The sequence below is a fragment of the Salmo trutta genome, chromosome 38 (genome assembly GCF_901001165.1).
Source record: "Salmo trutta chromosome 38, fSalTru1.1, whole genome shotgun sequence".
Taxonomy (NCBI): Eukaryota; Metazoa; Chordata; class Actinopteri; order Salmoniformes; family Salmonidae; genus Salmo; species Salmo trutta.
Window position 1 is genome coordinate 11,051,307 of NC_042994.1, and position 107,588 is coordinate 11,158,894.

Here is a 107,588-nt window from a genome sequence, read left to right on the forward strand (position 1 = left end):
TGTTCCAAACAGGACATTGCATATTTAGGTAAAAAGACAAACACCAACAGATACCCAATGCACTGCTTGCTATGAATTCTATGTCAGACTTGATTAAATATAACAGATTACCTGGATTTACATTCACTCTCACCGGATGGGATGCCAAAAATAACTAACTGAAAGCCACACCCCCAATAATCCATGAATATAACTGCATTGTGCCATTTGCCACTGTGCTTCTATGGCTATAATAACCATTCTGCCTATTTCATTTGTTCATTTAGCAAACAAGACAACTCATATCCAGTACCTTTATCAGTCAACACCTATATTTTAGCTGTAATTAGCTTTAAAAATTCAATTTTCTCTCAGCCTCATGTCATAATGTGTACAATAGCATGAGATGAGCTATACAACTGCAAATCTTTCTCTGCCCAATGGCAAAATTGCAGGAAGTTTGCTGCCCAAATTGATGCAGGCCCACCTGACAAGTTCCTGGCTACGCCAATGATGTCCCATACCCCCAGCTGGTGGAGAGTATAACATTTGGGTTGTCATCTGCAGCAGGTCCCTGGTTCAAATCACAGAGTAGTTTTTGTTTTCTAACTTTTCTCAACCCCTTACTGAATTTAGACCACTTCCCTAAACAACCCATCATATTTGCCCTTGGGGCATAGCTACACTCTGTGCTCTCCAATTTGGGAAGAGAAACATGCATGACTGAATTGAAAGTCTCTGGGAGCTCCTCCGCTCAGGACAAACTGGAATCACATTATTTCTACAATGAATATGCTTTATTTATTTTTTACAAAAAAATCACTGTAGTCTAGAAATACAGGAGGCATACAAGAAATAAAATGGGGGTTGGGGGGGGGGTATTTGCAGTTGTAATGAAAGCCTGGTCGTCAACAGCCAGTCTGAGAATAATAATAATACAAACACAATTAAAACTACATCATGGATGTTAAAGCTTTTAACCAAATGAAATCACATTCTGCTCTTGAATGGGGAGCAGAAGGCTCCACATCTCACATAGTTAATAGTAACACTGATTTCTGACCCACACACACACTACCTATGGAGACATTGCTACAGGTATATGAACGGGAGAGGAGGTGCACACTGGGTATGATATGACACACAGCAAAATTACACAAGACAAAGAAGAAGAAAAATAAGTGTTTGTTTTCCGTTCACCAGGTTTTCCTCGTTAGGTTTTTATGTAACACATACACCACACCTACACGTCTTTCTTTTTAATACAGGTGAACACCTACACGTCTTTCTTTTTAATACAGGTGCACACCTACACGTCTTTCTTTTTAATACAGGTGCACACCTACACGTCTTTCTTTTTAATACAGGTGAACACCTACACGTCTTTCTTTTTAATACAGGTGAACACCTACACGTCTTTCTTTTTAATACAGGTGAACACCTACACGTCTTTCTTTTTAATACAGGTGAACACCTACACGTCTTTCTTTTTAATACAGGTGCACACCTACACGTCTTTCTTTTTAATACAGGTGCACACCTACACGTCTTTCTTTTTAATACAGGTGCACACCTACACGTCTTTCTTTTTAATACAGGTGCACACCTACACGTCTTTCTTTTTAATACAGATGAACACCTACACGTCTTTCTTTTTAATACAGGTGAACACCTACACGTCTTTCTTTTTAATACAGGTGCACACCATGCATTACCCACTAATGCTCTTATCTAGTGTCTAAGGCACTTTAAAACCTCTTGGACATACCCTGGGATAGGGGGCGCCACAGCGCATTTTGGAAAAAAATTTGTTCCCATTTTCAACGGCCTACTAATCAAACTCAGAAGCTAGGACATGCATATACTTATTTTATATGGATAGAAAACACCCTAAAGTTTCTGAAACTGTTTGAATGGTGTCTGTGAGTATAACAGAACTCGTATGGCAGTCAAAACCCCGAGACCGATTGAACTAGGAAGTGGGATTCTGAATTGTGGACTCGACTTCACAGCCTTCCCTATAATTTACAACGTGACAAAATGATAATTGAGCACTTTCCAGTGCTTCCACTAGATGTCCCCAGTCTTTACAAAGTGTTTTGAGGGTTCTGCGGTCGAAACTCAGTGAAGGAGACGATGTGGCAATTGGTCACTGTAGTAGGGCCATCAGCATTGTGACGTCGGCGGCCGTGTCTGCCCCCACCTTTGGAAACCTTTTGAAACACAATGAAACCGTCCCACTCGAATCTGATTGGCTCTCTTGTTGAAACAGGCCCTGAAGATTAATGTTATACAACGTTTGACATGTTTGAACGAACCTAACGGAGCGAAAACAGTCATTTTTCGTTAGCCAGCTGCCGCGCACGGATCAACATTTGATTACAGCCTTAGGACGCGCTAACAACAGCAAGCTAATGGAACATAAAGGATGGACTTTTTCGACCGAAAATACATTTGTCATGGACCTGGGATCCCGGGAAGTGCTTTCTGATGAAGACAACTAAAGGTGAGGGATTATTGGCAATATTATACAAGATCAGATGTGATGTGCGATTTTTCAAAGATGGCGAGGAGCTAGGCTTTCTAGCTCACTTTCTGGGTATCGCATCCCCTTTTATCTCAAAGTGTGATTACCCTGTAAAGTTAATTTAAAATCTGTTATGACGGGTGTTTTCAAGAGATATTCATCTATAAATCTTAGATTGACAATATAAAAAAAAAAATCGTTTTCGAATAGTAATTTATAAAATTGTAGCACTGTTTCCCGGGACGCATTTTATGGGAAAATAGTTAGTCAACGTCAGGTGCCGATGTAAAATGCTGTTTTTATATAGAAATATGACCTTTATTGAACAAAAGATTGCATGCTGTGTGTAACATGATGTCCTAGGTGTGTCATCTGATGAAGTTTGTAAAAGGTTAGTGCTGCATTTAGCTGTTTTTTGGTTATATGTGATGCATGTGCTTGGTTGGAAAATTGATATGATGCAATTTTTACCATGTACTCCTCTAACATAATCTAATATTGTGCTTTTCCTGTAAAACCTTTTTGAAATCGGACAACGAGGGTCGATTCAAGAGAGGTGTATCAATAAAACGATATGAGACAGCCCTATATTTGAAAAAAAAAAAAAATTGAATTTCGTTATGCTAATGTTGCTAGGAGTTTTCGCTGGAAAATGATCCCGCTAACGGGATGATATGCGCAAGAAGTTAAAGAAACATGTCATTACAGCTCAGCTAACATTGGAGTAAAAGTCAAATGAAAGTGGCAGTTTCCATACATTACCCTCTTTTAATACTGAAGAGATGCCAAAGGAACAATAGAGAGCGCTGATGGATATGGACATTCTGGTACGTTAAGAGTGGCTTAATAGTTTTAGAGCTTTGAGATGCTATCCCCAGTAGAAGGCTGTTATATCTAGGAATACTAAGTGCCTGGTAGTTGGTATGTCAGCGTATTATAAGAGAGTGTTGGGGGTCCTACTTTGCTTCCAAACCATGGCACAAACACAGTGAGATGGCAGTCTCCCTTGCTCTGAGTGGTAGGCTTTAGCTAGTCAAACTACACGTTCAATCGAAGCTCTCACCATTAGTGTTGGACTAAGGAGCTGTATTGTACATCATGTGACCACTCACGAGAGAAACTTGGGGTTTCCTGGCTCCAGTTACAGGGGCATATAAACACTCATTGTGCAGTTATGTGCAGTTTCCAGCGATTCTCTGTGATACGTACGCCAGCGACCATCTATCTAAGCATACCACACTTCACTGCCTTCAACCCTTCTTCCTGAACAACAGGAAAAATAGTGTTCCAATTGGTCAAAATACAACAACAAAAACCGTCAATCATGACCTATGCGATTCCTTTAAGAAGTCAGTTACCAATTGTTTTTAAAGTGTTGTGAGCTTTTCACAGTTAAAACATCCTTTCCGTTCCACTTTTTTCTTCCAGGATAGGTCAGACTGTGTGAATCCACCATCTTGTTTCATTGTAGTGTTGAGAAGCGGAATAATAGTCTGTACATCAGGAAGAGACTCATGCAATGAGGGAAGCGGAGGCAGTCCATTGACCTCTGACCTATTGTTGAACAGGACTATCATCGGAGAGGACAGAGTTTTGTTAGGCCTGCTTTAATAAGCTAGGGGAGAGATGATGGCTTTACATTTGGTGACACACTTGTATTACAAGACAATGTTTTGTTTAATGTGGGAGGAGGATGACAAAAGTGAACGTTTCCTAGTTTCGCTCCTTTCCTTGCAGTTTGGCGTGCAGGGGCATACACATACCTTACATACTCACATGTGCACACACTCATAGTTCATAAGTAAAAAGCACTTGTACATAAGTTTACATATTCATTTAAGTGGAGCACATAATTCCACGCCTAGGGAGGACTATATTAAGATCATTGGGACACTTGCCGGGCCGAGCAGCTAGCCAGAGTAGAGTAGGAATATTGTTAGAGTAACGTTAGAGTAAGGCAGAGTAAGCCGCTCAAGTGGGAGTAATTGTTTTGTCATCCCCAGGAAGGGAGCATTTCTGGGGGGTGGTCTGGGTCGTACTCATTAGAACACACCGTAGCAAAACATTTGAAAGCGTCTTTCAATGGAAAATGAAAATGAGCGGTTCTTATTGGACAAATCCAGGTAGTCCCTCCCTGTTTCGGACTGTTTTCTTCTGTTTTGGTGCCTAATGAACAGGACCCTGGTTCTCCCTGCTGTTGACTCGTGGACAGGGACAGATGGAGAGGCTGAGGTGTTGTAGTCACCATGCTGCCAGGCTGGCTAATCGATAGGGTTGGTAGGATTAGCAGGGAGCGTCTATTCGGTCTGGTTGGAGGCTTGCGTGTCGTTGTGGTCGCTGGCGCGGCTGTCGGCGTCGTCATCAGAATTGTCCACGGAGGTTCCGTCGATATGGAGCTGCCGGCTGCGGCCTGAACGGCTAGACGAGAAGCTGATGGGGCCTCCACGCCTGAGGCGAACAGGCAAATATATACATGGTCATTTATCACACCCACAGATCTATGACAGTGTGTGTGTCCTGTTGCATCTATAGGAGTGTTGATGAACATGTACGGGAAGTGATAACAATGAATGTCTTCTTCTTTGTTTTAAAGAAACTGGCAGAGGGAACTCCGATGGGCATAAATAACTATGTGAAGTGTATATAGAGTGTTATGAGAGGCTGTACCTGAGGCGGTTCTTGAGTGTGTTGACCTCGCGGGTCAGGCCCTCGCTGGCCTCGGTGGCATCGTCCAGCTCCCTCTGTAGTTTCCTCCGGGAGGCGTTGGCCCTGGTAGCCTCCTCCTCAGCCTCCTCCAGCTGACGCTTCAGCTGCTTCATACGAGAGTTGGCCTTCTCCATCTGACAGGGGGAGGATTTTAATTTTATTGGCACAATTCAACGTATTTACAAAGCAAATTCATGGGCCAATTCAAGATTAAAACACTGAGAGAGAGAGAGATATGGAGAAGAGGGGGGAGATGGACAAAAGGTGTGATAGAAATTGGAAAAACAAGGATGGAGACAAAAGTTTGGGACAGACAGAAGAATTGAGAGAGAGAATCAAAGCTACACAAGAGCGTGGGTGGGAATGAGAGAGAGAGAGAGAGAGAGAGAGAGAGAGAGAGAGAGAGAGAGAGAGAGAGAGAGAGAGAGAGAGAGAGAGAGAGAGCCAAAGCTACAGAAGAGCGTGGGTGGGAATAGGAGAGAGAGAACCAAAGCTACAGAAGAGCGTGGGTGGGAATAGGTGAGAGAGAGAGAGAGCGAGAGAGAGAACCAAAGCTACAGAAGAGCATGGGTGGGAATAGGAGAGAGCGAGAGAGAGCTTCAGAACAGATGACACAGAGACACTCTGATTATAGTGAATTAGTAGCTAACATGGTATCCATGGCCTTTTACTCACCCTTTCTAAATGTCAGAACAGACTGTTTCAAGCTCATTGTGGACCCGAGACGACCACTCACCTGCTCCTTGTACTGGTCGGCATGGCGACGCTCGTCCTCCACCTGAATCACCACCTCTTTCAGCTTCTTCTCCGTACGTCGGACGATCTTATTGGCTGCTGCCCTCTCCCTGGGAGGAAAAAGAATGATAACGGGAAAGTGTGTAAATAGTGTCACCCTGACTGACTCATATCTGATGGGGACATACATTTTCATCAGGATGCAGTAAAAGACTCCACATTAGGCAACCTCATACACTACCATTGAAAAGGTCACTTAGAAATGTCCTTGTTTTTGAAAGAAAAGCTATTTTTTTGTCTATTAAAATAACATCAAATTGATCAGAAATACAGTGTAGATATTGTTAATGTTGTAAATTACTATTGTAGATGGAAACGGCAGATTCTTTATGGAATGTCTACATAGGCATACAGAGACCCATTATCAGCAACCATCACTCCTGTGTTACAATGGCACGTTGTGATAGCTAATCCAAGTTTATAATTTTAAAAGGCTAATTGATCATTAGAAAACCCTTTTGCAATTATGTTAGCACAGCTGAAAACTTTTGTTCTGATTAAAGAAGCAATAAAACTGGCCTTCTTTAGACTAGTTGAGTATCTGGAGCATCAGTATTTGTGGGTTCGATTACAGGCTCAAAATGGCCAGAAACATAGAACTTTCTTCTGAAACTCGTCAGTCTATTCTTGTTCTGAGAAACGAAGGCTATTCCATGTGAGAAATTGCCAACTGAAGATCTCGTACAATGCTGTGTACTACTCCCTTCACAGAACAGCGCAAACTGGCTCTAACCAGAATAGAAAGAGGAGTGGGAGGCACCCGTGCACAACTGAGCAAGAGGACAAGTACATTAGAGTTTCTAGTTTTAGAAACAGACGACTCACAAGTCCTCAACTGGCAGCTTCATTAAATAGTACCCGCAAAACAGCAGTCTCAACGTCAACAGTGAAGAAGCGACACCGGGAAGCTGGCCTTCTAGGCAGAGTTGCAAAGAAAAAGCCATATCTCAGACTGGACAATAAAAATAAAAGATTAAGATGGGCAAAAGAACACAGACACTGGACAGAGGAAGATTGGAAAAAAGTGTTATGGACAGACGAATCTAAGTTCGAGGTGTTCGGATCACAAAGAAGAACATTCGTGAGACGCAGAAAAAATGAAAAGATGCTGAATGAGTGCTTGACGCCATCTGTCAAAGCATGGTGGAGGCAATGTGATGGTCCGGGGGTGCTTTGTTGGTGGTAAAGTGGGAGATTTGTACAGGGTAAAACGGATCTTGAAGAAGGAAGGCTATCACTCCATTTTGCAACGTCATGCCATACCCTGTGGACGGCACTTAATTGTAGCCAATTTCCAACAGGACAATGACCCAAAGCACAGCTCCAAACTATGCAATAACTATTTAGGGAAGAAGCAGTCACCTGGTATTCTGTCTATAATGGAGTGGCAGAGCAGTCACTGGATCTCAACCCTATTGAGCTGTTGTGGGAGCAGCTTGGCCGTATGGTACGTAAGAAGTGCCCATCAAGCCAATCCAACTTGTGGTGCTTCAGGAAGCATGGGGTGAAATCTCTTCAGATTACCTCAACAAATTGACAACTGGAATGCCAAAGGTCTGCAAGGCTGTAATTGCTGCAAATGGAGGAATCTTTGAGGAAAGCAAAGTTTGAAGAACACAATTATTGTTTCAATTAAAAATAATTTATAACCTTGTCAATGTCTTGACTATATTTCCTATTTATTTTGCAACTCATTTCATGTATGTTTTCATGGAAAACAAGGAAATGTCTAAGTGACCCCAAACTTTTCAAATCAAATCAAGTTTATTTGTCACGTGCGCCGAATACAACAGGTGTAGACCTTACAGTGAAACATTGCAAATAGTCCGGGTAGACATTTGATTACCTGTTCAGGAGTCTTATGGCTTGGGGTAAAAACTGTTGAGAAGCCTTTTTGTCCTAGACTTGGCACTCCGGTACCGCTTGCCATGCGGTAGTAGAGAGAACAGTCTGTAGCTGGGGTCTTTGACAATTTTTAGGGCCTTCCTCTGACACCGCCTGGTGTAGAGGTCCTGGATGGCAGGCAGCTTAGCCCCAGTGATGTACTGGGCCATACGCACTACCCTCTGTAGTGCCTTGTGGTCAGAGGCCGAGCAATTGCCGTACCAGGCAGTGATGCAACCAGTCAGGATGTTCTCGATGTTGCAGCTGTAGAACCTTTTGAGGATCTCAGGACCCATGCCAAATCCTTTTAGTTTCCTGAGGGGGAATAGGCTTTGTCGTGCCCTCTTCACAACTGTCTTGGTGTGTTTAGACCATTCTAGTTTGTTGTTGATGTGGACACCAAAGAACTTGAAGCTCTCAACCTGCTCCACTACAGCCCCGTCGATGAGAATGGGGGCTTGCTCGGTCCTCCTTTTCCTGTAGTCCACAATCATCTCCTTAGTCTTGGTTACGGTGAGGGATTGGTTGTTATTCTGGCACCACCCGGCCAGGTCTCTGACCTCCTCCCTATAGGCTGTCTCGTCGTTGTCGGTGATCATGCCTACCACTGTTGTGTCGTCTGCAAACTTAATGATGGTGTTGGAGTTGTGCCTGGCCATGCAGTCGTAGGTGAACAGGGAGTACAGGAGGGGACTGAGCACGCACCCCCGGGGAGCTCCAGAGTTGAGGATCAGCGTGGCAGATGTGTTGCTACCTACCCTTACCACCTGCGGGCAGCCCGTCAGGAAGTCCAGGATCCAGTTGTAGAGGGAGGTGTTTAGTCCAAGGGTCCTTAGCTTAGTGATGAGCTTTGAGGGTACTATGGTGTTGAACGCTGAGCTGTAGTCAATGAATAGCATTCTCACATAAGTGTTCCTTTTGTCCAGGTGGGAAAGGGCAGTGCAATAGAGATTGCATCATCTGTGGATCTGTTTGGGCGGTATGCAAATTGGAGTGGGTCTAGGGTTTCTGGGATAATGGTGTTGATGTGAGCCATTACCAGCCTTTCAAAGCACTTCATGGCTGCGAACGTGAGTGCTACGGGTCTGTAGTCATTTAGGCAGGTTGCCTTTATGTTCTTGGACACAGGGACTATGGTGGTCTGCTTGAAACATGTTGGTATTACAGACTCAATCAAGGACATGTTGAAAATGCTAGTGAAGACACCTGCCAGTGGGTCAGCACATGCCCGGAGCACACGTCCTGGTAATCCGTCTGGCCCCACAGCCTTGTGTATGTCGACCTGTTTAAAGGTCTTACTCACGTCGGCTATGGAGAGCGTGATCACACAGTCGTCTGGAACAGCTGATGCTTTCATGCATGCCTCAGTGTTGCTTGTCTCGAAGCGAGCATAGAAATGATTTAGCTGTGCTTCCCTTTGTAGTCTGTAATAGTTTGCAAGCCCTGCCACATAAGACGAGCGTCGGAGCCGGTGTAGTATGATTCAATCTTAGCCCTGTATTGACGCTTTGACTGTTTGATGGTTCGTCGCAGGGCATAGCAGGATTTCTTGTAAGCTTCCGGATTAGAGTCCCGCACCTTGAAAGCGGCAGCTCTACCCTTTAGCTCAATGCGAATGTTGCCTGTAATCCATGGCTTCTGGTTGGGGTATGTAGGTACAGTCACTGTGGGGACGACATCCTCGATGCACTTATTGATGAAGCCAGTGACTGATGTGGTGTACTCCTCAATGCCATCGGAAGGATCCCAGAACATATTCCAGTCTGTGATAGCAAAACAGTCCTGTAGTTTAGCATCTGCTTCATCTGACCACTTTTTTTATAGACCGAGTCACTGGTGCTTGCTGCTTTAATTTTTGCTTGTAAGCAGGAATCAGGAGGATAGAGTTGTGGTCGGATTTACCAAATGGAGGGCGAGAGAGAGCTTTGTACGCGTCTCTGTGCATGGAGTACAGGTGATCTTGAATTTTTGCCCCTCTGGTTGCACATTTAACATGTTGATTGAAATTTGGTAGAACTGATTTAAGTTTCCCTGCATATAAGTCTCCGGCCACTAGGAACGCCGCCTCTGGGTGAGTGGTTTCCTGTTTGCTTATTTCCTTATACAGCTGACTGAGTGCGGTCTTAGTGCCAGCATCTGTCTGTGGTGGTAAATAAATAGCCAAACAGCCAAAAGTATAGCTGAAAACTCTCTAGGCAAGTAGTGTGTTTGAACGGTACTGTATGTTTTCAGCCCCCTAGTGTTAAAGGTCCAATGAAGTCATATATATCTCAATATCAAATCATTTCTGGGTAACAATGAATTACCTTACTGTGATTGTTTTCAATTAAAATGGTCAAAACGAAACAAAAATAGCTTCTTAGCAAAGAGCAATTTCTCAAGCAAGAATTTTGCTAGGACTGTCAGGGGAAAACCAAAAAAATGCTTTTATTGGCAGAAAAGTTTGGAACGCTTTCTTATTGGTCTATTAACTAATTTACCATATGGTGATGACACCAGGTAGGCAAAAAACTCCATCCCACCAAAATGGGCTGAAACTTCAAGCTGTCTTTATACTAAAAGGGCATTATAATAATTTTCACAATTTCACAGGATTATTCCAACCTCCTAGTGTGGAAATATATATACACAGCACAGGAAAATCTCATTTTAGACTGCACTGGGCCTTTAAAGGTCCAGATTTTGAGAAGTTTGTAATCTGATTCAAGATCTGTGGTTAGGGGAAACTCCTACCTCTAGCGGCCTATTGAGTATGGGTAAATCATTACATTGAGTGTATGAGCTAGAGTCCACCTATTGAAGCCTACATTTAATTCTAGGTAACCTCCCATCTTTAAACTCTGACCCCCATTATGACGTCTATTTAGTACAGTATATAGAAGGCTTCTTACTTGGCCTCCTGCTCCAGTTGCTCCTCCAGCTGCAGTATCTTGGCCTCCAGGGCGGTGATGGCAGCCTTGAACTTGGACTTGACTGCCCCCTCCAGCTCTCCCAGCTTGGCCTTCAGCTCCTTGTTCTGCCTCTCCATTCCTTGACGGGCGTTCTCACTCTTCTGGGCCGCGCTGCGCTCCCCAGCCAGCTCCGTGTTCAGGATGTCCACCTTGGGAGAGAAATGGGGATAAAGGGAGAGAGGGTCACTCTTTGTCCATCTCTATATAAAACCGTTAGTTGTGGGTCCCAGGAAGTAGTCTGGTGTGCTACTTGTTAGTGCAGTTTATTATAGGCTACTCTCCAGGCCATAGAGAGACTACATTCTATGTGAGACAATGTGAGAGTTGTATTGTACCTGCATGGTGGTCTTGCGGAAGCGGTCGTTGAGCAGCTCCATGTTGCTCTGTTCCTCCTCTAGTTCCTCCTCCAGCTGCGAGATGCGGGCCTCTAGCCTCCTCTTCTCATCTAGCAGGGCCGACCTGACACAAGCAAGTGAATGATTCGGTGATGTGGTTGGTACAGAACAGAGCATAGATTCTCTACATAGAATCAGATCAGAGCATAGATTCTCTTCACACGATAGATTGCTTGTTTTGTCACAGAAACTGAAATTAGGTGAACTGTTACAATTTTAGCAACCAGCGATTTCTGCATATTGCACCATTAAATCTGGAAAAAACCATGCTTGAATTTGATCATTAATCAGGAAAATGTAGCTACTCACTTTCCAGAAGCGCTATTTGAGATCTCGTCGGCCAGCTCGTCTCTCTCCTGCTCAGCGTGTCTACGGGCCCTCTCTGAAGCCGCCAGGTCCTCCTGCAGCTGTAGGATCTCAGCTTCCAGGCCCTTTAGTTTCTTCTCGTTCTCTTTAGACTGTGCAAAGATCTCATCACGGGATGCTCTGGCCTCCTCCAGCTCCCTCTGGTAGTCCTTCATCTGGGCCTGCAGGGGGCAGCAGCAAGGCAAAGAGTAAGACCAACAGTCTGGGGCAACTGTACAGGGTTAGGGGTCAACTCCATTTCAAATGAGATTTTCCTCAATACTCCTCTAAGGCAGCATTTACACATACAGCCCAATTCTGATATTATTTGCCACTAATTGGTCTTTTGACCAATCAGATCAATCTGTTGGCCATAATTGGGCTGCCTGTGTAAATGCAGCCTATGAGAAAATGTTTGAAATTCAGTTTTTCTTCCCAAATTGAAATAGAACCGACCCCAACCCCATAGCTATACTGAATATAATAGCGTAAGGCCAGCGGGGAGGCTACAAATGAGACCAGACCAACTTGAACGACTAGAGTTTACAGCAGCAGGGATGTCATCTAAATACAGACATTGGTAGTCCTGGACATATTCTAATCTAGGCTACATTAAAGCTGACTACACAGTGGACAGACAGGCACAGATACCATACCTGCAGAGGCTACCAGTCCATTTTATTGATAAAAGGATACAGGTGTAAGAAATAATATTGCTGATTATCAGAGATCAGACAACCAGGAGTTCCTAATTAATCAGGCAAAAATTATTGACATTGTAGTTCTGCTAACTTTCCCAAAATTCCTGGTTGGAATATTCTTGGAATTCTGGGAAAGTTACCAGAATTTTGCAACAATATTTATAATCTACAGCTGAAGTCGTAAATTTACATATACTAAGTAGACTGTGCCTTTAAACAGCTTGGAAAATTCCAGGAAACGATGTCATGGCTTTAGAAGCTTCTGATAGGATAATTGACATCATTTGAGTCAATTGGAGGTGTACCTCCAATGTATTTCAAGGCCTACCTTCAAACTCAGTGCCTCTTTGCTTGACATCATGGGAAACTAAAAAGAAATCAGCCAAGACCTCAGAAAAAAAATTGTAGACCTCCACAAGTCTGGTTCATCCTTGGGAGCAATTTCCAAACGCCTGAAGGCACCACGTTCATCTGTACAAACAACAGTATGCAAGTATAAACACCATGGGACCACGCAGCTATCATACCGCTCAGGAAGAAGACAAGTTCTGTCTCCTAGAGATGAACATACTTTGGTGTGAAAAGTGCAAATCAATCCCAGAACAACAGCAAAGGACCTTGTGAAGATGCTGGAGGAAACAGGTACAAAAGTATCTATATCCACAGTAAAACGAGTCCTATATCGACATACCTATAAGGCCGCTCAACAAGGAAGAAGCCACTGCTCCAAAACCGCCATAAAAAAGCATGACTACGGTTTGCAACTGCACATGGGGACAAAGATCATACTTTTTGGAGAAATGTCCTCTGGTCTGATGAAACAAAAATAGAACTGTTTGGCCATAATGACCATCGTTATGTTTGGAGGAAAAAGGGGGAGGCTTGCAAGCCAAAAAACACCATCCCAACCGTGAAGCACTGGGGTGGCAGCATCATGTTGTGGGGGTGCTTGCTGCAAGAGGGACTGGTGCACTTCACAAAATAGATGGCATCATGAGGGAGGAAAATTATGTGGATATATTGAAGCAACATCTCAAGACGTCAGTCAGGAAGTTAAAGCTTGGTCGCAAATGGGTCTTCCAAATGGACAATGACCCCAAGCATACTTCCAAAGTTGTGGCAAAATGGCTTAAGGACAACAAAGTCAAGGTATTGGAGTGGCCATCACAAAGCCCTGACCTCAATCCTATAGAAAATTTGTGGGCAGAACTGAAAAAGCGTGTACGAGCAAGGAGGCCTACAAACCTGACTCAGTTACACCAGCTCTGTCAGGAGCAATGGGCCAAAATTCACCCAACTTATTGTGGGAAGCTTGTGGAAGGCAACCCAAAACGTTTGACCCAAGTTAAACAATTTAAAGGCAATGCTACCAAATACTAATTGAGTGTATGTAAACTTCTGACCCACTGGGAATGTGATGACAGAAATAAAAGCTGAAGTAAATCAATCTCTCTACTATTATTGTGACATTTCATATTCTTAAAATAAAGTGGTGATCCTAACTGACCTAAGACAGGAAATGTTTACTCGGATTAAATGTCAGGAATTGTGAAAAACTTTAAATGTATTTGGCTAAGGTGTATGTAAACTTCCGACTTCAACTGTACATAATAGCTCAACACAACTTGAGAATGAACAAGCAAACACAAATCCTGTATGAAGTCTCACCTGTAGTTTTCTGAGCTGTTTGATGGCTTCATCTCTGGCCTTGTTGGATGCTTCTATTTGCACCTCCAGGTCCTTGAGGTCCATCTCCAGCTTCTTCTTAGCTGCCACGGCCAGGGCTCTCTGCTTCCTCTCATCCTCTAGCTCTGCCTCCATCTCACGAACCTGGGGAAGGGGTCAGACAACAAGATATTACAGAGAGGGTTGAAAACACCAAGTAAGTGATGAAACCTAGTGAAGTTTGGGTTCTAGCTTGCTCGGATGCAATAACGGTTAGGGTAAAGATGGATGGGGAGTACACAATGAGTCCATAAGTTAAAGTTTTTGACCATATAATAATCACATGGTGATTATTTTCTCCGAACTGTTGGCCTAGCTAAATCACCTGGGTTTCTATTAGAGGTCTGCATGTTACTCCCCAAAAAGGGTCCTCTCTGCTCGTCTCTGTACCTGTTTGACCAGCGTCCTCTTCTTCTCCTCGTTCTGTTCGTCTCTGGCCTGCAGGTCCCTGTCGAACTGGGCCTTCATGGCCTGCATGTTGACCTCCAGACGCAGCTTGCCGTCCTCCGTGGCCTGCAGCTCGTCCTCCAGCTCCTCCAGCTGGGTCCTCATCTCTTCCACCTGCTGCTCCAGGGTGCGCTTCGACTTCTCCAGCTCATGGACCTACACACAGGGGGACGTGGAGAGACTGTTAGCAGCAACATCTCTTTTCTGGGTCGAAAACTTTCATAAGGAAGCCATCGCATAGGATTAGTCAAACAAATTCTCACTCAAAGCAAAATTCTGAGGTTGGTGGACAGAGTTATTTCAAAATGAAGTCATTTACAGAAAGCTTCTGTATGTAAGGTGTGTAAGGTCTCCAACAACTTTTAGGAACCACCACCAGCTCCTGTAACACAGGCAATCTCACTCATTCTGTGGTGGGTGGATTGGTGGCCATATTGGAAGAAACATACCAAAACCTGTACATTTTGCTTCTATCAATCCTCATTGGATGAGCCTAGCCAAGCCAAGGCATAGGATTGGGTTGTATAAGGTATTTGAGAACCTTCAGCTCCTGTATGGGGGGTTTAAACTACGTACGCTCTTGCCCACGTCGTCCTTGGAGCTCATCAGGTCCTCCATCTCAGTCCTCAGCTGCTTGTTGAGCCTCTCAAACTCCTCCTTGGCCTCCAGGGCCTCGTCCAGAGCCCGGGCCATTGACAGAGCCTTGGTCTCCTTCTCCCTGGCCTCAGCCTCGGCCTTGTCACGCTCCTCAGCATAGCGGGCAGAGATGGTCTTCTCCTCAGCCAGGAGCTAACATAGAGGGAGAAGATAGTGATGAAGAAGGATGGCAAGCAATGTCTTACTGGTAAGTTATGTTAACGAAGGCAATCATTGGAATCAAGAAATCACAAAAACTCTGCCATTTCTTAATTAATGGCTGGTCTACTTTTATTTTGCAGAGAGGGGAGAAGGAGATAAGCAAAGGTGAGAGGAGGGAGAAAAGGAAGCGAGATAGAGGAAAGGATAGAGACAAATTGAGATGATACGATACCTGGTCGAACTTCTTCTGCTTCTTCTCCAGGTTGGAGACGATGGTCCTCTGGTGGTCCAGGTCCACCATGAGGTCGTCCAGCTCCTGCTGCAGGCGGGTCTTGGTCTTCTCCATCTTGTCGAAGGCAGAGGCTTTCTCCTCCAGCCGCTGGCTGGTCAACTCCATGTCCTTCTGTAGCTTCCTCTTCACCTCCTCCAGAGACTCCAGGGTCCCCACGTCCTCATCCAGCTTCTTCCTAGACTCAAACAGCTAGATAGAGAAGACAATGGTTTTCATATTATATTTTTTTCTGTGGTTGTTACATGAGGAAATAAGATTCACAGCTTTGTGAGTGAGCATTTGATATACAGAAAATGACAGTGGTCTTAAAAAAAAAAACACATTACTGATCTTAGTGTTGGGGAAGCTACTATGAAAATATATTTTACCAAGCTACCAATTAATTCACACTGAAAGAAGTTGAGCTACGTTAAAGCTACCCTTAAGAAAAATATAGTTTACTTAACTAAAGTGACTTTAAAAAAGTACAGCGCCTTGCAAAAGTATTCACCCCCTTTGGTGTGTTTCCTATTTTGTTGCATTACAACCTGTAATTTAAATGGATTTTTATATGGATGTCATGTAATTGACATACAGAAAATAGTCAAAATTGGTGAAGTGAAATGAAAAAAATAACTTGTTTAAAAATGTATTTATCTGGGCTTTACGGAAGAGTGGCCAGAAAAAAAGCCATTGCTTAAAGAAAAAAATAAGCAAACACATTTGGTGTTCGCCAAAAGGCATGTGGGAGACTCCCCAAATATGGAAGAAGGTACTCTGGTCAGATGAGACTAAAATGTAGCTTTTTGGCCATCAAGGAAAACACCATCCCAACAGTGAAGCATGGTGGTGGCAGCATCATGCTGTGGGGATATATTTTTCATCGGCAGGGACTGGGAAACTGGTCAGAATTGGAACTGCAAAGCTCCTCATTTCACTTCACCCCAAACATCAATTCAATTGAGAATCTGTGGTATGACTTAAAGATTGCTCTACACCAGCAGGAACCCATCCAACTTGAAGGAGCTTGAGCAGTTTTGCCTTGAAGAATGGTCAAAAATCCCAGTGGTTAGATGTGCCAAGCTTATAGAGACATACCCCAAGAGACCTGCAGCTGTAATTGCTGCAAAAGGTGGCTCTACAAAGTATTGACTTTTGGGGGGTGAATAGTTATGCACGCTCAAGTTTTCAGTTTTTTTTTGTCTTATTTCTTGTTTGTTTCACAATAAAAAATATTTTGCATCTTCAAAGTGGTAGGCATGTTGTGTAAATCAAATGATACAAACACCCCAAAAATCTATTTTAATTCCAGGTTGTAAGGCAACAAAATAGGAAAAATGCAAAGGGGTGAATACTTTCGCAAGGCACTGTAGTTCACTATGTGAAGGAACATTTTATGTTTGTACTTTTCTAATAACCAATTCGACTGAGTTCATGCAAGTGACTGATTGATCGTGCCTGGGAGGAACCCTCACTATCAGTATCTGCAATTTGGCAGTACGCCCAGAACATTGTTTTGAGAACGGATATCTCAGTTTCAAGGTCTCAGCTTGGAGAGAAGAAGCCTCGTGAGGTATTGGTCTGTCACATGCATGAACCAAACATTAATGATGAATTCATTATGAATAAGCTAAATCATGCAAATATAACTTGTCTGTGTAAGCAGTATATAAGAGATCTAACGGGACTGCCCAGACAGAGCTCACTTCAGACCGGTAATTTACTTTGACTGTGACCTATCCAGCTTGCTGTTAATAAAGAATGACTCATTTAAGATTGACTTCAGGTGTCCCTGGTGGTAATTTCCATGACAACTACATCCAAACTACTTTTTGCAAGAATAGATCACTTTGTTAACAGAATGTGTTATTTAGCCTATTAAACAAAAATGATGTTCCAAGAGAGAATTAGGCAGGTCTGATGCTGAAAAATAAAAACATGTATTGCCTAACTACTGACAACACTACCTAGATTTGAATTTAGTTCAACTACCACCAAGCTACTGCAAAATGTAGTTAAATTACTAGTAGAACTACATGTAGTTTACTTCTCCCCAACACTGTATTCAACTTATACCCAATATGTATTTCGTGAATAAGGAATCTAGCTACCACAACCTGTAGTAAATATCAATGGTGGGTGTTCACAGCTGGAAACCCTGTCCTATTGGCAGTGAAACATTAAGAATGCCAGTGGGGTCCATACCTGAGCCTGCAGCGTGGCCAGTTGTTTCTCCAGATTCCTGCGGGCCTCCTCGTCCTCCTCCTGCTGCTCCTGCAGGGTGCTCTTGTCCTCCTCCAGCTGACGGATACGAGAGCTCAGGTTCAGCTTCTGACGAGTCTCCTCCTGGAGCAGCTCCTACACACAATCACATGCACACACACAAAAGACGCAAAGACGCAACGGTAGTTAACCACCACTTACAATAAGACTCGTTGGATGGAGACAGTGATATAAAGTTGTTTTTGCAGCAGATTGGCATTAGCTACAAGTGTTTCCAATAATGAAGCGTCATCAAAGGACATTTGCTTCCATAGCATATTATAATACCTCCAACTTTGATTTCAACTATTAGAGCATGTAATGGCTTGGTGACGTATAAGAAGTCTCTGCTCACCTGTGTGTCCTGTAACGCACTCTCCAGGCCGGCTGAATCCTTGGCCAGCTTGATTCCCTTCTTCTCAGCGTCCTCCAGCAGGGCGGAGACAGTGTCCAGCTCCGTCTACAGACAAATGTCTATAAATATCTCTTCATATTCACATTAAAACATATTCACTCCCATTTTGAGAAACCAATTGACTTCAACACATAGTGATGACGACAGACAGACAGCGTGGTCCGTTGACTTGCCCTCTAACCTGTAGTTTGTGTGTGCGGTCGGCCAGTTCTACTTTAGCCCTCTCTCCCTCGGTGGCTCGGGCCATGAACTCCTGCAGCTGAGCCTCCATCTTCTTCCTCTTGTGTTCTGACTCTGTCTTGGCCTGCTGAAGCCCCTTCACCTCGCTCACCAGCTCCTTGTTGTCACTCTCCAGGGTACACTTGTTCTTCTCCAGGTTGGACTTGAACTGCAGCGGAAAGAGGAGAGAGGGGTTGTGGTATACATTGGGAAGATGAGAGAATTTTACAGAGGGTATGTTGGAGGCCTGTCCTCTTGGCCTGCTTAGCAAATAAGTGATAGTGTAGTGTTACTACTGTATGAGATGACATTATGTTGACAGGTCTATTTTCTCAGGTGGCGACCAATGATTTATATATACATTAGATGACTGATAGGGGGTGCTGTGTTGAAGCCACCGTGCCTCCATCTTGGGAGTGTAGAAAAATATTTTGGAAGCTATAGAAATGCATTTATTAATGTCTACATTCGTTTTTGCCACATGTATTCTATTAGAAACACCTTAATGCCTACAATTACATTATATTGTGAGCTAAACATACATTTTTTAAATTAAAATAAAAAAACACTGTATACTTTTATGAGATTACTAATGTTACTGTCCCCATGACAACACATACTTAAATACATGTCAATTTGTCCTTGTCTCATTTCATTTAAACACTGTAGAATTCCATTCATTCCTATGGAGGACTCCTCCTACTGGGGAGTCCCAATATGGCCGACCAGTGGCTTCAAAGCCTCTCAATGGCCAATACATAGCATCAGCAATCCAGGGTTTATATATATCGTTGGAGGAGATCCACCCTCTTGACCTGCTAAACATGTGTAGTGCTACTACTGTATAACGATGTTATGGTTGGCAGGTGTCATGTCTGATGGTGAACCTAGCCTCTAGGCCTGCTAAACATGTAATGAGACATGTTACTAGATGATTGACAGGTGTATTGTCTCTGATTATAGACCCACCCTCTTGGCCTGCTCCAAATTCTCAGACAGCTCCTCCAGGGCGGTGGAGTGTCTCTGTCTCATCTCCTGGACCTGAGACTCGTGGTTCTTGGTCTCCTCTTCGATTGCCTTCTTCAGCTCAGCCACCTCCTGCTCTCGCTTGGTCCTGAGAGGAGAGAAAGGACAGGAGAGAGGGGTTAGGAAGGAAGGTAGACCCATAAAAGACACCTTACTGAGGTGCTGTGTCTCTCCATAGCCCTCATGCAGATACACACGCAGATACTTTGCCAAACTATGACAGTCACACTTTTTCAGTGCGACCATACACCGGTTCTTTATCCATTTCTAAAAGCACCGAAAATAAACATATTGGGACTACAGTAAACATATAAGCGTATCAGCGCAGCAGAGAGCAGTACAACTGAGGCTTGACAAGCAGTGTCCCAGTACCTGAGCTCCTGCTGGGCAGCGGTGGTATCCAGAGTGTCCTCCAGCTCAGTCTTCAGAGCCTCCAGCTCCTCACTGAGGTCCCGCTTGACTTTCTCTGCCTTGTTCCTGGACACCTTCTCTGACTCCAGGTCCTCCTGCAGCTCTGACAGCTGGGCCTGCAGCTCCCGCACAGCTTTCAGAGCGTTGTTCTTCTGGGCCGCCTCGTCATCACCCCTGGTACACACGAACACACAACAAACCAATCAATTCCAAAATCAATTCCAAACAGCAACATATAAATCATTAGATTAGCTAGCTATGCCAGGATACATTCCATTTCAATGAAGAGGTGAGAAATCATGTTAACTGTGGGGCATTCATCTGAGCAGTACTTTTATAGTCCCAGAGATGTCCAAATGTTAGGAACATTTTGGGTAAAACCATGGAACACAAAACTGGTACATGAAATCATTGCATATTCTCTAAATCTCCCAAAAAGGCTGATCATTTCAAAATCATACAGGCCCTAGCAAGTGAGACTGCAGGGTGGTGACAAAAACCCAGTGAACACAGGGTGGCAGTGTGATCGACCTTACAATGGGTGAGCTCATGGAGGACCAGTGTGTGTTAGTGTGTGTGTGTGTGTGTGTGTGTGTGTGTGCAGTGAGTTTCTTGACCATAGAAATGCCATTGTGGGCGAGGCCATAGTGAGATTGAAAATGTGTTGTTGCTGGCAGTCAGGCTAGATTAAACTATTATTATTATTATGGATTCTGACACATACTCACTGTAATATATCTACCCCTGGATTGTTAATTAGACTCATTCTGTCATTTCTTGTTTTGATTATTCATTATTTGTGTATTAGTATTGTATTTGAGAGATTCTACTGTACTGTTGGGGCTAGTAACATAAGCATTTCACTGCACCTGCTATAACACCTGCAAATCTGTGTACGAGACCAATACACTTTGATTTGACTCCTGAGCCCTGCCTGCATTCCTTAGACATTCCTGCGTTAGAGCTTCTGAAGAGGCCTGTCCCTTTGCCAGGACCAAATAATGACTCCATGTCCAATTAGGTAAAGTGAGGGAAAAAAGTATTTGATCCCCTGCTGATTTTGTACGTTTGCCCACTGACAAAGAATTGATCAGTCTATAATTTTAATGGTAGGTTTATTTGAACAGTGAGAGACAGAATAACAAAAAAATCCAGAAAAACGCATGTCAAAAATGTTATAAATTGATTTGCATTTTAATGAGGGAAATAAGTATTTGACCCCCTCTCAATCAGAAAGATTTCTGGCTCCCAGGTGTCTTTTAAACAGGTAACGAGCTGAGATTTGGAGCACACTCTTAAAGGGAGTGCTCCTAATCTCAGGTTGTTACCTGTATAAAAGACACCTGTCCACAGAAGCAATCAATCAATCAGATTCCAAACTCTCCACCATGGCCAAGACCAAAGAGCTCTCCAAGGATGTCAGGGACAAGATTGTAGACCAACACACGGCTGGAATGGGCTACAAGACCATCGCCAAGCTGCTTGGCAGTTGGTGCAATTATTCGCAAATGGAAGAAACACAAAAGAACTGTCAATCTACCTCGGCCTGGGGCTCCATGCAAGATCTCACCTCGTGGAGTTGCAATGATCATGAGAACGGTGAGGAATCAGCCCAGAACTACACGGGAGGATCTTGTGAATGATCTCAAGGCAGCTGGGACCATAGTCACCAAGAAAACAATTGGTAACACACTACGCTGTGAAGGACTAAAATCCTGCAGCGCCCGCAAGGTCCCCCTGCTCAAGAAAGCACATATACATGCCCATCTGAAGTTTGCCAATGAACATCTGAATGATTCAGAGGACAACTGGGTGAAAGTGTTGTGGTCAGATGAGACCAAAATGGAGCTCTTTGCCATCAACTCAACTCGCCGTGTTTGGAGGAGGAGGAATGCTGCCTATGACCCCAAGAACACCATCCCCACCGTCAAACATGGAGGTGGAAACATTATGCTTTGGGGTTGTTTTTCTGCTAAGGGGACAGGACAACTTCACCGCATCAAAGGGACGATGGACGGGGCCATGTACCGTCAAATCTTGGGTGAGAACCTCCTTCCCTTAGCTAGGGCATTGAAAATGGGTCGTGGAAGGGTATTCCAGCATGACAATGACACAAAACACACGGCCAAGGCAACAAAGGAGTGGCTCAAGAAGCACATTAAGGTCCTGGAGTAGCCTAGCCAGTCTTCAGACCTTAATCCCATAGAAAATCTGTAGAGGGAGCTGAAGGTTCGAGTTGCCAAACGTCAACCTCGAAACCTTTATGACTTGGAAAAGATCTGCAAAGAGCAGTGGGACAAAATCCCTCCTGAGATGTGTGCAAACCTGGTGGCCAACTACAAGAAACGTCTGACCTCTGTGATTGCCAACAAGGGTTTTGCCACCAAGTACTAAGTCATGTTTTGCAGAGAGGTCAAATACTTATTTCCCTCATTAAAATGCAAATCATTTTATAATATTGTTGACATGCATTTTTCTGGATTTGTTTGTTGTTATTCTGTCTCTCACTCTCTCAATAAACCTACCATTAAAATGATAGACTGATCATTTCTTTGTCAGTGGGCAAACGTACAAAATCAGCAGGGGATCAAATACTTTTTTCCCTCACTGTATTACACTGATGAAGCCATGTATAACAATATAGCTACTAATGAGTCATTATAGTCAAATAGCAACTGTCCAGACTACGGTAATTCAATAGCCCTACAATTATAAACAGTCATAAAATTCCAACTGAAATACTGTAGCCTAAGTAACGGTTTAATCAACTGGCCTATGACCATGTGATGATTTCAGAATGTCATTTAGTGGATACTGTTTTCCATTGGCCTACAGTCTACACCTGAATTCGCTACAGTCACCAACTGAATTTGCCACATCTAAATGATTGGACTTCACCTTCATGCCAATGACCTCTGTTGCAGCCAGAGGAGGAGCTCATTAGTATGTGGTTAAACGTGACACCAAATGTGTTGTTCATGAATATATATATTTATATATATTTTTTTTTTACACTTTTTTCTCCACAATTTCATGGTATCCAATTGGTAGTAGTTACAGTCTTGTCTCATCACTGCAACTCCCGTACGGACTCGGGAGAGGCGAAGATCGAGAGCCATGCTTCCTCCAAAACACAACCCAACCAAGCCGCACTGCTTCTTGACACAATGCACATCCAACCCGGAAGCAAGCCGCACCAATGTGTTGGAGGAAACCGTACACCTGGCGACCTGGTCAGCGTGCACTGCGTCCGGCCCGCCACAGGAGTCGCTAGTGCGCGATGAGACAAGGATATCCCTGCCGGCCCAACCCTCCCTAACCCGGACGACGCTGGGCCGATTGTGCGCCGCCCCATGGGCCTCCGGGTCGCGGCCGGCTGCGACAGAGCCTGGGCCCGAACCCAGAATCTCTGGTGGCACAGCTAGCACTGCGATGCAGTGCCTTAGACCACTGCGCCACCCGGGAGGCGAGCTCATGAATATTTTCCACTAAATTAGGTCTGAATTGGCTTTGGATTACAAAGAATGTTAAATGAACAATCAAGCTAAATTGAGCTAATACTTGGATGCAAGTTGACACTCTTTCTCCTTCTTCCAAGAGACAGGTCTTTTTCAAGCCATATCTGGTAATGTTTTCCTTGAGTCCAGCAGCCCTGTTCAGAAGCTATTAAAAATAAACGTCTGTGAAGTACAAACAGATTCCGTGACCAATTCCCTCTGAGGTGTGAGACGATCCGTCGTGGCTGCCATGCCCAAGCTGAGATTCCTTTTCCTTTCTGTCGGAAAATTCAGTGAGAGACTTGGATGGAGCACACCATCAATCTCTATCAATCTGCCTCAGAGTGTGCGTGTGTATTAAATGTCTCTAGTGAGGGTGATAGCCAGCATTCCAGCACGCACTGCACTAAGGAAGGCATTAGTTTAGTTTAGAGTGAACCGATGCCACTGAACAACTAAGCAGCTGGACTGTGTGGCTGCTTTTAAATATTTAGTTCATAGCCAACATGAGGGTATGTGCCCATATGAAAAAATACTACAGTATTCTATGGTTAAATAATATTGTATTCACTGTAGTGTTTTTGCGGACTTTACTTTAGTGTACTGTAGTATTTACAATCTACTGCACTGTTGGAACTAGTAACATAAGCATTTTGTTGCACCTGCTATAAACCCTGCAAATCTGTATATACCATTGTCATTACTGTAGGGTTTTTGTGGACTGTAGTGATTTTGTGAACATTACTGATGTCACGTCTTGACCATAGAGAGCTCTTATTTTCTATGGTAGAGCAGGTCAGGGCGTGACTGGGGGGGTTTATCTAGTTTATTTATTTCTATGTTGTGTTCTAGTTTCTTTTTTCTATGTTTTTTTTTTTTTTTTTATGATTCCCAATTAGAGGCAGCTGGTCATCGTTGTCTCTAATTGGGTATCATATTTAAGTAGTTGTTTTTCCCACCTGTGTTTGTGGGAGATTATTTTGAGTTAGTGCATGTTGCACCTCTGTCGTCACGATTTGTTGCTTGTTATTAGTTTATTGTTTGTCTCGTTAAGTTTCACATTCAAATAAAAGATGTGGAACGATACTCACGATGCGCCTTGGTCTCCATCTTACGATGAACGTGACAACTGAAGTGTTTTTGTGGTCTGTAGTATACTGTAGTATTTACTATAGTATTCTATAGTATACTACAACATACTACAACGTGTAAGTACTATACATGATTGAGGTATACTACAGTGTGTAGTATAGTATTCTACAGTATACTACACATTCTATACTAAGTTCTACACACGATCGAGGGATTTTACAGTGTGTAGTATAGTATTCTACAGTATACTACACAATTCTATACTAAGTACTGTAGTATTCTATAGTAAACTGTGGTATTTTGTTGTGTGTGTGTGTGTGTGAGTGTGTGCGTGTGTGTGTGCGTGTGTGTGTGTGTGTGTGTGTGTGTGTGTGTGTGTGTGTGTGTGTGTGTGTGTGCACATGCGCGTGTGCCAGCTGAGTCTCAACTGCTTGGGCCCTGCAGAGTGGACTGTTGCTATGGGGACAGGCAATGGAAGTGGGAGTATATGTGTGGGTGCACATCTAGCCGGTATGGTTTACTGGACCACAGTAGTGGCCGGGCAGGTTGGGCCGGTTGCCATAGGAACAGGCAACATGCGCGGTACAGGCTTGCATGGTGGGCAAAGCTTATCTATTCATCATCTATTCCCCTTATTGATCCAGGTAGCGTTCACATAGTACATCCTCCATTTCATTCGATTTCACCGTTTCAAAACATTTTCTCTTGTACAGTCGAGGCCAAAAGTTTTGAGAATGACACAAATATTAATTTTCACAGTCTACTGCCTCAGTTTGTATAATGGCAATTTGCATATACTCCAGAATGTTATGAAGAGTGATCAGATGAATTGCCATTAATTGCAAAGTCCCTCTTTGCCATGCAAATTAACTGAATCCCCCCAAAAACATTTCCGCTGCATTTCAGCCCTGCCACAAAAGGACCAGCTAACATCATGTCAGTGATTCTCTCGTTAACACAGGTGTGAGTGTTGACGAGGATAAGGCTGGAGATCACTCTGTCATGCTGATTGAGTTCGAATAACAGACTGGAAGCTTCAAAAGGAGGGTGGTGCTTGGAATCATTGTTCTTCCTCTGTCAATCATGGTTACCTGCAAGGAAACACGTGCCGTCATCATTGCTTTGCACAAAAAGGGCTTCACATATTGCTGCCAGTAAGATTGCACCTAAATCAACCATTTATCGGATCATCAAGAACTTCAAGGAGAGCAGTTCAATTGTTGTGAAGAAGGCTTCAGGGCGCCCAAGAAAGTCCAGCAAGCGCCAGGACCGTCTCCTAAAGTTGATTCAGGCACCACCAGTACAGAGCTTGCTCAGGAATGGCAGCAGGCAGGTGTGAGTGCATCTGCATGCACAGTGAGACAAAGACTTTTGGAGGATGGCCTGGTGTCAAGAAGGGCAGCAAAGAAGCCACTTCTCTCCAGGAAAAACATCAGGGACAGACAGATATTCTGCAAAAGGTACAGGGATTGGACTGCTGAGGACTGCGGTAAAGTCATTTTCTCTGATGAATCCCCTTTCCAATTGTTTGGGGCATCCGGAAAAAAGCTTGTCCGGAGAAGACAAGGTGAGCGCTACCATCAGTCCTGTCTCATGCCAACAGTAAAGCATCCTGAGACCATTCATGTGTGGGGTTGCTTCTCAGCCAAGGGAGTGGGCTCACTCACAATTTTGCCTAAGAACACAGCCATGAATAAAGAATGGTACCAACACATTCTCCAAGAGCAACTTCTCCCAACCATCTAGGAACAGTTTAGTGATGAACAATGCCTTTTCCAGTATGATGGAGCACCTTGCCATAAGGCAAAAGTGATAACTAAGTGGCTCGGGGAAGAAAACATCGATATTTTGGGTCCAATGCCAGGAAACTCCCCAGACCTTAATCCCATTGAGAACTTGTGGTCAATCCTCAAGAGGCGGGTGGACAAACAAAAACCCACAAATTCTGACAAACTCCAAGCATTGATTATGCAAGAATGGGCTGCCATTAGTCAGGATGTGGCCCAGAAGTTAATTGACAGCATGCCAGGGCAGATTGCAGAGGTCTTGAAAAAGAAGGGTCAACACTGCAAATATTGACTCTTTGCATCAACTTCATGCCATTGTCAATAAAAGCCTTTGACACTTATGAAATGCTTGTAATTATACTTCAGTATTCCATAGTAACATCTGACAAAAATATCTAAAGATACTGAAGGAGCAAACTTTGTGGAAATTAATATTTGTGTCATTCTCAAACCTTTTGGTCACGACTGTATGGTGCAAACTGAACACAACCCATGAACGTTATTGAGAATCCATTTTGGGGCTGGAGGGGGAGTATCTCACCTGGACAGAGCGGCCTGTAGCTCCTCCTCCTTCTTGGCCAGTTGGATCTTGAGCTCCTCTATCTGGGCCTGCAGCTCAGCTATCTGGTCCTGGAGGTCCGTGGTCTCAGCGTCTAGCTTCCTCTTGGCCTTCTCCAGCTCCTGGCGCGTCTTCTCCTCCTTCTTCAGGCGCTCTGTTGACACACACACACACACACACACACACACACACACACACACACACACACACACACACACACACACACACACACAAGGTGGAAGGGCTGCAGGGTCAACCAAACGATGAAAATAGATGTTGGCCCAGCACTCAAAAGTATCCACTCCAACATTCCACTTAAGCAGTAGTAACCAGATTCTTCCGCTTGGTAAACCATTAAGTCATTGTGGTGTCCGAACTGAAATGGAATTCCTATGCATACGCAGAATCACACTACCAGAGAAGTCTTAATCTTATCTAGTCTGTAGTCTTATCTTAATGTTATTATATACAGTTGAACGTCTGACATATTGAGGGAGTTACAGTAAGTTCTACAACTAATCTTTCCTGGATTCCTTGCATCATCAAAAGGCTTTGGAGAAGAATGCCTGACGGGAAGGACCTTGGACCTTCTCCTCCAATGAAGGTAGTGAAAGAGAGCAAGGAAGAAAGAGAGCAAGGAATCGAGGAGACCAATCAAGGAAGAGCCACAGTGAAGCCTTTACCTTCCAGGTCAACCATCATCACCTCCTGCTTGTTCTTGACCTTGCCCAGGTTCTTGGCCTTCTCCTCCTCCTCCGTCAGCTGGGAGGTCATCTCGGCCACACGGTCGTCCAGCAACTTCTTCTCCTGTTGGGTGGAGAGAGGAGAGGAGAGATGTTAAACCTCTCTACAGTTTTCTACAACAGGGGTCTGCGATGTGTGGCTTCAGAGCCGCATGTGGTTCTTTAGCTTCCCCTTCATGGCATCTTCTAATAAATCATTTGTATCAGGTTAAGATCATCTTTTTTGTTGTTGTATTTTTCACCCCTTTTTTGTCCCCAATTTCGTGGTATCCAATTGGTAGTAGTTACAGTCTTGTCTCATCGCTGCAACTCCCGTACGGACTCGGGAGAGGCGAAGGTCGAAAGCCATGCGTCCTCTGAAACACAACCCAACCCAACCAAGCCACACTGCTTCTTGACGCAATGCCCATCCAACCCGGAAGCCAGCCGCACCAATGTTTAGGAGGAAACACTGTACACCTGGCGACCATGACAGCGTGCACTGCACCCGGCCCGCCACAGGAGTCGCTAGTCCGCGATGAGACAAGGATATCCCTGCCAGCCAAACCCTCCCTAACCCGGATGACGCTGGGCCAATTGTGCGCCGCCCCATGGGCCTCCCGGTCACGACCGGCTGCGACAGAGCCTGGACTCAAACCCAGAATCTCTAGTGGCACAGCTAGCACTGCGATGCAGTGCCTCAGACCACTGCGCCACTCGGGAGGCCTAGATTAAGATAATCTTAAACATCTCTACTATCCCTTGTACCCTTCAGGGCTCTATACAAGTCTAATCCCTAATTTATGTTTTCCGCTTCAACCAAATGCACAGGGTTCCGTATTCAGTGTTGGTGATAGGACATTCTGTAATGCCTATTCTGGTTTTGTTCGAGAAGACCTAGCAGACGGTCAGACGATGTGGAAGCAGAATGTATAAATTAGTCTTAAGTGTGCCCTCTTCTCTGACCTTGAGGAACTTGGAGTTCTGGTCCTCCAGCAGTAGAATGTCCTCCTCCATCTTCTTGATCTTGGCCTCGGCAGTCACCTTCTCCAGCTGCAGCTTCTGCCTGGCTGCCTCCTCCTCATCTAACTGCTCCTCTAGATCCTATGGATAGACAATGGACATACATACGTTCAACCAACAGAGACACTCAGTATCTTCAGCCCAAGGATATGTATTGCAATGCTGAAGTTATCAATAGTTTAGTTAGAATGAATCCCATCTTAACCAACATTAACTCATCAACTGATGGTGTGTGTGTGTGTGTGTGTGTGTGTGTGTGTGTGTGTGTGTGTGTGTGTGTGTGTGTGTGTGTGTCTCCATGCTGCATCCATATGTGCATATATGAGTTTCTCTCTCGCACTCTCTCTGACCTGGATGTGGGACTGCATCTTCTTCTTCTCGTTCTGCATGCTCTGGTTCCTCTCCTCCTCCTCCTCCACTCTGGACTCCAGGTCATGGAGGATCTCCTCCAGCTCCTGCTTCTTAGCAGCCAGGCGGGCCCTCATCTCCTCCGCCTCGGCAAACAGCTCCGTCTCCGCCTGCAACTGCTCTGCAAGGATGTTCTTTTCCTCTAGGAGCTGTGGGGGACACAGAGGATAGAGAGCAAAGTTTACCTACGCTTCTTTTCTAGATGTTATTCGATTAGAATGTTGAAATCTCCTCAAGTCTACAAAAAAGGTGCTATCTAGAACCAAAAAGGGTTCTTTGGCTGTCCCCATAGGAGAATCCTTTGAAGAACCCCTTTTGGTTCGAGGTAGAACCCTTTTGGGTTTCATGTAGAACCCTTTCCACTAGAGGTCGACCGATTACGATTTTTCAACACCGATACCGATGATTGGAGGACCAAAAAAAAACACCCTGGTGCCGATTAATCGGCCGATTTTTTTATATATATATTTGTAATAATGACAATTACAACAATACTGACTGAACACTTTTATTTTAACTTAATATAATACATAAATACAAATCTATTTAGTCTCAAATCAATAATGAAACATGTTCAATTTGGTTTAAATAATGCAAACACACAGTGTTGGAGAGGAAAGTAAAAGTGCAATATGTGCCATGTAAAAAAGCTAATGTTTAAGTTCCTTGCTCAGAACATGAAAACATACGAAAGCTGGTGGTTCCTTTTAACATGAGTCTTCAATATTCCCAGTTAACCTCTCTGGGGTATGTGGCACGGTAGCGTCCCACTCGCCAACAGCCAATGAAATAGCAGAGCGCAAAATTCAAAACAACAAAAATCTCATAATTCAAATTTCTCAAACATTACATTCACATTTTAGTAGACGCTCTTATCCAGAGCGACTCACAGTAGTGAATGCATACATTTCATAATTTTTTTCTCTCCGTACTGGTCCCCCGTGGGAATTGAACCCACAACCCTGGCGTTGCAAACACCATACTCTACCAACTGTGGCATACGGGACCACAAAACATACATGTATTATACACCATTTTAAAAGATAAGATTCTCGTTAATCCAACCACAGTGCCCGATTTCAAAAAGGCTTTAAGGCGAAAGCATACCATTAGATTATGTTAGGACAGCACCTAGACAAGAAAAACCACACAGCCATTTTCCAAGCAAGGAAAGGCTTCACAAAAACCAGAAATATAGCTAAAATGAATCACTAACCTTTGATGATCTTCATCAGATGGCACTCCTAGGACTTCATGTTACACAATACATGTATGTTTTGCTCGATAAAGTTCATATTTATATCCAAAAAAACCATTTTACATTGGCGTGTAATGTTCAGAAATGTTTTTCCTCCAAAACCCCCGGTGAATGAGCACATCAATTTACAGAACTACTCATCGTAAACGTTGATAAAATATACAACTTATGCACAGAATTAAAGATAAACTTCTCCTTAATGCAACCGCTGTGTCAGATTTCAAAAAAGCTTTACGGCAAAAGCACACTTTGCAATAATCTGAGTACAGCGCTCAGTCACCAAAATAAGCCATACAGATACCCGCCATGTTGTGGAGTCAACAGAAGTCAGAAATAGCATTATAAATATTCACTTACCTTTGATGATCTTCATCGGAATGCACTCCCAGGTATCCCAGTTCCACAATAAATGTTCATTTTGTTCGATAATGTTAATCTTTATGTCCAAATACCTCAATTTTGTTCACGCGTTAGGTTCACTATTCCACATGCAGAAGGAGCACGCACTAAAGTCCAGACGAAAAAGTCAAAAAAGTTATATTACAGTTTGTAGAAACATGTCAAACGATGTGTAGAATCAATCTTTAGGATGTTTTTATCATAAATCTTCAAAAAATATTCCAGCCGGACAATTCCTTGGTCTTCATAAAGGAAAGAGAACTGAGCTCGTGCTCATGGCCGCGCACGTAACTACAATAATGGCCGACTGCCAGACACCAAACTCAAACAGCTCTTATTCGCTCCCCATTCACAGTAGAAGCCTGAAACAACGTTCTAAAGACTGTTGACATCTAGTGGAAGCCTTAGGAAGTGCAATATGACCCCATTTACACTGTATATTGAATAGGCAATCACTTGAAAAACTACAAGCTGCAGATTTCCCACTTCCTGGTAGGATTTTTTCTCAGGTTTTTGCCTGCCATATCATTCAAACAGTTTTAGAAACTTCAGAGTGTTTTCTATCCAAATCTACTAATTATATGCATATTCTAGATTTTGGGCCTGAGTAGCAGGCAGTTTACTCTGGGCACGCTTTTCATCCGGACGTGAAAATACTGCCCCCTACCAGGATGAAGTTAAGAAGTTTTAGGTTTTAGTTATTATAGGACTATTTGTCTCTATACCATTTGTATTTAATTTACCTTTGACTATTGGATGTTCTTATAGGCACTATAGTATTTCCAGCCTAATCTCGGGAGTTGATAGGCTTGAAGTCATAAACAGCGCTGTGCTTCAAGCATTGCTAAGAGCTGCTGGCAAACGCAGGAAAGTGCTGTTTGAATAAATGCTTACGAGCCTGCTGCTGCCTACCACCGCTCAGTCAGACTGCTCTATCAAATATCAAATCATAGACTTAATTATAATATAATAAACACACAGAAATACAAGCCTTAAGTCATTAATATGGTCGAATCCGGAAACTATAATTTAGAAAACAAAACGTTCATTTTTTCAGTGAAATACGGAACCGTTCCGTATTTTATCGAACGGGTGGCATCCATAAGTCTAAATCAGTGGTTCTTAACCTGGGTTCGATCGAACCCCAGGGGTTCGGTGAGTCAGTCTCAGGGGTTCGGCGGAGGTCAAGACACACACCCGACTCATATGATTCGTGATTACACGCCCCGCTTGGCCATCATTGGCTGCAGGTGATCACGCAACATCGCTTGGCCTATCTGTGCTGCAGGGAATTTGGCTCGCTCAGTAGTCGAATTGTGACTGTCGTGATGGTACGTCGTGTGATTTCTTTCTTAATATTTGAATCCCTTCATACTAACTATGTCGAGCAAAAAAAGAAAGTGGTCGGACGAATATGTACAATATGGATTCACATGTATAACGGAACGTGATGAGAGTCAGCGTCCTAACTGCATGATTTGCAATGCCAAGTTGAGCAATTCTAGTCTAGCACCGGCAAAACTAAGAGAACACTTCCTTAAGCTGCATGGAGATGGACAATACAAGAACACAACGCTCGCTGAATTCAAGGTGAAGAGAGCCATTTTTCCAATTAAGAAGGGTTCGGTGAATGCGCATATGAAACTGGTGGGGGTCAGTACCTCCAACAAGGTTAAGAACCACTGGTCTAAATATTGCTGTTACCTTGCACAGCCTTCAATGTTATGTCATAATTATGTAAAATTCTGGCAAATTAATTACGGTCTTTGTTTGGAAGAAATGGTCTTCACACAGTTCGCAACGAGCCAGTCGGCCCAAACTGCTGCATATACCGTGACACAATTTCCATAGTTAATATTGCCTGCTAACATAAATATGTAGGTTTAAAAAATATACTTGTGTATTAATTTTAAGAAAGGCATTGATGTTTATGGTTAGGTACATTGGTGCAATGACAGTGCTTTTTTGATTGATTGTTTTTTATAAGATAAGTTTAATGCTAGCTAGCGACTTACCTTGGCTCCTTGCTGCACTCGCGTAACAGGTTGTCAGCCTGCCACGCAGTCTCCTCGTGGAGTGCAATGTAATCGGCACCCAAAAATGCCGATTACCGATTGTTATGTCAACTTGAAATCGGCCCCAATTAATCGGCCATGCCGATTAATCGGTCAACCTCTACTTTCCACAGAGGGTTCTACATGGAACCCAAAAGAGTTCTACTTGGGACCAAAAATGGTTCTCCTATGGGGACAACAGCAGAATCCTTTTAAGAGTGTACTACTCAACTTTCAAACCCAGTGGCCAGACTAGTACTACACACCATGAACTATGGAAGCCAACGACATTAACAATGGCTGGAGTAAGTTCATATGTTGTTTTATCTTCAGCAGTGCATATTTCAGAAGAATAGCAACAATGTCATATAGAACCATAGTAAGGGGATCAGGTAGAGCTCCAGGTAGTAACTCACCTGTTGGTGTTTCCTCTCCATCTCCACCAGCTCTCCCTCCACCTTGCTCTGTCTCTCCTTCACCTTGACCAGCTCCTCGTCTTTGGCCTGCATCTCCTCCTCCTGCCGGGTCACCTGGAGCAGAGGTTTCACCTGGAAGAGAAAAGGGAGGAGGGTCCCATCAAGGTCAGGGGAGGGAGGGAGGGAAGGAAGAAAGGAATAGGTGTAGAGGAATGGTCATATGCATCCTGTTAACAGTGGGTGTAGATGTGGTCTCACGGCACGCTCCATCAGTAAAACCCCCACTCACCTTGGTGAAGAGTCTCCACCACTGCCAGTGGCGCAGCTTGAGGTAGGCAGCACAGTTCCTCTGGAGGACCTTCAGAGCACTCAGCTGCTGCTGCTTCTTAGCAAACGCCCTGAGGAGAGACATAATTAAGAGACTGATATCACAAACAGCTTTCCTTTAGCTACTTAACTTGGCCACAGCTGTATCTCAAAACATAACACATACAGTATCATTTTGACTTTATACAGTTTTAGCAACTTCATAACTTATCTGTACTTATGCCCCATTTGTGAGTTGCATTGAAGTCAAAGGGCATGAACATGCCTCAGTAATGAGGTGGACATTTAAACCTACCTGACTGAGTGATAGGGGACAGACAGTGGGGCTGCTGAGTCATGGTACTTACTATGTAAAGTGATTTGAAGCCTGGAAGTCTGGAATGTCTGGCTATATAAATATGAATTAAGTTATAAATCAATGATTAATCCTAATGACTCACTTGCGTGCCAGGTAGCCGCGGCAGACAGACTGGAAGTAGATGATGATGTCAGTGATCTTCAGGTCTCTCTCCTCCTCCAGGTGGGCCAGGACTCCGGTCCTGAAGAAGATCTTACTCTGGCCGATACGGAACAGGTTGGAGTCCAGTTCCAACGCTCGGATCTGTTACAATACACAGGAGAATATGAGTAAATGAGGATAGTCAGCATGCAAATCAGATCTTTTTTAAACAGGGTGGTGCATTGACACAACTTATATTTTCATGAGTTTCAACACTTTTGCTCATTGTGTTAGTTAATTAATAGATAACATTGGAAGCCTTTACCATCCTCTCGCAGGCCTGTTTCCCGTCCATGAAGCCCTTGGGGATGGCATTAGGGGTCAGGATCTCGTACCTGGGATAAATAGAGAGGTATTAGGAGTTAACACACTGGCATATACCCAGAGATCACTGTAAGTGAGGGCAGTCTAGTCTGCTCACAGCGAAGACAAAGAACACAAGCACAATAGTTATCTGTCCTGTTTCCGTGGTTACCTCTGTCTGAACTCCTGGAAGACAATGCGGTTGGGGAAGCCCTGTCTGCAGATACGGATTCCCTCCAGAACTCCATTACACCTCAGCTGGTCCAGAACCAGATGGGGCTCCAGCTTACCAGCCTGACATTGGAGAGAGATGAAGTGAAGTGTTATAAATAAATTGTTAAAAAATCTGGTACAGGTGTACAAGCAAAGACTATTACCTATTAACCTTGTGTCTACAGAAGGTCTAGCAATATATACTCAGAGAAAACCCTGAAATTAAGAGATCAATTCAAGTCTCACCCCTTCTGTTGGCTATAGTATAGAACAGGTGGCCTGGTATAGTTAGACTGACATGTAAAGTATGACAGGATATACTACTCACCTTCTTTTCGTGGTTGGGGATAATACAGCGGACGAAGTTGGGGTTGGTGTTCCTCAAGGTGGCCATGAGCTTGGTGAGGGACTCCTTGTAGAGCTGGCCCACCGTGCGGAACATGCCCTTCTTGGTCTTGTAGGTGGCTCCGAACGTCGTCTCCGCCATGCCCGCCACCTGGTCCAGGCCCACGATGCGGTCCACTGGCGAGGAAAGAGGGAAAGAAAGGGGTTAAAAGAGAGGGGGGGCGGACTTGGAGAGAGGTGTTGGGAGGTAGATGACAGACAGACAGACAGACAGACAGACAGACAGACAGACAGACAGACAGACAGACAGACAGGGGACGCTGGGAGTAGCAGCAGCCAGCAGCAATGTGTGTCAGCTGCAGGTGTAGATAGATGAGGACCTCTAGGTATGACTGGCAGCCTCTGTGGATTTGTGGGGATGGGGCTAGGACAGGGCTAGAGGATCACCTAAAACTGTAGTCCCGGACAAGCACAACTGATTCAACACGTCAAGTAATCATCAAGCCCTTGATGAGTTGAATCAGGCGTTTTTATCCGGGGCTACCCCAACAATGTGTGCTGTTGGGGGTACTGGAGGACTGGAGTTGGGAACCACTGCTATACAGTATACCGTCTTGGTTCCAGGGTCTGTATTCTTAAACGTTCTTCAGGCTAGGTGCAGCTGATGAAGGGTGGGATGGTTGCTAGCGGTAAAAACAGGTCTTCTTGAGCACTATGTTCCCACACTACTCCTTCCAGCAGTCATTCAAAGTGACAACCTTTTAGGATAACAACAAATTAAAGGCCTATTCTTTGGTATGAAACTAAAGGCATTTCACAGCCTGGGACCTTTCCTACACATTGTCTTTTTTTCATCATATTAGCATAATCTGACAGTCAGTCACACAGGGCCATTTCATATCCGTAACTTCAGATTCACAACATGCCTTGTTTCATTTTGGTGTGACATTATTGCTGGGCTGGTGTGTTGCCAAGCGTCATATTTCCAACACGTGGCATAAAACAGTTTTGATACGAGGCATGCTGATGAATTAACAATTGTTTATCCAAGTGTCCATACAGGTAATCTATCAAAATCAAACCTTCAACTGTGTTATTAGGCTCCTAGGGTTTCAGGCAGACAGAACTCCAGGAATGTCCTACAAAGTTCCAGACTTTCAGTTTTTAGTCTGTAAATATTGTACCACTGTCACACCTGCTGTGTATCAACGTCTATAGTACTGTAGAATCGGGCCAAGAGAAATGCCAAATACTACATGTGGTTCCAATTCTCTGCTACTTAAAAAGAATTAAATGGGGAAATGAATGCCATTAATCTTTCATCAGTCAAGCCTCAATTGTTTAATTCCCTTTACGCTTAAATATATGCCTTGGAAAGGGAATAAAACCCAGAAAGGAGAATAGGCTTTGGTTCGGAATACTGAATACCCAGTGCTGTTAACCTTTCCACCATACTGTAAGGAAGCGGTCGAAATGTACACTATTGTTACCCTGAGGCAAATGGGGGAGGGGCATGCTTTTTCAATTTCAGTCAGGGGGAGAGTTTAGTATTTTTTTCATTTAGTCCAGGGGAGGATCATGTCATTTGGAATTGATTAAATGTCATACACTCATAGAAAAAAATGTGCTATCTAGAACCTAAAGGGGTTCTTTGGCTGCCCCCATAGGAGAGCCCTTTGAAAAACCCTTTTTGGTTCCAGGCAGAACCCTTATGAGTTCAATGTAGAACAATTTACACAGAGGGTTCTACAAGGAACCAAAAAGAGTTCTACCTGGAACCAAAAAGGATTCTACCTGGAACCAAAAAGGGTTCTACCTGGAACCAAAAAGGTTTATTCTATGGGGACAGTCGAAGAACACTTTTTTCTAAGAGTGTATTGCTCAGTGTTTGAGAATTAGTTGTTTATTATATCTGGATGTGTGCCTGATGATGCCCCTCAACCCTGATTCTCTGCTGGGCGCGCAATATCAAGTGCCACTACTGTGGTCTCAATAAAATGATCCTTAGACTATAGGCCTAGGCTATATGAAGAGCGTGCTTGGAAAAGCACAGGGCAACATTATATTTCGAAGAAAATGTACTTCCTTCCCAAGTTTTTGCGCTGCTGGGAAGGTGTAAAAATAGGCTACACTCTCAATCAATCAGTCAAATTGATTTATAAAGCCCTTTTTACGTCAGCAGATGTCACAAAGTGCTTATACAGAAACACAGCGTAAAACCCCAAACAGCAAGCAATGCAGATGTAGAAGCACGATGGCTAGGAAAAACTCCCTAGGAAGGCAGGAACCGAGGAAGAAACCTAGAGAGGAACCAGGCTCTGAGGGATGGCCAGTCCTCTTCTGGCTGTGCCGGGTGGAGATTATAAGAGTACATTTCCATTAATGCCAGATTGTTCTTCAAGCTGTTCAAATGTTCATAGATGACCAGCAGGGTCATATAATAATAGTGGTTATAGAGGGTGCAACAGGTCAGCACCTCAGGTGTAAATGTCAGTTGGCTTTTCATAGCCGAGCATTCAGAGGTCGAGACAGCAGGTGCGGTAGAGAGAGTGAGAGAGAGTGAGAGAGAGCGAGGGAGGGAGAGTTGAGTTACACACAGCAATTGATAGGCTGTCCCAATCATGAGCCCTGGCCTGCCCTGCTCTTGTTGATGTAGGCCTAAAGTCTTTTGTGCAGCCTAACCCAATGGTTGTGCTGTGTACGGTGGCACTTCAGGAGGCAAGTCAAAGGCTTCGTCGCCAAAATGCTATATTTGTGTGTGTGGACTAGCCCTACTGATGTCCTGTTCAGTTTGAGAGGACAAGCGTGAAGATGAGAAGGAGGAGCAGAGGTAAGCTTGCTACTGCTATAATTGATTTTAATAAAAAACAATGTTTCGTTGCCCAAAATGATACTATTTATCAGAGTTACATACCTCACAATAAGCCATATTCAAGTAATTTACATAGCTTACATTACGATGAAGCGGAGGCTGCGGAGATTGACAGCTCATGGGTGCTGAAATGCTAATTCAAGAAGGCCTAATTCATTTAACCGATCTTCATTTTAATTTGACTTTAGGCTACTAACAAGAGGGATTTGTGTTGGAGCCTATTTATTCCTATTCAAGAAATAAGAGGTAGGTCTACCTGTTTGACAGATGAAATTATAGTCTACTATCCATAGACTTTGTCAGCCATTTCCTTCAGTCACCATACACTCCTTAAATATCTCAGTGTCAGTGGAGGCTTGGTGTGTTCATTTAAAACCAGAGAGTGAATTGATGTGGCTTTTGTTAAAGAAAATGGCTAAAAGCCCTTGCTAGCTTAATATTATTATTCTTTTTTTTTACCTGATTATATAAAGTGATCTATAACGCAATGTTTGTGCTAGAAACAAGTTGTAAAACGCAGGGGAAAGACGTGACTACGATGCATATAGGATATCTTTGGTTTGTCTCTATGACATTCAGAGGCTACGCTACAACCTTCTATAGCCGAGGAGACAAAAAAATGGACTTCGCTTGGGAAGTAATGTGTGATTCTGTCACAATTGTTGGGTTCTAGCTTGAAATATACTTAGTCATGTTACCAGACTACAACTTATTGATTACTGTATATGTACAAGGAATGTATATGTTGGGGTCAATGGAGGGTGGATAGGAACTAAGTGTATGGAAAATTACTGACTGAGACAAGAGGGAGTGCAGAAAGTGAACATTCAATCAAACATGTTATTGTTACATCTCATGGCTCCTAAGGAGGGAGGCAAAGGGCAACAGTCTGGTTTCAGTCACTGAAAAGGTAGGACAGTCGTGGGTTAGGGAGGAGTGAGGAATTCGGCCCGAGGTCAGGTCAGATGAAATGAGAAGGAACAGTCCTATCCCGCACACATATACTTCCACGCCCACGAAGGTTCCAGCATCAGGCAGGGCCATGACTACACCAATGAGAGGAACCAATTAAGTTACTGACTAGCAACAGAGGTGTATTGGCTGTCCAGATGTGCAAGTAGTTGACCCCGCCTAGTAGGAGGGTATAAATATACATTTGAAGTCGGAAGTTTACATACACTTAGGTTGGAGTCATTAAAACTCATTTTTCAACCACTCCACAAATTTCTTGTTAACAAACTATAGTTTTGGCAAGTCGGTTAGTACAATCTACTTTGTGCATGACACGTAATTTTTCCAACAATTGTTTACAGACAGATTATTTCACTTATAATTCACTGTCACAATTCCAGTGGGTCAGAAGTTTACATACACTAAGTTGACTGTGCCTTTAAACAGCTTGGAAAATTCCAGAAAATTATGTCATGGCTTTAGAAGCTTCTGATAGGCTAATTGACATAATTTGAGTCAATTGGAGGTGTACCTGTGGATGTATTTCAAGGCCTAACTTCAAACTCAGTGCCTCTTTGCTTGACATCATGGGAAAATCAAAAGAAATCCGCCAAGACCTCCGCCCAAACAAATGGTAGACCTCCACAAGACTGGTTCATCCTTGGGAGCAATTTCCAAATTTCCAAATGCCTGAAGCTACCACGTTCATCTTTACAAACAATAGTACACAAGATTAAACACAATGGGACCATGCAGCCATCATACCGCTCAGGAAGGATACTCGTTCTGTCTCCTAGAGATGAACGTACTTTGATGCAAAAAGTGCAAATCAATCCCAGAACAACAGCAAATGACCTTGTGAAGATGCTGGAGGAAACAGGTACAAAAGTATCTATATCCACAGTAAAACAAGTCCAATATTGACATAACCTGAAAGGCCGCTCAGCAAGGAAGAAGTCACTGCTCCAAAACCGCCATAAAAAAGCCAGACTACGGTTTGCAACTGCACATGGGGACAAAGATCGTACTTTTTGGAAAAATGTCCTCTGGTCTGATGAAACAAAAATAAAACTGTTTGGCCATAATGACCATTGATATGTTTGGAGGAAAAAGGGGGAGGCTTGCAAGCTGAAGAACACCATCCCAACCGTGAAGCATGGGGGTGGCAGCATCATGTTGTGGGGGTGCTTTGCTGCAGGAGGGACTGGTGCACTTCACAAAATAGATGGCATCATGAGGGAGGAAAATTATGTGGATATATTGAAGCAACATCTCAAGACATTAGTCAGGAAGTTAAAGCTTGGTCGCAAATGGGTCTTCCAAATGGACAATGACCCCAAGCATACTTCCAAAGTTGTGGCAAAATGGCTTAAGGACAACAAAGTAAAGGTATTGAAGTGGCCATCACAAAGCCCTGACCTCAATCCTATAGAAAATGTGTGGGCAGAACTGAAAAAGTGTGTGCGAGCAACGAGGCCTACAAACCTGACTCAGTTACACCAGCTCTGTCAGTAGGAATGGGCCAAAATTCACCCAACTTATTGTGGGAAGCTTGTGGAAGGCTACCCGAAACGTTTGACCCAAGTTAAACAATTTAAAGGCAATGCTACCAAATACTAATTGAGTGTATGTAAACTTCTGACCCACTTGAATGTGATGAAATAAATAAAAGCTGAAATAAGTCACTCTCTACTATTATTCTGACATTCCACATTCTTAAAATAAAGTGGTGATCCTAACTGACCTAAGACAAGGAATTATTACAAGGATTAAATGTCAAGAATAGTGAAAAACTGAGTTTAAATGTATTTGGCTAAGGTGTATGTTAATTTCAGACTTCAACTGTATGTGCTTGTGCAAACATGTCTTTGTCTTTGCAGCTGTATGACCCAGTGGGTGAAAAAACTTGGTTGGAGCTTCTGCTTGTTCAGAACCTTCAGAACAGTTGGCGTTGTCGTAAGGATTCACCATGATTTACAGTCGAACTAAAGTGTCCGAATCAGTGAAACAGGAGCATGCACCAAAAACAAGGTAGGCACAGTTTTCTACACCTGTTACCACTCATTCTGACATCTTGGGGAGATGAGAGACGTAGGCTGAATGAATTATAGGATACAGACCTAGAAAGCCTAAGTTAATTCAGGTGTTCCATCGTGTTACGACCAGTCATAAATATATGGTGTAGGGTAGGTTCTGTAAGGATAGGTCCCAAGTGGGGGTGTTCCTCTGCAAGATCCATAGAAATATAGGGTTAAGGGAAGGTTCCGTAAAATTAGGTCCTGTGTGGAGCTAGTTCTCTGCAAGTTCCGTGGGTGACACTACAGTGTAAGGTAGGTTCCGTTAGGATAGGTCCCTAGTGGGGGTGTTCCCCTGTGAGATCCATAGGCAGACCTATGGTGTAGGGTAGGTTCCGTTAGGATAGGTCTCTAGTGGGGGTGTTCCCCTGTGAGATCCATAGGCAGACCTATGGTGTAGGGTAGGTTCCGTTAGGATAGGTCCCTAGTGGGGGTGTTCCCCTGCGAGATCCATAGGCAGACCTATGGTGTAGGGTAGGTTCCGTTAGGATAGGTCTCTAGTGGGGGTGTTCCCCTGCGAGATCCATAGGCAGACCTATGGTGTAGGGTAGGTTCCGTTAGGATAGGTCCCTAGTGGGGGTGTTCCCCTGCGAGATCCATAAGTGGGACGAGATCCATAAGTCCCAGCCGCTGTGGCCGTGAGGACATAGGGTGTGTGTGTGTGTGTATGGATAAAGTGTCATGCTTGAGTACTAGTACGGTAGGGTAGGTTGTAGAGAAGTAGAGAAGTAGTCCATGGAGAAGGACAAAGGAGGAATGAGGATTGTGATAGAAGGTTGCCTATAAGTTCTGGAGGAGAGCCTCATTCACAGTTAGAAAAGCAAAAAGACATTCAAATGTTTTTTTAACATGATTTGTGTGTATAAGTAGTAGCAATAAGGACAATGTTTGGTTTATGCCCTATTAGGGTAGCGAACCGTGACAGATTGTGTAGAAATAGGAAGATAACTGTGAAGAATTTTGGTTGTGTGTGTTGTCAACAACAGTGATATTTGAAGCGTGTCACCTGTCTGTATAAGACATTAGGTCTCCCGTATTCTCAAGTAGTAAATTGGCAGACACTTCAGTATTGGTTCTAATACAAAGTAGTTCCCGTGACCAAATTATTAGGTACCTATACTGTAATTACTCTCCGGGAAGTGGAATAAATTGGTCTGAAAAGCCTGTATTATTGTTTTGTTGTATTTTCTTCATGGTGTAATCATTAAATCATTTGAATTGAACAAAACAATAATACAGTCTTTTCAGACCAATTTAGTCCAAGTAGGCAGTATCTAATGCTAGCAGGAGTAGAGCATTACTGAAAGGTATTGCCATCCATTGGCCTAATGACTACTATAGTTGTACTGAGACATAGGCGACGACCAACAATGACATGCAGCCTAGAAGCGACGGGAGCCTCTGTATGGAGGTAGGCTTTACCATGCTGCACCGCTAAGCCATGGATCTACATCAGCATGTGATAACATAAAACATCATCTATCTCTATGGACAACACCATGCTGCACTGGTAAGCATGGAACCTTCTACAGCTACAGTCATAACATTCACCTGGAGGCTCATCAAGACTAGTGACATTGTTCTGTATCTCTACGATACAGAGAGACAGGGGGATAAAAACACCTGACAGAAGAGAAAATAAAAACAGAAAAAGGTTGAAAACATAAACAGGTTAGTAGGCTGAAGTCCGACTAATTACTATTAGTACCATGTTAGCTAAATAAGCAGCAAACATTGTACATTGACAATCCCTAACACAAATAGGCTTAAATTATGATGAATTAACCAATCTAACTAATAACAACTGTTAGTCATCAAGCAAGCAAGCGCTAACACAGTCCTTCTCTGTTAACCATGTAGACAGGACAGGGGCCGGGGCCATAACTTACCATCTTTCCAGAGCTCGGCCACAAACTTGTCAGTGGACTGGTTGAGCAGCGTGGCCACGTTGTCATTCAGGGGGTCCATGTTCTTCATCAGCCACTCATCTGCCTTGTAGTCCACCTGGGGAGGGGGAGAAGGTCAGAACCATCCAGGCCGTGAGAGATATTAGCAATAATAGCCCTTCAGGGATGAATACAGTTTATTGAATTGAACTGTCGGAGAGTGGTGATATACAGCAAAATTACTGTTGAGGTTCCAAATTCATTTCACTAGGGGTGACATAAGACTCCAAATCATTCCAGAAAAGTGTGTTTAAAGAGAACGTCGACATAATATTAAACAGATGTGGTTATGGTGTACCGCAGCACTGCCTGTACTGGAAAGGGCCCGGGTCTCTGTTGCGCAACACTGACTGGACGCTAGAGAAACTAGCCAAACCTCCTCCCACGTATTTGATACATAAAACCAGGATGATACTCCTGCGGGATTTGAATACCACAGAGGAGAAGTTGTGGGTCAAGAGCGATACAGCAGCCAGAGGTTGATGGGAACAGGATAGGGGCTAGTGACGGAACAGACAATGCCTCAGGACACATTATAACAGTGGCTTTCCAAAAGAACCTGGTGTGCCTCCAAGACCACTACAGGGGAAAACCTTGGAGAAATCAGAAGATCTGGAAGTAAGCCCTGCAGCTTGAAAGGACCTGGTGTGCCTCCAAGAACACTACAAGCCAAAGGCTCTGCGGTCTACAAGTAGTGCAGATGACGTAAACCAAAGTAACTTGTAAGTGGATACATAAAAATAGCCCCATGATTGCCTCTGCGGGAAAATCGGTCTATTATACATCCCAGTGCATTGTAAATGTTTCATCTTTGACTGGAGGAATATGGCAGAGCCATATGTTTTTAAAGGGATAGTTTTCTGGATTTTTACACCACTCTTTGGGTTACAAAAAAATAAATATATATACCTTAAACTATCCTCCACCACCTATATGTAATCTCACCGGTCCGTACCTTGCCAGCGTAGTGGATTATGCAGAAGTCAGCCTTGTCCTTTAGCTGTCTGGGCTTCTGGAACTTGGAGTGGGTGCCCTGCTCCTGGACCAGCTTGTCGATGAACGTCTTGTCTGTGGCCTTGGGGAACCAGCACTCCTCATCCAACAGAGCCAGCACACCAGGAGGGTTCGCCTGCAGGATGACAGCACACAACAGGCCGTGTTCAATAGGACACCAGGGAAAAAAAGTGAATCAATGGAAAACTAATTGTTTTAGTTTTCCATTGATTGTTTTTTCCCACAAATTGTTTTAACTTTGATCCTTACAGATTCACTCTGTTTCAAAACGTTAGCTGCTCATTGAACATGACCCAAGTTTTGACAACAGCACAAACACCACAGGAGGACACACACACACACACACTCACTAAACGGATACTGACCGGCCTCTCGATGAGGTCGATACAGGGCTGCAGGTCCAGGCCGAAGTCGATGAAGCTCCACTCGATACCCTCTCTCTGGTACTCCTCCTGCTCCAGGACAAACATGGTGTGGTTGAACAGCTGCTGCAGCTTCTCGTTGGTGTAGTTGATGCACAGCTGCTCAAACGAGTTCAGCTACAGGAGAAAGGCATACAAATTGATTTGATCTTTTTAGAACTCAGAAACTCAAGGAATTTTGTCTCAAAAGTGAATAAAGCAGTAAGATGGATCATTTCTTAATTCATCCCTAGGGGGAAATTGATTTGTAAAGAGTTTCAGATTTGTAAAATCAACAAGACTACATTATTTCATTTATGAAAAACCAATGAATACCACTTCTCCATAGCCAAGATGTTGAGATGTCTTCAGCTCAAACTGGCACCTACTGCTTTTTACAGTTTTACAAAACAATAACTGCAGCTGATTGATTTTTGTTTGCTATGATTAAATTGATCCCAGGGATCGTGATTTATTTTCCTGTTCTTTTGGCTCAACATTACAACACTGCAGCCAAGGATCTTAGTGGGGGAATAAACAGCTGCCACAAACCAGAAGGGAAACAGACAGGTTGGAATTTCAGCACAAGATTTAGTGATCTTGGGATATTGAGTGTTCTAATCGACGACAAGGTTCATGTCAGCAATGTCTGAACCTTCTGAACTCGCCTCTTGTTGAACGAGCCTCGCATGATAACTATTGTCTATCAAGTGATAGATCAATTAATGACCTTGGTGTGAATGATATAAAACTAAATGAAGATGACACCCAAAAGGCATTTTTAGAAGTGCTGAGATTCCCATAACTGACCCTGAGGAGGGAATGGGTTCACAGTGCAATTGGTCCACAGGATAAAGGATCAGCTGTTTCCCAAAAATGTCAATCAGACCATTGCCCCACAAAAAAACATCCTTAGACCATTCAGATGACCAGTTCCATAGACAGGATGAACTGAAGCCAAACCAAGTCCCCTCTCTCTTCTCTAGCTGTTTTCTCTGTATCTGGAAGAGATGGAGGGACCTAGTGGAGGCCTTATTTGCCATGTATTTAAGTACCTGTTGAGGTCTACGCATTTAAGTACCTGGAAGATCTCAAAACCAGCGATGTCCAGGATGCCGATGAAGGAGGCCCCCTGGCGTTTGGTACGGTCCAGGGCCTTGTTGATGCGGTGGACCAGCCAGCGGAACAGACGCTCGTATGTGGCCTTGGCCAGAGCCTCCACTGAAAAGTCAGCCTAGAGAGAGAGAGAGAGAGAGAAAGAGAGAAATATGCATTGCTTATTAGATTGTCTTTCAGTGGTATGACTTGGCAAGTAAGTCTGCCATTCTCAGCCTTGGGGTCTCACGGCTAGACCTCTCTGTTGTTATAAATCTAACAAAGAGGTGGGCAGGAAACACACCCCACAGTACTAACATTATCCTGATCCAGAGTCAGAAGTACAGTGAGTCCATAGAGGGGTGATGAGTGAAGCAAGGAGAGCTTCTGTGGTGTAGCGTTTGTGTTTTACCTGTTCTTTGGTCTGGGCCTTCTGGACGTAGTCTCGTCCCACCTTGATCCTTGGAGACAGGATGGCCCGGGTGAACTCCATCACGTTCAGCCCCAACAAGTGGCACAACTTCTGGGCCGCTGGTAGAGGAGAGGAGGAAGAGGGAGATAAAGGAGGGAGTGAAAAAAGGGAAAACAGTAGTAACATTAAATGTTCGTTCTCAAGATGTGATTACAGGCAACACAAATAGCTTTACAATACTCAAATATCCCTTACATAGACTTAAAGCAGTAGCAGGGGAAGAAGTAGCAATATTTGAGGAGTTAAATGTTTTTGGGATATGATTTTATATATATATATATGATATGATTTTATATATATATATATATATATATATATATATATATATATATATATATATATATTTTATAGACCCGACGGATAACCCTATAATCCTCCAATTCCCATAAACCCCAGTGAGTGTGAAAACACACAGTAAAAACCATATTGACTTTCCATCAGTGGGACCACCGCTTGAGACCACCAGAAAATACATACCAGTGGCAGCAGGCCACAGCTCTACATGGTCGGTAGCTAAGAATTACATTCTCCCCCTTCTGCCAGAAGTTGCTCACATTTGACCGTTAATGGTAAAGAATAATAAGTAAGAACTGAACCGAGTGACTGCCTCCCCCTGCCAGTCCAGTACCTATAAGGTAGGGAGCAGACCTGGATCCAAATACTATTTGAAATATTTCAATTACTTTGAGCATTTGCTCTAGTCTGTCTGGAGTGTCAGGTGAAAGGGGTTTGCACTTTTGGGACTTTTTTGCAAAAGACAAGCTCAACCAACCACAGCTTAAGTATTTGAAATAACTTAGAATAGTATTTGAACCCAGGTCTGGACTAGAGCTCAGGGTAGCGGGTAGTTAAACACAGCTGTTTAGAACACCCGTGGGTTAACAACACAGACTTGATTTAAGACGTGTCAAAGCGGCTTTTATGATATTTGTCTTTTGGAACTGGGGAGATGTTTGAATTTGAAATATTTGTCACGGCGGGAGCTTCTGGAGAGGTAAGAATGATAAATCTGTATCATTTCCAGGGGTAGAGTTGCCAGCGCAGAGCCTGCTAAAAACATCTCCCTCTGTCCTAGATCTGTTTTCCACATTTGGTAATAACTGTCTGGGCCACGGCATTGACACTCACTTGCTACCCTCTCCTCTTGAAATGCCAGGAATGCAGCAGTAACACACGCGGTTGAGGCAAAGTCTTCATTTGTTTTTTTCTTCTAAGTAAAGTAGGGGAGTAAATCTGAATAATGATGTTGTTTGAAGGTGTGTGACAGGGCCAGGAGAGACGGGAAGGTTAAATCGTTAGAGCGCTGACGTCTGACTCAGGCTGGTTAGCACAGGTCTGGGAGAAAGATGAGGAAGAGGAAGATAAGTGTGAATGTCGTTACGTGTGCCGAGGGCACAGCGGGTCAATGTCAGCTACCTGTATTCTCAGGCATAGAGGCCTGGTCTGAGTTCCTCTCCTTCTTGAAGACGATGTTCCCAAACTGAAGCACGGAGGAGACCACCTTCAGCATGGCTGCAAGCAGAGAACGTTATCATAAACCCATCATGAACGCCACAAACTGCTCTGTGTTTGTTGGAATACATGGAACTGTTATGAACATATAAAGTTAGAATAATTACTATAAAGCTGTAAAGTGTTGATGTAAAAAGCATTTAAAAAGTTGAGACAGACAGACAGACAGTCAGACAGACAGACAGTCAGTCAGACAGATGAGAGTGAGGATGGTGGTACCCAGGATCTCGTCGTGGGAGAAGCTCATGATGTGCATGGCCTCCATGGTCTCCTGGAAGTTGTCTTTGTCCTGCTGACCAGGGACGGTAATGTTGCCGTTGGACAGGAAGCGGTAGCTGTTGAAGCCCTCCAGGAGCAGGTCCGCTACACAGAGGAAAAGGAAATGACGTCGAGATAGCTGGTCCGAGGTCACAAAGGACAAAAGGCAAACATGCATTTTTGACAGTCAGCCCACTGACAGGTGATGTTATTGTGATACTAGATAGTGAACGACACAGAGTCTGAGTGGGTTTCAAGACACCTCAGGCCAACGGCTAGAGAAACAATGTTCTGCATGTCAGAGGGTGACTATTCTTTACAGAGGCCATATGGGTCTGGGTCGTTAAAGTTATGCTGATGGTACATATCAGACTACTTACACCTGAGATGTTCTCCCGCCCCACACAGCAGCTGGTAGAAGATGTGGAAGGTGCGCTCGTCTTTGGCTTGGCGAACAGCTCTCGATTTCTCCAATAGATCTGTCCCATCACAGTCAAGGAAGGGCAGCCTTTATACAGTAAAGGAAGATATTAACCCCCTAGAGTAGATTTATGCGGCCCCTCTGGGATCTAATTTGCATAACACAACAATCCCCATCAAAATCTGTCCGTTTATGTAAATGATTAATATCATAGCTTGCATGGAACATTTAAGCTAGCTGTTTGGAAGGATACAAGTTTCAATGTTGGCCCCGACGATGTATCCGGTGACATCAAAGTTAATCCGGATGAACTTTCCCTGCAGGGAGAGAGAAAAGGACAGTGAGAAAAGCAGACAAACCATATCACTGCATCCACGTCTCCCTCAACCACTGTGCTGCAAGGCCTTCCTTTTTCTCCCTCTGAGTCACATCACAATAAGGCTACATTTGATTAGTCTGGTCCCAGAACTGTATGTGCTTTAGTCAACTACTATAGTCAGATGAGTTGGCACATACACAGATCTGAGACCAGTCCAGGCCATTGTATTTTATCCTCATTTGGCCACATTCCTCTTGGTCTCTACATTCCTGAGGTCTGGAGTAGACTACATTCATCTTGGTCTCTACTGTCCTGGAGTCTGGAGTAGACTACATGAATCTTGGTCTCTACTGTCCTGGAGTCTGGATTAGACTATGTTCCTCTTGGTCTCTACTGTCCTGGAGTCTGGAGTAGACTACATGAATCTTGGTCTCTACTGTCCTGGGGGTCTGGATTAGACTATGCTCCTCTTGGTCTCTACTGTCCTGGAGTCTGGAGTAGACTACATGAATCTTGGTCTCTACTGTCCTGGAGTCTGGATTAGACTATGTTCCTCTTGGTCTCTACTGTCCTGGAGTCTGGAGTAGACTACATGAATCTTGGTCTCTACTGTCCTGGGGTCTGGATTAGACTATGTTCCTCTTGGTCTCTACTGTCCTGGAGTCTGGAGTAGACTACATGAATCTTGGTCTCTACTGTCCTGGGGTCTGGATTAGACTATGTTCCTCTTGGTCTCTACTGTCCTGAGGTCTGGAGTAGACTACATTCATCTTGGTCTCTACATTCCTGAGGTCTGGAGTAGACTACATTCATCTTGGTCTCTACTGTCCTGGGGTCTGGAGTAGACTACATTCATCTTGGTCTCTACTGTCCTGGGGTCTAGAGTAGACTACATTCATCTTGGTCTCTACTGTCCTGGGGTCTGAAGTAGACTACATTCATCTTGGTCTCTACTGTCCTGGGGTCTAGAGTAGACTACATTCATCTTGGTCTTTACTATCCTGGGGTCTAGAGTAGACTACATTCATCTTGGTCTCTACTATCCTGGGGTCTAGAGTAGACTACATTCATCTTGGTCTCTACTATCCTGGGGTCTGGAGTAGACTACATTCATCTTGGTCTCTACTGTAATGGGGTCTAGAGTAGACTACATTCCGATTGGTCTCTACTGTCCTGGGTCTAGAGTAGACTACATTCCTGTTGGTCTCTACTGTCCTGGGGTCTAGAGTAGACTACATTCATCTTGGTCTCTACTGTCCTGGGGTCTAGAGTAGACTACATTCATCTTGGTCTCTACTGTCCTGGGGTCTGGAGTAGACTACATTCATCTTGGTCTCTACATTCCTGAGGTCTGGAGTAGACTACATTCATCTTGGTCTCTACTGTCCTGGGGTCTGGAGTAGACTACATGAATCTTGGTCTCTACTGTCCTGGGGTCTAGAGTAGACTACATTCATCTTGGTCTCTACTGTCCTGGGGTCTGAAGTAGACTACATTCATCTTGGTCTCTACTGTCCTGGGGTCTAGAGCAGACTACATTCATCTTGGTCTCTACTGTCCTGGGGTCTAGAGTAGACTACATTCATCTTGGTCTCTACTGACCTGGGGTCTGGAGTAGACTACATTCATCTTGGTCTCTACTGTAATGGGGTCTAGAGTAGACTACATTCCGATTGGTCTCTACTGTCCTGGGTCTATAGTAGACTACGTTCCTCTTGGTCTCTACTGTCCTGGGGTCTAGAGTAGACTACATTCATCTTGGTCTCTACTGTCCTGGGGTCTAGAGTAGACTACATTCCGATTGGTCTCTACTGTCCTGGGGTCTGGATTAGACTTCATTCATCTTGGTATCTACTGTTCTGGGGTCTAGAGTAGACTACATTCATCTTGGTCCTGGGGTCTGGATTAGACTACATGAATCTTGATCTCTACTGTCCTGGGGTCTGGAGTAGACTACATTCCTTTTGGTCTCTACTGTCCTGGGGTCTGGATTAGACTACGTTCCTCTTGGTCTCTACTGTCCTGGGGTCTGGATAAGACTACGTTCCTCTTGGTCTCTACTGTCCTGTGGTCTAGAGTAGACTACATTCCGATTGGTCTCTACTGTCCTGGGGTCTGGATTAGACTTCATTCATCTTGGTATCTACTGTTCTGGCGTCTAGAGTAGACTACATTCATCTTGGTCCTGGGGTCTGGATTAGACTACATGAATCTTGATCTCTACTGTCCTGGGGTCTGGAGTAGACTACATGCATTTTGGTCTCTACTGTCCTGGGGTCTAGAGTAGACTACATTCCTGTTGGTCTCTACTGTCCTGGAGTCTGGAGTAGACTACATTCATCTTGGTCTCTACTGTCCTGGAGTCTAGAGTAGACTACATTAATCTTGGTCTCTACTGTCCTAGGGTCTGGAGTAGACTACATTCCTTTTGGTATCTACTGTCCTGGGGTTTAGAGTAGACTACATTCCTTTTGGTCTCTACTGTCCTGGGGTCTGGATTAGACTACGTTCCTCTTGGTCTCTACTGTCCTGGGGTCTAGAGTAGACTACATTCCTGTTGGTCTCTACTGTCCTGGAGTCTGGAGTAGACTACATTCCGATTGGTCTCTACTGTCCTGGGTCTAGAGTAGACTACATTCATCTTGGTCTCTACTGTCCTGGAGTCTAGAGTAGACTACATTAATCTTGGTCTCTACTGTCCTAGGGTCTGGAGTAGACTACATTCCTTTTGGTCTCTACTGTCCTGGGGTTTAGAGTAGACTACATTCCTTTTGGTCTCTACTGTCCTGGGGTCTGGATTAGACTACGTTCCTCTTGGTCTCTACTGTCCTGTGGTCTAGAGTAGACTATGTTCCTCTTGGTCTCTACTGTCCTGGAGTCTGGAGTAGACTACATGAATCTTGGTCTCTACTGTCCTGGGGTCTAGAGTAGACTACATTCCGATTGGTCTCTACTGTCCTGGGGTCTAGAGTAGACTACATTTCTGTTGGTCTCTACTGTCCTGGGGTCTAGATTAGACTACCCCTGTGCATGAGGCTGTGATCTGACTGTGCTGAACAGAACAACCCTCTCTAATCTAAACTGGATCCAGAATCAAAGCAGTCATTAATGATTAGCAGAAACCTTTCTTGTCCTGCTGGAATGTTCCTATGTAATAATAGGAAGATAATCAAATAAATTCCACTCCAGTGATTTCTCTTCCTTTTCATCAAAAGATTCCAGGAAGTTTTGGAAAACTCCAACAAACACACATGCCAGCTAAATCTGTCTCAAGTGCCAGTTGTTTGAGCATGAGATAGTGAGTGAGATGGCATGAGTGGCTTTTGGCAAGCCACAGAGGAACATACATTATAAACTTAGGGAAGACTTCAAATGAAGCTCGATACTGTCTTGAGAATGGCATTCTTTTGGGGAAATACGTATACATTCTTTACTTACGAATCGTGACGAGTTGTCATTCTTCACTGTCTTGGCGTTGCCGAAGGACTCAAGGATGGGGTTGGCCTGTAAGAGTTGACGTTCCAATTCACCCTGAAAAAGAGGAGAGATATTACAGCAAAGCACTGGTTCCAAGCACATATACCCCCAACTAAACATTTTACAAATAACAAGCACAAAAAAATGTTGGCCCGGGAGAAATATTTTTCCAATACACACAATGACTGATCACCCTTCTAATGTTCGTCAATGTCAATCTAACAGTCACATAGTGTCACACAGACTATTGCTCATGAAACATATGTAGGCAGACGGACACTGTTTCCCCAGTAATGTTTATGACCATAAAGACTAGTAGAAAAGAGAGTGAAACGACAGGTATCGCAGCGCTGTAAAAGACAGATGTGATCAATGGAGCATGTTCAGGAAACCACTTTACAGTCTCTCTGCTCAATATCCTACAACAGTACGTCCAACTAAAACTAAAAAGATGGTATGATAGGGAGAGAGAGGATAGAATGGTCTCTCAGTCTAGAACCTCTGGGTTTGGAATGGAATGGATGAGAACCTTGTTGCTCAGTGGTAGAACAGAACAGAACTGCAATGACTCTCTCCACACCGCATATGGTTCAGTTGAAGCTCAACGCATCCACAAGCGAATGTTCAAACCCATTTGGACTCAAGGTTTGCATTTCCTCTTTCTATTGTGAGACCAACATCAAAGGCATCAAATCAAATCAAATGTTATTGGTCGCATACACATATTTAGCAGACGTTATTGCGGTGTAACGAAATGCTTGTCAAATAACAAAAAAAAAGAAATATTGCAAAGTTGCTTAGAAGCTGGAAGCAGAGCTGCCATGTCTGTCGGCGCCATCTTGATGATTGAAGCCATTATCTAACCATCAAGCCTGCAAAACAACCTAATCAAATCAATCCCTGTTTACACTGTCGAAGTACACAGTACGATCATAAAAAGTACCAGTATATTTGTGCAACAGACAAACCAATAAATCTATCCACAGATGTCTCATATATTCCACAGTACACAGCTGTGTTCCAGCGTGGTGTTTTAGGACGTGTGGAGAGCTAGCTGCTGTGAGCCAGGCGAATGGGTGGGTGCTGGATGAGTTGGGGCTAATGAGGCGACTCAGAGAGGAAGGCCATATCTCTCCAGTTAGTGATTGAGATAGAGATCCTGAGGAAAAGGACTCAATCGTTTATCACAGTGACAGATACTGGGGAAACAGACCTGTTTAACACACTGACACAAGCCAGAGACAGTCTATCCTATTGGCCAAAGACACAATCTGTCCTATTGGCCAGACACACACTCAATCCTATAAGGAAGAATCCGTCATCATTAGAGATCCCGTTAAGGGAGGGAGGGAACGGTGCTCTGTTCACTTCTCACACCTATCGTAGACCCTATCTGGCTGACTGCCAGGGCGGAAAAGAATGTTCAATAAGTATGAAATGGAACGAAACGCTCCAAAATGTAAAGGTGGTATCCAAACTTGTCCAATAAGAAACACTGGGTTTCATCTTCCGTTGCTACAGTGTACCCTAATCGACATGACCCTGTGCAGATGTTTAAACAGGTGGCCCATTACGATCCCATCCAGAACCTCTAGGCTTGGTCATGACCGGGGAATCCAAGATGGCCCACCAAAACAAATAACATGGCCCGTACTTTGAGCTTTTCTTTTCTGCGGCTAGGTGGGAATGGGATTTTCCCATTACGTCAAGCTCACCAGACACATTTTGATCGCTCAAGACGGTGGCGTTTTTCCAGGGATGTCTGTGGGATGAGTTAGGGGTTAGGAAATCAGCCTTGCGTTCAGACGTGAGACGCGTAATGTAATCTTTGGCTGCCAGAGCTGGGCCAGAGAGCCCGGCAGCTGTTTTCATTGAGCTTTCGTGCTGCTGAAAATGAGGCAGGAATGAATTGAATAAGCCCGTTCCTGTCAGTGGCAGATTGCACAGACGGTAAATTATAGCACGGTTTCAGATCTGTTAGTGCGGTCTTTCCATTCCCTATAGTCATTGTCACACGCTGTCTCTATAACGCAGTGCTATATGACACAACTTGACACGCTTTAGAACAAACTAGAACAGAGGACATAATGGAGACTGTTTAATGTCCACAAGCTGCCAATCTCTGCCAAACTCAGTCTACAGACTGGGACCAGACTGGGGAGAGGGTAGGAACAAAGGGGTGAATACAAAACACCAGCAGGGGTCCACTTTAGGAGCATTACAAGCTGAACCACATTCCAGTGTTCCGGAGTGTGTTACTCTTGTTCTGACAGATCCCAGAAACCATCATTGTCATGTAAGGAGGCTAATCACTAGCCGTGCCAACAACTGACAGGCCTGGAAGACCTCCGGGACATGTATTGTACCACATAATCAGGTTTATGTGAGCAAGAAGACCATAAAATGACTGTTGATGGAATGCGTTACACTTATTCTGATGAACAGTGTCTGGAACCCATCATAGCCACGTTAAGAGGCTAATCACTACAGTGGCAACAACTGGTGGGGGCCTGGAAGAACATATAGTTGTTGATAACATAGTTGTTGTTGTTAGTGTGACTGTGGACAATGCTATCGTGTACCACTTAATATCCCGTTAACATTGACACGACTACGAAATGAATGTCATTTTTTTGTGAAATAACTCCTCTCTATTCTCAATCTTTCCTCTGTAACTTGGGAAACATCCTTTGTAGCGTGTTCAACCTCACTTGTTATCAGTGTCAGGGCCTTTGGCAGTGCTTTGGCCCAGATTGTGGAGACTGGAGAGCCAGAGGAACAGTAAAAACTGTCCCATTAAATCTTCAAGGAAGAGGCCAGGTAGGGTTGTGGGGTCACATCTGCTCCACAGACTAGAGTCAATGGACAGACGTTACAAATCTATCCAAGTCCACAAGCAGAGTCACTGCTGGACAGACATTACAAATCTCTCCAAGTCCACAAGCAGAGTCACTGCTGGACAGACATTACAAATCTCTCCAAGTCCACAAGCAGAGTCACTGCTGGACAGACATTACAAATCTCTCCAAGTCCACAAGCAGAGTCATTGCTGGACAGACGTTACAAACCTCTCCAAGTCCACAAGCAGAGTCACTGCTGGACAGACGTTACAAACCTCTCCAAGTCCACAAGCAGAGTCACTGCTGGACAGACATTACAAATCTCTCCAAGTCCACAAGCAGAATCACTGCTGGACAGACGTTACAAATCTCTCCAAGTCCACAAGCAGAGTCACTGCTGTACAGACATTACAAATCTCTCCAAGTCCACAAGCAGAGTCACTGCTGGACAGACATTACAAATCTCTCCAAGTCCACAAGCAGAGTCACTGCTGGACAGACGTTACAAACCTCTCCAAGTCCACAAGCAGAGTCACTGCTGGACAGACATTACAAATCTCTCCAAGTCCACAAGCAGAGTCACTGCTGGACAGACGTTACAAATCTATCCAAGTCCACAAGCAGAGTCACTGCTGGACAGACGTTACAAATCTCTCCAAGTCCACAAGCAGTGTCACTACTGGACAGACATTACAAATCTATCCAAGTCCACAAGCAGAGTCACTGCTGGACAGACGTTACAAATCTATCCAAGTCCACAAGCAGAATCCCTACTGGACAGACATTACAAGTCGTTTCCAAAGTTGCTCCAAGTCCACTACCGGAATACCACTTCAGTGACTGTTGGGAGAGTGCGAATGACGCAGGCAACCACAACTTGTGTTTGTGGTTTGGGGAACAGGAACAAACCCCCACTCCTCCAGGGGAGGTCAGAATAACTTTCTATCTGTGTAAACTCCTCCCCCATGACAAAGCAGAGAGCAGATGAAAGGCTTGCAAAGACAGGAAGAAGCAGTTCTAAGGGGATTCATTAGTGATCTAAGTAGCACTGCCACTGAGACACAAATGGCAAAATCCACAGTCAACACCCTGTGGTGAATTCAATAAGGTACGAAGATGAAAATCCCCATTATCGTCCCTGCTGGGCGTTCTATGGCTGGGTCTGAGTAGACTAAGCAGAGGGGAGGCTGTTGTAGGTCTTGGACCATGTCATGGCCCTCTCTCCCTGGGGGAGTCCATTCAGCTGAGCTCTGGGCAGTGGTCCCCTTGGCTCTCCCTCCCTAGCTGCTCTCCTCCAGAGTCCTGCTCCAGTTCCAGCTAGCTGGAAGCCAACTGACTATTTAGTAAAGCCTGCTATGGCTATTTGGCAGCACCAGCACCTCGCGAGTGAAAAGCTCTCCAGCAGGCCCACCGGGAGCCAAATTGGACGTGGGAGAGAAGTTTGTGACGAGGTCCTGACAGGAGCCTTGCTCAATGTCTGCCAGTATAACAGTGGAACATATTACAAATGCACTGTTTATGATTGGTGGTGTATTATTGTTTCAAATAGGATATGTCAGTTAGGAAGTGGGAAACGTGTTTATTAGTATGTATTAAACTAGGAAGTAATGTTTATTTTCCCGATTCTGAGATATTTGAAAGAAGCAGTGCCATTTATAGGTAAGAACAGGGACACCATACAGATCATGGAGTGGATTAAAACTAAACTCGTTTAGTGTCCCAAAGGTGATAGAAACAGAAGCTGCTATTGGGCCCCCATTGACACCCATAAAAGGGACAGATATACAGAATAGTACATAGCGACAATAGCAGCCCCTTTACAGGATATTCTGCCCATTGTGTTTTGAGCTTGTCTAGTGAGTGGAGTACGGTGGGTGAGAGAGGTGAGGGACGGACTACATGCTACTCACATAGAACAGGGCTCCACTCTGTAGTCAATGGGTAGATTGTCAAATGTTACCATGGAAATAAACAGGAAGTGTTAATGGTTATGGATACTAAACACACATACATGATATACATACAGTACATACACACCAAGGAAGACAATTACAGGTAGTACTCAAAAGACAATTTGGACTAGACTAAATAATACATAAAGGCAAACGGTTTAAGTGAAATCTACAGTAGTACATTAAAACAGGAAGCAGGGGAATGGATATGTTATTCTGAAAGCTATCTATTCCAAGAAGCTATCTCACTGACGGGTGCAATTCCATATGTTTCTCATATTAGCCTTGGGGGCAGTGTGCCATAGTGAGCATCACATCTTTATTCAGAACACTGCTCATCTGCCCTCATGTGCCGTTTCCATGATCTTAACAGTATCAACAAGACCTAGAGCAGCTGGTTGAAAAGCAAATGCCTTGAGAGTAATATTAAGCTACTGAACTAACTACTGTAATGACAACCACAGCCAGACAGTCTGCTTTTCAGTAATGTCCTTTAACTGACCCCGTGTGTGTGTTTGGTCTTGTTCTTCTAATCCTCATGGGGAACTGAAATGCCCAAATGTCCCTCACAAGGATAGTAAAACAAGGAACATTCTCCCTTGTGGAGACATTTCCCACGTCTCCATGAGGACAAAGGCTACTTTAAGCTTAGGGGTTAGGTTTAGGGTTACAATTAGGGTTAGGGGTTAGGTTTAGGGTTACAATTAGGGTTAGGGGTTAGGGTTACAATTAGGGTTAGGGGTTAGGTTTAGGGTTACAATTAGGGTTAGGGGTTAGGTTTAGGGTTACAATTAGGGTTAGGGGTTAGGGTTACAATTAGGGTTAGGGGTTAGGGTTAGAATTAGGGTTAGGGTTACAATTAGGGTTAGGGGTTAGGGTTACAATTAGGGTTAGGGGTTAGGGTTACAATTAGGGTTAGGGTTACAATTAGGGTTAGGGGTTAGGTTTAGGCGTTAAGGTTAGGTTTAGGGGTTAGGGAAAATAGGATTTTGAATGAAATACATTTTAGGTCCCCACGAGGATAGAAGAACATGTGTGTGTGTGTGTGTTTTTCTCAGTTCTATCTTCAAACTCATCTCTATTTCAACGTCTTACTGCTCAACTTCTACTCTGCATTGTACAAAAATAGCTCACATAGTACGGCATGTCTGCCAAACTTTGACTGGTGGTGACCAAACACAACAAAGGCATGCATATGATTATGTTTCATCTAGTGTGGAATAACAACATTTGCAAGCACATTTTACAGTACAGTACAGTGCATTGACCCACAGGTATACATGGAAAAGCTGCATTCACATCAATATTCATGCCAGATTTAAAGTTAACTTACGACATGATTACTTTCCGCCTGATAGAAAGAGAATCTGGGTCAATACCCAAATTTTTACGCAGATGTCAACATTACACATACATGCTTCACCATTTCACAAAACAGGCTGTAGCCACAAAGAAATATATTAAATTGCCACTAGGTTTACATAACAGTAGGTCCGTTTGAGAGTAGAAAGTTGGTGATGCAACATGCACATGAATAAGGTTTTTAGAAAAAAGTGTAAAGACTTGCCTGTAGTTTTACTGGTTTAGGCGACTCTGGCTGTTTGTTGCAAATAAACAAACGCAAATATGTTAGAGGGGTTGTGCACGCCTGCACAATCTACAGAGCCCACTATAGGTGCTACTGTAGGATGCTTTTTTTTGGCAACACACATCATCATGGGACAGGAGCTGGTGTATATGAATTCTTAACACATTTACAGGCATGTTATGCAAAAAAAAAAACATTTATATATTGGCACATTTAATCAATGGGTTAATTTTTATAAACTGGGTGGTTCGAGCCCTGAATGCTGATTGGCGGAAAGGACTGACAAAACATGTATTTTTACTGTTCTAATTACCTTGGTAACCAGTTTATAATAGCTCCGCGTTGTGTCGCGCATAAGAACAGCCCTTAGCTGTGATATATTGGCCATATACCCCACCCACTCGTGCCTTATTGCTTAATGAGCCTATTTCTGACTGTCGTGGTAATGTACCAGTATCATATAACTACAGAAGGATCTGACCCTTTGGTGACCTCATCACACAGCCCATGTCCACTGTCAGACACTGTTGTCCTCTAATCAATGTGCCTCCATTATCATACGGATCTATCTGATATGGATTAACTGGGGTTGGAGTTAATCCACTGTACTGTAAATACCAGTGGATCAGACTGGCCTGGTATTAGGGGGACATTGTGGATCAAACTGGCCTGGTATTAGGCGGACATTGTGGATCAGACTGGCCTGGTATTAGGGGACATTGTGGATCAGACTGGCCTGGTATTAGGGGGACATTGTGGATCAAACTGTCCTGTATTAGGGGGACATTGTGGATCAGACTGGCCTGGTATTAGGGGACATTGTGGATCAAAATGCCCTGGTATTAGGGGGACATTGTGGATCAAACTGTCCTGGTATTAGAGGACATTGTGGATCAGACTGTCCTGGTATTAGAGGACATTGTGGATCAGACTGGCCTGGTATTAGGGGGACATTGTGAATCAGACTGGCCTGGTATTAGGGGGACATTGTGGATCAGACTGGCCCGGTATTAGGGGGACATTTTGGATCAAACTGTCCTGGTATTAGGGGGACATAGTGGCTCAGACTGTCCTGGTATTAGGGGGACATTGTGGATCAGACTGGCCTGGTATTAGGGAACATTGTGGCTCAGCCTGTCCTGGTATTAGGGGACATTGTGAATCAGACTGGCCTGGTATTAGGGGGACATTGTGGATCAAACTGGCCTGGTATTAGGGGGACATTGTGGATCAAACTGGCCTGGTATTAGGGGGACATTGTGGATCAAACTGGCCTGGTATTAGGGGGACATTGTGTATCAGACTGGCCTGGTAATAGGGGGACATTGTGGATCAGGCTGGCCTGGTATTAGGGGACATTGTGAATCAGACTGGCCTGGTATTAGGCGGACATTGTGGATCAGGCTGGCCTGGTATTAGGCGGACATTGTGGATCAGGCTGGCCTGGTATTAGGAGACATTGTGGATCAGACTGGCCTGGTATTAGGGGGACATTGTGGATCAGACTGGCCTGGTATTAGGGGAACATTGTGGATCAAACGGGCCTGGTATTAGGGGACATTGTGGATCAAACTGGCCTGGTATTAGGGGGACATTGTGGATCAGACTGGCCTGGTAATAGGGGGACATTGTGGATCAGACTGGCCTGGTATTAGGGGGACATTGTGGATCAGACTGGCCTGGTATTAGGGGGACATTGTGGATCAGGCTGGCCTGGTATTAGGGGGACATTGTGGATCAGGCTGGCCTGGTATTAGGGGACGTTGTGAATCAGACTGGCCTGGTATTAGGGGGACATTGTGGATCAAACTGGCCTGGTATTAGGCGGACATTGTGGATCAGGCTGGCCTGGTATTAGGCGGACATTGTGGATCAGGCTGGCCTGGTATTAGGCGGACATTGTGGATCAGGCTGGCCTGGTATTAGGAGACGCTGTGGATCAGACTGGCCTGGTATTAGGGGACATTGTGGATCAGACTGGCCTGGTATTAGGGGGACATTGTGGATCAAACTGGCCTGGTATTAGGGGGACATTGTGGATCAGACTGGCCTGGTAATAGGGGGACATTGTGGATCAGACTGGCCTGGTATTAGGGGGACATTGTGGATCAGACTGGCCTGGTATTAGGGGACATTGTGGATCAGACTGGCCTGGTATTAGGGTGACATTGTGGGCCGTACAAGATGTTAACTCTCCTCTTTCATCAGTTACCCCTCAAAAGAAAGACATACTGTAACTGTGGCCTTCAGAACAGGGTTTAGGGGTAGATCTAGAGGTGTGGTAGGGAGATAAACATGGCAGGGGGAATATAGATAAAGAAAAGACAGAAACTTACACTTACAGGAATGCTGTGGTCTTTTTTTCCTTTATGGGAGGAAGCCACATGTGCAAGGTACTGGATGATCTTTTTAGTGTTTTCTGTCTTGCCAGCACCAGATTCACCTCTGAGAAGACAGAAAACATACAAGACAGATTCCTGGGTTAGTAGATGGAGAAGAATGACGTGTGTGTGTGTGTGTGTGTGTGTGTGTGTGTGTGTGTTTCTTTCTGACTGGCAGATGTTTTTGTGAGGAGATTATGGCACTTGGGAAACTCCATAAACAGTCTTGAGCTGGGGGTGAGAGAGCTAGCCAAGCTCTGCTCCCTGCAACTCCGCTAAACAACAAAGTAAGTGAAAATAAACCACAGTTGAGAGGTTTATCGGATGAGGCGGTGTAGCAGAGCTTTTGTGTATCTAGATGTGCTGTTTATTTTCTTTGAGCTAGTTTAGTTCAGCGGCTGTGGTTGAGGGTGGGACTCACGGACCCACAGCGATGACAGCTTTAGAGCAAGGAAGTCTGTTTTTTTCAAGCCATGTAGACAGAATCCTATCCCCAAGAGCCACTTACTGTACAGTAACATCAACACACAATGCATACCAGGCTTTTACAATAGGTACTCATTCTACGTAATCGCTGGTGGTTAACATTGAACTTTCTCCCCGATCTCAAGCTCAACGCTAGGTTATATCTATTTGAGCAAAATGATCTGCAAAATAAAACTAACGACATGATGATCTTCAAATAAATGACAAGGCCCCTGAATACTCACTGAGTGTAAAACCAGTTACTATAATAAAGTCATGTGTTGTTTTTCCTTTCAGATTCCGCTTACCTGGTCATGTGGTGAAGTCCTATGGTAGTCTAGTCTAGTACTATGAATATGCTGTACGGCTGATGAGTTGTGTGTTAGTGTTGAGCTCAATAACCACCGGGAGCAGAGGGCATTTCTGGCTGCGTCTGAAATGACGGGCTCTGGCCAAAAGTAGTGCACTATTTAGGCATTAGGGTGCTATTTTGGACACGGCCCGTGCGTGAGTGATTGCGTCAAATGTCCCTGAGGTTGGCATTAAACTGGAAGTGTTAGATTCCTCAGGTTGGTTCGCCTTGCTGCAGAGGAGACCACTCATATTCTCAGGGACTGACTTATAATCACATGGCATCTCTGTGCAGCGTTTACATTGCGATGACCACCGTCTCCTACAGTGTGTGTGTGTGTGTGTGTGTGTGTGTGTGTGTGTGTGTGTGTGTGTGTGTCACGGTCACAGTTGGCATATAAATGCATCATAGCAGATGTGTTCAAGCCACACTTCCGACATCCATCCAAATTCTTCCCTGCTCCCCCAGACTTAGTCATGTATGGTGAGAGGCTAGGAAAATATTTGTTGACTGGTGGCTTGTAGCCCTGGGGGTTCCAGGGAAATTTTGGGTGGTGGTGGATCGGGTTCAGACCAGTGCAGGGAGAGAACACACACACACACACACACTTGGAGAAACTTTACCCTGTATACTCTTTCACACATCATCGGTGTAAGCCTGTCACAGAGGCTTACGATGAGATGCCACGCTGACATTTTTCTTGGCATCATTCCTGTCATCTGTAGATATTGGGCGCTAGACTGGAATACAGCCAACGGGTAGGGGTTGTGTGTGTGTGTGTGTGTGTGTGTGTGTGTGTGTGTGTGTGTGTGTGTGTGTGTATGTGTGTGTGTGTGTACCAGAATACCAAACATTTCCCAGCTTCCCTGCCCAAAGCTTAAGTCTCTTTCCCGTAAGTGTCTGTCTCACTGTTCTGTGTTACTGAGTTGCTCCTTTTAAAATAGCTAGAGGCCTCTGGCTCTGTTCTAGTTCAATTCAATTGATTCCTCTTTCCACCTATAATCAGTGCTAAGTACATTCATGTCGGCTTCAATAGGCTACACTTCATTCTTAGTTGAATAGAGCTTCTGCAGGAATGCAATGCAGCAGGTAATTTCCCATTTCATTTTCGGGACTACTAAGTGATGAAGAGACGCGTATAACAAAGATAATTGAATTGTGAATGTTATGCAATTAAGCTGGTGCTGCATGGCCTTTCTAAAACATCTGGTCCAAACCAGTGATGTGTGGTATGATACTATGCAGGCTGGATGCAAGGAATCAAACTGAGAAGAGACTTTCCTGTAAATCCAGCAACCCATGCAACACAGAACACAGAATGAGAGAAGAAAAGGGCTGAGCAGACATGGCTCAGAGGTTACTCACGTGCAAAGAATTGATTGGTCCTCTCGGTCTGGGAGGGAGAGAGAGAAAGAGGGAGAGAGGGGGGGTAGTGGGAGAGAGAGAGAGAGAGAGAGAGAGAGAGAGAGAGAGAGAGAGAGAGAGAGAGGGGGGGTAGTGGGAGAGAGAGAGAGAGGGAGGGGGTAGTGGGAGAGAGAGAAAGAGGGAGAGAGAGAGGGAGAAAGAGAGAAATGGGGAGAGAAATTATACACAGTGTCAGCATTTAGCATACTCATCGGCAATGGCCCATTCCCCAAAATCCCTCTTTCAAACTGAAATGAGGTATTGTACCAAATGTATCACTGGCTGACAGATGTACACCAAAGTCATTTTACAGAACATAGACAACTTTACTGAGCTTGGTGAGTTTGCCATCAAATGAGATACTCCCTTCAAACAGGTTGAAGGTCATTGTCTGGACCAGGAACGAAATGTAATTTCACTAAACATTTCAAAAGCCTCAGGATACAGACATTTCATAGGCACACAAAATGGAGGAGGAATCGAGGAGTCTTTCAAAGGAAAGCTTTGTAGTGCCAAACCTCTGCATTACAGAGATAAGGGCTGATAGTGTACCTTGTCACTATTTGGCTGGGGAATTGAGGGAAGCTGAGCGTAAACCTGCTGAAAGCTATACTCTTAAAAAAAAAGAGTTCCAAAAGGGTTCTTTGGCTGTCTCCATAGGAGAACCCTTTTTGATTCCAGGTAGAACTCTTTTTTATTCCATGTAGAACCTTCTGTGGAAAGGGTTATACATGGAACCCAAAAGGGTTCTACCTGGAACCAAAAGGGTTCTACATGGAACCAACAAGGGTTGGTTCCTTTTAAGGTCTAAATAGCACCTTTTTTTCTAAGACTGTATGTAGGCTATGTCCATCATGTGCATGTAGCCTATGTGAAAACAGTTTACATATGAAGTCATCAAACTCAGTCAGACCACGGTAGGTGTAATACTACAACCAAAGGTCATCTTTCTCTGTATTGTTATGACAGAAACACAGCTCTCTAGTGAGAAGGCAGAGCATCAATGTGATTTACAGTCAGCAGGAAAGAGAGGAGAGAGAGAGGAGAAAGAGAGAGAGAGAGAGAGAGAGAGAGAGAGAGAGAGAGAGAGAGAGAGAGAGAGAGAGAGAGAGAGAGAGAGAGAGAGAGAAAGATGCTCTGGTTTAACGGCTAGAGAATCAGGAAGAAGAAGGAGGGAGCCATTTGAAGTGACAGCGAGGTTGGGACAGTTTGCAGACAACAAGCCAATCACTGAGCTCCTTCTCATCTAATTGGCACGAGGTGAACGGGGGCACCAATGGGTTAACAGACAAGTTGCGTTTCGATCAAACAGTTTTCCAGTGATTTAATTTTCTTAACTCAAGTGGATTTGATTAATTGTAACCATATTTGACATTGGGTTGCATAACTTCTTCAGATTACAGTAAGTTACTGGAGAGTCAGACCAGACCAAACTGTCTGCCACCAGACCAAACTGACAGGCATCCGATCAGTCCCCGGAAGCAGTGGGCTCCAAATGAACTCAAGGTCGTGGCTGCCGGCCAGGCTAGCACCAGAGAGTGACAGTAGAGAGGAGTGTAAGGGGGGTGGTGAGGTGTGAGGTCATGGGAACTAACTGTGGTTCGGCTGCCAGCATCAGCGCCTCCTCAGGCCTCTCAGCTGTGTCACATGCCTGGCAGAGCTGGAGTACCACAGATAAGACAAAGGCCATCAGCTCCCTTCCCTTCTGCAGTGAGTCCCTTCCTCCGGGCTCCGGTGGCTCGCCACTGACGCCAGATAGACCTTTGTGGTCAGTTCTGGCCGTGAGTCTGACGAGGGCTGGGCTCTTGCCACCAAGGCAGAGCATGGGGCTGGTCCACAGTAAGTGGCAGAGAATGGGGCTGACCCACAGAGGCAGAGCATGGGGCTGACTCACAGTAAGAGGCAGAGCATGGGGCTGACTCACAGTAAGAGGCAGAGCATGGGGCTGACCCACAGTAAGAGGCAGTTCATGGGGCTGACCCACAGTAAGAGGCAGAGCATGGGGCTGACACACAGAGGCAGAGCATGGGGCTGACTCACAGTAAGAGGCAGAGCATGGGGCTGACCCACAGTAAGAGGCAGTTCATGGGGCTGACCCACAGTAAGAGGCAGAGCATGGGGCTGACCCACAGTAAGAGGCAGTTCATGGGGCTGACCCACAGTAAGAGGCAGAGCATGGGGCTGACCCACAGTAAGAGGCAGAGCATGGGGCTGACCCACAGTAAGAGGCAGAGCATGGGGCTGACATACAGTAAGAGGCAGTGCATGGGGCTGACCCACAGTAAGAGGCAGAGCATGGGGCTGACATACAGTACGGGGCAGAGCATGGGGCTGACCCACAGTAAGGGGCAGAGCATGGGGCTGACCCACAGTAAGGGGCAGTGCATGGGCCTGACCCACAGTAAGAGGCAGTGCATGGGGCTGACATCCAATAAGGGGCAGAGCATGGGGCTGACCCACAGTAAGAGGCAGAGCATGGGGCTGACCCACAGTAAGAGGCAGTGCATGGGGCTGACATACAGTAAGGGGCAGAGCATGGGGCTGACCCACAATAAGAGGCAGAGCATGGGGCTGACATACAGTAAAAGGCAGAGCATGGGGCTGACCCACAGTAAGAGGCAGTGCATGGGGCTGACATACAGTAAGGGGCAGAGCATGGGGCTGACATACAATAAAAGGCAGAGCATGGGGCTGACCCACAGTAAGAGGCAGTGCATGGGGCTGACATACAGTAAGAGGCAGAGCATGGGGCTGACATACAGTAAGGGGAAGATCATGGGGCTGACCCACAGTAAGAGGCAGAGCATGGGGCTGACCCACAGTAAGGGGCAGATCATGGGGCTGACCCACAGTAAGAGGCAGAGCATGGGGCTGACCCACAGTAAGAGGCAGTTCATGGGGCTGACCCACAGTAAGAGGCAGAGCATGGGGCTGACCCACAGTAAGAGGCAGAGCATGGGGCTGACCCACAGTAAGAGGCAGAGCATGGGGCTGACATACAGTAAGAGGCAGTGCATGGGGCTGACCCACAGTAAGAGGCAGAGCATGGGGCTGACATACAGTACGGGGCAGAGCATGGGGCTGACCCACAGTAAGGGGCAGAGCATGGGGCTGACCCACAGTAAGGGGCAGTGCATGGGGCTGACCCACAGTAAGAGGCAGTGCATGGGGCTGACATACAATAAGGGGCAGAGCATGGGGCTGACCCACAGTAAGAGGCAGAGCATGGGGCTGACCCACAGTAAGAGGCAGTGCATGGGGCTGACATACAGTAAGGGGCAGAGCATGGGGCTGACCCACAATAAGAGGCAGAGCATGGGGCTGACATACAGTAAAAGGCAGAGCATGGGGCTGACCCACAGTAAGAGGCAGTGCATGGGGCTGACATACAGTAAGGGGCAGAGCATGGGGCTGACATACAGTAAAAGGCAGAGCATGGGGCTGACCCACAGTAAGAGGCAGTGCATGGGGCTGACATACAGTAAGAGGCAGAGCATGGGGCTGACATACAGTAAGGGGCAGATCATGGGGCTGACCCACAGTAAGAGGCAGAGCATGGGGCTGACCCACAGTAAGAGGCAGTGCATGAGGCTGACCCACAGTAAGAGGCAGGAGAAAGAGAGATAGAGATGCTCTAGTTTAACAGCTAGAGAATCGGGAAGAAGCAGGAGGGAGCCATCTGCAGTGACAGCGAGGTTGAAAGAGGAATCAATTGAATTGAACTAGAACAGAGCCAGAGGCCTCTATAGCTATTTTAAAAGGAGCAACTCACAGTAAGAGGCAGAGCATGGGTCTGACTCACAGTAAGAGGCAGGACAAAGAGAGAGAGAGATGCTCTGGTTTAACGGCTAGAGAAGCAGGAAGAAGCAGGAGGGAGCCATTTGAAGTGACAGCGAGGTTGGGACAGTTTGCAGACAACAAGCCAATCACTGAGCTCCTTCTCATGTAATTGGCTGAGGTGAACGGGGGCAGAGCCCCAAGGCATGGCCACAGTAAGAGGAGCATGGGGCTGACCCAAAGTAAAGGCCCAGAAGCACAGTTTGAGACTGTACCCATCGTATCTACTAGCAGTGAGCTAGTTTATAAAGGGAAAGGTAGGAACATAACTGACCAGATTTCCCATATGAAGTTTCATAGCCTAAGTGCCATGTGCTGAGTTCTCAGATCGGACTATAATACACCATGACCAATATAGCATAAGAGAGAGAGAGCTGCTCACATCGGCAATGACTCATCAGGAGCAGAACTCCATCGTAGCCCTGAAGACAGCCTTCTGTCCAATCTGTATCTCTACCAAGGAGGAGCACTTCTATGTTAGATGGGCTTTACCCCTGAAGACATCAATAACCCGATAGTTTCTGGGAATACACGCCTTAATAGGTTTAACGAGTTTCCATCCAATCTGGGAAAGTCATGATGGGCAGTGGAAAGGTGGAGGGAAAGGATTGTGATGCATTATTAGATTGGCTCTTGTGAGGTACCGTAGTCAATTATTCAAGACAGGGGTGCATCTTTCCTTCATAGGGGCTGTGTATTTTCCTGCATTCACCAAAGGAGTAACACCTCTCTAGGCTAAACCATATCAGCTTTTCATGGACGACAATGACCCAAATTATTTCATTTCCAAATGTTTGATTTGATTTGAGGATTATTCATATACATAGTGCAATGTTTTGTTGATTATTTGTATATTTGCTTATTGCATTGTTAGGAGCTACTCCAACGTCAACAAAACAAAGGAGATGATCGTGGACTTCAGAAAACTGCAGAGGGAGCACCCCCTTATCCACATCGAAGTGACAGTAGTGGAGAAGGTGGACAGTTTTAAGTTCCTCGGCGTACACATCAGACAAACTGAAATGGTCCACCCACACAGACAGTGTGGTGAAGAAGGCGCAACAGCCTCAGGAGGCTGAAGAAATTTGGCTTCTCACCTAAAACCCTGACAAACTTTTACAGATGCACAATCGAGAGCATCCTGTCAAGCTGTATCACTGCCTGGTGGCTCAGTTGGTAGAGCATGGTGTTTTCAACGCCAGCATGATGTGTGCAATTCCAGGGTTGTGGGTTCGATTCCCACGGGGGGCCAGTACAATTTTTATTTTTTATAAAAATGCATGAAATGAAATGTATGTATTCAATACTGTAAGTCGCTCTGGATAAGAGCGTCTGCCAAATGACTAAAATGTAAATGTAAAATGTAATGTATGGCAACTGCACCGCAAGCAAACTGCAAGGCTCTCCAGAGGGTGGTGCAGTCTGCACAACGCATCGCCGGGGGACTCTACCTGTCCTCCAGGACACCTACAGCACCCGATGTCACAGGAAGGCCAAAAATATCATCAAGGACAACAACCACCCGAGCCACTGCCTGTTCACCCCGCTACCATCCAGAAGGCGAGGTCAGTACAGGTGCATCACAGTTGGGACCGAGAGACTGAAAAACAGCTATCTCAAGGCCATAAGACTGCTAAACAGCCATCAATAACTCAGAGAAGCTGCTGCCTACATAGAGACTCAAATCATTGACCACTTTAATAAATGGATCACTAGTCAGTTTAATAATGCCACTTTAATAATGTTTACATATCTTACATTACTCATCTCATATGTATATACTGTACCTTATATACCATCTATTGCACCTTGCCTATGCCGCTCGGCCATCGCTCATCCATATATTTATATGTACATATTCTTATTCCATCCCTTTAGATTTGTGTGTATTAGGTAGTTGGTGGGGAATTGTTAGATAACTTGTTAAATATTACTGCACTGTCGGAACTAGAAGCACAGGCATTTCGCTACACTCGCATTAACATCTGCTAAACATGGGTATGTCACCAATAAAATTTGATTTGAGCTAGAAACCAAAGTATTTAGCTGCACCTGAATTAACATCAACTGTACGGGACCAATAAACATTGATTTGATTAGATTTCCTAATTATCTCAGGAATTTCACCCCGAGCTACGAGACGGCGAGATGGGTGCACTACAAAGCATTCCGATGAATTCATGTGAAATGTGGAATTGTCGCTGTGATGTAACAAGTGACGAATGTAACGTGTCGTGTTCAAATCAAGCGGGTCTTCACCATCTCTTAGGAACAGAGAGAGAGGTGCTACTGGTTTCCATCTTTGTCTGATGCTGTGAGTTTGGGTTGCTGCTGGGCATTCAAGTAGGTACTGTAAATCTCCTCTCTATTCATCCTCACTTAGCGGATTAAAAGGGTTGTGGAGAAAAGTCTTGATGTGTAATAAAAGTAGTGCTACAACCAATGTAGCAAAACAGGAATTTGTTAGCACGATGTTGCCATTTGTTGTGGGCAGCCGATCATATTAATGTTTGTTTTGTGTCGCAAATATTAATTATTTGACGTAATAATCATGTTTTTGACCACATCTGAAGAACTACATTGGAAACCGTTTGATATTAAACCAGACTCAGAAGCGGGACATGTTTCATTTTCTTCTCCCTTCTCCAAATGGGTTTTCCCCCTCTTCTTTCTGAGCTGAGGCCAACAGCCTTTCACCGTCTCCGCTACAGATGGTGGCTGGCCACTGACATTTCCCATGACCTCTTCCTGAGTCACTGGAAGTCAGTCTCTCTCGCTCTCTCTCTCGGATATTAAGGTCTTTCACACCCCTGGATACGGTAACGACACATGCCTGTGCAATAGACTAATACCTTTTAAAAGGCATCAGAGGATGGGATGATACCTGATTAGTTGCTAAATTTCCCTGAAGGTGAGGCTTTGTCTTGACCTGGCCTTCAGGAGGAAAGTTCGGATTCAATTTCTGTCCTGGATGAGCTCATTTGCGATTCCTGCCCAGCACAGCTAACACGATATACATCAATAAAATAACACTTGTGGTGGTAGGATGGCGATCATTCAACCATGAGACGCTGCGCGCACAAACTCTTACAAAATGCTAATGTCCTTCGCTACAGTAGCCGTAAGTATTCTAATTTGGCTCAGTATTGTCACAGAGAGGCAGTCCTGGCCCGGTCTTCTGATGGAGGGAGAGAGCTCGTTTGAAAGAGTGAACTGGAGAGAGGAGAGAGGCCAGAGCTAGATGGATTGTTCTGTAGGAAGGGATGCCTGAGGAAAACAGGGTGGGGGGGACTCAGGCACAGCTGGATGGCTCATCAGGGACAGTGCAGCTTCCTTGATTTGAGGAGGTTCTTCCTGGCTTGACACATTCTCACTGATGCACAAGGATTTACAGGCATTTCATGGTATGATGTCATCATCCGCTGCTCTACGCATGGCCGTACTGAGAAGCACGCACACACACCATTATCTCATCCTTCCTGTGTCTCCCTTTACATTCAAAACCCCTATCTCTTTCAGACGCAAACACAGCCCAGACAGCAAGGCTGCTGTGGAAACATCTCTCCCTTTATCTGGCCAGCTGCAGACGCGGGAAGAATATAATCGAGTCAAGAGGACGTTCTCGAATTCCATTCATTCATGCCAATGTATCGACCTCAACAACCTCTCCAAGATCTTAAAACTCTGATGACTATTTGAGGGGTAGAAGCCATTGTGGGCAGATGGGGAACCAAGCAGAGCTGTTATTTCTGTAACACTGTTTTATAGCCTAGTCATGAGAACCGTTGTGTGGGATTCACATGATTGGTAGTGTTCTTTCCAGCTTCACATGACTTGATTATTTTGGATGGCTTCAAGAGGCTTCTCCACGGAATAGGATAGGATTGGTTGTTAAAATATTTGAAGAGAGAATAAAAATGATTTAAAAACCTATTCAGTTGTACAGTGTTTGGCCAATTCTTTAGTAATGGACTGTCTCATGGGAGGGAAAAAGGCAGTACCAAAGTTTTGTTATTAATGCTCAAAATAATAGAACAATTACTTAATAATTTACAGCCTAATTAACAAGTTAACCACCAGGCTTGGATGGATGGCTCCACTTGAGCTCCTCCACAGACCATACACAACAAAAACAAAACACACGTCACCATCTTTCAAACCTGTGACAAAGTCAAAAATTGGAGGACATCTTGGGCACAGTGGCTCTGCGTGTGGCGTTTGCGACGGAGGGGAGACAAGGGAGGATAGGACGAGGGAGAGAAGAGCAGAGGGGGGCAGAGGGAGCTGATCTCAGCCCACAGACAGTGAGCTCATTGTGAGCCTGTCGCACGCTGGGCCTGGGCCAGCCTCCGCTATTGAAGGCTAATGCCGGCATTAAGGAGAGGCAATGGAGTGGAAACACTCGCTTCAGAAAGCCCAGCTCCAGTGGTCGCTTTTGCTGTTAACAAAGTGGCTTTGAAGGAGGAAGACCTCAGAAACCAGTTTGATATAAATAGAGGTACAACACATCCACTGGGCCGTGGTGGATAATGAAGACAAACTGGTGGTCTGTAGCTTTAATTGAGGATAGTCTAGTTTTCATCAGTCTAAGAAAAAAGAGAGAGGAAATGTCTCAAAATGAACTCTGAGCACTGATAACTTATAGCAGATGCACTCTGAAACAAATAAAGGCGTCATCCAAGTGTTGTGTGGTGAGCAGTAGTATGTCAGTCAGCAGATACCAGAGTCCAAACCAGAGCAAAATGAAGATCATTGTTGGTTGGCCTGGCTCCTCCAGGGGAAGTTCCAACCGGCCACGAGACAGGGGGAATAGGGCCTCTCACACACTGTGGACTGTGGGCAAACTGCTTCCCCATTACCCCCCCCCTTCAGATCCCCCCCTGCTGGATTAATGCAGTGACCGGACTCATTCCACACATACCAGTTCACATCCCTGCCAGCCACGAGCCTCAAGCTCAATTCTAACGAAAAGTGTGCTCATGCTGGAAATAGAATGCATATGAGTGAGAGAAAACAGATGTGCCGCGAGTGTCAACAGCATCATAGCGCGTCAAATTAGCAAGCAAGTCGATTTTTCTCGCGTCTACGAGGAGCAAATCTGGTAAAATAAGCAGATAGATTGCATGGGGTCATTTGTAGAAAAGAATTAGGGAAGATCATTACAATTCCTCTATGCTAAGAAGACTAAAGATGTAGTTGAAAATGTATTGGGCCGTAAGCTAAGGTCGCAGCCTACCTGTGTTGATATCATAGGCATATAGCCTAAGCAGGCTACGGCTGGAAACCTTGAGGATCGCTTACGTAGAAGAACAAGAAAGACTTGGTTGTTTATAAACGACTCGGGTTTAGCACAGGTGGCTCCCGTAGGACATCTAAGGAACTCAGAACAATAACTCTCAGGGGCTTCGTAGGGAACATAGATAACTGGTTATTATGGATTTTCATTGGCATACGCTATACAGTGATTCTATATTTCTAGTCATTTAGCAGACGCTCTTATCCAGAGCAACTTACAGTAGTGCATGCATACATTTCATACATTTTTTTTTTCTCCATACTGGACCCCCGTGGGAATCGAACCCACAACCCTGGTGTTGCAAACACCATGCTCTACCAACTGAGCCACAGGGAAGACAGTGTATGTGAATTGACGCTCGCTACTCTCGCACACAAATTTTCACGCCGTTGACAGGCGTCTGTGATTTCGGCTTCACTCTAGACTCTAAGGCAGAAGGCAAGCCTCTCGTTCACATCTACTGTATGGATGGACGACACCTGTACTGACCATTTATGGACAAATACCTGGCCATGTACGAAGAACACCTGTACTGACCATGTATGGACAAATCCCTGGCCATATACAGAAAACACCTGTACTGACCATGTATGGACAAATACCTGGCCATATAAGAAGAACACCTGTACTGACCATGTATGGACAAATCCCTGGCCATATACAGAAAACACCTGTACTGACCATGTATGGACTGCTCTATCCATTTGACTGACTGAGGAACATTTGGTGTTTACAGCCTTTCCACAATAAAATGAGATGTGGGTTTTGTTGCCCTGGCCTGTACATTCAGAAGGACCAGGTCCAACATCCTAAAACTTTGTTGACAGTTTGACTGTAATTCAGCAAGCAGGGAAGCGAAGGATTGCTGGAATTGGCCAATTTTGCAGTCTACAATGTGTGGAGAGGTATGGAAATGCTATCCCCATTAAAGCATTAGAGTGGTCAGTTTGTTAGTATAACACCTCAGGAGCAGTTATAAGCCTGTACATCGGGCAGGACTCCAGCAGTGCTTAAGGGTCTAGTCAGATTATACTGTATTTACACTATTTGTACAAAATATTACACTTTCAATGACATAGACTGACCAGGTGAATCCAGGTGAAAGCTATAATCCCTTATTGATGTCACTTGTTAAATCCACTTTAAATCAGTGTAGATGAAGGGGAGGAGAAAGGTGAAAGAAGGATTTTTAAGCCTTGAGACAATTAAGACAGATTGTGAATGTGTGCCATTCAGAGGGTGAATGGGCAAGACAAAAGATTTACATGCCTTTGAACGGGGTATGGTCGTAGGTGCCAGGTGCACCGGTTTGAGTGTGTCAAGAACTGCAATGCTGCTGGGTTTTTCACGCTCAACGTTTTCCTGTGTGCATTAAGAATGGTCCACCACCCAAAGGACATACAGCCAACTTGACACAACTGTGGGAAGCATTGGAGTCAACATGGGCCAGCATCCCTGTGGAACGCTTTCGACACATTGTAGAGTCCATGCCCCAACGAATTGAGGCTGTTCTGAGGGCAAAAGGGGGGAACTCAATATTAGGAAGATGTTTCTAATGTTTTGTACACTGTGTATGTTCTCTCTGACATAGCCTGCATGCACCAATCCTCTCCCCCTTTCTGTTACCATCTCATTATAAAACAGTTACTTCCGGCAAGGCATTATGATTGGTCAAGAGGCATTCACAGCCTGCAAAGCTGTCTTCGACAGCAAACAGCTGGCAGGCGGTCAATAGAGGGTTTTGGACTGTTCCTCTGTGCCTGGTCTCTGTTAGCCGTCATCTGTGCTTAAAGCAGTCAAGATAACACTCACAAAAACAAACACTGTGGAGTGCCTGCTTGTGAATGAGGTCTAAGAGGCAAAGCCCCTGGCCCCTGAAACATCCATTAAACCGCAGTGGCAGGGCTTCTGCTATGGGGCCACTAAACAGCAGTAGCAGGGCTTCTGCTATGGGGCCACTAAACAGCAGTAGCAGGGCTTCTGATATGGGGCCATTAAACAGCAGTGGCAGGGCTTCGGATATGGGGCCATTAAACTGCAGCGGCAGGGCTTCTGATATGGGGCCATTAAACAGCAGTGGCAGGGCTTCTGCTATGGGGCCATTAAACAGCAGTGGCAGGGCTTCTGCTATGGGGCCATTAAACAGCAGTAGCAGGGCTTCTGCTATGGGGCCATTAAACAGCAGTGGCAGGGCTTCTGCTATCGGGCTATTAAACAGCAGTGGCAGAACTTCGGATATGGGGCCATTAAACTGCAGCGGCAGGGCTTCTGATATGGGGCCATTAAACAGCAGGGGCAGGGCTTCTGATATGGGGCCATTAAACAGCAGTGGCAGGGCTTCTGCTATCGGGCCATTAAACAGCAGCGGCAGGGCTTCTGCTATAGGGCCATTAAACAGCAGTGGCAGGGCTTCTGCTATGGGGCCATTAAACAGCAGTGTCAGGGCTTCTGATATCGAGCCACTAAACAGCAGTGGCAGGGCTTCTGATATCGAGCCACTAAACAGCAGTGGCAGGGCTTCTGATATGGGGCCATTAAACAGCAGTGGCAGGGCTTCTGATATGGGGCCATTAAACAGCAGTGGCAGGGCTTCTGATATGGGGCCACTAAACAGCAGTGGCAGGGCTTCTGATATGGGGCCATTAAACAGCAGTGGCAGGGCTTCTGATATGGGGCCATTATACAGCAGTGGCAGGGCTCCTGATATGGGCAGAACCAGGAGTTGGTCCTCAGCCACCAACATCAACTTACAGATGGAAAATTAAAAAAATAGACAGACCCAGCAAATCTAGTTTCCCATTTCCAACGTGGATCTTTCCTGAGAAATGGGTCCTTAGAAGGGAAATGTGATAGGCTAGGCTAGCTAGGCAGATTCATCATTTTGAGAAGTTAGACAGCCCCAGACATCTGGACATTTATTCAGTGTGTGTTGTTTACGTGACCCAGACCAAGGCACCTGGTACAGTACACATTTAGGAAATCTGTGTTTAATATTTACCTCAGGAGTGAGATAAATTACAGGAGACAGGTTGTGTACTACTGGACTACAGCTGCCACAGCAAGGACAGAGGGAGTGATGAGGAGTGACAGAAAGTAAGGGAAGGGAATCTCAATTAAGCCAGAGCCTGAGGCCTTGTCCTACTTCAATTTTTAGAATACTTCGATCATGGGGTATAATGCAAGGTAAAACACACCTGCCATTCTGGTAAAGTAATAGAGACGTTCAATATCTTTTCCCCTATCGTGAGACGGACTGAAAAACCCAGCAGTTGAAAGTCTGATGACAAAAAAGTAGCCCATTATTAAGAGCTTACCAAGGCCCTGAGGACATTGAACAGGGTCATTTACTGTATGCTAGCTCTGCCAAAAACCAATCCATGCTGGGTGACAACACAGAGAGGAATTCTCACTGTGAGCACGGCACATTGTGTATTTTCTTCAGATGAGTGGACAGCCAATGTGGCTCAGGCCTGGCTGAGAAACAGAACCAGCTGTCCCGAGTCGGGCGACCAAACGCACCGTGCAGGAATTTGGCGGGTAGTGGTTTGAAGTAATTTTTCATTAGTCACACAAACTGAGGGACTGATTATGATCTCATCGACAGCTTCCCGGAGAGAGGCCAGCCACAAGACCACCTGCCAGACCGTCAGAAAGGCCCCCTTAGAGCACGGGAGACCACATTCCTCTAGCGACCAGGGCTCAGTCCAAACCAAGGCCAAAACAAAGGGGAGAACGCAGACCTGGGGCCCCTGATCTGAAGCCATTGTATTCCTGAGCCAAGATGTTGTAATAAATTAAATTCAAGAGGAAACATGAAAGGTGTTTCAAAGGGAGAAGCACATGTAGCATACTGAACACTTTGGACACCATGGAACGTTGAGAGGGTCACTTAGACAGAGATTACATTTCCCATCCCTTGTATCGTTCAATCCAGGCCTGACCGAGGCTGAATTCCACGGGTGAGATCAAACGCATTCCTCAATGTTCTAACGTCATTCCTCTCTCGCTATCCTCGAACTGTCACTACAGAACCAAAAACCAAAAACACAACAGAAAAGGGATGACTTGGCTATAGCTGCAGTCAGTCTCACCCTGCCCCGGACAGAAAAGGAAACGGTAATCAGCAGGTCTTGCCCTCTCAGTGTCCTGTTTGGCTTCGTTCCTCCCAGGCCCATTAGGAGTCCTCTTAGCCTCCTCCCACCTCTACAGACAATGATTTATTCTTTATTCACCCAGAGGATATACAGCAGCCCAATGGCCACCCCTGCATTCCTTGCCATTGAACTGTAATGGCCAGCAGAGAGGTTTGGTCACTGCAAGAAACAAGGGTAATTGATATTCTCTAGCTTCTTCAATGTGGTACAAAGTAGCGTTGGTATAATAAATGGTGGAGCGTTGGCATAGTGATGGTGGAGCATTTGGCTCCACTGGCTTAATGCCAGCTGTTTTAAAAACCCTAGAGGGGAAGGGCCATAGAAATGGATCATTGTCAGCATATTCCAGAACTTTATAGGTTTATGACATCAACCACGCTCGTATTATATCTCTAGGGAAAATAGCTGTGTGCTGCAGTATTGCCGGGCCTGCCGTGGATCTCAGGGGAGGCTAAAGAAACAGCTAGACCTCTGCTGTGTCTGGAGGGCACGGTCGTTTAGGTGCTCAGACTGCAGAGTGTCTCCAGGGACATCATTCCCATGTTTGGCAGCTGGAAACATCAGAGGAGTGCGGAATCTGCTGATATTCAGGGTAAAAATTCCCTGCAGGTGAATGTGTTTTCTTGGCTCTACTTGGAATTCCTTAAAAAATGTAGCAGGTCTCTTTTTCAATAGACTAACAACAATCTCTGTGTGTACTCAGTGTGTTCTAGTACTCACAGGATGGACGAGGCGGGCTAGCCACAAAGCCTTGGATTCTTTTCAAAAGAACGTTGGCCATAAAAACCATTACAGGTCTTATTGGTACCAAGTGGGTCAAGGGATGCAGCGGGTCCCAGAGTGTACACACGAGGCCTACATCGTAATAACACACCCACAATCGCTTTGAGTCTAGACCGTACATTGTACATGAGGTCTCCATCCACGGAAATTTTCCTCCACACCATTTACTTAACATTTCGTTATCTTTGAGACTATTATCAAAGACATGAGTTCATTTAGTGACAGAGAGGGTTCCCATGAGACAAATGTAGGCTTATTGCTCAAAGCTTATGAGGCCAATATAGATCTGCCTTGAGGGGACCTAATGGCCTATCCAAACACAAGGGAGAGTCCTTACAGAGGCCATTCTTCCCTTCAATCTCACAAAGCCTTGCTGTTGGACAACTGTGTTGCCGTTGATGCGAGTTCAGTCCACTCTTGAAATCCCCATGCTGACATGGGTGTTTCTTCTCTCAACCAACACATGGTTTCATTCAAGAGAACATCAGCGCTTCGCATTTCTTAACGACACGTTCCAGAAATGTTCAAATTAGCCCCTTGTAACTGACTGGACGCCATCAGTCCAGAGCAACGAGGGAGATTATGGAAAGTATCTGGAGAAGTAATTCATGGCAGATGTGTGGGTCTAGTTGTGGTGGGGGGAGGCCTAATTACACAACCAGGGCTTTGTAACGTTACACCTCATTTAACCCTCCATCTGGCAATTGGCTGGCATCTCAGAAATGCTGGGATAATGACTGGCCCCTGGAAAGGTTTAGACATCTTTTAGCCAATAACTTGATTTGACTGTCTGGAAGTTGACTTCCTTGGATGAAGATGTGAGGCCTACAAACTGTGAAGATAAACTGCCCGGGGACGACAGATGAAAATTATCCGGCTGGCTAAATCTGGCACAGTTGCAGAAATGTTGACCAATGTGCATTGTTCATGTTAAGTATACTTAACGCAATACATGACATGAAGCAAATGCCTGTTCCTCGTGGCTAAATTTGAATTTCAATGTCCAAAGGGACATGTGATACTATCATCACTATCACAACATTTAGGGATGAAATCATGGCACTGAGATAATGCCGTGATGATATCCATAACACTATGCAGTGATCCAGCGATATTTTCATACAATCAGTACAGGGTACCAGCGCATAATCACTGAACTGAATCAGGTTATAGACCTGCTCAGGGGCAGAGCAGCAGCTGGCATCTGCTAATCTCCAACCTACAAACGTCCTGTTGAGCCAAACCGCTGGTTAGCTGGTTAGCCATGATGACTATACTGGCGATGACTACCACTGTGACAAGCCTGCATAAAAGTTCATAGGAACTTCAGGTCCTGCGAGGTATCCTTTCATTTCCAAAATGGTTATTGGTAGAAACCGATGCCTCATTTAAATGGGTGAAATGAGGCGAAAACAAAGAAATGATTTGGATTTGAAATGGTACTTACTCCGAGTCCAAGTCTCCAGTCCCTGCACCCCACCGCTACATCCATGCAGATGCTCAAGGTGTGAGAAAGCTGGAGGGTGTGAAGGGGGTAATGGGAGAAACTCACTGGGTCATGGGACAAGTAGGGCTCATAACTAAAGTATGATTGGGGAAGCACTATGTATTTGCATGCACATGCCGTGTCCGATAGTGGAATTACCACTACATTACCAGTACATCCAACCAGTGTCTTTGAAGAGATTCTTCACAGAGGACACTACTTGAGGTGTCAATGCACACATTTTCCACACTGAGAGGGAGCTTCCTCCTTGTCTAAACTGACACCAGGCAGGGCCTGGATGACAGGACTGCCCAACTCGTCACAACCGACCCCCACTGGACGGACAAGCCCTCGTCACAGAGACAAAAGGTCCCATTGTGCTGCCAAATGCAGGTCACCCTCTCTGATCTCACTGGTCTGGTCCCAGTCACAGCTCCCAGCCTGGTGTGCCTCCCAGCTATATCAGGCAGAGGGAAAGAGAGACATCTCTCAGACATCTCTCTATGATGTCTGTTGTTGTGACAGTCATGGGATGATGCTCCATGATGGGCCTCCACACCAATAGCACAGCCCTATGGACATCCAGAGTTTGTCCCGTGATAGTATCGCTAGGGAGCTGCCCCTCGCCCCAAGATCCAGAAAAAGAGTTAAGAGGTCAAGAGGAGCTGCGCAAACACAAACACACGCTGGTGTAAAAACTCTGGATAAATTAGAGTGGGAGAGAAACGGGGACTGGGAAGGATTGTTTGCTGCCTGGAATGATGTTGGTTTAGTCAGGTGTCTGGGACAGGACAGATAACGGGTGTCTGGGACAGGACAGATAATGTGGCTATTTCTACTTGGGAGTATAAGATACAAAATACATTAAATAAACCAAATATCAACAGACAAAAAATGTGATTAATAAATTCAAAGATAAAACAGAGCTGTTCAGAGAAAGCCAAGAACCTTGGCAATTAGAGGGTAAAGCAATGGAAAAAGATGGAGCATGTGGTTTGAAAGAAGCAATAGGTTACTGGCACTGGAATGATGGAGAGAGATAGAGAAATGGGTGCTTTCTTTAAGCAGCTCCTTGTAAATCAATTCTGCCTTTCACTATTTTTCCACTGATGTGAGGAATAGAAGGTTATGCAGGCTTCTCCTGCTGGGCAGAACCTATAGGCTAGTAGACGCTGCAGGAGATAAGTTCTCCCTCATCACGAACCCCTGGTAGATTTACAGTTGAGTAAAAACCAACCAAAATGGGATGAAGTCTATTACAAGCTGGATTTAAAATCACATACAGGATTGTGAATCTACTTGTGTCACATAGATTCACCCTTCTTGTGTTATGGAATCAGATGCAATTCTAATAAAGCTTTTGGTGTATGTTTTTCTTCACCCAACACTTGCGGTGTATCAACATACTTTGACCATGCCAGAGACAAAGTCAAAGCCTCTGGCAATCTGAAGAGGTCTGAAGTGGATTCTCTCTGCAGTGACTAAAGGCTTTGGGTTCTCAAGCTGAGATTTAGACCCATTGGTGCTTATAGCCCATAGTGGTGCTGAGAAGTGCATAGTTCTGAGGTATCAGCACTTCATGGAAAAAAACCCAGTCATCCTTCACTTCCCCTTTCCACTGTGCTCCCCACATTCTAGACATTGCTGGCAAACTTAATTTATCTCTGGAGGTGGAAATATGAACATAGAAATAAGACCAGCTCCTTTGGACTGTTTCCACAGAGCCCTTTTTCCTCAATGCGTGCCATTTGATACCATAATGCTCGAGATGCTTGCATGAATTTAGGGCAACTACTACATAATACAGAGTTGGCCAGTGCACTACATCAAAATAATTGGGGGCGACTTTAGTATGCAACAAACAATGTTTCAGCTGATGGTTTCAATTAAGCCTTCTAGTGAAATGAATGGCCCTAAAGTTGTTGAAATTGAGTGGTAATCCCGTAAATCACAGGGCGACTGTTAAACAACTTTTATGAGCGTTGGTGATGGCGACACGTGGCTTGTTTTGGTTCGGTAACTTGAGAGCGAAAGCCTTGAGTATTGTAACAGTAGAGCTAACGGAGATGCCCTGCCAAATGCAACAGGGGGAAAGGTAACATTTCGACAATTTACAGAAGCCCCCCCCCCCAAACAAAACGACAAAACTAAAATTATGACATAAAGGCCCAATACCTGTTCATCCCCTAGCAACAGTTTAAATTGAAACACAACAACAACATCTAGCCCTATGGGAACTGACATTGTACAATTAACATGACAAATGATCCAATCAGGCTCCACTTAACATCACAGACCTGGGAGATAAGTGCACCTGCCACAGTAGAGACAAGCCTGTCCTTTTATCAGTATGTACTGTACCTACCGGTTGACTGCCTCTCAACAACAGCCTTAATCCCAAAACAACCGGTTAGCTTTGACTTTCTGGTTCCAGTAGACTGATTCAGATCATTCATACAATTTCTCTGTGTAGCAAACATATGCACATATTTTGTCCATTGACATTGATGGTTGCGGTAAAGGGAGGGATAAACCATAACCAATTGAGACCTACCTTGGAGCATGCATCTGTAGGCGGACTCTGAGATGGCGTAGATGTGAGGGGGCATCTCGTGTCTCTTCTTCCCCCTGTACATCTCTATGATGTTCTCGGAGTAGATGGGCAGGTACTTGTAGGGGTTTATCACCACACAGAAGAGGCCAGAGTACGTCTGCAGGAGAAAGATAATATAATTCGGTGTGAAAAACGGGAATCTGAAGACACCATGATTTGATATCACGTTTTTTTCCCAAACACTTAATAGTACAGGTTTGCCAGGTAAAGAGAAACCATCTGAAACAATTGTGGACCAGTCAGCCGTCATGAAATGAGAAAGAGCTAACAAATCCCTTCAGTGCCCCACAGGGAATCACTAAGATCACTATTCACTAATGATGTTGAAGCAATCAGAAAGCAATTTCCCCTCTCCCTTGTGGGGTTGAAAAGGAGTGTGAACTGCTTAGTGGACAGTGACTAAGCACAAAGAGTAAAGCATGACCTTGGCTTGTATGGTGGTGGAAGGACAGTGAAGATGTGAAAGGATACATACAGGTGGCGTAGAGGGAATGAGAGAACGAAGATCATTGCTGGTCCGTATCAAAGTAGCCTAATGATAAGGTTGACCTTCAGTTTGCTGCTACAGGCACTGAGATTAAAGCATTACCATCATAATGATTACGCATCATAAAAAGGCCGGTTGCCTCTGGTTCAGAGCCGGGATTTATTTTCCCTTTTCTCTCACTCTCCCCCTGACCTCCAAAAACTGATCATACAGAAACAGTCCCTGTGATATAGATGCTGCTAGGTGGATGGCTGCCAAAGTGCTGCACCATTTGAGATTCCTCCCACAAGGCACTCACAGCTTTCTCCTCCTCCGCCTCCACCTCATTGCATACGGCTGAGAGGACGGCTCTTTATTTAGTGCAATCCAATGCACTCAAGCCAGGGAATGAGTTACGCTGTGTGTGATGCATTGTAATAACCCGAAACAGAGAGCAACAAATCTGATCTCTTTAACACTAATGCAGATCTCTAAATGGGGGTCGTTGCAGTTGCGTACAAAACTCCCATATCATCCCTGCAGTGTCAGACCCGGGGGAGGGCAGGCCAGGAGAGGGTTAATCCCTGTCTACAGTCTGCCGGCCGGGATATTCCATTAAACCAGTAAGAGAGGGGGACGGGTGATTATGCAGAAGGGTCCTTTTCCCATTCTGCCTTTCTCTCTGTGTCCATGCACCCTTTATCTCCATCTCTCAGTCCCTCTCTCTTGGTCAGTCCAAACAGAGACACATTCCTGTAATTATGTTGTCTATGTGTTGGGGCAGGGGAGGCAGGAGGGCCCAAGGTCGGCTAACCAAGTTGCTGAGCTGGAACAATGCCGGTGTGGCCGCGGCATGCTGGTGGGGGGTGGGGGTAGCGGCAGGGTCCTAGTCTAAAGACTCTTGCGGAGCAAAGCTCACCGCCACGGTTGTCGCCTGGCTGGAGCGGGAAGTGCGATTGTGAGTCACACACACTCCTTCTCCTCTGGGAGACAAAACAAACATGTCCGCTCACACATCAGCTAGCTGCTTCGCCTCTTATCTCAGTCTTTGGACCACAGGGGACTTTTATTTTACTCTATTTGGCTAGAGCATGACTGGGGCTTGTGGCATTGTTATGTGGTATACTAATAATGCCAATATATTGAAGGTTGTGATGAATGGAAATGAGACAATCACCATCACCATGCAGAATGTCACTTTGAATGTCACTTTGAGAGGACACGTGGTCAGTGATTTTGGGGGATATCATGGTGTGCATTAGAGGAGGGGTGAGTGGGTCACCAGATGGCCAGTCTTTCATATGTACATAGACAGATCCCTCGGAAGGGCAGAGATATAGCCTGATCATGGGCCAGCCACAGCAACAACAAGCTCGGGAGGAAGCAGAGATTTGTTGTTCAAACCAAAATCAAATCATATTGGTCGTGTACACAGTTTAGCAGGTGTTATAGCGGTGCGGCGAAACGCTTATGTTAATTGCTCTTAACAATGCAGTAAAATGTAAAAATTAAAATGTCAAGAAAAATACGCCACAAAAGGAAGAAATCAAGTGCGGCGGGATGAATGTTCATGAGTCACATTGAGGGACTAGGTCGCTTTTTGGGGAGAAGAATTATGGATGCAGGGGTCACTAGCATGGGGTATGTGGCTACACAGGGGTAACCAACATTCTAGTGTGATTCATCTTGGTGCACTAGTTGGTGAATATGTATGGAGTTATGGAAGAGATTCCTGTGGAATCCACAGATCCCCACATATTTGCAAGCGTCACCTTTAGCTGGCAGCAGAGTAGGGCCAGCGGAAACACCACACCACCTGTCGCCCCTTCCCCTTCCCACCCACAGTGGGCGCAGCGCCAGGCAGACGGATCAGCGCTCCGGCCGGCGCAGCCCAGACCCAGAGGCAGCAGCAGGGTCGGGGAGAGATATGACTCAGCTTCCCAGCCTGGATGGCAGCCCCTGGGGAGTACTTGGGGGTTAGTGGGGCTATGTGTCTGCAGACGGGGGTGAGACGTGTAGGAGGTATATGAAGGGAAGGAGGACTTGGCGAAGAACCTGTCCCTCTCTCTCAATACAGTAGAGACCGGGGTGAGACGCCGGCCAAGAAAATATATATCTCATACAGCACTGTGCCTTAGGTGGAGGGAGGCGTGGGCCAAGAACCTGTCTCTCAGTACAACAAAGTAGTGTACCCAGATAGCCAGGCTGTGGTTAACAACGGAGAACTCCGACACAGTTGACTAGGTTCCCAGTTCTCCGGAAATGTCCAAGTGGTCCCCCTTGCCAAGCCCAAGCTGAGCGTAGCTGAGCAACAGCAAGAGTTGAGGGCGTCTCCATGGAGAGAGTGGATGTTTTCATTGTCATTCTCGACATTGTTCCGTCTGCGAAGCTTAGCTCAGTGCCACTCCATTTTGATTGTCATAGCATATTGAAAAGAGGCGATGATTATGGAGAACAGGATTTTCAAAGGGTTTAGAGAGAGAATGGTCTAATATCATTCACTATGAGCAGTGCTTCATTTCCAGTACTCCAATAGCATTGGGGTCTGAGCGTGGGAGGAGACCAATGGCGCACTAGCGCAGAGCAAGCAGTTTTGCTCCATCTACACAGTGTGTGTGTGTGTTTGTGTGTGCTGTGTTCGCATACTGATCTCTGCCTCATACTCATCCCAGCGGGCCCTCTGACCAGGCTGCGAGTCTGAGGCATCAGGCAGGAAAGGAGTGGTTTGGGACCCATTTGTCTGCTTATGGGGACTTAAAAAATATATCAAGAGAATATTTTCTTTATGTGAAAAACATAACTGACCCACTGGTTTCAATTGAAAACAGAGACCCATGTTCTAGTGAAAGCCAGGCTTAGGGGAGACTGAAGAAGGGATGTCTGCAGATGAAGGTAACCAAACATCAACTCAAAGCCCCAGGCCTTGGGCCATCTTCCCAGTCTGCACTGTTGCAGTACAAAGGATACAGCAGATACTGTTACTTAAAAGGTTACAGAAACACATGCATTTAATAACACATCACACATTCAGCCCAAAAGCTAGCCCTTTCCTGGAGCCATTGAGGTTGGCCACAGACCACAAGGGGAAACGAGAACGCTATGCAGCTGACCAAAAAACGAGTGCTGAGCAATTAGTGCTTTTTGAGGTCGGTTCGGTTTCGGTTCGATTACAAAAAACATATCACTGTTTCGATTTCGGTTTCAATTACTTTTTTTAAACATTAAATGCACTATGCATTATGTGGGTTAAATGCTGTAACATAGAATAAAACAATTAATAAAAGTCCCATGATGGTAGTAATGCCCATGAACTGCTTATCAACCTTTCTTCACTTTACTCAAATATTTCACTTGTTAATTAAATGTGTTTTATATGATGACAATTATTTCATTCCAAGTCATCATCTCATCTCTATAGAGCTGCTGTCTATACTGTCTGACAAAACCACTATTTTAGTAGTTCTTCAAAGTAAATAAGGTATATTTTTATGACTGCTGAATAGCAACTATCAATCACTTAGATCACACATTTCCAGGTAGAGAGACCTCGAGAAGCAACAGCTGCTCTCTATATCCTTCCTCTCACAATCGTGAATTATTTTATCTCTTCTGCAGCAGGCGTAAAAGAAGCACAGACCGGACAAGTACAGTTGAAGTCGGAAGTTTACATACACTTAGATTGGAGTCATTAAAACCCGTTTTTCAACCACTCCACAAATTTCTTGTTAAAAAAACTATAGTTTTGGCAAGTCGGTTAGGACATCTACTTTGTGCATGACACAAGCAATTTTTCCAACAATTGTTTACAGACAGATTATTTTACTTATAATTCACTGTATCACAATTCCAGTGGGTCAGAAGTTTACATACACTACGTTGACTGTGACTTTAAACAGCTTGGAAAATTCCAGAAAATGATGTCATGGCTTTAGAAGCTTACCATAGGCTAATTGACATAATTTGAGTCAATTGGAGGTGTACCTGTAGATGTATTCAAAGGCCTACCTTAAAACTCAGTGCCTCTGCTTGACATCATGGGAAATTAGTACGCAAGTATAAACACAATGGGACCACGCAGCCGTCATACCGCTCAGGAAGGAGACGTGTTCTGTCTCCTAGAGATGAAAAATGTACTTAAGTGCGAAAAGTGCAAATCAATCCCAGAACAACAGCAAAGGACCTTGTGAAGATGCTGGAGGAAACAGGTACAAAAGTATCTATATCCACAGTAAAACGAGTCCTATATCGACATAACATGAAAGGCCGCTCAGCAAGGAAGAAGCCACTGCTCCAAAACCACCATAAAAAATCCAGACTACGGTTTGCAACTGCACATGGGGTCAAAGATCGTACTTTTTGGAGAAATGTCCTCTGGTCTGATGAAACAAAAATAGAACTGTTTGGCCATAATGACCATCATTATGTTTGGAGGAAAAAGGGGGAGGCTTGCAAGCCGAAGAACACCATCCCAACCGTGAAGCACGGGGGTGGCAGCATCATGTTGTGGGGGTGCTTTGCTGCAGGAGGGACTGGTGCACTTCACAAAATAGATGGCATTATGAGGGAGGAAAATTATGTGGATATATTGAAGCAACATCTCAAGACATCAGTCAGGAAGTTAAAGCTTAGTCGCAAATGGGTCTTCCAAATGGACAATGACCCCAAGCATACTTCCAAAGTTGTGGCAAAATGGCTTAAGGACAACAAAGTCAAGGTATTGGAGTGGCCATCACAAAGCCCTGACCTCAACCCTATAGAACATTTCTGGCAGAACTGAAAAAGTGTGTGCGAGCAAGGAGGCCTACAAACCTGACTCAGTTACACCAGCTCTGTCAGGAGGAATGGGCCAAAATTCACCCAACTTATTGTGGGAAGCTTGTGGAAGGCTACCCAAAACGTTTGACCCAAGTTAAATAATTTAAAGGCAATGCTACCAAATACTAATTGAGTGTATGTAAACTTCTGACCCACTGGGAATGTGATGAAAGAAATTAAAGATGAAATAAATCATTCTCTCTATTATTATTCTGTCATTTCACATTCTTAAAATAAAGTGGTGATCCTAACTGACCTAATAAAGGGAATCTTTACTAGGATTAAATGTCAGGAGTTGTGAAAAACTGAGTTTAAATGTATTTGGCTAAGGTGTATGTAAACTTCCGACTTCAACTGTAGATGCGCAATGGATTATGGCTATTGTAGTTAATTACCACATATTATGCGCTAAACTATGTAAAATATTGTCCCTGTTGGAAACTATAACTCCCAACTACATTACAGTTCAGGCTGTATCTGATTAATTTCTAGAGAAACTGTGCAATGTGTGCACAGGGGGAAAAAAACTGTTTATTGCTCAGCACTACCAAAAACAGACAAGTGTCCTTCCTTACCCCTCAACAGCCTCTGTTCAATACGCACTTAGGGCACATCAGCGTTGTTGAGGATTGAGTCAGTGGCAGTTTCAAAGTGGGACTGTTCCCTATGAAATGTCCCCTGGCCTCTACTGTATTGGATTGAAAGGAGGGGACCTTGACTTGGTCGTCACACATCATGCTTATTAACGATCTTTGGCTCTGAGAGTCCTACAGTTCTCAGCCTATGACATTCTATCTAATCAGCATAGGGTAGCCAGGGGTCAAGAACCTGTGGCACCAGGAGAGTTTAGGATTGGCAGAGCTCCCTGTAAAGCTTGGTGTTGTTCTTTTATGAATGGAGTGCATATAAAACCTATTTTACAAGAAAGAAACTGTAATGTACAGCCTCGCAAAATCAAACCAATATCCATCAGCACCACCAGAGAGACAGAGGAGACAGTTTTTTTACACTGTGACCCGAGAGTCATTAAAGTCACAGGATCAAACATCAACCAAAACCTACAGTACTGTGCAAAAGTTTTAGGCAGGTGTGGAAAAATGCTGTAAAGTAAGAATGCTTTCAAAAATAGACATGTTAATAGTTTATATTTATCAATTAACAAAATTCAAAGTGAATGAGCAGAAGAAAAATCAACATCAAATCAATATTTGGTGTGACCAAGCTTTGCCTTCAAAACAGCATCAATTCTTCTAGGTACACTTGCACACAATTTTTGAAGGAACTCGGCAGGTAGGTTGGCCCAAACATCTTGGAGAACTAACCACAGTTCTTCTGTGGATTTAGGCAGCCTCAGGTGCTTCTCTTTCTTCATGTAATCCCAGACAGACTTGATGATGTTGAGATCAGGGCTCTGTCCTTCCAGGACTCCTTGTTATTCTTTACGTTGAAGATAGTTCTTAATGACTTTCGCTGTATGTTTGAGGTCGTTGTCATGCTGCAGAATAAATTTGGGGCCAATCAGATGCCTCCCTGATGGTATTTCATGATGGATAAGTTGCCTGTACTTCTCAGCATTGAGGAGACCATTCATTCTGACCAAATCCCCAACTCTTTGCAGAAATGCAACCCCAAACTTGATAGGAATCTCCACCATGCTTCACTGTTGCCTGCAGATACTCATTCATGTACCGCTCTCCAGCCCTTCGGCAAAAAAACTGCCTTCTGCTACAGCCAAATATTTCAAATGTTGACTCATCAGTCCAGAGCACCTGCTGACATTTTTCTCCACCCCAGTTCCTGTGTTTTCGTGCATAGTTGAGTCGCTTGGCCTTGTTTCCACGTCGGAGGTATGGCTTTTTGGCCGCAAGTCTTCCATGAAGGCCACATCTGACCAGACTTCTCTGGACAGTAGATGGGTCAGTGTCCCTGGACAGTGTCCCTCTGTTTTCTACCAATTCTGAGCTGATGGCACTGCTGGACATCTTCTGATTGCGAAGTGAAGTAAGCATGATGTGTCTTTCATCTGCTACAGTAAGTTTCCTTGGCCGACCACTGCGTCTACGGTCCTCAACGTTGCCCGTTTCTTTGTGCTTCTTCAAAAGAGCTTTGACAACCCATCTGGAAACCCCTGTTTGACTTGAAATTCAAGCAGTTCGGCTTTGTTTGATGCCTGATTCTAGCCTTGCTGAAGCACACTCTGACTCCAGGTCTCGCACCCATTGTGAAATTTGGTGGAGAATCAGTGATGATCTGGAGGTGCTTCAGCGAGGCTAGAATCGGGCAGATTTGTCTTTGTGGAGGACGCATGAATCAAACCACGTACAAGGTTGTCCTGGAAGAAAACGTGATTCCTTCTGCTCTGACAATGTTCCCCAACTCTGAGGATTGTTTTTCCCAGCAGGACAATGCTTCATGCCACGCAGCCAGGTCAATAGATGTGGATGGAGGACCACCAGATCAAGACCCTGTCATGGCCTGTCCCACCCTGACCATAGAGAGCCATTGTTTGTCTATGGTGTAGTAGGTCAGGGCGTGACTAGGGGGTGATCTAGTATATCTATGTCTATGTTGTGTTTAGTTTCTTTTTCTATCCTGGTGTTTTGTATGATTCCCAATTAGAGGCAGCTGGTAATCGTTGTCTCTAATTGGGGATCATATTTAAGTAGTTATTTTTCCCACCTGTGTTTGTGGGATCTTGTTTCTGTGTAGTGGCCTATGAGCACTGCTTGAGCAGTTCGGCAACGGTTCACAGTCCAGAACTTCCGGCGACGGTCCCCAGTCCGGAGCTTCCGGCGACGGTCCACAGTCCGGAACCTCCTGCGACGGTCCACAGTCCGGAACCTCCTGCGACGGTCCACAGTCCGGAACCTCCTGCGACGGTCCACAGTCCGGAACCTCCTGCGACGGTCAACATTCCGGAGCCTCCAGCGGGGGTTAGCGGTCCGGAGCTTCCAGGCAAGGCGTCCAGTCCTGCTCCAGGGCAGGAGCCTCCCTCTGCGCCGGTGCCCAGTCCAGGCACAGTGTCCAGTCCAGCTCCAAGGCCGGAGCCTTCCCCTGCGCCGATGCCCAGTCCAAGCACGGCGTCCAGTCCTGCTCCATGGCCGGAGTCTTCTTCTGCACCGGTGCTCAGTCCAGATACGGTGTCCAGTCCCGCTCCATGGCAGGAGCCTTCCTTGACATCGAGGTCCAGTCCAGGCACAGTGTTCAGCCCGGGTCCATGGCTGGATCCACGGGATGAGAGGGTTCTTCGGCCCGCACAAGAACCGCCACCAAAGCTGGTGGATCCGCAAGCTCAGCGGGTTCTTTGTCCCGCACCAGAGCCGCCCCCGATGCTGGCGGATCCGCGGGATGAGCGGGTTCTTCGTTCCGCACCAGAGCTGCGACCGACACTAATCACCCCCCCACCCTCCCCATTTGGTTTCAGGTTTTGCGGCCGGAGACCGCACCTTTGGGGAGGGGGGGGGGGGGTTACTGTCACGCCCTGACCATAGAGAGCCATTGTTTCTCTATGGTGTAGTAGGTCAGGGCGTACCTAGGGGGTGATCTAGTATATCTATGTCTATGTTGTGTTTAGTTTCTTTTTCTATGTTGGTGTTTTGTATGATTCCCAATTAGAGGTAGCTGGTAATCGTTGTCTCTAATTGGGGATCATATTTAAGTAGTTATTTTTCCCACCTGTGTTTGTGGGATCTTGTTTCTGTGTAGTTGCCTATGAGCACTGCTTGAGCTTCACGTATCGTCTATTCTTTGTTGTTTTGTGCGTTTCCATGAGGTCGAAGGAATTGTCCGTAGAATCCAGAAACAGGATTGTGGGAAGAGTACCACAAAATGTCTGCAGCATTAAAGGTCCCCAAGAACACAGTGGCCTACATCATTCTTAAATGGAAGAAGTTTGCAACCACCAAGACTCTTCCTAGAGCTGGCCACCCAGCCAAACCAAGCAAACAAGGGAGAAGGGCTTCATCAGGGAGGTGACCAAGAACCTGATGGTTACTCTGACAGAGCTCTAGAGTTCCTGTGTGGAGAAGGGAGAACCTTCCAGAAGGACAACAATCTCTGCAGCACTCCACCAATCAGGCCTTTATAGTAGAGTGCCTAGACAGAAGCCACTCCTCAGTAAAAGGCACATGACAGCCTGCTTGGAGTTTGCCAAAAGGCACCTAAAGGACTCTCAGACCATGAGAAACAAGATTCTCCGGTCTGATGAAACCAAGAATCAACTATTTGGCCTAAATACCAAGCATCGCGTCTGGAGAAAACCTGGCACTATCCCTACGGTGAAGCATGGTGGTGGTAGAATCATGCTGTGGGCATGTTTTTCAGCGGCAGGGACTGGGAGACTAGTCAGGATTGAGGGAAAGATGAACGGAGCAAAGTACAGAGAGATCCTTGATGAAAACCTGCTCCAGAGTGCTCAGGACCTCAGAATGGAGCGAAGGTTCACCTTCCAACAGGACAATGACGCTAAGCATACAGCCAAGACAACGCAGGAGTGGCTTCGGGACAAGTCTCTGAATGTCCTTGAGTGGCCCAGCCAGAGCCCGGACTTGAGCCCAATCTAACATCTCTGGAAACCTGAAAATAGCTGTGCAGCGACGCTCCCCATCCAACTTGACATCCAACTTGACAGAGCTTGAGAAGATCTGCACAGATGAATGGGAGAAACTCCGCAAATACAGGTGCCAAGTTTGTAGCATCATACCCAAGACGGATCGAGGCTGTAATCACTGTCAAAGGTGTTTCAACAAAGTACTGCGTAAAGGGTCTGAATACTTACGTAAATAAGGCATTTTTATTTTTTATAAATTCACACAAATTTCTACAAACCTGTTTTTGTTTTGTCATTATGGAGTATTGTGTGTAGATTGAGGGGGAAAAACTATTTAATCAATTTTTGAATCAGGCTGTAACAAAATGTGGAAAAAGTCAAGGGGTCTGAATACTTTCCGAATGCACTGTATATATAATATAAAGCTCTCAGAATAAAATGAATATCTCCCCCTCCAAACTGTGTCAGGGTGTAATTGTCTAGAATAGAAGTAAACTTCTCTACAGGCAGCACATGCTGCTTCTGGGCTGTCATGACATATTAACTACGGCAGTCTACTTCTCCCCTGGCATTGCTTTACTTGATCTGAGGAAACTAGAAAAATGACAAACTATGACACCAAAGGAGGTAAGAATAAATGTTTTAAAAGAGATGGAGGGAGAGACAAAGAGGGAGAGAGCGATTAGGTTTGGGCAGTATACCGTATATACACGTATACTGGGGTATATGGAAATAGTTCACAGGATGGTTTTTCAATATCGTCATTACCATTGAAACTATTTCTTTGAAGTTTAATACATTTGAATATTTGTAGCTACTTTAAGTCAATACCAGCACTCAACTTGTGCAATAAGTTAGGAGATCAAGAAGATTGCGTTCTTCATTTCACCGGTCAGATACTTTTTCATACTGAAGTACCGGTAGTCCCCAGTCACGTGGTGTTTGTTTACAAGCACACAACAATGACAGACCGGAGCCTTGTCGGAGCTGTTATGCAGCACACGCCAGGTAATGTAGTTACATTCACAACTAAATGTTTGCTAGCTAGATATCTAATAACTAAGTTAACTGTGTAAAAGTTTCTAAATGCTCTGCAGTTCTGCATTTGGTTTGCTAATTTAGTGGTTAGCTTCTTCGTTTGGTAACAGCAGAGAGTCCCCTCCTGGATCAAGAGCAGGGTTTCCTTTAGGAAAATGTGACCCTGGACATTTGACTGCCACCATTTTAATTTACCGGACATTTGATAAATTTACCGGACCCATATCCATAACCTGATTAGGGCGTCCACCCACGGTGCTCAGAATGACAGAAATCCCATTTAGATTATGGCAATTTATCTTAATAACAGAACATTGTATGAGGATGCAATGACGTGCGTCCTTCTTACTGAATTCCACTGCACACTTTGAAGATGTTAGAATAACTGTCCACATGTACTTTTCCTCAGCCAAAAAGATGAGTAACGAACAGCAAAATCACTAGCCCCTGTCAATCTACTACTCCTCATACTAGAAAAGTTGACCTATTCTATTGGTCAGCTTGTCGAGAAGGAAATAGCTCAAACAGACTCTATGACAGTTGTGGGACGAAAGATCCCAAATTCATATAACCAGCAGGAGGCCTAGGCCTAGAATAAATTCTAAAGCAATGAGTCTGCTGCAACAGATAAAAACATTAAGCTTAAAATGTTGATAAACAATTATTTCTTCACATTATAACCACAGCAATGCGCACAAGGCAGTAGGCTACGTGTGAAAATTTGTTTCATAATGCAATTAGTGGGAAAATACCGTTGTCAAAGTGACAGATGAAAATATCAGTTACAAATTTAGAATAGGGGAATTCTAATATGCAACAACTAGCATGGGTTGCTAATATGACTAGGATTGTCCCTTGGCTACTGGACAATGAAAGAAAGTTGAAAACCAATAGAACATGAGAGAAATAGGTTACTGGTTTCAATGGCATATGGAAGTCTTTATAAAACAATAGGTTACTGGTTTCAATGGCATATGCAAGTCTTTATGAAAGTTATTGCCTCCACAGATATGGTCGGATTTGCCTAGGCGACTTTGAAGCAAGGTAAAACATTCCTCATAATATGTAGTAAAACATTCAGGTTTCAAATCATTAAGTATATGTTTTCCAAATGCATACAGGCTTCAGTTCATTGCAAAGTGGTGTGTGACGCTCTGATGAAGCCTGCCTTCCCTTGAGAAATAAAAATAGTAGCTCTTTTTAAATTGTGGCCATCAAAACTATTTTCAACACGTGATTGCATTTAGAATTAATGTGCAATGACTGGGCTTATAAAAGCGCTGTCTGACAGATTTACCATTAAAAAGGTCTGTATCTGTATGCTATGCGTGTGTGTGCTAAATAAGATACATAACAAATATACACAAGCGCCAATTTCATTGCACTAAATTATGCAAATTAACCTATAGACCAATAAGCATGACCAGTCAAATGCATTTACATCGACTAGTATTTCCATCAATGAATAGGCATTAATAAGCATTATTTTGCTATGGGAATTTTTTTCTTCTCCTGGCCAAGGACAGGCCAGTGGCAATTTTATTTCTCTGCTTTTACATTTTTTTATTGGCCAAAAGGCGGCTATTACCTGCTAAAGGAAACCCTAATCAAGAGCCTTGCTGTCTAATATTTGTTTTGTGTGTGCAGCAAACTGTGAGTAGCATTTTTTTGTTACTTGATTAACTTTATTAGCTGGGATAGCTGTCCTGCCAATAGTTTAGGATAAAATGTCTAAAATGTTCGCAATGCTCTCGTTAGCATTTAGTTAGCATTCTATATGGGATTTTACATGTACCTGTTAGCATTGCTAACCTGCGGATTAAAGAGGCTCAGTTGCGTAGCCTAGAGGTAGCCTAGTGGTTAAGAGCATTGGGCCGGTAACCGAAAGGTTGATGATTCGAATGCACAAGCCAGCAAGGTGGAAAAATCTGCCGTTCTTCTTCAAGTAACTGCCAAAAACAACTGCTCTCGGGAGTAAATTAAAGCAGCTTATTTTGTTACAAACTGAAATTAGGCAAACTATACACATTTTAGAATCCAGGAAATGGCGATTTCTGCATAGTGCATCTTTAAATGTTCAATACACATTTCGGTTGAATGCATTCAGTTGTGCAACTGAGAAAGTATCCCCCCTTTCCCTTTTTGAAAATAGCGCCCTTAGTGTTCAGTGCCGGTAATACCGGATATCCCGGGATGGCACAAGGCCGGTATGACAATCTGGATACCGCCCAAACCTAATACAGATCCAGCGAACTTGACAGTAGGGATGTCTCTGACTAAAAAAAATCTTGGTCGACAGTCATCTGTAGAACATGTATTTTTCCATATATAGACACACCATATGTCTTTGAATAAAATCAACTATATGCACTGAGCTTGTCTGATGCTTTAAGCACATTGTTTGATGAAATACTTAAGACACAAATAGCTCAAGAGGGAACCCGATGGCCACACTGTGTTAAAAATAAATGGTGCCTGTTTGCGAGTGCCTCAGCGAACAGGCACCACAGCACAGCAAGTGTTTATCGCGCTGTCGCTGTCCGTGCTGAAGCTGCAACATAATTACAGCCATTTAGATTCTTACTTGTTTCTCTGGCTGAAAGGTTCTATTACCAAAATACCTAATTTGTATTAAAAAAACAACATTCCCTGTTCCCTCAACCCTTGCTCTCTTTACGTGAAACATGTATACATACCATGCATTCACGTGACCAATAGGTCCTGACCTATAGCCTATTATAATCACCTCAATACATTTGTTATAACAAACTCAGAACATCGTAACACATGTAACAGCAAAATGGATGCGGAGGACATGAAAAAGAAAATCGAAACGGGGGAATTGCTCAGGAGGGAAAGGGGAAGTCAGATGTGTGGAAGACATTTGACTTAGTTGTGGAAACTATTACAGATGAAGAAAAAGGAAGGGATATAGGAACAAGCGCTGTGTGAGTATTGTGTACCAAACAGGTGCCTTTAGATTACAATATTATACTTTTTTCTCACCATTTGGAACAGTGTAAGCAACACTAAATAAACTATAAATATACCATAGTCTGTTCTAACAGATTTTTTTATATATATATATAAATCCTTTAATTGAGGAGGTGAGGAGGATTATTTAAGATACTGTTTGAAGAGGTAGGGTTTCAGATGATAATGACATGACTTATTATAATGGTGTTCATAATAATAATTGTAACAATAAAAATAAGAACAAGAAGATCAAGAAAAAGGAGGCTATACGAGCGAGAGCTGCAAACAAACACTCATTCTGGCAACAGAAGCAGGATCTGCCTTATTGGTTATATAATTTAGATCTATATGGATGATTTATGAAGCCAGGCACGTTTAACAGTTAGGCTATTGATTATAGACCTAATTAACTTGGGGGTTTCCTCTCTCCTCAATTTTGTTAGACAATTAAGGCAGGGGCTGTTTCCTCGTTTCCTCTGCCATTGTTCTCAACACCAATATGCTGGTTAACTTCGCCATTATGCACATAGCAACATATAGGGAAAGGCGCCAATTCAACAGCGCCCTGAAGATTACGTTTCAGAACCACGGACAGCGACCGCTATCCCTCCCGGGAGAAAGCGCATTTGTTATAAAATAATATATTTATTAGTGTTGCACCATTATTCTTACATTATATAACCATTTACAATTTCAGTAGCACATGTTATAAGAGTGACGGACTGTGCCATCTCCGTGGCCTCCGCAGTGGATTAGTCCACTGAGACAGGTGAAAAATAGACAAGGTGCCTTGTGCAGCATGAAAAACAAAATCTATTTACGACCAAACAATCGACCAGTCGACTAAATGTGGTCAGCCCTACTTGACAGGGAGTTATTTTTTAATCAAGTAGTGGGTTAGGTGCAGTACTACTGAAGGTTGAAAATATGCCAATTATTCAGGGCCAGCTGTTGCTTATCTGCAGGGAGACAAAGAGCCCTGTGAAGGCGGTACAGTTAGTCTGTGTGAATGACTCAGCACGAGCCTCCCTCCCTGGCTGGCTGATTACTGCAGATCAGGCCCATTGGCAGGGAGCCATTACATTAGCACTACTAGCCACATGGATGGATGGAGCACCGACAGGGCCTCACTAAAGCCTGGTGCTCACCTAGCAATCCAGCCCCTGCCGGGGAGTGTGTTGGACGGGGCATAGGGTTTGGGTCGAGAGGCCTTCTTGTCATTTCTAGCAGGTCAGTTACTATGACAAAGTGGCCCGCTTCGTTACTAGTAGGGATCAACAACAATTTGTTGTTGACCAGATGGTCGGGGGGCTGGTACATAATTACAAATAATTTGTAGCAAGAAGCTCAAACCGATAAAATATTTGACTAAAACATAATAATTTCAAACCTTGCTTACATTTCTATACGATCCCATGTTTCTCTCTATTATGTGTGGGAATACTTGAACAGATTTCCAAAATTTAAATCAGATTTCCTGGTGTTTTAACAGTATTTTAGCTATGTCCAACAATAAAACAAAATTAAAAATGAAATAACAAAAAAAATGTCTTAATCGGGCCGTGGGCCGCCAGTTGGTGAACCCTGCCCTAGAGCATTGGAGTGTGATAATGTTTGATAATTGAGAGGGGTCAGGGTTAGAGAGCTGAAAATGCAACCCATGGGAACTAATTACATACTCCCACATCAGCCAACAAGCCATTAACTAGGACCACTCCATAAGCCATAGAAACTTTTTTTAAAAGCATTAAATCCCTCATAGATTCCCTCATAAAACCTCTGCTTCATTAACATTCCAAAATGACCTCATCTCCCGAGCTGTCCTTCTGCCTCTTATTGCAGCCACCTGGGGAGAGAACCACAGGAATAGCTGGTGCTGTGGAACTGTGGAGGCAATCACAGTTGTCCTCCCTTCTCTCTGGGTCTCAGGCGGCTAACTAACATTCCATCTATTCCAGGAATGCATGTCATGTCACTAAGTGGGCCGTAATCACAGGGGAAACCCTGGTTATCTGGGACATTGCTAATGCCATTGCCAACTTATTAGAACCCTGGGGTATGGTGGTGTATCTAAGGCCACATGGTTTTGGGGGTCTCAGTGGGTTTGGTATTGGACAATGTTGATTGATGTGATGGGTAGTTGGGTACAATATACCAAAAAGGGAGAGGAAAGGCTACTGGTCCACTTCAATAAGATACCAATGTAAGGTAAAGAAGCCTACACCTGGCTTTCTCAAGTCAGAAAAAGCAGGACTTCTATCCTACTTACGTAGATGAGGCCAGAGTAGTAGCGGTCTTTGAGGTTGTGCAGCACTGAGGCCTCGTTCAAACACGTGAGCTCGGCCATGTCCTCCACCTTACTGAACTTGGGAGGGTTCATCTTCTGGATATCGTCCTTGTTCACCATGGCCTTCTTGCTGTTCTCAACCAACTCCACCACCACCTCGTCGCCGCGCTCCTCGCGGATGCTGGCCGCCTCGAAGCCGTGGCGCTCCGAGGGGATCCATACGAGCTTCTTGGCCGTCCAGTCGGCCTGCGTGGCCGGGTTGCAGACCACGGCGCGGTCCACGAACAGGTACCGCTCCGGGTCCTCCTGCCCGCTCCGCTGTGCCATCTCTGGGGTACAACCAGAACACACTAGGACACCTGGACGGGAGACACAAACAGTAAACACATTGGTTGAGTTAAAACCATTATTTAAAAACTCAGGTCAACCCCTAGCGCCTACCGAAGATCTCCTGTAGATCTAATGATGAATGTGATGCCCAGGGGTAGTTTGGGATACAGAGTACCGGTAATCCTCAAAATCTGGATCTTAAATACCAGAACAACAGACAGCTGAGCTCTGAGCTTAGTCTCCTTGTAAATCGGACACTCTCCAACAGTAACACACTCCCTGTCCAAGTACAGTACCCTCAGTGTGTCCCTCTCACCAACTCCCTCAAAAAGAGACTTTCCTCAGACAGCACACATGACAATTATCACCCTGATGTCTGAGCCAAGCTATGTGTGGGTAGACTAGAGGCTCTCCCTCTACATATGTATGACTTCTTCCAGTTCAGCTAGACTAGGGATTGGAAGGGAGAGCCAAAAGGGAAAGCTGACCCTAGATCAGTGTTTGGAGAATACTTCAGCCTCCTTCGCACCATGACTGCAGAAAAACAACATAATATATCCTCGCCTGAAGTATTCAGGGAGGAGTGGAGGAATTACAGTCTTCCTTGTAGCCCAGCTGAAATGCTTCACAGACCACCACTGTCAGCTTCTGTACCAGTATCTAGTGTTTACAGAGCCTGATTAAGCTGACTAGACCAGAGTAAATAGAAAGAAGCAGCCAAGCACACTTCCTGATCCAGGTAGCAGACAAGAGTGCCATGTAATTTCTTACTGTGATAAGAATGATTGGGATATGATGTGTCATATGGATATCGAGTAGATTAGGCTGTACTTGAGAATATTGACAGATAATCATGAGATGTGTTGACGCCGGTCACACAACTGGGCAAGCCAGCTTCAGCTGATGATGGCTAGCAGGGTGTTTACAAGGTGTTGTTTCATCCCGAAACTGGGCCAGATCACTGGATAGAGGGATCAGGGTGCTGCCAAGCGTATTGTCGTGCCACTGCATCCCCTCTCTACGTCTCATAAAACCGCTATGATATCATGCTGACCGCATGCCAAAGCAAGTCATCCAGCCAAGGCATTGTCTGCCCTTGTTGAATAATACCAAGCCCTTCGCTGATAAACTTGCGAGTAAACATGGTTAGAATAATATGCATTGCCCACACACATCAAGCTGATTCTTAATGTTAGCTAGGTAACGTTAGCTAACATTGTCGGGCAAACTGTATTTAGCTGCATTGATGAGCATACTTTTAACAATATTGAATTTCTAAATAAAAGTGAAACTTCTATTATCATAACCGAGCAGTACATTAATGTGTTAAAATACCATATGTTTAGCATGAGCTAAAGCAATGAACATCAAAAGGACTCAGGACTTATGATGCAGTTTAGGCTCCTCGCGCTGCATGCACCATCACTGAAATGAAATACATTTTTGAATTTTTCCTATAATGAGCATATCAATTAGTTTGTTATTATGAAAACGATAAAAAAAAATTGAATTAAGTTATCTAGAAAATGCCATTGAAACAATTGAGCATGTTAGCTAGCTAGCTAGTTAAACGTCAACTAGCCAGCAAGGTTGAGGTCCTCCATCGTTGAAAAGTCATGGCAAAATAATCCGTTAGCCAGCTAGCCACCCCGGCATCCCTCAGAATACGATTCTAATAAACTCACCTTGTGCAGGTGATAATGAAAGTCAGACACTTTTAGGAATATACTGATAGTAAGCAGAACAATGTAATATTCCTCAGTATTCTTTGAAATGTCTGCAAATATTCCCTTTTTTCGGCCGCTTCTCATCAGTGGTACCATCCACCATCCAACTTCTTCTCAACCAAACTCGCCATGCAGCACTTTCCTATTCGCGCCTCTAGGACCAGCCGTGTGGCACACCCACTATTCAAAGATCAAATATGATTGGATTCCACCGCCTGAAGTCTACAGGCGATTGGTTGAAATTCCTCCCATTTGAAAACCTTGATATACATGATTATCTGCCCGAGCCATGACGTTTCACCTGCAGACCGGTGGATGCTGCCCTGAGAAATTTGCAATGAATAAATTGGATAATAATTTGATAATACCAAACGAGAAAGGCACATTCACTGGTCTTTGACATGTCCAACACACACCACATCCTCTGAATATGAATTCTCCATCCCATCAATTTTGTTTGCACCTTTCCGCTCAAATGATTGTTATGAAGTGGTAAAGCATCTCCCACAACAAAATGCCTTTCAATTGATTATTACACCCAAATTACGATATTTTTCCATGAACAGCAAGGTACGTGTATTTGTGGGATTGTAGCCTATCAACTAATGTGATATGGACCCACAACTATGTCCCCATTTATTGTGTATCCTTTATAACCCACTATATTAGACTAGTCTGATCTGTATTAGCTAATAATGTAGCTAATACATATGTATAAAACGATGAGAAAGCAACATCCCATCATCACAAATCAGAAGTCTTTTGTCCACTCATTGACTACTATACTGAACAAAAATATTATACTAAGAAAGGATGTTTGCGAATTTTTTGTTGTTGACACTTCTGTTTTCTCAATGACATTCAAATCAGCTTTGAAAAAATGCGCAAGTTTAAGTTTGTTCCACCTGTGCGAGTCTGACCACAATTCAGAGACCACTATGATGACACACCAAATGTGTTTGATGGATCGCGGGAAAGGAGCAGGAATAGGTTTTTGTAGGCTACAGTCCAAGCTGTCTTCCAATTGTGTGACTGCTGTCGGCATCCAAAGATGATCCAATTTGTGGTTGTTGTGGATGGCTGTTCACAAATCTTTTTGAAACCAGTGGACAGCCAGTGAAAAATGCGCTCTTGCAACAGCTGCATAGCGCGGATCCAAGCCTTTGGAATAAAAGTGGTGCTTTTATTGCTCAATCTAATTCATGCTAAAAAATAATAATAAACTCAGATTTGCACAATTTTGATAGACTTAAATGGCCAATCTGTAGTTGCTACATACATTTTTGGACTGATATATACATATATATACAGTACCAGTCAAAAGTTTGGACACACCTACTCATTCAAGGGTTTTCCTTTATTTTTTAGATTTAAAAGCCTTGATGTTCATCAGTCCACGGTAAGACATATTGTCTATAAATGGAGAAAGTTAAGCACTGTAGCCACTCTCCCTAGGAGTGGCCGTCCTGCAAAGATGACTGCAAGAGCACAGTGCAGAATGCTCAATGAGGTTAAGAAGAATCCTAGAGTGTCAGCTAAAGACTTACAGAAATCTCTGGAACAGGGCTAACATGTCTGTTTACGAGTCTATGATACGTAAAACACTAAACAAGAATGGTGTTCATGGGAGGACACCGCGGAAGAAGCCACTGCTGTCCAAAAAAAAACATTGCTGCACATCTGAAGTTTGCAGAAGTGCACCTGGATGTTCCACAGCGCTACTGACAAAATATTCTGTGGACAGATGAAACTACAGTTGAATTGTTTGGAAGGAACACACAACACTGTGTGTGGAGAAAAAAAAGGCACAGCACAGCACAGCACACCAACATCAACACCTCATCCCAACTGTAAAGTATGGTGGAGGGGGCATCATGGTTTGGGGCTGTTTGCTGCCTCAGGGCCTGGACAGCCTGCTATCATCGACGGAAAAATGAATTCCCAAGTTATCAAGACATTTTGCAGGAGAATGTTAGGCTGTCTGTCCTCCAATTGAAGCTCAACAGAAGTTGGGTGATGTGACCCAAAACACAGAAGTAAATCAACAACAGAATGGCTTCAACAGAAGAAAATACGCCTTCTAGAGTGGCCCAATCAGAGTCCTGACCTCAACCCGATTGAGATGTTGTGGCATGACCTCAAGAGAGCAGTTCACACGGCCTCCAGAGTTGCGCAGTGGTCTAAGGGACTGCATCGCAGTGCTTGATGGTCCACTAGAGATTCTGGGTTCGAGTCCAGGCTCTGTCGCAGCCAGCCGCGACCGGGAGACCCATGGGGGCGGTGCACAATTGGCCCAGCGTCGTCCAGGTTAGGGGAGGGTTTGGCTGGCAGGGATATCCTTGTCCCATCGCGCACGAGCGACTCCTGTGACGGGCCTGGCGCAGTGCACACTGACACGGTCGCCAGGTGCACAGTGTTTCCTCCGACACATTTGTGCGGCTGGCTTCCGGGTTGTGTCAAGAAGCGGTGCGGCTTGGTTGGGTTGTTTCGGAGGACGCACGGCTCTCGACCTTCACCTCTCCCGTACGGGAGTTGCAGCAATGAGACGTCTGTAACTACCAATTGAATACCACGAAATTGGGGAGAAAACTGGGTAAAACGTTTTTTTGAATACTGCTGAACTGAAACAGTTTTATAAAGAGGAATGGTCCAAAATTCCTCCTGGCCGTTGTGCAGGTCTGATCCTCAACTACAGAAAACGTTTGAGGTTGTTGCTGCTGTAACCGATGTGAAATGGCTAGTTAGTTAGCGGTGGTGCACGCTAATAGCGTTTCAATCGGTGACGTCACTTGCTCTGAGACCTGAAGTAGGGTTTCCCCTTGCGTTGCAAGGGCCGTGGCTCTTGAGGCGCGATGGGTAACGGTGCTTCGGTCAGTTGTTGATGTGTGCAAGGGTGCCTGGTTCGAGCCCGGGTTGGGGCGAAGAGAGGGACGGAACCTACACTGTTACACTGCCAAAGGAGGGTCAACCAGTTATGAACTCCAAGGGTTCACAGACTTTTTCCACCCTGCATTGTGAATGTTTACACGATGTGTTCACGTATAATTGTTTGTGTGTTATTAGTTTAAGCAGACTGTGTTTTGCTATTGTTGTGACCTAGATGAAGATCAGATCAAATTTTATGACCAATTTATGCCGAAATCTAGGAATTTCCAAAGGGTTCCCATACTTTTTCTTGCCACTGTAGGTTTGTCCAAACTTTTGACTGATACTGTATATATATACAGTATATTCTTAAAGAATATAACTTATAAATGCCTCATGAGCTTAGTTCAACTGTCACACACAAAATATAAGCTTATATTACTCCAACGTTTTTAAACATTGTAAATGTAAACAAACACTGTATTGCCTCATAACATGGTTAAAACAATCATTTTTATATCATGGATGGTCAGTCCTTGCATCCACAGTTCTGTCTAATAATCTGAGAGTGGTAACATTTCTCCAGGCGCATCCCTCAGCTTCTTACCAAAACAGAGGCGGGGCGACCGTTTTGTTATTGTTTCACCTGTGTATTTTCCCTTTAAACAGCTGCATATTATCAATATATCAAAGTGCCACCAAAAAAAGGTAAAGAATAGGCCTATAGCAAATGCAGCATATGGAATTCATTTTTCACATGTAAATAGCACTTGTCAGTAGTGCTCAAAGCATGCCATTCGATGAGCATAGCATTTATTTTTCAACTTAAATCAATGAACCCAATCAGTCCTTCATGACACCAAAATCATAAACAACAGATTAGGGCTGGCTAATAAGTACTTCGTTTTGGGGTCATGCTCAGGTAAAACAATTTGGCTAACCTATACTTCCATATTTCCAAGTCCTATTCTTGAAGATCAAGGAGTATAGCATTTATTGGAATCACTGAATTCTGATTGACTTTGGTTTTTAATGTAAAGATACAATTTAACCGTATTATTATATGTAGTAGAAAGCGATGAGTTAGAAGAAGCCTACATAACCAACCTATAAAGTAACATTTAACATCCATATATGGCCAGCTATGTAAACTTTAACATTGATTTATCCTGCAATAGATGTCATTCAATTGGTATCATACATGTGTGTCTTCTTCTAATGCCTCTTAAGGGGAAAGTAATCTAAAAGTAACAGAATGTAATCAGATTACGTTACAGAGTTTGGGTTATCCAAAAGTTACATTACTGATTACAATTTTGGACAGGTAACTAGTAACTTTAATGGATTACATTTAGAAAATAACCTACCCAACCCTGGAAATCAGTCAATTGAATACTACAAAAAAATAAAAAAATGCATGAAATGAAATGTATGAAATGTTTGCATTCACTACTGTAAGTCGCTCTGGATAAGAGCATCTGCTAAATGACTAAAATGTAAATGTAAATGTAAATAAATAAATTAGGCCTTAATCTATGGATTTCACATGACTGCTCAGGGGCTTAGCCATAGGTGGGCCGGGGAGGGCATAGGCCCACCCACTTGGGAGCCAGGCCCACCCACTGGGGAGCCAGGCCCAGCCAATATGAATACATTTTTCCCCACAAAAGGGCTTTATTACAGACAGAAATACTCCTCAAATGATCCCGCAGGTGAAGAAGCCAGATGTGGAGGTCCTTGGCTGGCGTGGTTACGCATAATCTGAGGTTGTAAGGCCGGTCGGACATACTGCCAAATTCTCTAAAATGACGTTGGAGGCAGAGAAATTCAATTTAAATTCCCTGGCAACAGCTCTGGTAGACATTCCTGCAGTCAGCATGCCAATTGAACCCTCCCTCAAAACTTGAGACGTCTGTGGCATTGTGTTGTGTGACAAAACTGCATATTTTAGAGTGGTCGTTTATTGTCCCCAGCACAAGGTGTACGTACCTGTGTGATGATCATGCTTTTTAATCAGCTTCTTCATATGCCACACCTGTCAGGTGGATGGATTATCTTGTCAAAGAAGAAATACTCACTAACAGGGATGTAAACAAATTTATGCACAGAATTTGAAAGAAATAAGCTTTTTGTGCATAAGGAACTTTTCTGGGATCTTTTATTTCATCTCATAAAACATGGGGCCAACACTTTACATGTTGCATTTATATTTTTGTTGAGTATATAATACCAGCCCGAGGCATGCAGTGAATGAATGAATGTTTGCCACCCTCTAGTGGAAAAAAGCTAAAACATACAGCGTTCTGTAAATATTGGCAATAAACTGAGAACTGACATGACTTTACACTTTACTGTCAGTAGAGGTCAGAGTAACTTTAGAAACGTAGAGAGAAACAGCTTGAGACTCCGCGAATATGATACACAGAGATGAAGTTCTGGGATGATGTTTGCATGTAAGATATGGGATGGTTGCTAGACTTGGTGGGCTACTATTATTTCCTATAATAAGTGATACACAGGTCTACAGTGTCAATAGTGTTTTGCAACAAATGTAGATTTGTAGTTTGGTCGAAACCTGAATGAAACCTGAAGCTGTTGCCCCTGCAGGCGTCACAGTTGCTCAGTCACTTACACACCTCCCTAAGCACGGGTGTCTGTATCTTGTCCATCTACAACTGTTTAAGGAATACTAATTGGCAGGTGTTCAGGACAGACCCTGTTGTACTAGTTCACAGGAGCCAGAAAGCAACACGTATTAAACGCAGATGTCCCTTTGATCATAGGTCATTTCCTACATTGTAGGCTATCAACTGTGTACTTACCTGCCTACGGTTGTTTAAGTCTCTCTCTCTCTCTCTCTCTCTCTCTCTCTCTCTCTCTCTCTCTCTCTCTCTCTCTCTCTCTCTCTCTCTCTCTCTCTTCCATTCAGATGACGCAGATGGGTGGATGACTCACCATGGTCTCCCAGGACCAGATATTTTCTCGCTGTTCGTTCTTCCATCCTCCTCCCTGCGTCACTGGCCTCACATGATGTGCAGTCATTACGCTCAAGCCCCAGCACTCATTGACAAATGCCATCCGTTAAGGCCACCAAATCTCCGTCCTTCTCTCTCACTTTCTCTCTCTCTCTCCTATCACTCAATAACCCAAGGAACCATTACCACTCCTTTGCCATTAGTGTTCAGTTCTCCAAGTCTGAGACATGGTCCAACTGAAAAGTACGGAACTAAAGACTAAAGTACCAACTAAAGTACTGCCTCCCTACTGTTCTAAGAACAATTTAAAGGAGTGTTTTGTGTTTTTCTCTTTCAGGTTTGCTGTGTTTTGCTGTGTGTTTTGTCGATCGATGAGGTAAGGACAGAGTAACAGAAGATTTCTGTGTAAGACTCTTTGTTGTCCGATTCCATCGAATGGTTGAATCACAGACTAGACTGTTCACTACTCTTCCTCACAGATTATACCAGGTCTTCCTCTCTGTGACAGGTTTCTTATCAGGACATGGTCTCCAAGTTCCAGTACTGAACTCCATGCAATTTGATTGGAGTAAACTTCCTGCATCAAAGTCTTCCTTTTCTCTGCATATCCTGCACGACTGTGTTCTTCCTTATTCTTCTCTCAGGAATATCAGGTCGATTGGCAACATTGGTTCTAGTCCAAAGAGAAAGAAAAAGGGTTGACTCATGTGCAGTTGAGTTATAGGCATGAACAACTTTGTTGAGGTAATCCTTCCAGTTCGGTTTCTGTATTTCTTCCAGTTTACTCAGCATACCTAACAAGGTTCTATTGAAGCATTCTGCTGGATTTGATTGTGGAAGGTTTGGGGTCGTTCTTGAGCATTGTATCCCACTGTAGCTTTGCAACTTTCTGAACAGTTCATTCTCGAACTCCCTCCCCTGGTGGGTAGCCGAATCACAAAATGATGTCATTGAAGATCTTGCGAGCTGCAGTCCTGCTGGACTTGTTCGGTGTAGCGTAAGTCTGGGGAAACTTTGTGAAGGGGTCTACCATAACCAGAATGTATGCAATACCACAATTGCTTCTCTCCATATTTTTTTATTCTTATTTAACCTTTATTTAACTAGGCAAGTCAGTTAAGAACAAATCCTTATTTAAGATGAAGGTAGTTGATTGAGATCGTCTCAAATGGAGCAGAGGATTCGATGCTTTACAATGGTGTTCTTGTCGTTCTGTTTGGTTTGCTTCAGACAGCGGCGGACTCTTGTCACACAGTGTTCCATTTCTTCTCTCATCTTCGGCCAAAAGAAGCGTTCTCTGGCTAGAGAAGCCAAACAAGTGGTGTGCCAGAACTGGTGTTCCAGGTATTGCCTAATAGCACGCCATTTTGCAAGAACTCTCTATTGCGCGTTCCTGTTCAGTCAAGAACTCCTCTGACTTGACTCCACCCGACCCCACTTGAAGATAGTTTGTCCCTGGCTGGGCTGCTATAGACTCAAAACCATATAGGCCTTGTTAATGAACATTCTGAAGAAGTGTATACGTTCTGATTTTTAAAAACGTTTTAATGTCTCTCTCCACACGCCTTCCTCCATATTCAGTGTAATAACAAATCACGTGACAACAACATACAGTGGGGGAAAAAAGTATTTCATCCCCTGCTGATTTTGTATGTTTGCCCACTGACAAAGAAATGATCAGTCTATAATTTTAATGTTAGGTTTATTTGAACAGTGAGAGACAGAATAACAACAAAAATATAGAGAAAAACGCATGTCAAAAATGTTATAAATTGATTTGCATTTTAATGAGGGAAATAAGTATTTGACCCCCTCTCAATCAGAAAGATTTCTGGCTCCCAGGTGTCTTTTATACAGGTAACGAGCTGAGATTAGGAGCACACTCTTAAAGGGAGTTCTCCTAACCGCAGCTTGTTACATGCATAAAAGACACCTGTCCACAGAAGCAATCAATCAATCAGATTCCAAACTCTCCACCATGGCCAAGACCAAAGAGCTCTCCAAGGATGTCAGGGACAAGATTGTAGACCTACACAAGGCTGGAATGGGCTACAAGACCATCGCCAAGCAGCTTGGTGAGAAGGTGACAACATTTGGTGCGATTATTCGCAAATGGAAGAAACACAAAAGAACGGTCAATATCCCTCGGCCTGGGGTTCCATGCAAGATCTCACCTTGTGGAGTTGCAATGATCATGAGAACGGTGAGGAATCAGCCCAGAACTACACAGGAGGATCTTGTCAATGATCTCAAGGCAGCTGGGACCATAGTCACCAAGAAAACAATTGGTAACACACTACGCCGTGAAGGACTGAAATCCTGCAGCGCCCGCAAGGTCCCCCTGCTGAAGAATACATATACATGCCTGTCTAAAGTTTGCCAATGAACATCTGAATGATTCAGAGGACAACTGGTGAAAGTGTTGTGGTCAGATGAGACGAAAATTGAGCTCTTTGGCATCAACTCAACTCGCCGTGTTTGGAGGAGGAGGAATGCTGCCTATGACCCCAAGAACACCATCTCCACCGTCAAACATGGAGGTGGAAACATTATGCTTTGGGGGTGTTTTTCTGCTAAGGGGACAGGACAACTTCACCGCATCATTTGATGGGGCCGTGTACTGTCAAATCTTGGGTGAGTACCTCCTTCCCTCAGCCAGGGCATTGAAAATGGGTCGTGGATGGGTATTCCAGCATGACAATGACACAAAACACACGGCCAAGGCAACAAAGGAGTGGCTCAAGAAGAAGCACATTAAGGTCCTGGAGTGGCCTAGCCAGTCTCCAGACCTTAATCCCATAGAAAATCTGTGGAGGGAGCTGAAGGTTCGAGTTGC

General features: G+C 44.5%; 1 protein-coding gene across 7 annotated transcripts; it reads right to left on the bottom strand.

Annotated features, from left to right (window-relative positions):
* Nucleotides 1–4,097: 4,097 nt before the first annotated feature.
* Nucleotides 4,098–104,992, bottom strand: LOC115178517 (myosin-10-like). Of its 7 annotated transcripts, none has more exons than XM_029739742.1 (43): nt 104,733–104,992; nt 96,838–97,214; nt 80,665–80,821; nt 62,516–62,543; nt 60,295–60,397; nt 57,932–57,961; nt 57,698–57,715; nt 56,323–56,340; nt 51,534–51,626; nt 48,030–48,093; nt 47,736–47,834; nt 47,317–47,460; nt 47,002–47,097; nt 45,526–45,644; nt 45,100–45,252; nt 43,968–44,156; nt 43,559–43,732; nt 42,547–42,661; nt 34,743–34,936; nt 34,374–34,495; nt 34,164–34,233; nt 33,840–34,000; nt 33,362–33,470; nt 33,073–33,204; nt 28,888–29,094; nt 28,481–28,618; nt 27,476–27,599; nt 26,775–26,946; nt 19,819–20,031; nt 19,390–19,534; nt 18,383–18,589; nt 18,142–18,246; nt 17,730–17,882; nt 15,486–15,734; nt 15,032–15,244; nt 14,399–14,611; nt 13,952–14,113; nt 11,547–11,764; nt 11,178–11,301; nt 10,783–10,991; nt 5,949–6,057; nt 5,174–5,346; nt 4,098–4,954 (listed from the first exon to the last, which is right to left on the bottom strand). In XM_029739742.1, exons 1-43 carry the CDS (start codon nt 104,776–104,778, stop codon nt 4,804–4,806), a joined length of 6,096 nt encoding a protein of 2,031 aa, XP_029595602.1. In that variant the 5' UTR covers nt 104,779–104,992; the 3' UTR covers nt 4,098–4,803. The 7 variants fall into 7 exon arrangements, with proteins under 7 accessions (XP_029595602.1, XP_029595603.1, XP_029595601.1 ...); XM_029739743.1 differs by having other exon boundaries at nt 43,983–44,156; nt 60,289–60,397; XM_029739741.1 differs by having other exon boundaries at nt 60,289–60,397.
* Nucleotides 104,993–107,588: the final 2,596 nt, after the last annotated feature.

Coding starts and splice junctions, on each gene's coding strand:
- LOC115178517 (XM_029739741.1), bottom strand. CDS start 104,778: ATGGAAGAACGAACAGCGAGAAAATATCTGGTCCTGGGAGACCATG. Junction 60,398..62,515: donor GACCAATCAATTCTTTGCAC/GTGAGTAACCTC, acceptor CTGTCTTCTCAG/AGGTGAATCTGGTGCTGGCA. Junction 34,496..34,742: donor TCCCCAACCACGAAAAGAAG/GTGAGTAGTATA, acceptor CTCCAATGTCAG/GCTGGTAAGCTGGAGCCCCA.